Source organism: Hypanus sabinus, unplaced genomic scaffold (assembly GCF_030144855.1).
Source record: "Hypanus sabinus isolate sHypSab1 unplaced genomic scaffold, sHypSab1.hap1 scaffold_209, whole genome shotgun sequence".
Taxonomy (NCBI): Eukaryota; Metazoa; Chordata; class Chondrichthyes; order Myliobatiformes; family Dasyatidae; genus Hypanus; species Hypanus sabinus.
Genome location: NW_026780194.1, coordinates 370,955 through 515,133, shown reverse-complemented (window position 1 = coordinate 515,133; position 144,179 = coordinate 370,955). Strand labels below are relative to the sequence as shown.

The following is a 144,179-nucleotide window of genomic DNA, read 5'->3' as shown; positions in this document are numbered from 1 at the left end:
CATGGTCCTGAAAAACGTCGTCTCATTTTTACTATGTACTGTACCAGCAGTTATGGTCGAAATGACATAAAAAGTTGACTTGACTTGACATGGAGTGGATGTTTCCATTAGACGGAGAGTCTGTGATCTGACAGCACTGTCTTAGAATAAAGATGCTTCCCTTTAAAACTGAGATGAGAAAAATTTCTTCAGCCAAAAGATGGCTGATCTGTGGAATTTGTTGCCACAGAGGTTGGTTGAGGCTGTCATTTGGGTATATTTATGGCAGAGATTACTATATTCATGTTTGCTAAGAAGCTTCAGGGATACAGGAGGAAGGCAGGAATATGGTGTTGGAATAAATCTCAGTCATGGTTGAGTGGTGGAGCAGACTCGATGGATCGAATCCCCTAATTCTGTTCCTGCATCTTATATCTGACCATGACTGAACGATGACTCCTTCCTATCCCGTATCAGGTTCTGTGACGTGTCGGACAGTTACCGATCTGTTCACTGAGATCATTATATTTGTCTTCAATGTTTAGGTTTCAGTGAAAAGAAGTGTTTTGTTCTCCTTTGTATTGATAACGTGATTCATTATCTTCCATGTTAAAGTTAGACCTGCTGTGAGAGATTTATTTGAAGAAAAACCCACAACTGGAAGCAAACCATGACTGAAGACGAGGGAACAGCAACAAGTGAACCAGACCGAGGACTGAGAGCATCAACTGGAGAGGACCCATCTGACTCGGAGATTCCAGTGATTCAGTCAGGAGAAAGTTTGGTGAGTCTCACTTACTCAAACACTGGTCCATTAGACTTTACATACCTGTACAAAGGAAGGTAGGGAATAGTTGAGGTGAGACTGAATGTGCCCAGAACTGTCAGTTATGTCTATCAGACCCAGTTGCAATCACTCCAGGTCTGGTAATGTACTGTCAGTGTCCCAGCTCTTTAAAGTCACTCACATTCCCTCAGTGTTTGCTCATTTGAAGAACGTTCATCTTCTGAAGTAGCTTTTGGTCAGTTCTGAGTGTGGAGAGAGAAAGGGGGGTGTTCATATTTACTATCTTGCAAAAAGAAGTAATTGTTTACAATTACTTGCTGCAAACTCACTACCCATACCCTGTACATTCTCAACCAGATTATTGACATCGATGACAAGTAGCAATGGGTGTCACCCTGGGGAGCTCCAGGAGGCACGGGCCTTGACTCCAATAAACAGCCTCCCGTCATCACCATCTGCTTCCCACCATCGAGCTGTTCCCGGACGAGATCCTCCCTTGCTTACAACATAATCTGCCCTAGGACCCATCCTCCTGGGTCAGACTGTGTCTGATAACCCACATCTCCAACCTCCCTCCACCCCGCCAGTAGATCCACAACCTTTCCCACCATTTACTCCACACCCACACACGTAAACAGATCCACATCACTGACATCCACTCTCACAGGTTGGGGGTCCAGAACTATCTGAACCTATACTCCCGGCCCAGACTATGCAGCCGTCTGGCTCAGTCCTGGCCCTTTCCAACTGCAACCGACCTTCGATTTACATAAACCTGTGATCGTCGCCACCCAACCAGAAGAACATGGAACAATGTTGTGGTGACCCTCAAACCCTGCCTCCCATATCACCCTCCACCTTAAATTCCTCCATATACCTGTCTAGTAGTCTCTTAAATTTCACTAGTGTATCTGCCTCCACCACTGACTCAGGCAGTGCATTCCACGCACCAAGCACTCTCTGAGTGAAAAACCTTCCTCTAATATCCCCCTTGAAACTCCCAACCCTTACCTAAAAGCCACGACCTCTTTTATTGAGCAGTGGTGCCCCTCGGAAGAGGCGCTTACTGTCCAGTCTATCTATTCCTCTTAATATCTTATACACCTCTATCATGTCTCCTTCTACCTTCCTCCTCTCCAGAGAGTAAAGCCCTAGCTCCCTTAATCTCTGATCATACTCCATACTCTCTAAACCAGGCAGCATTGTCTGTGCATAGAATCTCGACTTCCAATGGACAGAGCAAGTCTCTCCCTACGAGATTATACCCCCGACTGGTGGTGACTGTAAATGAAACCTCACACTGGTTATCCTGGAATTCCACCTGCAGTGGCTGGTACGTGAATACGTATGTTCCGTGCCTTCGAACCCAGACAGAGTGATTGTAGCATCTGATAGATGGAATCCCTTTTCCGATACTATTTCCTGATCGAGTGTAGTTGTGGTTGCCCTCATATCAATCATAAACGGAACTGGATTTCCAGCAACTTGCAATATTACATTGGGCTCTTCCTGAGGGTTGGAACTCATGGTTGGAAGCATCTTCTTGTCAGTTTCTAAACGGGTTGTTGTCCCCACCTGCCCCTTGGCCAGTTTTTGCTCCCATTTCTGTTCCTCAGATATAGCCCGCTCGCATCCTTCTTCCCGCTGAGCATATTCACCTTTAATATTAGTTCCCTTCGGGGTTGATCGTGATTCGAAAGTTGGGTCCTAATGATATGTCAAAGCTCGTCGCATTCGATTTTGGTCATTCCCAGGCCAGGCCATATTATTTGTTTTAATCATGTTGGCTAACTTAGTTGGTAAGCATTGGAGCAGTAGGGCATTGAACTGGGGGGACAGATTCCCATCATTAAAGGCTTGGTCTCCTGCGAAGGTGCCGTAGCAGGCCACAAATCACTCCCAATAGTCTGGTCCCGCTTCCCCAGGCTCAGATTTGCATTCAGGTACTTTAGTGATGTTCACAGGTTGCTGGAGAGCACTTTCCAAGGCTTGAATAATCTGGTCTGTCTGTTCATTCTCATTATGGTTTCCCACCTGTAACTCCTGATAGGTTTGGTATCTCAATTCTGTCTTCCATTTCTGCCCTTCATCAGCTGAGAGAATCATGCAGGAGAGACCGAATAAATCTTGCAGGGTCGTGTTGAACATTTTTGTAGTACTGTGGACACACTGAACAAACTGTGCTGGTTTTTCTTTTCTATCTGGGGCCTGATTTATGATCATGATCATTTCTTGAGGCTTCCAGGGTACATACACAGGAATCACCATAAGACAAAGGAGCAGCAGTCGACCATTCAGCCCATTGAGTCTGCTCCGCCATTTCAACATGAGCTGATCCAATCTCCCCTCGACTCCCATTCCCCCACTGTCTCACCATAACCTTTGATGCCCTGACTACTCAGATACCTATCAATCTCTGCCTTAAATACACCCAACGACTTGACCTGCACTATAAATACAATGCAAATACACCCGATGACCCGGCCTCCACTGCCGCCCGTGGCAACAAATTCCATAGATTCACCACCCTCTGGCTAAAAATTTTTTTTTGCATCTCCGTTCTGAATGGGTGCCCTGCAATCCTCAAGTCATGTCCTCTTGTACTGGACTTGCCCACCATGGGAAACAACTTTGCCACATCCACTCTGTCCATGCCTTTCAGCATTCAAAATATTTCTATTCTTCTAAACGCATTCTTCTAAACTCCAATGAGTACAGTCCAAGAGCGGTCAAACATTCCTCATATGTTAACCCTCTCATTCCCAGAATCATTCTAGTGAATCTTCTCTGAACCCTCTCCAATGTCAGCACATCCTTTCATAAATAAGGAGCCCAAAACTGCACACAGTATTCCAAGTGACGTCTTACCAGTGCCTTACAGAGCCTCAACATCACATCCCTGCTGCTATACTCTATTCCTCTAGAAATGAATGCCAATATTGCATTCGCCTTCTTCACCACCGACTCAATATGGAGGTTAACCTTAAGGGTATCCTGCACGAGGACTCCCAAGTCCCATTGCATTTCAGAACTTTGAATTCTCTCCCCATTCAAATAGCAGACTGCCCGTTTATTTCTTCTACCGAAGTGCATGACCATACACTTTCCGACATTGTAATTCAATTGCCACTTCTTTGCCCATTCCCCCAATCTATCCAAGTCTCCCTGCAGACTCTCTGTTTTCTCAGCACGACGGGCCCCTCCACCTATCTTTGTATCATCAGCAAACTTTGCCACAAAGCCATCTATTCCATAATCCAAATCGTTGATATACAACATAAAAAGAAGCGGCCCCAACACGGACCCCTGTGGAACACCACAGATAACTGGCAGCCAACCAGCATGGGATGCCTTTATAAAACAACACACACAAAATGCTGGTGGAACACAGCAGGCCAAGCAGCATCTATAAGGAGAAGTACTGTCGACGTTTCAGGCCGAGACCCTTCGTCAGGACTCAATGGGGATTCCTTTATTCCCACTCTCTGTTTCCCGCCAATCAACTAACGCTCTATCCACGTATGTAACTTTCCTCTAATTCCATGGACTCTTATCTTGTTTAGCAGCCTCGTGTGGCACCTTGTCAAAGGCCTTCTGAAAATCCAAATACACAACATCCACTGCATCTCCCTTGTCTAGCCTACTTGTGATTTCCTCAAAAATTTGCACTAGGTTTGTCAGGCAGGATTTTCCTTTAAGGAAACCATGCTGAGTTCAGCCTATCTTGTCATATGCCTCCAGGTACTCCGTAACCTCATCCTTGACAATGGACTCCAACAACTTCCCAACCACCGATGTCAAGATAACAGGTCTATAATTTCCTTTTTGCTTCCTTGCCCCTTTCTTAAGTAGCAGTGTGACATTTGCAGTCTTCCAGTCCTCTGGAACCATGCCAGAGTCTATTGACATTTGAAAGATCATTGCTAATGCCTCCGCTTCAGAACACGAGGGTGCATTCCATCTGGTCCAGGAGATCTATCTACCCTTAGACTATTCAGCTTCCTGAGTACTTCCTCTGTCGGAATTGTGACTGCGCACATTTCTCTTCCCTGACACTCTTGAATGTCTGGTATATTGCTGATGTCTTCCTCAGTGAAGACTAATGCATAATACTCGTTCAGTTCCTCCGCCATCTCCTTATCTCCCATTACAATTTCTCCAGCATCATTTTTATTAGTCCTATATCTACTCACACCTGTCTTTTACTCTTCATATACTTGAGAAAGCTTTTAGTATACTCTTTGATATTATTTGCTAGCTTCCTTTCGTAGTTATTCTTTTCCCTCTTAATGACCTTCTTAGTTTCCTTCTGTAAGCTTTGAAAAACTTCACAATCCTCTGTCTTCCCACTAATTTTTGCTTCCTTCTATGCCCTCTGCTTTTACTTTGGCTTTGACTTCTCTTGTCAGCCACAGTTGCATCCTTTTTCCATTTGAAAATTTCTTCTTCTTTGGAATATATCTGTCCTGCACCTTCCTCACTTCTCACATGAACTCCAGCCACTGCTGCTCTGCCGTCCTTCCTGCTAGTGTCCCTTTCCAGTCAACCTTGGCCAGTTCCTTTCTCATGCCACTGTAATTTCCTTTACTCCACTGAAATACCGACACATCGGATTTCAGCTTCTCTTTCTCAAATTTCACAGGAACTCAGTCATGTTGTGATCACTGCCTCCCAAGGGTTCCTTCACTTCCATCTCTCTAATTACCTCTGTTTCATCACATAATACCCAATCCAGTACAGCTGATCCCCGAGTGGGCTCTAATAAAGCCATCTCATAGACATTCTACAAATTCTCTCTCTTGAAATCCAGTGCTGACCTGATTTTCCCAATCCTCTCGCATGTTAATATCCCCCAAAATTGGAATTCCTTGGAATGTAGAAGATTGAGAGGAGATTTGACGGAGGCATACCAAAATCATGAGGGTTATAGATGGGGTAAATGCAAGCTGGGTTTTTCCACTGAGATTGGGTGGGACTACAACCAGAGGCCATGGGTTAAGGGTGAAAGGTGAAATGTTAAGGGGAACATGAGGGGAAACTTCTTCCACTGACGGTCATCCGGGTGTGGAATGAGCAGAAAACCCAGCTGGTCCATGCGAGGTCAGTTTCAACTTCTAAGAGGGTTGTATAGGTACCTGGATGGCAGGGGTACAGGAGCAGACAGTTTAAATAGTTCAACACAAACCAGATGGGCCAAAGGGCCTGATTCTGTGTTGTGCTTTTCTATGACAGTGACAAGAACCTGAAATAATATGATTATTCTTTTAATTCCTTTTAACAGCTGTGCGGACCAACCATTCATCTGGGCAGGAAACGTTTACATGGCTTCAAAACAGTGGCACTTTACATTGACAGTAGATAAAAGAAAATCCCAGCTGCACGTCAACAAAGGGTATTTGTGTGAGAGTGTTCAGTTACTTTGCGGACAGGCACTCTTGCAGCTCAGTGGGAACAGAGAATAATACCAATGGAGAGAGTCAAACTGAGCCAGGTCACAGATTGGTGACGGCAGAAATGCCCCATTCTTATAGAGACAGGAAGATCATCAGAGAGTTTGATGGTCATTCCAGATAGCTACACAGTGCCCAGTTAGAAGATGATTTCTCTCTCCAACTTGGGTTGAACCTCACTGTAACAGTGTGATGCCAGATCACACCTTGACAACTCAAGTAATCTTGTCTGAAATATTGTCCTTCACCCATTGATGTACTATAAATCTTTTTCAGGTTAAAAACGCCAAGGATATTATCTACGGGGAGGTCGAACACAACACGCTGTTTTTTTGTCTATGTCCAGATATTTAAGAAGTGGAACAAGGGATTCACTCGATCATCATTCCTACTCAGACTGTGGGGAGTGATTCACTCGATCATCATTCCTACTCAGACTGTGGGGAGTGATTCACTCGATCATCATTCCTATTCGGACTGTGGGGAGTGATTCATCGATCATCTGACTGACTGGCATGCTGTCAATTTACACGGAGGGAATCCATTTATCTGCTCAGACTGTGGGAATGGATTCAGTCGGTCATTTCAACTGAAGGTACATCAGCTGGATCACCATGGGCAAGGCCATTCACCTGTTCTGTGGGTGAGAATGGATTGAGATGGTCTTCCTGCCTGTTGGATACACCAGTCAGTGCACATTGAATTTGCGGGGAATGATTCAGTCAGTCATCTGATCTAATGGCTCACCAGCGAGTTCACACTGGGGAGCGGCCGTTCACCTGCTCGGACTGTGGGAGGGGATTCACGTTGTCAGCTCACCTACTGAGACATCAGTCAGTTCACACTGGTGAGAGGCCGTTCTCCTGCAGGAAAACATTCATTTCGTCATCTGAACTGAAGGAACATCAGCGAGTTCACACTGGGGAGAAGCCGTTCATCTGCTCAGACTGTGGGAAAGGATTCAGTTCATCATCTAACCTTAAAGTGCATCAGCGAGTTCACACTGGGGAGCAACCGTTCACCTGCTCAGACTGTGGGAAAGAATGCACTTCATCATTCCAACTTAAGATACATCAGCGAGTTCACACTGGGGAGAGGCCGTTCACCTGCTCAGAATGTGGGAAAAGATTCACTTCGTCATCTCAACTTAAGGTACATCAGCGTGTTCACACTGGGGAGAGGCCGTTCACATGCTCAGACTGTGGGAAAGGATTCACTCAGTCATCCCACCTACAAGCACATCAGCAAGTTCACACTGGGGAGAGGTCATTCACCTGCTTAGACTGTGGGAAGGCGTTCACACGGTTTGCTACCCTACAAGCACACCGGTCAGTTCACACTGGGGAGAAGGCATTCACCTGCTCAGACTGTGGGAAAGGATTCACTCAGTCATCCCACCTGCGAGCACACTACTCAGTTCACACCAGGGAGACTCTGGACACCTGCTCGGACTTTGGGAAGAGATTCTCTCAGCCAAATCAAGCAAATGTGCATCATTGAGTTCACACAGGAGAGACCATTCACTGGATGTGTGTCCCTCACTGTTGCTGAATGCAACTTCGAGAGTGACTGTCGGTGCTGAACTCTGCAATTATTGCTGCTGCTCACCACACCCAGTTCTGCACCCTGGTCACTGGGCATGGGAGTAGTTTCTTCTGCTGCATATTCACCTTTAATGGGACTGGAGTTTAATATTCTGGATATATGCAAATAAATCAGTTCTATTTTAAACTCTGTCTTTGGTACTTAGTGAATTTATAACACACCTCGTGTACAGTAGAGAGTCAACTCAGGCCGCCTGGACCTTGCCAGAGTTTCAACTACACGACAGTCCTTTTAAATCCTCCCCTGTTCTTCCCCTCTTGCTCTCCCTGTGGGATGGGTTCCAAGCAGTCATCACTCTGTGGGTGAAGAGGTTTCCCTTGAATTCTCTGCAGACTGAAGAAGTCGAGCTGACTGCAGTTCTGTCTCAGATGTCCTTTGTCCCTCTAATCCCTGGGCTCAGGAAGAATGACATTGGGAGTTAACATCCTTATTTAGGGCTCATTTCCACATTATGGGTCATTTTCCCTGCTTCTGAAGTGTTGTTAGAGAACACCACTGTCATCTAAAGACTGAAAGCAGAATGGGAAACCATCTGTTGGATGTTCAACGGAGCAGGGTCAGAAACCAGAGGCAGGTCTGCACAGGGCAGAGTGTGGGGCTCCGGGAAATGGTTGGGGTAAGAACGGATCATGAGAAGGGAATCAGCAGCAGGGAGTGGAAACGAATAACAGAGTAGGGACATGTCGAAGCTGATTGACAGAAAATAATTCGGTTGTCTGACTGATGACACAAGCAATACCTGTTGTGAGGTGCTCCATTGGTCAAGGGAAATGTGGGTGTTGGGAATGGTTATATCTATTGAGGGAGTTAGTCCTGCTTGTTTATCCCGTAATATAATTTCTGGATGGTTATTATATAACCATATAACAATTACAGCATGGAAACAGGCCTTCTCAGTCCTTCTAGTCCATGCTGAAAGCTTACTCTCATCTAGTCCCACCAACCTGCACTCAGCCCATAACCCTCCATTCCTTTCCTGTCGATATACCTATACATTTTTTTTAAATATCGAACCCGCTTCTACCACTTCTACTAGAAGCTCCTCCACACAACTACCACTCTCTGAGTAAAGAAGTTCCCACTCGTGTTACCCCTAAACTTTTTCCCCCTAACTCTCAACTCAAGTCCTTGTGTTTCAATCTCCCCTACTCTCAATGGAAAAAGCCTATCCACATCAAATCCATCTATCCCCATCTAAATTTTAAATACCTCTATTGAGTCCCCCCTCAACCTTCTATACTCCAAAGAATAAAGACCTAACTTGTTCAACCTTTTTCTGTAACTTAGGTGTTGAAACCCAGGTAACATTCTAGTAAATCCTTTCCGTATTCTCTCAATTATATTGAATTTTTTCCTATAATGCGATGAACAGAACTGCACACAATACTCCATATTTGGCCTGAACAATGCCTTGTATAATTTTAACATTACATCCCAACTCCTATACTCACTGCTCTGATTTGTAAAGGCCAGCATACCAAAAGCTTTCTTCACCACCCTATCCACATGAGATTCCACCTTCAGGGAACAATGCACCATTATTCCTTGATCACTCTGTTCTGTTGCATTCCTCAGTGCCCTACCATTTACCATATATGTCCTATTTTGATTAGACCTACCAAAATGTAGCGCCTCACTCTTAACAACATTAACCTCCATCTGCCATCTTTTTGTCCACTCTTCTAACTGGCTTAAATCTCTCTACAAGCTTTGAAAACCTACTTCATTATCCACAACGCCACCCATCTTTGTATCATCTGCTTACTTACTAATCCAATTTACCGCCCCATCATCCAGATCATTAATGTATATGACAAACAACACTGGACCCAGTACAGATCACTGAGGCACAACACTAGTCACCGGCCTCTAACCTGACAAACAGTTATCCACCACTACTCTCTGGCATCTCCCATCCAGCCACTGTTGAATCCATTTTACTACTTCAATATTAATACCTAATGATTGAACCTTCCTAACTTCCTTCCGTGTGGAATCTTGTCAAAGGACTTACTGAAGTCCCTATAGACAACATCCACTGCTTTACCCTCGTCAACTTTCCTAGTAACCACTTCAAAAAGTTCAATGCGGCTTGTCAAACATGATCTTTCATGCACAAATCCATGTTGACTGTTCTTAATCAGACCCTGTCTAATCAGATAATTATATATCATATCTAAGAGTATTTTCCATTAATTTACCCACCACTGACATCAAACTTACAGGCCCATCATTGCTAGGTTTACTCTTAGAACCCTTTTTAAACAATGGAACAACATGAGCAATTCGCCAATCTTCCGGCACCATCTCCGGTTCTAATGACATTTGAAATATTTCCGTTAGAGCTCCTGCTATTTCTACACTAACTTCCCTCAAGGTTCTAGGGAATATCCTATCAGGAACCAGAGACTTGTCCACTTTTATATTCCTTAAAAGCTCCTGTACCTCCTCTTCTTTAATTATCAGAGTTTCCATAACTACCGTACTTGTTTCTCTTACCTTTCACAATTCAATAACCTTCTCCTTAGTGAATACCAATGAAAATCATTTTTCAAAATCTCCCCCATAGCTGTCAACGCTGATTCTCTAAGGGACCAATTCTATCCCTCACTATCGTTTTGCTATTAATATAACTGTAGAAACCCTCTGGATTCATTTTCACCTTACTTGCCAAAGCAGCCTCAGATCCTCTTTTAGCTTTTCTAATTTCTTTCTTAAGATTCTTTTTACATTCTTTATATTCCTCGAGCACCTCATTTGCTCCATGCTGCCTATATTATAGATCTCTCTCTTTTTCCGAACCATGTTTACAATATCTCTTGAAAACCATGGCTCTCTCGAACTTCTAACCTTTCAACCTAATAGGAGCATAAAGATTCTGTACCCTCAAAATTTCACCTTTAAATGAACTCCATTTCTTTGTTATATCCTTCCCATAAACTAATTGTCCCAATCCACTCCTAAATCTTTTCGCATCTCATCAAAGTTAGCCTTTCTCCAATCAAAAATCTCAACCCTAGGTCCAGTCCTGTCCTTCTCCATAATAATATTGAAACTAATGGTATTGTGATCACTGGACCCGAAGTGCTCCCCAACACATACCTCCGTCACCTGAGCTATCTCATTCCCAGCAGGAGATCCAACACTGCCACTTCTCTAGTTGGTACCTCCATGTATTGCTGCAAAAACCTATCCTGCACACATTTTACAAACTCGAAACCATCCATCCCTTTTACAGTATGGGCTTCCCTGTCGATGTGTGGAAAATTAAAATCAGCCACAATCACAACCTTGTGGTTACTACAAATATCTGCTATCTCCTTACAAATTTGCTCCTCCAATTCTCGCTCCCCATTATGTGGTCTATAATACACCCCTATAAGTGTTACTACACCTTTCCCATTCCTCAATTCCATCCATGTAGTCTCCCGAGACGAGCCCTCTAATCTGTCCTGTCAAAATACCACTGTAATATTTTCTCGGACAAGCAATGCAATGCCTCACCCTCTTGGCCCTCCGATTCTTTCACACCTTAAGCAACGAAATCTAGGGATATTTAGTTGCCAATCACACCTGTCTTGCAACCATGTTTCACTAATAGCTACAACATCATATTTCCATGTCTCAATCCATGCTCTAACCTCATCCACCTATCTGACAATGCTCGTAGCATTAAAATAAATGCATTTAAGAAACTCTCCACCTCTTCCTCTCTGCTTATCCCTAACGGTGCACGCAACTTTATTATCTTTTTGTTTTCCTTCTCCGCTACATCTTCGGTCTGAACCCTCCTACATCAGGGAGGAAGTTCAAATCACCTCTGTGTTAAAAGTCTAACCATCACGGTGACTGAAGGCAGCTGCAGGTTCATGAGGGACTGTTACTGTCAAATTCTGCAGTTCTTGCGGCTGCTCATCGCACCCAGGACGGAACCCTGGTCACTGAGCATTGGAGGAGTCTGTTCTGCTGATGTTAGTCTTAAACTAGACTGGTGTTTAATATTGTGGATCTGTGAAAGTTAAAACAGTTTTGTTTAAAATCCCGTGATTCAGGTACTTACTGTCTCTACCACACTCACAATGTCAACTAGAAAGGCCACTCGGCCCATCTGGTTCCTGCCCATGTTTCTGTTCCATATCCGTATATCAAAATCTACCCCTGCCGTTCCCCTCTCACTCTCCCTGAGGTGACAGGTTGCAACTAGTCACCACTCCGTGGAATAGAAGATTTCCCTTGAATTTCATAGAATCACAGAAATCTATTTTCCTAAGCTCCATGTACCTATCCAAGAGTCTCTTAAAAGACCCTATTGTATCCGGCTCTACCACCGTCGCTGGCAGTGCATTCCACACACACACCACTCTTTGCTTAAAAAACATTGCTCTGATATCTCCTCTGCACCTACTTCCAAGCAGCTTAAACCTATTCTCCCTCGTGTTAGCCGTTTCAGCCCTGGGAAAAAGCCTCTGGCTATCCACACGACCAATGCCTCTCGTCATCTTATACACCTGCATGAAATTCCTGCATGATTGTCTCCGGGCTGAATAAGACGATGAGCTCACTGTGGTTGTGACGTTCTCGCCCGTCGCCCATCTCACCACCTCCCCACTCCCCCTCTCCTCTCCCTCTCCCCCTCCCCGTTCCCCCTCCCCTCCCTCTCCCCCTCCCCCGTTCCCCCTCCCCTCCCTCTCTCCCTCTCCCTCCCCCCTCCCCTCCCTCTCTCCCTCTCCCGCCCCCTCACTCTTTGTGTTTTACGTCAAAGACCTCAATCAGGCACTAAAAACGCACTCGCAGTAAAGGAACCTGCAGTCTCGTAACACAATACACCTCTAAAGTCTGACAGCTGTCTAGCGAGTGAATCTTCGATGGTGCAGAGTCAGAAACCAAAGAGTTGCCAGATTGAGTCAGGCTTTGGGGCTGCAAAGAGAGTTGGGGTCCAGAGTTTACGAGGAGGAGGAATCAGACCAGCTGGATGTGGTTAAAAGTGAAAGATTAGAAGCATTTGGAAACTGGTTGATCGAAAAGAAAAGGTGGTTAATTTCTGCAAAATACTGCTGGAAATCAACAGACAGCAATTGTGAAGAGGAATAAAAAGACAACGTTTACACCGAGCCCTTTCAGCATGCCTAGCCTGTGTAATCCGCTGCTTAGTTGCTCCTTGAACTGCAGAGTTCCTCCAGCATTTTGTGTGTGTGTGTGCGTCTCTGTATTCCAAGCAACTGCAGAATCTCCTATGTTTTATAACTGCATTTTACTTTGGCATTCGATAGGCGTTGATATTGAGTATATTGCTTATGGGAGCCGCTTTCTGCGGTAAAACAGCTGCAGATTTTTCGATACACACGAAAAAAATAAGGTATGGACCTTGAACCGTTAACTGCACAAATCTTTAATGGCACCGTGATTACCCATAGGGCCATGCGTTAAAAATTTCGCCGTCGTTGAGGCACCGATGAAATGCGCAGGCGTCAGGCTGAGGACGACACCGAGTATCACGCATGCGCGCAGTACACTGAAGGCCTTGAAAATGTCGGATGGAGGTAAGAGTGATTCTCCGTGTTTTTCTCTGAAACACCGACTTCAGAACGATTCCTGTGAAATCCGGACATCACAGTCCGCAATCCAGGGACAGTCCTGCTCTCTTCCCTCTCTCTCAGCCTCACGATCCGTACACGGGCCCCGGGGAGCTCCCAGCTGATGAGGGAATGGGAACCGATGGATCTCTCAGACAGAGCTGAGCTCCAGCTATCTAAATGCAAGGATGAGGAACTCGGAGAAAGGGAACAAAATCTTTTACATCACCAGTTGAGAAATTCGCCTTTGTTCTACCTCCGATCACTGACAGAAGAAAACCTGCAGATGCTGGAAATCCAACCAACACACACAAAATGCCGGAGGAACTCAGCATTAGTACTCTTTTCCATAGATGCTGCTCGGCCTGCTGAGTTCCTCCAGCATTTTGTTTGTGTTGCTTGTTCCACCTCCTCTTGTTCTGGACTTTTCTACCCGTGACGACATGTTTTGTCCCATTCTCTCTGGAAGATAATAATATCAAAAACCTTTGCCCTGAGCAACAAGTAGCTTTCACATCAAATGTGCCAGACTCCAGTGAGACAGACTACTGCCCTTCCCTTCATATTCATTGGGATTTCATTCACTGAGTTCACCACCGTCAGTCATTGGGGGAGACTTCAGGGGAAATATTTATGTACAATACAGAAACTGGTGATACCTGTGTGTATTGTGGTGATGCGAAAGTTGTTGGAGAGTTTACAAGAGGGAAGAATTGGAGTGATATTTGGAAATCTGACTTTTTAAAGTGTAATTTAGCAAGCAAACCACTTGTGGACAAAGTGCAAAAGCACTGGTGAGAAAATCCTTCATTACCCGTTACAGGCCTGTGACATGGTGTGAGAGGGCAGATGAACTGAATCGAGCCCAGAGGAGATCACAGTTCTTACAGACAGTGATTTGCTGGCTGATAAAATGAATACCTCTCTATATAAAATTCGCAGTGCACATGGCGTCACTGGGTAAAATATTGCACAGTACAAGATTTCTGTGCACACTGGTGGTTACAAATTAGAGGGGACATTGGTGGGGAGAACTCCAGTGTCCCTGACACCCTCACCTACAAGATGTGCACCCAGCTGCACTTTGAGGAGTTGGAGCTGAAAATGGATGAATTTTGGATCATCCAGCAGTTGGAGGGGGTGATAGATATGACATGAAGAGAGGTGAGTTACACCTAAGGTGCAGGACACAGGAAACTGGTTGAGAGACATGAAGGGGAATGAAGTTAAATAGCCATCGCAGAGTACTCTTGTTGCCATCTCACACAACAGCCAGGTGGGCCGCTTTAGAAACTGTTGGGGATGGAGGGATTACCTGGCAGAGGAAAGTCAAACGGGTGGTAGGGGATTCGTTAGTTAGGGGAACAGAACAGAGGGGATAAAAGGTCAGTTTTGATGGTGTCAAAAGGACCTGACAAGTGTGGTTTGGGATAGGCCGTTTTCTGGCAAAGGATTACTTGGTAAGTGGGAGGCCTTCAGAAGAGACATTTTTGGGAGTGTAGAGTTCGTATGCTGAAAGGTAACTGGTGCAGGGAGCCTTGGTTTTCAAGAGATATTGAGGCCCCCGATATTTTGTTCCTCTAAATGCCTCAGACTGTTGGGTGCTACCAAGACTCATTAATGACAACAGTATCATAATTCCACCCCCAAGCTCATCGGACTTATTTTTAGTCGTCTTCTGTTGGTTTCTAAAAGCTTCCAATAGTCTTTGCTCTTTTGTTTGCCCTCTCTTTGGCTTTTATGTTGGCTTTGGCTTCTCATTTCAGCCACAGTTGTGTCTTCCTGCCTTTACAATGCTTCCACTTCTTTGGGATGTATCGATCACTCAGCTCCTGAATTGCTCCCAGAAACTCCAGCCATTGTTGCTCCGTTGTCACTCCTATCTTTCCCTTCCAAGCAAGTTTAGCCAGCTTCTCTGTCACAGAAACATGGAGAAGTTCAGTACGGAAACAGGCTATTTGCCCAATCCATTCAATGCCAAACAAACATTTAAATTGTCTAATGCAACTAACTGCACCGGAACCATCGCCCACCATACCCCTACCATCCAGGCTCCCATCCAAACTTCTTTTAAATGGTGAAACTGAACTCATATTCACCACTTGTGCTGGCATCTCACTGCAAGCTCTCACGACCATTTCAGTAAAGAGCTTTTCCAAATGTTCCCATTAAATTTTCACTTCCCCACTTGCCCATGACCTATGGTTGTCATCGCACTCATCCTTAGTGGAAAAAGCTGCGTACCTGTACCCTATCTATACTGTCATAACGTTGTCTATTCCCAACAAATCCTCAAAGAAATGTATAATATCTTTGTTTATGTTTAGAGCCTTTTTCAGATGTATAGGATGATGAGGGACACTGATCGTGTGGATAGGCAGAGGCTTTTACCCCAGGGCTCAAATGGCTAGTGTGAGGGGGTATAGTTTTAAGGTGCTTGAAAGTTGATATGGAGGGGATGTCAGGGGTAACTTTATTTACACAGAGAGTTGTGGGTGCATGGAACGGATTGCAGGCTACTTGTGTGAGATTGTTTCAGTTACTGTGGGGCCAGGAACCCATGCAGCTCAGTGGGAACACAGAATAATAACAAGGGAGAGAGTCAAACTGAGCCAGGTCACAGATTGGAGATGGCAGAAATGCCCCATTCTTATAGAGACAGGAAGATCATCAGAGAGTTTGATGGTCTTCCAGATACCAGCACTCTGCCCAGTCAGGTGGTGATTTCTCTCTCCAACTTGGGTTAAAATTCACTGTAACAGTGTGATGCCAGCTCCCACCTTGACACTCAAGTAATCTCATCTGAAATGTTGTCCTATATCCACTGATGGATTTTGTAAATCTTTTTACAGGTTAAAAATTGCAAGGAATTTGAGTATGGGAATCTCGAACACAACACAGCAGTTTTGCTGTCTCTGTCCAGATATTTAAGAAGTGGAGCTGGGGTTTCAGTCAATCATCCTTCCTGCTTAGACTGTCAGGAGGGATTCACTCGATCATCTGACCAACTGGCATGCCCGTTAGTTTACATGGAGGGGAGCCCATTCATCTTCTCAGACAGTGGGAATGAATTCACTCGGTCTTCTCAACTGAAGGTACATTAGCAAGTTCACACTGGGCAAGGCCATTCACCTGTTCTGTGTGTGAGAAGGGATTCAGTTGGTCTTCCCACCTGTGGACACACCAGTCAGTTCACACCGGGCAGAGGCTGGTCAACTGCTGAATTTGTGGGGAAGGATTCACTCGGTCATCTGACCTAATGGCTCACCAGCGAGTTCACACTCGGGAGCGGCTGTTCACCTGCTCGGACTGTGGGAAACGATTCACTCAGTCATCTCAGTTACTGAGACACCAGTCAGTTCACACTGGGGACAGGCCATTCACCTGCTCAGACTGTGGGAAAGGATTCATTTCATCATATCAGTTACTGAGACACCAGTCAGTTCACACCGGAGTGTGGCTGTTCACCTGCTCAGACTGTGGGAAGCGATTCACTGAATTATCTCCACTGAAGATACATCAGCGAGTTCACACCGGAGAGAGGCCATTCAACTGCTCAGACTGTGGGAAGGGATTCGCTCAGTCATCTCAACTGAAGGTACACCAAAGAATTCACACTGGGGAGAAGCTGTTCACCTGCTCAGACTGTGGCAAGGCATTCACTTCATCAGCTCACTTACTGAGACACCAGTCAGTTCACACTGGGAAGAGGCCATTCACCTGCTCAGACTGTGGGAAGGGATTCACTTCGTCATCCCATCTGAAGATACATCAGCAAGTTCACACTGGTGAGAGGTCGTTCACCTGCTCAGACTGTGGGAAAGGATTCACTCAGTCATCCATCCTAAAGGCACACCAGCGACTTCACACTGGGTAGAGACCGATCTGCTCAGACTTTGGGAAAAGATTCTCTCAGCCAAATCAACCAGTGTGCATCACTGAGTTCACACTGGGGAGAGGCCATTCACCGGCTGTGAATGTAGGGAGCGATTCACTCAGTCATCTAATCTTATGTAGCTCTCAGTTCTGCTGGCAGCTTAACAGAGGGGGTTATAGCCTGCCCACCCCAGTCTGGCCAAACTGAAGAATCTCGTTTGGGTGGATACTGAGTGATGTGTCCCCTTTCTGTGAACTGTCTCTTTAAAATGCAAAGAGAACCGAGACTGACTTTGGACACGCTGTTGGATTTCTGCAGAAGTGCTGGGTTGCTATGGTGACCAGCTAATGTTTATGTTCTGTGTGGTTAAGCAAGGTCAGAATGATCCTTTACCGACACAGAACAAGCAAGCGACTTTTTACAGAGAGAGCGGGCGGAGCTATGTGATGGACAGCTGGTGTTCAGCACAACAGTATTTAAACACACGTAACTGCTTTACTCGCAGGACACGCGGACGCACGAAGGCTAGTGGTGAAAGTTTCTGCTAGTTGGACTTTCTTGTACCCACAAGGGTGGGATCTGAGGATCGATAAAGAAGAATCGATCTGTGGCTGTTAGTGCATGTAAGAGCGACCCTGTGGGATCTACCGGTGAGTCTAACCCTTGCCTGGGTTGGTAGACTTTCTCTTGAAGAAGGTGCTCTTGAGTTGGTCACGTCTGGCTAACTTGGAAGATTTAATGGGCATTGGAAAAGGTCGACAACACCTGTTTACTTGGATTACATCTCCCTCACCCTCGCCCTCTCCTTCCCTCCCTCCCTCCCCCTCCAATCTTATGAACTAAATTGAATCTACCACATCATCGTAAGACTGGCGGTGCAGACTCGAGGGGCCGAATGGTCTACTTCTGCACCTATTTCCTATTGTCTATTGACTATATCGTTTACCACCTAGGTTTTGGATTTTATATACAGGTGGCTCCCGTTTTTTGGACGTTCGCTTTACAACAGCTCACTGTTATGAAAGACCTACGTTAGTACTTATTTTTTCTAACCAAAGAGGATTTTCACTTTTACGATAAAGATGATGCCTGCTTTATATGGGAGTTTACCCCGAGAAAGACTACCGTGACCGTGAAGCCTTGTGCAGCAGTTGAGTACGCATGCGTGCACGTGCCGATTTTTTTTCTCTCCAAATCAATTTCAGTTCACTATCTTCTGGATTTTCAGTGAAACTACACCGTACATACAATATTTCTACTTTATATAGTGTGTATGCTTATCATATCATTCCTACTTTTACTATAGCTTAGTGTTATTTTAGGTTTTATGTGCTATTTGGTATGATTTGGTGGGTTATTCTTTGGGCCTGGGAACATCCACAATCTTTTCCCATTTAAATTAATGGTGATTGCTTCTTCGCTTCATGACATTTCGGCTTACAAATGGTTTCATAGGAACGCTCTAGCTTTAGATACGGGGGAAACCTGTATTTACACCTATGTATGCATAACATTGCGAACCCTTGGATTATCTGGTTTAAGTTCACTATTATTAGTAGTTACTACTAAAATAGTGTTTGTTCACTGCAAAACCCTACTCCCAAGTGTGTTCAATTGTTGCTGGTAGTTTTATAGGTTTGTGCCTGTGTGACACCTGAAGTAACAAATTGTACATGATATGTGATTACACTATTAAGATTTATAATTCTTACTTTGAATAAAGGGTCAGTAAAGAAAACAAAAAAAAAATGAAAAAGGGCCCACTCTCTCCATTCACGTCTTCTCATCTCTCCCCAGCAAAAGACCATGAAAATCTCTCTTCCAGACTCACAAGAAAGAACATTTCTGTCATTGGATAGCTCTGCACTCCAACCCCTGTTATCTCCAGTCGTAACCTAAACATTGCTGCTGCAGAGAAACCATTACCTCAGCAGTGAAACATTACAGAGAGGCCATTACATCAGCAATGAATCCTTACAGTGTGTTACACTTGTGACACACTACCGGGTTCAAACTGGGGAGAAAGTTTCAATGAGCTGCATGCTGGATATTAGTCCATCACCGTTGCTGAATGCAATTTTGGGAGTGACTGTCGGTGCTGAACTCTGCAATTATTGCTGCTGCTCACCACACCCAGTTCTGCACGCTGGTCACTGGGCATGGGAGGAGTTTCTTCTGCTGCACATTCACCTTTAATGGAACTGCAGTTTAATATTCTGGATCTGAGACAAATAAACCAGTTCTATTTTAAACTCTGTCTTCCACCTACTAAATCTGCCTCAGCTATTCAATCGTTTCTCTCTAATTATGATATCTCTGATATATGGTGTTTCCTTCATCCTACTGAGAGAGATTATTCTTTTTTTTCACATGTTCACCATACCTTTACTAGAATTGACTACTTCTTACTAGACAATCAACTCATTCCATTTGTCTATTCTTGTGATTATCAGAGTATACTGATTTCTGACCATGCCCCAATTACTCTGTCCTTAAATTTTCCTGGCCTTCCTCAGAGGAATAAACACTGGCAGTTTGATTAGACTTTACTATCGGATGATGATTTTCTAAAATTTATCAGGGATCAGATAACCTTTTATTTTAACATCAATACATCACCTGAAGTGTCATCCCAGATTGTCTGGGATGCCATGAAAGCATATCTGAGGGGTCAAATAATCTCCTATACAGCAAATCTTAATAGAAAGTCCTGTGCAGATCGATTAGACCTCATTAATCAGATTAAAGAGTTGAATCAACTCTATGCGCAAACTAAGAATCTTGAACTATACAAGAAACGTGTAGAACTTCAAACTAAATTTAATCTTCTGTCCACTCAATCTGTCGAACGCCAACTTCTTGAAAGTAAGAGTCGTTTTTATATTCATGGTGACAAATCTGGTAAATTTCTAGCCAATCAGCTGAGGCAGTCCAAAGCCAAGCAACATATTACAAAGATCCGGAAGGAGAATGGAGACCTTACATCGGATCACTTAGAAATCAATGACGCATTTAAAAAATTCTATTCTCGACTTTATTCCTCTGAATCATTAAATGACAATATCTCTATCGATCATTTTTTAAATAATCTGAATATTCCTTCACTTCCATCTGATTTTAAAGCCAAACATAATGCACCTATATCATTAGAAGAAATATATTCTGCAATTTCTGCATTGTCCTCAGGGAAATCTCGTGGACCTGATGGGTTCCCTGTAGAATTTTATAAATCATTCTCTTCACTTCTCTCCCCTCAGTTACTTTCAGTATTATCTGACTCGTTTAACTACAGCAAATTGCCACCCTCTTTCAATGAGGCTTCTATTATTCTTTTATTTAAAAAGGGTAAAGACACAACAGAGTGTTCCTCGTATAGGCCGATTTCATTGCTTAATGTTGATGTTAAATTCTTGGCCAAAGTTTTGGCATAGATTAGAAACTGTTATTCCCTCTATTGTTTCTGATGATCAAACTGGTTTTATTAAAAACCATCTTCCTATTTTTTTAACATTCGGCGTTTATTTAACATTTTATATTCACCTCCAACTGGGGTTCCTGAATGTGTTATTTCCCTTGATGCAGAGAAAGCATTTGATCGTATAGAGTGGAACTACCTTTTTGCAGTTTTAGAAAAAATTTGACTTCGGTCAAAGTTTTATCTCTTGGATCAAATTGCTGTATTTGTGTCCGACTGCCTCTGTTTTAACTAATTCTCAGAAATCCCAGTTATTTAACCTCAAACGTGGCACCCGTCAGGGATGGATGCCCTTTAAGTCCCTTTCTCTTTGATTTGGCTATAGAACCTTTGGCGATAGCTTTTCGAAATTGTCCTGAACTGACCGGGATTTGGAGAGGGGGTGTTGAGCATAAAGTTTCTCTTTATGCTGATGACTTATTACTTTTTCTTTCAAATCCGTCTACATCCTTACCTCCAATGTTTTCACTTCTTGACTAGTTTAGCCAGTTCTCTGGATATAAACTTAATTTACATAAGAGCGAACTTTCCCCAATTAATAAAGAAGCACAAGAATTAACATTTCTCCCCTTTAAAGTAGTCCACAATCAATTTACTTATCTTGGGATTATATTCACAAGGAAGTTTAAAGATCTCTTTCGTGAAAATTTTGCCAATTTTTCATATACCATTAAACAGAGTCTGTTACATTGGTCACCTCTATCTATGTCTTTGGTAGGTCGCATTAATGTTGTTAAAATGTATCTTCTCCCTAAACTTTTATATTTATTTCAATCAATCCCAATTTTTATTCCTAAATCCTTATTTTATTCCTTAGACTCTGTTATTTTGTCATATCTGTGGAAGAATAAGCACTCTAGAATTAACAAAATTTATCTCCAAAATTCTAAAAAAGAAGGTGGCATGGCTTTACCTAACTTTCGTTTATATTATTGGGCAGCCAATATATGTTGTGCTACCTTTTGGTCTTTTTTCCATGGCCAACCCGAGTGCCCTAAATATGGAGTTGAGCTCCACTAAAGAATTATCTATCTCTGCACTTCTCGGCACCGTACTCCCTAGTAGTTTGTCCAGATTAATAGTTAATCCTCTTGTCAGACACACTTTGCGTATATGGGCTCAGTTTAGGAAATTTTATGGGTTCCATGGTATTTCCTTTTCTAGCCCTATCTTACATAATCACCTTTTTTTTACCCACTACATATGACTCAGCCTTCCATGATTGGTATAGGAAGGGCATTAGACATTTTGAAGATCTTTTTATTGATAATCGCTTTGCCTCTTTTCAACAGCTCTCTGCTAAGTTTAATCTGCCTAATGCTCATTTTTTTTTAGATATCTCCAAATTAGACACTTTATTACTCCTTTAATCCCTAACTTCCCTGAAATGCCTGAGAAAAATGTTATGGACTTATTTCTTTCTATTAATCCACTAGGTAAAGTTTTAATATCATTTATTCGTGATAAATTAGCAGCCCTACGACGTGCCCCTGTGGATAAACTTAAAATGGCATGGGAGGATGATTTAAATACCTTTTTATCCGATGAGACTTGGGACTCGATTCTCAAATCGGTTAACTCAACCTCTCTGTGTGCTCGCCATTGCCTTTTATAGTTTAAGATTGTTCATGGAGCCCATATGTCCAAATCTAAATGATCTCGGTTTTACTCTAACATCAGTCCGCTTTGTGATAAATGCAAAAGGGGCGAGGCCTCTCTCATTCTTATGTACTGGTTTTGTCCTAGCTTAGAGAAATTTTGGAAAGATGTCTTCATAATGTTATCGTATATTCAGAATCACCACCTAGAACCTAACCCTTTAATTGTTTTGTTTGGTTTCTGGGGTGAGTTTGAGGTGATTTGGGGTGATTTACGTCTGAGTTTGACGAAGTGTCGAATATTATCCTTTGCCTCTCTCCTGGCTATGCGTTTAATCTTCCTTAGATGGAGAGATGTTGTCCCGCCCACACATGCTCAATGGCTTAACGATATTATGGCCTGCTTAGACCTTGAAAAAAATTCATTATTTAGTCCTTAATTCGGATTTGAAGTTCCATAAGGTCTGGGGACTTTTTATTGAGTACTTTCATAACCTTCCTCTTGACTAAGGTTTTTTTCTCAGTCCTTTGCTTTCAGCTCCTTTTTTTTTGGTAGTAGGCATTAATACCTTCTGTTGCTACGTGTATTCACAGTTTGGGGGTTTGATTGTCCTGATTTATATTCTCTATATTGTGTTGTGGTTGGTCTGGAGTTTTTTTTTTGTTGCGGGGCTTGGGGAGGACACTAATTTTACAAGTCTTCAATTTGGCTGCTTTCTCAATTATCTTCCTTCGTATCATATTATTATTGTATGTTTATTTTTGCACTGTATCAATGTTCTTCAAAAAACTAATAAAAAAAAAACTCCGTGTTGGTACATAGTGAATTTATAACACAACTGGTGTACTCAGGCCTGCTGAACCCGGCCAGTGAATCTGTTCCACACCAGTCCATCTAAATCCCCCCCCCCCCCCGTGTTGTTTCCCTTGAATTCTCTGCAGACTGAGGAAGTCGAGATGGCTGCAGTTCTAATCTCTGGGCGGATGAAGAATGACATTGTTCGTTAACCTCCTTAATCACAACTCATTTCCACATTATGCCTCATTTTCCCTGCTTCTAAAGGGTTGTTGGAAACACCACTGTCCTCTAAAGACTTAAATTGGAATGGGAACCCATAAGTTGGATGTTCAAAGGAGCAGGGTCAGAAACCAGAGGCGGGTCTGCACAGGGCAGAGTTTGGGACTCTGGGCGATGGATGGGCTAAGAACGTATGATAAGGAAAAAGGACTCAACAGTAGGACGTGGCAATGGATGACAGAGTAGCAACATGTGGACGCTAATTGGCAGACGAAATAACTTGGTTATTTGACTGACAAACAATGCCTGTGGTGAGGGGCCCCATTGATCGAGGCACATGTGTGTGTTGAGAATGGTTATACCTACTGCTTGTTTATCCTGTAATATTATATCTGAATGGTTATTTGAGATGATCCTATCTGAAACAATGTATTGATTATCATATAATTTGTGAGATTATGTCCTTATCTGAATCAGGCTTGAAGTCATGGTGCCTTAATGAAGTTACGGTGGTCATTCATCAGTTTGTGTTTTAAAGCAAGATTTTGGTGAATGATTTTTGCCACTTGATTTTACCTGCATAAGTAATCAGATTGAGTTCAACTGCTGCAGGATCCTGGAATGTGTTGGGTTGTGTCTGGTTTCTCTTGGCATTTTCTGCATTTAGTGTCTTGTTTGCTTGTATTGCCTGTATTTCAGATTTTTTTTCTTTTTCTTAAACACCTTGTCCTGTATTTCCGCAAGGAACTCCTCTGTTTCTGGGAAGAGCTCTCCAATTCTCAGTCAGGTGCTCGGTGCTTCCTTGTCACCATCGAGTCTTCTCAGATCGTTGGGATGTCTCCCATGGAGGGTCATACTCATTCCACTGGTTCATGTTTTCTTCCAGAGTGATGATTCAATTTTCTGAGTTGGCCTCTCATTTAAGTTTTCTGCTCTGTATTTCTTATCACGATTGCATATACACACATGGAGTGCTGAATCCAGTTCATTTTTGATGAAAATACATATAACTAGAAGTTTAATCTGACTGTTGTGTGATTTCGTTTTATTTCATGTGTGTTATTTCTCTTCCTCCTCCTGTCCAAGGCAGTGTTAATCTAAGTGGGTTTGAGTGTAAATGGTCTTTTCTAAAGCTTTCTTAAGTTCTTGTTTATCATTCTAAATTTTACTGATTGAAATGGGACCAAGATATTTTTAATTAAAAAAAATTCAGTGTCGGTATTGATGAAAATGTTTATTGCCTGTATTGTATTTGTTAATTATTGAGCTCTATTTGGTAGTTTTTTTTTTAAAGCCTTGGACTAAATTTTGTAAAAGGTTTTCCCTATTCCGCACTACTTTCTATTTTCTTTGCTTGTTGATATTCCAGATATGTGGGTATCAAGAGTCCCGGTGAAGGGTCTTGGCCTGAAATGTTGATTCCCATCCATAGATGCTGCCTGACATGCTGAGCTCCTCCAGCACTTTGTGTGTAGTTCTCTAGATTTCTAGCATCTGCAGGTCCTCTTGTTTCCCAGATAGTTATGTTTCTTGAAAGAACAAGCCAAGAACAAGCTAGTAGTGGGGTTGTGTGGCACTGTTGGTGAAATATTAAATAAAATCATTAGCAAGAGGTAGTAAAGGGTTGGAAGGTGTAGAATCTGTAGGTAGCATTAAGGAACAGCAAATGTTAAGAAAAACCCTGATGGGAATTGTGCAGAGACTTCCAAACAATAGTAAGAATGAGGTCCCCAAATTACAATGGGAAATAGAAAATGTGTGCCATCCGGGCGATGTTACCAGAGTCATGGGGGATTGTCATTCAGGTGATTAGCAAAAATTAGGATGGTATTGGTCTCAAGAGGAGGAATTCCTGGAATGCCTACGAGATGGTTTTTTAGAGCAGCTCGTGGTTGAGCCCGCTTGGGGATCAGATATACTGGATTATTGTAATGAACTGGAATTAGTTAGGTCATTTAAGTCCAAAGAACCCTTAGGGGTAAGTGCTCTTAATATGATCAAATTCACCCCGACATTAGAGAAGGAGAAGCTAAAGTCAGATATGGAATAAAGAGTATTAGAGAGGCATGAGATTAAAAATTGGTCAAAATTGATTTTAAAAGAACATGGGCAGGGACGAAAACAGAACAGCAATGGCTGGAATTTCTGAAAGCAATTTGGAAGGCACAGGATATATACAGGGGCATACAAAAGTTTGGGCACCTCGGTCAAAATTTCTATTCCTGTGAATAGCTAAGCGAGTAAAAGATGACCTGATTACAAAAGGCATAAAGTTAAAGATGACACATTTCTTTAATATTTTAAGAAAGATTACATTTTTAGTTCCATCTTTTACAATCTCAAAATAATAAACAAGAAAAAAGGCCAGAAGCAAAAGTTTGTGTGCCCTGCATTGTCAGTACTGAGTAACACCCCCTTTGGCAAGTATCACAGCTTGTAAACACTTTCTGTAGCCAGCCAAGAGTCTTTCGGTTCTTGTTTGGGTAAATGTCTGGGTTCAGTCATAAGTAGCAAAGTACTGACTATGGAAATTACAAATCAGAATATTATTAGAGTCACAGAGAGCAGCAGCTCAGAAACAGGCCGCTTGGCCCTTCTAGTCCATGCCGACCTGTTTTTGTTGTTGCTGTCCAGTTCCAGCTACCTGCAGCAGAGCCTCCATACACCTCCCATCCACGTCCTCACACAAATTCCTTTTTAGTGTCTAAATCAAACCCACATCCTCCACTTCCACTGGCAGCTCATTCCACACTCTCACCAATCTCTAAGTGAAGAATTCCCCTTCAGATTCCCCAAAAATAATTCACTTTCATCCTGAACATATGTCCAGTGTCAGGGTGAGAGGGAGGACGGGGCAGAGAGGGAAGACGGTAAGGTGAGTGTGTGGTCAAATGCAGAGAAGAAAACAGAGCAGAGAGTTTATACTGAATATCTTTCAGAAAAAGTAATTGAACTTGCTGCAAACCTACTCTCCATATCCTGTACATTCTTAACCAAATTATTGATCTAGATGACAATAATGGTTGATGTTCAAAGTAAATGTTTTTATCAGAGTACATATATGTCACCACGTACAACCCTGAGATTGTTTTTCCTACTGGAATGCTTAGCAAATCTACAGAATAGTAACAGGATCAATGAAAGATCAAGTGGAGCATAGAATTCAACAAACTGCAAATGCAAATATAATTAAATATGAATGAATAATGAGAGCAATGTGGTGTAACCCTGGGGCGCCTCACTAGGCCCGGGCCTCAAGTCCAATAAACAGCCTCCCACCATCACTCTCTGCTTCCTACCATCAAGACAACTGTGCATCCAATTATCCAGCTTCCCTGGATCCCATGTGATCTGACTTTCCACAGGAACTTACCATGCTGAACCGTATGAAAGGCCTCACTGATGCCCATATCAGCCACGATCCTGGGACAGAGATGTCACCGATCAGAGGGCAAGGATTTAAGCAGAGGATGTAGAGGTTTAGAGGGATCTGAGGGGGAGATTTCTCACTCAGAGGGTAGCTGAAATCAGGAACTCACTGCCCGAGGTGGTGGTGGAGGCAGGTCCCTTCACAACATTTACGAAGTGGATGAGCATTGAAACTGCCGAGATACAGTCGGCTGTGAACCAAGTGCTGATAAATGGGACCAGTGTAGACAGTGAGTGGATGGTCAGAACAGGTATGGCCGGCCAAAGGCCTGTTTCCGTGCTGTGTGATCCACCGCTCCGGACATGGTAAATTAACGATGGTGGCACCGCAAGGCATTGATTTCAAAACTCCACACCCCTCTCCAACCTGAAATAAACCAGACTGCACCCCTTTGTCACCACTGGGAGTATCTTTTTCTGTCAAGGTAACATCGAGATTGATCACTTCTGCTAAACAACTGGCAATTGATGAAGTTCCTGTGTCTTCTTCCATTAATGTTGCAGCCTTACAGCAAAACTAACCCTCTCACTGTGTCAGAATCAGTGATTAAATCCGGCCCCAAACACTGTGATTTCACCCCTGCACATTGTACCTTGAACCATCTCACTGTGGGTCTGATGGAGACACAACCGCTGTGATCACATCTCCCCTGCTTCTGGCAATTCAAATACCCTCAGAATGGTTTTCTGATTCAGTCTGAAGGTTATGGTACATTCAGCTCGTCGTCAGACCTGACAAACCATGTCTTCCCACAGCTGGTTCCACCTGTTGGTGTTTCCTCCACCTCCAGGGAAGCTGCATCTCCACACAGACTCCTCACTTGAGACGACTGTCTGTACCCGTGACACAGGAAATCACATCTCCGTCACTCTCCTGATACCGTGTCTGACCTGCTCACCTCCGGGTCTCCTCCCTCAACAAGCTCCTTCCTCAGTCACTATCTGTGAGATTATATAAAAACACAATTACTGTAAAACGATCTATCAGACAGCTCCTGTATCCCTCCACCGCGGACGACGGTTTGCTGATTAAAACTCTCTCTCCTCAGCCCCTTCGCTATTCCCTTTCCCTTTAGAAAACTCCAGATATGCCAGCTGATCCGAATCCACTGTGAGGACATTTATATCTCACAGGAGGATGTAGAAACCCGTGTTGTTCTCTGATACAGAGGTCACTGACACCCCACCACCATCCCAGTCTGCACCAACAGCCCCCAGCGACAGCTCTTCCAGACACTGGGGCTTTGTAACAAACACAATGTTAACAGCAAGATTAAACAGCGATTCGTTTGAAGAGAGAATTGCTGCTTCCTGAAAGGACACGCGAGCGTCCGATACAACGGAGCAGATCCTCCCCTGTTTACAACTTTATTTGATCCGGGTCACGGAACGTTCGATCATCCCACTTTCTCACAACAGCAACCCCACCCACCCCCGTCCCCGACTATGGTCCCACACCTTCCATGCACTCACCCCACGGCCAAGTACACACACAACCTCTACCCACGCACACACAGACAGATCCCCTTCACCCCAATCCCCCTCCAAGCCCGGGAACCACAACTAAATGATCCCACAGCCCGGACTCGGGTGCAAAGCTAAAACCGGGGCTGCGGGATCGGGGGAGCCCGGAGCCTCCAGCCGTCCGGCAGAGCTCGTTCCCGACACTTTTCATAGAAACATGGAAAACCGACAGCACAATACAGGCCCTTCGGCCTACCAAGTTGAAATTCCACGCCAACCGGCCCCGATTTCCACAAACCCAAAATCAGACACTTCTTCAGCACCAGCCGTGGCCGGAGGCGGGAGGGACAACGGAGAGTTAAATCACAAACACGACAAAGTCGTGATGCTGGAAATTCAGAGCAACACAAACAAAATGCTGGCGGAACTCAGCAGGCCGGGCAGCATCTATCAGAGAGAAAAATCACACTCCCACCCCACCCCCCGCATAAAAAAACGGCATTGCGATCATCAACCCCCAGACCCACCCCTCCTGCACAAAAGGGAATATTATCATCGATCACCCGCCCCCATAAAAAAACCCTACCCCCGCACAACTGCGGAGGATGCGGTGTCACCAGTGTGGGGGCGGCCGCATCGGGAGCAGCGGACACAACAGGCGACCCCGGAAGATTCACAGGTGAAGTGTCGCCTCACCTGGAAGGATGTTTGGACAACGGAGAGAGTTTGACCGTCCGGGCCTGTCACCGTGACACCCCGAACTCCACATCAAATCCGTCCAAACGAATCTGGGCGAACTTTAATGACCAATAAATATAATTCCTCTCAGCGATCAGCTGTCTGAGTGATTCCCTGACTCTGAGAGGAAGGGGTATCTATGGTCCACACTGTCAGGGTGTTGAGTTTACCAGGAGACAAAGACTGCAGGGACGAGAGGTTTTCTGTTGACTAATACACTCTGTGTAGACCCCGCTGGCAATTCTGGTGTTGTGACCCGAATCGAGACAAACACCACGCTGCCCACTCCACCAACAACACGGCACCGCCGGACACATAACAGGGGACTTTACATCCCACAACCCTGGATTCAGTGATGAAACCCGTGATTAATGTTGTCCCACCGAAATCATAAGAAACGTCCATTAATGTGCTTTAAATACGAGCGCTCTTCCGCAGGTGACGTCGGACACACCCCACACGCGTCTGACGTCACACACGGGCTCCCCACAGCGGGATCTGCCCTCAGGTGCGCGGCGTTTTACGTCATCCCGCGGAGGGAGGGAGGGGGGGGGATTTTATTGAAAAGGTGAAGATGGTGTGAGAGGGGGCGGACAGGATGTTTGTCCCGGTGCGGACGGGGAGGGCTCATCTGTTGAAATGTCTGAGCCCAAGGGATTCACCACCTTGGGGGCAAACACCAGCCGACTGTTGCCCTGCAAGCGGGGCTGATGGTCAGGACAAAGTGACAATTATTTGTGCTTTGTTGAGATTGTACCTGGAATATGGTGTAAAATCCCGCTCCCCATACTAACACGGGTTATACAGACCAAAGAACAAACTGCCGGAGGAACTCAGTGGGTCGGACAGCAACTGTGGAGGGAAATGGACCGTCAACATTTCGGGCCGAGATCCTCCCTCTGAAGTGAGAGTGGACGGGAAATAGTCAGAGAAAAGTGGTGAGGGGTGGGGATGGGGCAAGAGCTGGGGAGTGAGGGGGGATCCAGGTGAGGGGGGTGGTGGGAAGGTGGAAATAGTGACAGGGGTGGGAGGTGAGGGGTTGGGGCAACACGGGACTGCAGCGGATGGAAATTAATTCCATAGAGGATTAACAAAGAGGTTAGAGAGTATTTGTTATAGAGAGGGCAATGAAGATTCACCAGACTGATCCCTGCAGTGGTGGGGTCATCATACGAAGAAAGATCAAATGTGATAACCCTTTCATTTAGAGAATCGAGGTCTGAGAGGAGAACACATTGAAATGCACAACATCATTACTGGTTGAACCAGGGATCCCAGTCTCTGAAACAGGAATGGACTGTCCGGGACTGAGATGAGGGGAAATGTCTCCACTCCGAGGGTGGTGAATGTCTGTAAATCCTATTGAGAAATATACCTGACATAATCACAATATATACCTGAAATATAATCACTATGTAGTAGCTATTTACTATACAATGTAATCACTCTTGTGTACCGAATATTACTATGTATTATTTTACTAGACACATTTTGCTATGTATTTTTTACTAGATACCTTGTATTCTCTTAGCTACATACTGTGGCAGTTAAAGAACACCTGTTTCGCATTAGCAACACTAATGAGCAGAAATGTACATATATACAACAGCATGGCTTCTGAAGAGATAACAGGGAGGATGGTATGAGCAGGAAATGTGAGGGAGGTTAAGGGAGGCTGACTGAGAAACAACCGTGGCCAGGAATGAGGCACAAGATGTGAACTGGAAAGAAATACTGGTGGCGCACCGAGAGCTGGGCAAGAGCGTTTGATTAGTTCATGTATAGATGATATGCAACTAAAAATTGATTGGGTATGGTGATGAAACCGAAATGTAACTGAGATAAGAAATTACTATAAAGAATGTTGTACACCGGAGCTCGGCGGGCTTTCGGTGACAAGATCATTGATTGCCTCAGCCTTTGTTTTCAAATAAAGGTTTAAACATCTCGAAGAACTGTCTGCGTCTCCTGTTCATATCATGTAACCACAACAATCCCCACCACAGAGAGCGGTGGAGACTCAGTGATCGTCCTCACGTACAAAAGAGGCCGGCAGATGTGTGGAGACCGAAGGGATCGAGGAAATGACGATCGGGCAGAAACATGTGGCTGAGATGGAAGAGCAGCCGCCATCTTGCTGACGGTTAGAGGGGCTGAGTGGCCACATCCTGCTGTTTCTCACTTGATGTTTCAGTGTTCCTGTCCAATGAAGCCAGAGGAATGTAAATAGAAATAACTGTTTATGAACATAGACTGATTTAAATGAAACCCGCACATTTCCGGGGTGGTTCTGAATTGTGTGTCGGGACGGGATGGGAATCGAAATTATAACTCTGAGAACTCTATGACCTGGGGGTGGCTGAAAAGGGATCGGGGAAGATATGGAGGGAAAAACTAAATACTTGTCTAATGGAAATAATATAGGGAAATAATGAAATATTTTGGGAAATGCGGCGGTGGGTAGGGCAATATGTGAAGGGGGAAGAAACAGTCACCGAGTCACGTGATCATGTTTCACCGCAGATCGGTAGCATCTGCGGGTTTGATTCCGATGCTCCGCCCAACGCCCGTGACGCAATGAGCACAATGCGCATGCTCACAGTCCTGGGAAAGGCAGTGTTGATTTTTCGTTCTTTGTGAAAGTTGGTTGGCGGTGTGTTCGGGATTGGGAGGGGGTTCTCGCCCCTTTGGACGGGGAGCCGGAGGCGGATTATTCTCTGTGGGGCAACACCAACAATTTTCCTTCGGTGAGTATTGAAGCCGGTTCCGAGCGGGGAGGTCTGACGGTGGGTAGTGAGTTAACTTTCCAGAACTCAAGCAAGATAAAGCCTGCAGATGTTGGGAATGGGAGCAAAGCGCACAAAATGCTGGAGGAACTCAGCAGGCCGGGCAGCATCTAGGGGAAGAATACAGTCGGCATTAGCAGCCGAAACCCTTCGGCTGGACTGGAGAATAAAAGGTGGGGGTGGGGAGGGAGAGAGAAACACAAGGTGATCGGTGCAACCTGATGGGGGAGGGGATGAACTTTCCCGAACTGGCGGCCTCGCCTCGCTTCCTTCACAGAATCTGCCGGGGTCGGTCCGGGTTGTGAGACCTTCTCACCGAACCGTCTGAGATGAGCCGCCGCTCAGCCCCTGTTCTGGTCCTATTAGCAGGATGAAGTAAAACATGCTTCCATATTGTTACTGACAGAGAATTGTACAATTTACGTTCCGTGTGTTTTCTGAATGTACTTGCCTGTGATGCTGCCACAAGTCAGTGTTTCTTTGTACCTGTACCTTCCCGTACTTGTGCACTTGGCAATAGATTCAACAGGACCTGAGAAATCTCAGTGAGATTTGATTCGTGATCATCATCTTGGCAGCTCGGTAGGTTAAATGTATGACAGTACACTGTAAAATGCAAAACCCTGAACAGTGTCGATGATCAGAGGGATCTTAGACTCCAAGTTCATCGCTCCCTGAAAGAGACTGCACAGATTGATCGGGTGGTTAAGAAGGCAAATGGCATGGTTGTCTTTATTAGTTGAAGCACTGAGTTCAAAAGTCGGGAAGTTGCGTTGCAGCTTTATAAAACTAGTTAGAGCACATCTGGAGTGTTTCATACAGTTCTGGTCGCCCCCATTCACGGAAGGATGTCGGGGCATTGGAGAGAGCGCAGAAGAGTTTTACCAGGATAGTGTCCGGATTAGAGGGCATGAGCTGTAACGGGAGGTTGGACAATCTCATGTTGTTTTCTCTGGATAGATGTTTATATGATTACCAGAGGATTAGAAGCAGTGTCTCAGAAGGCAGCGTCCATTGTTAAGGAACTCCAGCACCCAGGGCTGCCCTTTTCTCAATTTTACCATCAGATAGCGAGGTACAGAAGCCTAAAGGCACACACTCAGTGATTCAGAAACAGTTTCTTCCCCTCTGCCATCTGATTGCCAAATGGACATTGAACCCTTGAACACGACCTATGCCTCTTATAATCTTATACACCTCTATCAGGTTACCTCTTATCCTCCATCACTCCAAGAAGAAATGGCCGAGTTCACTCCACCTATTCTCATAAGGCATGCTCCCCAATCTAAGCAACATCCTTGTAAACCTCCTTTGCACTCTTTCGAAGGTTTCCACATTCTTCCTGTAGTAAGGTGACCAGAATTGAGCACAGTGGTGTGTGACCAGGGTCCTGTATGGCTGCAACATTACCTCTCGCTTCTAAACGCATTCCCACGATTAATAAAGGTCAATGCAATATGCATCGTCTTAAACAGAGAGTCAACCTGCGTCGCAGCTTTGAGTGTCCTATGGACTCGGACCCCAAGATCCCGCGGATCCTCCACACTGCCATGAGCCTTACCATTAATGCTATATTCTGCTATCACATTTGACCAAACAAAATGAACAACTTCAAACTTATCGGGGTTGAACTCCAATTGCGACCCCTCAGCCTGGTTTTGCATGCTTTCGGTGCCCGCTGTAAGTGCTAACACTTTCCACACTATCCACTATCCACTATCCACAACACCCCCAAGCTTTGTGCCATCAGCAAATTTACTAACATATCCCTTCACTTCCTCATCCAGGTCATTTTATAAAAATCACAATGAGCAATGTTCCCAGATATATGGATACTGTAATTGATTTAGTTATTTATTTTTAGGATTATTTTTCTTCTATATTGCGTATTGCATTGAACTGCTGCTGCAAAGTTAACAAATTTCATGATGCACGCCAGTGATAATAAAACTGAATCTGAGTGGACAGATGATATATTTTTCCTGGGGGTTGAAATGTCTAATACACTTAAGGTGAGAGGAGATGTAAGTGGCAAGTTTGGCTCTTTTCACAGAAGTGGTTGGCAGCTGGACTCTCTGCCTGGGGTAGGAGATCCCACCAGCCACGTGATCCCGTTTGCCCCCCCATTTAACCACAGATGTAACAATCCCTTCGCTCATGCTCACAGACTCCGGGTGGGCGGTGTTTTCCTTTCTGCTCCGTACTGAAGAGGAATGTCTGTGGGATCGGGGAAGGTGTCCTCGCCTCCTGGGTCGGGGAGCCAGAGGTCATATCACAGTCTGTGGGCCAAAGATATTGCTGTCCCATCGGTGAGTACTGCGACCGATCCCGAGTGGGGAGATCCAATGTGGGCCGTGAGCCTCGAACTGAGAGCCAATTACTCATTTATTTTCCGTTTATCTGGGCTGGTCAAAAATGTGTCCCCTTCACTTAATCTGCATTGAACGATCCAAACCAGGAGCACAGGCTGTCTATTTCTGCAGAGTTGAAATGGGTGACCCACAGACAGGTCACATACGGCTTTTTCTTGCAGAACTCTCCCGCCCTCCAGTTTGTGATGCAAGATCACATGTTGTGTTGGGGAAATCTGATGTTGGCCACTGAGTCCCGTTAACTTTCCCCAAGTCGCCAAGCTTGCTGAGGCTCCTCACATTTGTCCGTGAGCTTTGTGGCTATTGTCTTCTCCCGGACTGGGGTGGGTGAGAAAGGAGAATGTCCCAGGTTGTGTGGATCTTTGATTTCACTGCCTGCTTTACCGAGGGACTGGGAAGTCTAGGGGAAGAGTGGTTTCTGTGATGTGCTGATCTGGATCCAAAAGTCTCTGCAGATCCTCACAGTCAGAGGCAGAGTAGTTACCATAAAAAGCATGAAGTGTCCGGATGGAAAGCTTGTTGATAAAACTACGGTGAGGATCAAAGTATATCTGGCAATGTTTTTACTGCTTGTTCTAACTTTGTCATTTTGGAATCCTTTATACAGTAGTATGTACCATTAATTCAGTATCTGCATATTGCTGGAGAACCATCAGTGATTGTCCTTGATCTCTTCTCCCATCTGGTTACATCTGCTCATTCCTTGCCCATCTTGTTCAACCTCTGTCCAGTCTCTCTGACCCCAGCTTCAGTGATATGCATCAACTATCTGGGTCAGCCTTGGTCCGCCCTGTATCACACCTTTTCAGTGATATATATCAGCAATCCTTCTAACCATAGTCTTCATTGTGAACTATTCTTTTACACCTTTGACCTCACTGAGTTATTTCCAAAATCACTTTTTGTTAGCTGGAATGCCAGAGGGTCATCAGGTCCCATTTCTGTTGTGCATTGGTGTGGAGGGTCTAGTTTTTGAACTGTGACTGGCTGACACATTTCATTGTATTACAGTCAGCAAAGAGTACTGGGAGAGTTGGTGCTTGGACCCTAGTCCTGTGATGGCTTTGACTTCAGTTAGTGCTTCTACAGAAGGGGCTGGATGGTCCTCCTTCTGCAATGAAGCAGAAATTTTGAGCAGCTGCACATTGGTTGTGGGGAAATCCCGGACTGCACTACCCAGTGTGAGATCTGTGAGGTTGGGTCCTGGGATATTACAGTTTTCGATCCAGGTAAAATGGTCCCAGGAATCGAGCTGCTTGGGCTTATGGGGTGTTGAGCAAGTACTTCTGTTGTAGGATCAGATGTTAGTTTCTGGAGTTCCTTTGGAAGCATTGACTGCTAATCTGAGGAGTGGCTATGAGTAAATGGGCTGTTCTGTGTTTACAACAGGAAAAATAGACCTGCGAGTTTGGTGTTCAAACTGTGTTTAGAAATCCCCCCCACTCACTGTCATCTGTTGGCCACTCGGTGCAAGTCAAGCAGAATCTCAAGTTGCTGGAGATCTGCACTAAAAACTGAAAACGTTTGAAGTCATTCTGATGAAACGTTATTAACCTGAATTGTAGAGTTTGTTCCTCTCCCCACAGCTGTTCCTTACCTGCTGAGCGTTTCTGGTAAATCCAGCTTCTTTATATTACATTCATCCTGGACTGGTTTATATTTCCTGAAATTGACCTGATTTAACCTGGGAATGGAAATGGCTCTTTCTGTGCTGGTACAACAGTGAAGAAAGCACAACTTTCCCTATCAATTAACCTGGTACCAATTTGTCTATTTTTCCTGGAAATGTGTTCAGTGCAGTTGTTGCCAACAAGGTTCACATGAATAATCTCAGGAATGATCGGCTTTATGTATGAGGAGCATTTGATGGTTCTGGACCTGTGCTCAATGGAGTTCAGAAAGACAGTGGGAGTGGTGGGGGATGTATGGTTAAGTAAAACTACAGAATGCTGAAAAGCCTGGATACAGTGGACATGCAGAGGATGTTTCCATTAGACAGAGAGTCTGTGATCTCACAGCATCGTCTCAGAATAAAGATGTTTCCCTTTAAAACTGAGAAAAATGTATTGTCCAAAAGATGTCTGATCTGTGGAATTTGTTGCAGCAGAGGTTGGTTGAGGTATATTGATGACAGAGATTAATGTATTCCAGATTGCTAAGTAGCTGCAGGGTTACAGGAGGAAGACAGGAATATGTTGTTGGAATAAAAATCAACCATGGTTGAATGGTGGGCAGACCAGATGGATTGAATCATCTACTTCTGTTCCTGACTGAATGATTGCTCCTTATCCCATATCATTTTGTGACGTGTGAGGGACAATAAAAGATTGTTTACTGAGATCATTATATCTGCATTCAACTTCTAACTTTCAGTGAGTTTTGTTCTTAGTAACATTAAGCAGAAATGTTTGCTTCTCCGTTTTATTGTTAATGTGCTTTATTTTCTCTCTGGTTAAAGTTCAACCTGCGGTGAAAGGTCTATTGGAAGAAATACCCCAACTGGAAGCAAACCACAGCTGAAGACGGGAACAGCAACAAGTGAACCAGCCCGAGGACTGAGAGCATCAACTAGAGAGAACGCTCCTGACTCAGAGTTTCCATTGATTCAGTCAGGAGAAAGTTTGGTGAGTCTCATTTAGTCAAACATTGAGGTCATGGTTGAGCATGGTACGATGAATGTGCTGAGCTGTGTATATCACAATGCAAGGAGCATCGTAGGAAAGCCCAATGAGCTCAGGAAAGGGAATTATGATATTGTAGACATTATTGGAACTTGTTTACACCCAATAGTCTTAGGGATTTAGAGGAACAAATTTGTAGACAGATTGGAGACCATGCCAAGAAACAAAAGTTGATTCAATAAGCGATTTTGACTTTCCATATACAGGCAGTCCCCAGGTTACACATGAGTTCCGTTCCTGAGTCCGTCTTTAAGGCAGATTTGTACGTATGTTGGAACAAGTACATCCGGTATTATTTAGTGTCAGTTAGTCAAACGTTTGTCTTAGTATATAGTATATATTTTACTTTTCTATGTATATAAAACACTTATAAGTATGTATTCCAATAATTAAACTATTGTGTTGCTTAGTAATAATTGTAGCTTTCATCAGGGCAGGGACTTTCACATCCTCCATTATTCTCACTTTATCCATTATCATTTAAAATTGTTACAATAGTTGACCGACTGCAGCCTAATGCTTTTCCAGTGACGGATGGCATTTCACCTCTTTCCAAATGCTTTCTTATTCACACTTTATTTTCAAGTGCGATTGCTTCCTGTCAGTGGAACAGAAACACTGCAGGCGGTGGGTGCCGACCTCTGCCAGCTCCAAAGCTCCACTGGGTCCAAAGAACTGCAACACTAAATTCCCCAGGTCCTAAACTGTACACTGAGACAGGTTAAATGGGACAAGTGGGGGCTGTGCTCGGTTTGGGTATTTGATCCTCCACAATATTCTGTGTGGGAATTTAAACTGGAGGTGGCGGTGTTTTATTTACTAGGTCGAGTTGCGAGCTTGACATCAACCCTGCATGGAGGGTACGGGAGTCACTGGATCGACATCAACCTGGCACGGGAGCAGTCTGTCACAAAAACAAACTCGAGAACCTCCGTTCTCTAGCCCAGTGCTGAGCTGACTGCGCCACCAGCTGACAGGAATGGTGGGAGGGGTTTGTGGTGTCAGGGTAAATCTTACTAAGAAAAATTTAAGCCCAATACAAAGTTAAACACTCAACACAGTAGAGGCAATGACTTAAAGTGGTGGACTGCGTTCTCCTTCCTCGGTTCGTAAGAACAAGTTGCTCGTAAGTCGGACATTTGTAACTCAGGGACTACCTGTATTGATTGGGACTCGAATAGTGTAAAAGGGGTAGATGGGGTAGAGTTTCTCAAATGTGCCCTTAATCAGTATGTAAAATTCCTGACGTAGAAGTGTGCAATAAGCTGTTAGGAAATGATCAGGGCTTGTGACAGAAATTAGTGATCATAATGCCATGAAATTCAAAATAAAGATAGAGAAAGAGAGGTCTGGACCACGGGTTGATATTCTAAATTGGAGAAAAGTCAATTTTGATGGTAACAGGAAGGATCTGACAAGTGTGGCTTGGGACAGTCTGTTTCCTGGCAAAGGAGTACTTGGTAAGTGGGAGGCATTGAGAAGTGAAATTTTGAGAGTGTAGAGTTTGTATGTGCCTAAAAACATAAAAGTTGAAACGTCACCAGTGCAGGGAACCTTGATTTTCAGGAAATATTGAGGCCCCGGATATTTTGTTCCTCTAAATGCCTCAGACTGTTGGGTGCTGCCAAGACTCATTAATGACTACAATATCATAATTCCACTTCCTGCGCTCATCTGACTTTTTTTTAGTTGTCTTCTGTTAGGTTCTAAAAGCTTCCAAATAATGTTTGCTCTTTTGTTTTCCCCTCTCTTTGGCTTTTATGTTGTCTTTGGCTTCTCATTTCAGCCACGGTTGTGTCCTCCTGCCTTTCCAATGCTTCCACTTCTTTGGGATGCATCGATGACTCAGCTTCCAAAATGCTCCCAGAAACTCCAGCCATTGCTGCTCCGTTGTCACTCCTACCTTTTCCCTTCCAAACAAGTTTGGCCAGCTTCTCTGACATAGAAACATGGAGAAGTTCAGTACAGAAATAGGCTATTTGGCCCATCTAGTCAATGCTGAAAAAAACATTTAAGCTGTGCAACTACCTGCACCAGGACCATCGCCCTCCATACCCCTACCATCCACACTCCCATCCAAACTTCTTTTAAATGGTGAAACCGAGCTCATATTTACCACTTGTGCTGACATCTCATTCCACCCTCTCACAACCATTTCAGTAAAGAGCTTTTCCAAATGTTCCCATTAAATTTTCACCTTCTCCACTTACCTATGACTTCTGGTTATCATTGTACCCAACCTCAGTGGAAAATCCTCCTTCCATTTACCCTATCTTTACCCTCATAATGTTGTATACTTCTGACAAATACTCAAAGCAATGTATAATTTAATTGTTTATGTTTAGAGCATTTTTAGGTGTATAAGCTGATGAGGGGTATTGATCATGTGGATATCCACAGGTTTATTCCCAGGGCTGAAATCACTAACACGAGGGGACATAGTTTTAAGGTGCTTGGAAATATATACCGAGGGGATGTCAGGGGTAAGTTTTTTTACACAGAGAGTGGTGGGTGCGTGGAATGCACTGCCGGCTATTTGTGTGAGAGTGTTTCAGTTACTGTGGGGGAGGAACCCATGCAGCTCAGTGGGAACAGGGAATAATACCAATCGAGAGAGTCAAACTGAGCCAGGTCACAGATTGGAGATGGCAGATTCTTATAGAGACAGGAAGAGCGTCAGAGAGTTTAATGGTCATTCCAGATACCAGCACTGTGCCCAGTTAGAAGGTGATTTCTCTCTCCAAATTGGGTTAAACTTCACTGTAACAGTGTGATGTCAGAACACACCTTGACAACTCAAGTGATCTCAGCTGAAATGTTGTTCTGCACCAATTGATGGATTTTGTAAATCTTTTCACAGGTTAAAAATGACAAGGAATTTGTCTATGGGAATGTCTAACACAACACACATGTTTTGCTGTCTCTTTTGATATTTAAGAAGTGGAGCAAGGGATTCACTCGATTATCCTTCCTGCTCAGACTGTGGCGAGGGATTTACTCGGTCATTTCAATTGAAGGTACATCAGCAAGTTCACACCGGGACAAGGCCATTCACCTGTTCTATTTGTGAGAAAGGATTCAGTCGTCTTCCCACCTGTGGACACACTAGTCAGATCACACTGGGCAGAAGCTCTTCATCTGCTGAATTTGTGGGGAAAGATTCATTTTGTCATCTAACCTAATGGCTCACCAGCGAGTTCACACCAGAGAGCGGCCATTCACCTGCTCAGACTGTGGGAAGAGATTCACTCAGTCATCCCAACTGAAGGCACATCAGAGAGTTCACACTGGAGAGAGACCATTCACTTGCTCAGAATGTGGGAAGGGATTCACTCAGTCATCCGACCTACTCACACACCAGTCAGTTCACACTGGCGAAAGGCCATTCACCTGCTCAGACTGTGGGAAGGGATTCACTCAGTCGTCCGCCCTAATGGCACACCAACGAGTTCACACTGGGGAGCGGCCGTTCACCTGCTCGAACTGTGGGAAGAGATTCACTCGGTCATCCCAACTGAAGGTACATCAGCGAATTCACACCGGGGAGAGGCCACTCACTTGCTCAGACTGTGGGAAGGGATTCACTCGGTCATCTAACCTAATGGCACACCAGCAAATTCACACCGGGGAGAGGCCGTTCACCTGTTCAGACTGTGGGAAGGGATTCACCTGCTCATCCCAACTGAAGGTGCATCAGCGAGTTCACACTGGGGAGAGGCCGTTCACCTGCTCAGAATGTGGGAAGAGATTCACTTGGTCATCCCAAATGAAGGTACATCAGAGAGTTCACACTGGAGAGAGGCCGTTCATCTGCTCGGACTGTGGGAAGGGATTCATTTGCTCATCCCAGCTGAAGGTACACCAGTCAGTTCACACTGGGGAGAGGCTGTACACTTGCTCAGTCTGTGGGAAGGGATTCACCCGGTCATCTCAGTTACTGAGACACCAGTCAGTTCACACTGGGGAGTGGCTGTTCACCTGCTCAGACTGTGGGAAGGGATTCACTGAATCATCTCAACTGAAGGTACATCAGAGAGTTCACACTGTAGAGAGGCCATTCACCTGCTCAGACTGTGGGAAGGGATTCACTCGGTCATCCGACCTACTGGCACACCAGCGAATTCACACCGGGGAGCGGCCATTCACCTGCTCAGACTGTGGGAAGGGATTCACTCGGTCATCTAAGCTGAAGGTACATCAGCGAATTCACACTGGGTAGAGGCTGATCACCTGCTCAGACTTCGGGAAAAGATTTTCTCAGCCAAATCAACCAAGTAGGCATCATTGAGTTCTTACCGGGGAGTGTCCGTTCACCTGCTGTGAATGTGGTAAGCAATTAACTCAGTAATCAGACACAGACATACTTTATTATTCCTGAGGGAAATTGGGTTTCGTGACAGTCGCACCAACCAAGAACAGGAAATATAGCAATATGAAACCATAAATAATTAAATAATACTAAGTCAAGTATGCTGTTACGTACCCAGTAACTGGGTTAACAGACCAGCAGAAATGGAAGGATATGTTGGTGTCTGGTGGTTCTTTAACTAAAGGTGTTTATTCGTAAAATAAACCAAAGAGTATCAATAATGCAAATATACATATAAAACAGGTTAGCAATAATAAACAAGCTCTATCAATATCTAGGGGTATATGAATAGTCATAAGAGAATATAAAGTTCAGTTCAGTTCGTCCATGCTGAGGTAGCTGTTGCTGTGCTGCAATTGGAGAGAGAGAGAGGGGGGCAGAAAGCGACCAAGAGATTGGGCAGCTGCAGCAAGCAAACCTTCTGTTGTCTTCTTATTCCGTTGTACCATTGTGGTCATTCGGTTATGACCCCTCCGTTCTCAGCTAGACTGTTCTTCAGTGGTGGACTCATCACCCTGGCATGACTGGACACACACACAAGTCCCCACCAGCCCTGCCGTCACACTGTGAGCCTTTGTGACCGATCTTCTGATTCGGTCCTCTAAGCCCCCACCTTCCTGTGGGTGCACAACACTCGGTCAGTGTCCACTGGTGTGTTTGAAGAGTGTCTCCCCAGACCCGTCTTTTATCCCCACTGACGGGGTATCAGCCATCCATCAACTCAATATGTCTATGTCCATCAAGCTAGGCCACTCCTGCTGTCTCTTCAGGAATGTTAACGAGCAAAGAAGTGTCCCGGCAGCAAAAGGTTTCGTTTACCTGTCCATCAGTGAAGCAGCCATAATACCTAAATCAGTCGTCTCTCTCTTATCTGTAGCAGATATCTCTACCTCTGTTCTTCATCTCTCTCTCACTCTCATTAGCTGCATAGTCCTCAAAGGGGGGGGGGGAAGGGTCAGCTCTGGACCCCATTTCCATCAGGTCTGTTCAGCACACATAACACCCCCACCCTTCAAAGAATCTTCACCGGGTTGAAAATTCACTAGTAAAGCACATTACAGAGTCTAATCTAATACAGAAGTGGTCTTTAACTACAAGGATAACACAGGTATACTTTCAAATTAACACCTGGATAAACAATCAGCAATTACATTGTCATTTCCCTTTACATTTTGTATTTTAATATCAAATTCTTGTAACAACAGACTCCAACTAAATAACCATGTATTTTTATTCTTCATGTTTGTCAAAAATACCAAGGGGTTGTGATCAGTATAGACTATCACTGGTTTCTACGCTGGACAAATGTCGACCTCAAATTGCTGTAATGCCAGGGTAAGTGACAGTAATTCTTTTTCTACAGTGGAGTTAATTCTTAGCTTAGGTGTATATCATAAAGAGTGAACCAATACATGTGTGATTATAATGTAGTACATTACAGAAGTTTGTGCAAATAGTAATCTCTGGTTTACTGCTAAACCTCACTTTCAGTCAACCTGCTATGATATCATCTTTAACTTTCACAAGCTTCGTCCAGAAAAACAAAGCTGATCACCAAATAAACTAAGCCCATTTTCTGAACTTCCACACCCACTCATTAATTTTAAGCAGGTCATTAATTTTATCTTCAGGATATTTAATTTGATTAGTTTCCTTGATGACACTAGCAGATGGTCTCTCTGGGCCAAAACAACACTTTAAGTTCTGCCTCTCCAAATCACATACTTGAGCAACATCACCAAGTTGTTTATCCTTAAATTTCAAAACAAACATCTTGTTAACAAACCATTGTTTAGTTAACGGTCTCTTCCCTTTGCACAACAGTCCTGGAACCAAACCCGAATTTACATTTACTTTATTCAAAAGTCGAGTAACACTTTTTCCCTCAGTATCTTCAATAACATCCATCTCACCAGCTTTTATCTCATCACTGACTTTTAATACACGTGACTGAGAATCCTCACTCTCTACTGGTGCCAAGGTTAACCCTTTCTTCATGGAACCAAGTCCATTTGACCCAAAAGGATTGCATTCCTTTTTAACCAAATCAGACATTTCAGACCTTTCCTGAGTCTCCACACAAGGTTCAGTAACCTGAACACAGGCCAATGGGACAACTGCCTCTTCTAGGCTTTCAATACCAGTCCCAGTTTCAAATTCCAAGTTCCCCTTATCCTCCCAGTTACTCTCTGGGCAACACCCATCTGGAGTAAACTCAACCTTGCAGGTTAAAACAACCTCGTCTGCTAACCCAGCGGACTCCCTCAAGGTAGCGGCATCCTTTTCATCTCGGAAAGCCTTTGCATTATTGAGAACACACTTAAATTCTTCAACTACAACCAGCTCTGTCAATCCAGAAACATCATCCGTGTCCAACCCTGGACCTTCTAACTGCCACATCTGTTCCTCATCTTGGCTCTGTGCCTCCATAAATTCCTTGCTCACTCCAAAATGTCCACCCAGGGGTATCTTATGGGCCAATTTCAAGATTCTGTTCCTTGACAACACTGACTCTGCTTTGTCTCCCTTACTTTCTTTAGCCCCACTATTCTCCGTTTTACCATCCTCCAACCTCTCCTGGTACGGGGCTGGTAAAAACGTCTCAGCTAAATCAAGGTTGGACTCGGCTAAATCAGGGGTTGTCTTAACAGCTTTCCTCGACATTCTTCTGGTGACTGCACCTGCGGGATTAAATTCAGGAACTATGGGTGGGGGCTCAGTCCTGGCAGGCTTACTCGTGAGCTGAACTGCAGAGGAGACATCCCCCCCGGCCAGGTCATTCCCGAGTAAGACATCTACATGGGGTATCGGGAGTGCAGCCCGTACCCCTGTCATGACTGGTCCAGATACCAGGTCACTCTTCAGAAATACTTTATGTAACGGTATGGCCTCAGTTCCTTTTCCAACCCCTTCTATCACGTTCACGTCACCAGTATCTGCCTCACTATTGAATTCCAATGCTCTGCTGAGGATTAAGGACTAAAAAGCCCCAGTGTCTCTCTAGATTCTTACTGGCACTGGGGGTGACCCCTCCCTCACAGGTACCAACCCGGTTGAAAGGGATTTCTCACATCCCTCCTGAACTCGGTTTAGCTCCTCTTTTAACGGCATTTCAACCGGCTTAACACAGCCCGTCGGCGCGGTCGCCTTTCCTTTCCCCGTCTCCTTCTTTGGAGCAAAGCACTTAGATGCTATGTGGCCAGATTTCCCACTGTTATAACACACACCGCTAGGAGACCTGCCAGACGGCTTTTCCTCCTTGTCTTTTCCGGTAGACCCCGGCTTAGTCTCAGACTTAGCCGTTAGGCTTTCTCTACCACCCCTACTACTCCTGTGGTAGCACTTATTTGGGGAAAATTTCATTTGATGGGTTAAGGCGTATTCATCTGCTAGCTTGGCAGATTCTGATATGGACTTATTCTTCTTCTCGTTCAGGTATCTCCGGACATTATCCGGAACACAATCTTTTAATTCTTCAATCAGGATCATCTTTCGTAGGCAGTAGAAATCCTCCTCAACCCCTTCTGCAGCGCACCAACGGTCAAAGTACACACACTTGTTGTATGTAACCTCTGTGAACATCTGATTCCACTGCTTCCTTAAGTCCCTGAACTCTTGTCTATAGGCTTCAGGTACCAGCTCATAGGCCTGAAGGATAGCCAGTTTTGCTTCCTCATAATCCTCTGCAGCCTCCATAGACAACACTGCATATGCACGTTGAGCCTTCCTTTTAAGTACACTTTGTAACAACACCACCCACTTATCTCTAGGCCACTTCTGGTTCACGGCCACTTTTTCCCTACAGGAAAGTGTTCTAACAACTCTGCCTTGAATATCTGCATCGTGACATAATGTTCAGCTATCTTACGTTGCATCTCTGCCATCATCATCCCTTTCTTAACCTCCTTGAATTCGAAGGACTCCACCATTTCCCAAAACTCAGACTTTTTAGCCTTCTTTAATGCCACAAAGTCTGGACTTAACAGAAACTCGTCAACATCCATTTCTGCTGCCTGTCTTTCTGGTTTCTCACACAACCAGATCAGATAAGGGAAATCTATCATTTTAGCTAAAGGCGTTTATTAGTAAAATAAGCAAAACAGTATCAATAATACAAATACACATATAAAGCAGGTTAACAAAAATAAACATAGAAGTGTAGGAATAATAATCAATAATAAGAAACAAGCTCAATCAATGTCTAGGGGTAAGTGGAAACCAGCGCAGGACCAGCCTATTGGCTCAGGATGTCTGAAACTCTGAGGGAGGAGTTGAAAAGTTTGATGGCCACAGGCAGGAATGACTTCCTATGACGCTCAGGTTTACATCTCAGTGGAATGAGTCTCTGGCTGAGTGTACTCCTATGCCTAACCAGTACCTTATGGAGTGGATGGGAGACATTGTCCAAGATGGCATGCAACTTGGACAACATCCTCTTTTCAGACACCACCGTCAGAGAGTCCAGTTCCACCTCCACAACATCACTGGCCTTACGAATGAGTTTGTTGTTTCAGTTGGTGTCTGCTACCCTCAGCCTGCTGCCCCAGCACACAACAGAAAACACGATAGCACTGGGCACCACCGACTCATAGAACATCCTCAGCATCGTCCGGCAGATGTTAAAGGACCTCAGGAAATAGAGACGGCTCTGACCCGTCTTGTAGACAGCCCCAGTGTTCTTTAATCTAACCACATGTAACTCTCGCTTTGGCCCTCAGCTTAATATGGGGGGTGATAGACCCGCAGCCCGGCCAAACTAAAGAAATCTCGTTTTGGTGGATGCTGTGTGCCGTGTCCCCTGTAGTAAATCAGTACCCTGAAATACAAAACAGTACACAATATGTGATTAAATGATTGAGCTTTATAATTCTTACTTTGACCCCAGGGTTAGTAAAGAAAACAAAAAAAAAAAGAAAAAGGGCCCAGTCTCTCCATTCACGTCTTCTCATCTCTCCCCAGCAAAAGAGCACAAAATCTCTCTTCCAAACTCACAAGAAAGAACATTTCTCTCATTGGATAGCCTCGCACTGTCACCTCTAGTCATAACCTAAACATTGTTATACTTGTGACAGACTACCAGTTTCACACTGGGGAGAAAGTTTCAATAGGCTGCATGCTGGATATTTGTCCATCACTGTTGCTGAATGCAAGTTCGAGACTGACTGTCGGTGCTGAACTCTGCAATTATTGCTGCTGCTCACCACACCCAGTCCTGCACCCTGGTCACTGGGCATGGGAGGAGTTTTTTCTGCTGCACATTCACCTTTAATGGGACGGGAGTTTAATATTCTGGGTCTAAGACAAATAAATCAGTTCTATGTTAAACTCTGTCTTGGTGAATTTACAACACACCTAGTGTACAGTAGAGAGTCAACTCGGGCCAGCTGGACCCAGTGATTCTGTCCACAACAGTCCTTGTAAATCCTCCGGTTTTCCCCCTCTCACTCTCCCTGTGGTGATGGGTTCCTAACAGTCACCACTCTGTGGGTGAAAAGGTTTCCCTTGAATTTTCTGCTGACTGAAGAAGTCGAGCTGACTGCAGTTCTGTCTGAGATGTTCTTCAGTTAAACTCCTTAATCACATCTCATTTCCACATTATGGGTCACTTTCCCTGCTTCTAAAGTGTTGTTAGAGAACACCACTGTTCTCTAAAAACTGAAAGCAGAATGGGAAACGATTAGTTGAATGCTCAATGAAGCAGGGTCGGAAACCAGAGGCGAGTCTGCACAGGGCAGAGTTTGGGGGTCTGGATGATATTTGACGTAAGAACATATGATGAGAAGGGGATCAGCAGCAGAATGAGGCAATGAATGACAGAGTAGCAACATTTGGAAGCTGATTGACAGAGAAAATAATTTGGTTGTCTGACTGATGACACAAACAATACCTGGGGTGCGGTGCTCCACTGGTTGAGGAACATGTGTGTGTTGGGAATGGTTTTATCTGTTGGGGGAGTTGTTCCTGTTTGTTTATCCTGTAATATTATATCTGGATGGTTCTTATGGATTGTCCTATCTGAAATAATGTATTGATTATCATCTAATTTGCAAGATTTTGACACTAAAACTGTATTGGGCTTGAATTTATTGTACCTTTATGAAGTGATGGAGGGCATTCATGAGTTTGTATTTTAAAGCAAGATTTTAGTGAATGATATTTGCCATTTCTTTGTAACTTTGTAAGTAATCAGATTGAGTAAATCTGCTGCAGGATCCTGGAATGTGTTGGATTGTGTCTGATTTCTCTGGCATTTTCTGCACTAACTTCCTCATTTGTTAATATTTCATGTATTTTTGATGTTTCCCCCCTTTTGTCAAACAACTTGTCCTGTATTTCTGCAAGGAACTCCTTTGTTTTTTAGGGGGAGAGGTCTCCAACTCTCAGTCAGGTGCTCAAGGCTTCCTTGTCACCACCTAGTCTACTCAGATCATTGGGATGTCTCCCATGGAGGGTCATACTCATTCCACTGGTTAAAGTTTTCTTCCGGAGTGATGATTGATTGTTCTGAGTTGGCCTCTCATGTACGTGTTCTGGTCTGTATTTCTTATCACGATTGCAAATACACACATGGAGTGCTGAATCCTGTTCATTTTTGATGAAAATATATACTTAAAAGTATTATCTGACTGTTTTTTCGTTTTTTTTATTGAAGTTCATCATAAAACAAAAATTTCCAGAAGATGTATTTCAGACATTGTAAATATATATCATATAATCATATATGCCACAAATCCCCACATAGAATTTATCTGAGGTATACACTTCTATAAGTGTGAAAGAAAAAACAAGCAAAAGGAAAAAAAAACTATGTACAAGTAGGGAGTGATCTTTTTTTATAACATATTCATTGATTTGTGAGAATAAAAGCAGGCCTAGAGGGATTATGTAGTTAAACCATTTTTCCCAGTATGAATCAATTTGTTCCAGATTATGATTATCTTCTCCATCTTGTCCATTGTAATTTCCATCCATGCATTTAAAGTTGGGCTCTCCTGTGATAACCATTTCCTAGTAACAGTCTTTTTACCAGCTGCCAACAATATATTCATTAAATATTTATCTTTTTTCAACCATTGAGGTATACATCCAAAATATATGGTCTTACTCCCCAAGGGTATTTCATATCTAACGATGCCATGTAGGGCATTGTGTATCCCCCTCCAATAGCTTTTGATAACAGGGCAGTCACAAAAAATATAATAATGATTTGCATTTCAATGTCTACAGTTTCTCCAGCAAACAGTGATGTTACTATCATAATGGGATTTCTGGGAGGGTGTAATGAAATATCTTATCAAGTTTTTCCATCCGAACTCCCTCCATTTCTGAGAACTGGTACACTTCCATTGATACCTCCATATTATTGTCCATTCTTCCTCAGATATAATTATCCCTCCTTCCTTCTCCCATTTTGTTTTAATGTTTGAAGTCAAATATGTTTTAAGATTTGACAAACTCTTATACATGCTTGTAATAATTCTACTACCGTTATCTGAATTATATGCTTTTCTAAATAGCTCTATCATGCATGTGCTTGCCTTGGATACAATTTTAAGCATCCTATTTACATACTGTCACAGTATTCCTTCTTTCATTATGTTGCAAAGAACTGTTATTCCTTTAGCTGTCCAGTCCTTAAATCTAGCATCCAATTTATTTGGTGTAAAATCTGAGTTATATGCACACCATTGAAGAATTGCAGTATCTCCCTCGAGATTATATTCTTTTATAATAGTTTTCCATATTAAGAGTCAATTTCACCCATGGATTATCAATAGTATTTATGTACCTTTGCAAGTTATTATCAGCCAAAACTGCTTGTATGGGGATGGGAAGTACCCGCTCCTCAATGTTTTTCCTTTGTGCGTCATACGATGGGTTGCTCCAGCACATCACAGCTCTCAACTGTGCTGCAAAATAATAACCTCGAAGAGGCCACATTCACCCTTTTCCTTTGCTAATTGCAAAGTTTTGAGATGAACTCTAGGCCTTTTACCTTGCCAAATATACCTTGATAACATCTTGTTCCATTCATTGAATTGATTTTGATTAATCTCTATTGGTAGGGGCTGAAAGAGCTATATCAGTCTGGGCAGTGTATTCATTATAATAGACTCACTCCTTGAACTGAAACTAAAAGAAAGGAATCCGGTTCCATCTTGCTATATATTCCTTAATGTTCTTTTTATATAAAGGCTGATAATTACATTCTGATAATGTTGCCTAATCTTTTAGCATAATGATGCCCAAATATTTGAAAGACTCTGTTTGCCATGCCCGGGGTTATCTACTTTCAATTTCTCTTGCTGGGCTGTAGTAATATGAAAGTAATTGGGTTTTATCTATGTTGATAATGTATCCTGATAATTGACCATATTGTTCAAAGGATTGCATCAATCAGGTAAAGAGTATGTTGGTTGCCCTAGATAGATCAAAATGTCATCCACGTAACAAGCCAATTTATGCTCTGCCCCTTTACTAGTAATTCCCCACTTTGTCTGATGTATTGAGCTAATGGTTCCAGATATAATGCGAAGAGTAGTGCTGACCATGCACAACCCTGTCTTGTGCCCCTTTCTAGGGTAAGACTATTTGATTAAATATCCATTGATTTTAATCCAGCGGTAGGGTTGTCATATAGTGCCTGTATAGTTTTAATAATTGTTATGGAAACCAAATCTATGTAAAACTCTGTAAAGAAAATTCTAATTAACCGAATCAAATGCCTTTTCAGCGTCCACGCTTATCACTATTGCTTTGATTTTATTTTTTTGTATATATGATCCATAATGTGAAGTATCCTTCGTATATTGTGCAAACACGAGGAAATCTGCAGATGCTGGAAATTCAAACACACACACAATGCTGGTGGAACACAGCAGGCCAGGCAGCATCTTTTGGGAGGAGCACTGTCAACGTCTCTGGCCGAGACCATTCGTCAGAACTAACAGAAAGGAAAGATATTAAGAGATTTGAAAGTAGGTGGGGGAGGGGGAAATGCGAAATGATAGGAGAGGACCGGAGCGGGTGGAGTGAAGCTGAAAGCTGGAAAGGTGATTGGCAAAAGTGATACAGAGCTGGAGAAGGGAAAGGATCATGGGACAGGAGGCCTAGGGAGAAAGAAAGGTGGAGGGGAGCACCAGAGGGAGATGGAGAACAAGTGGAGTGATGGGCAACTAAGCATGTCAGGGATGGGGTAAGAAGGGGAGGAGGGGCATTAACGGAAGTTAGAGAAGTCAATATTCATGCCTTTCTTTCTCCCTTATCACTATTGCTTTGATTTTTTTTTGAATATGAATTTGTATACAAGTTCCCTCTCTTCAGCAAGAGTCATTCCTTTACCGCCCAGCTGGCAGTTTCCGCAGCCACAACCCCCGCATTTTGGCTCGCATGCTGCGCCAATACTATCCCACTTCCGATTTCCACACTCCATTTCCATAGCGGTTTTCTAGAACACAGAAGATGACATCTGCAGTTTTATAAGTTTTGAGGCGAAGGTCTCTTCTGACTTTGTCGTCAAGACTGTCCAGCAGTTGAACCTTTTTCACCTCTCTTGAACCGGTCAGCTCTCGCTGCCTCTGGAGTGCTTCCCAGTCCTTTCTCCACCTGTGAAAATCACGTCTGCTGCCAGTAAACTTGGGAAGGGCCGTCGGTTTCAGTCTGATGGCTGGCGTGGGAAAATTGGAGGAAAAGCCCAATGCCGTCAGTGTTAGTCTTTCAGCATCCTCCTTTCTCCTTGCCTGTATGAAGTGGGCCTTCTTGGAAACCAGCTTGGGGACGTGGAGTTCGAGCCCCTTTAGGCGACTCTGAAGGTGCTTCCGATCCCCTGGCCGGTTCCATCGTTCCCACCTCCTTCGCTGTCTTTACCAGTCATTGCAGGTGGTTAAGCATGAAGCCATACGCCTCCTGGTGGCCATCGGGTTGTACAGCAGTGACGTCTTCACATTCATCCTCTGCTGCTTGTAGTACGGTGAGCAACTCAACATTTCCAAAGTTGGTCCAAAGAGTCTCCCGGATCAACCTTCTGATTTCCTTCAGTTTCAACTCACACTCATTTGCCGTCTTTGCCAGGTCGGCTTTTTGCTGTTCAGTTAACACAGCTACTTTCTATGTGTTCAGCACTGCCTCCCGTTCTGCGGTGAGTCCGGCCTCCGCATCATCATTGGCTTTCATGACTTTCTCGGCTTCTATTGTGAGTTTATTGAAACTCACTCTGAGCTCCTCTTCAGACATGTCTTCATAGGTCCTGGTAATACTGTTGGCCAGACAAGAAAACAATCTTTTTGCTGTCATTCTCTCTAGCTTGAGTTGCTCAACTGATTTCCCAATAGTTTGATCAGCCATGTTTGATTCCATCTGCTGGCTGTTCACAGGTGAGAGTACAACTTTTTAGTGATGCTTTGATGTTGTTTTATCTGAACTTGATTTCCTTCCTTTTTCAGGACTCCAGGTTATTGCTCTTGCTGGTCCAGTTCAAAGCTCCCAGATTTCTTTTTCCTGGTCAAACAGTGCTGTCAAGCAGTATTTTCACTGTCAACCAGTTTTTCACTGTCAAGTCGGAGTTCTTGCTCCCATGTGCAGCTTCCCCACTTGAAAGGGACTGAATACGCCTACCCGAAGGTTTTAACCGGATTCCACTCAATGACCTTTTCCTTTCTTTTTCCTTTTTTATTTTTATTTTCGCAAGTGTGGCAGTTGGTAATTATTAGTCAGTAGTCATAAATAATCAGCGGTAAGTCAGTCATTAGTCTAGTCAAGGATAGTCATAAGGCAGTGGTAGTAACATTAGGATTAGGTGAAAAACTGGCTGCCTGTTGGACTTCGGAGACGATTTTGGACCTGCACCTCCGTTTCTCTACTGGACCGTTATGGTTCCAAACTGGGTGAACTCTCTCGAAGGTTCACAAGCTCTTCTTAAGCCTCGCATCGTTTTCAAGAAGTGCCTGCGTGCGATGACCCGATGGCGGAGTTAACCCAAACGCAGTGACAGCAGTGCTCCTTTCCCTGAAACAGTCTCAACAATTATTTAAAGTTCGGCATCTTACCGCGGGTTGTGACGCTACTCCTGGCTGCCGATGTTATGCTGCTCTTGGACTTCCACTGTGACGCTGCGGGGTCCGCCCAAATGTTCTGGGCAGAAACCGCCCTCAGGCAGTAGGTTCCGTCCTCTCTGCCAGTGCAGTCTTGCTCTTCCTTAATACCTTCCTGAAACTCAAGTTTGACTTGACAATGATGCACATTTGGTGGAGGTGGCCGAGAGAATCTCTTCCCAAAGACTGAGCAGGTGAATGGCCTCTACCCATTGTGAACTCGCTGGTGTCTCAGTAGATTAGATGACTGAGTGAATCCTTTGCCACATTCTGAGCAGGTGAACGGCCTCTCCCCAGTGTGAACTCGCTGGTGATTTTGTAGATCAGATAATTGTGTGAATCCCTTCCCACACTTCGAGCAGGTGAATGGCTTCTCCCCAGTGTGAACTCGCAGATGTCTCTGTAGGGTGGATGAACTACTGAATCCCTTGCCACAGTCTGAGCAGGTGAATGGCCTCTCCCCAGTGTGAACGTGTTGGTGACTCTGTAGGTTGGATGACTGAGTGAATCCCTTCTCACAGTCTGAGCAGGTGAACAGCCACACCCCAGTGTGAACTCGCCAATGTACCTTCAGTTCAAATGACCGAGTGAATCCCTTCCCACAGTCTGAGCAGGTGAACGGCCTCTCCCCAGTATGAACTCGCTGATGTACCTTCAGTTGAGATGACGAAGTGAATCTTTTCCCACAGTCTGAGCAGGTGAATGGCTTCTCCCCAGTGTGAACTCGCTGGTGACTCTGTAGGTTGTATAACTGAGTAAATCTCTTCCCACAATCCGAGCAGGTGAATGGCTTCTTCCCAGTGTGAACTGACTGGTGTCTCAGTAGGTGAAATGATTGAGTAAATCCCTTCCCACAGTCTGAGCAGTTGAATGGCCTCTCTCCAGTGTGAACTCGCTGATGTACCTTCAGTACAGATAACTGACTGAATCCCTTCCCACAGTCTGGGCAGGTGAATGGCCTCTCTCTAGTGTGAACACGTTGGTGAACCAGTAGGTGAGATGATCGAGTGAATCCCTTCTCACAGTCTGAGCAGGTGAATGGCCTCTCTCCTGTGTGAACACGTTGGTGTGCCAGGAGGTGAGATGACTGAGTGAATCTCTTCCCACAGTCTGAGCAGGTGAATTGCCTCTCCTGATTGTGAACTGACTGGTGTCTCAGTAGGTGAAATGACCGAGTGAATCCCTTCCCACAGTCCGAGCAGGTGAACGGTCGCTCCTCAGTGAGAACTCGCTGGTGAGCCATTAGATCAGATAACCGAGTGAATCCTTCCCCACAAATTCAGCAGATGACCAGCCTCTGCCCAGTGTGAACTGACTGGTGTGCCCACAGGTGGGATGACCGATTGAATCCCTTCCCACAGTCTGAGCAGATGAACGGCCTCTCCCCTGTGTAAAATGACGGACGTGCCAGTTGGTCAGATGACCGAGTGAATCCCTCCGCACAGTCTGAACAGGAAGGATGGCTGATTGAATCCCTTGCTCCTTAAATATCTAGTCAGAGACAGCACAACTGGTGTGTTGTGTTTCAATTCCCATAGACAAATTCCTTGGCGATATTAATCTGTAAAAAGATTTAAAAATCCATCAGTGGGTGAAGGACAACATTTGAGATCACTTGAGTTGACAAGGTGTGATCCGACATCACACTGTTACAGTGAAGTTCAACAAAAGTTGGAGAGCAAAATCACCTAACTGGGCACAGTACTGGTATCTGGAACGACCCTCAAACTCTCTGATGGTCTATAAGAATGGGGCACTTATGCCATCTCCAATCTGTGACTTGGCTCTGTTTGACTCTGTCCATTTGAATTAGTCCCTCTTCCCACTGAGCTGAAAGGGTGTCTGGCCCCACGGTAACTAAACCCTCTCACACAAATAGCCTTTGTTGATGTGCAGCTGGGGTTTTCCTTTATGTAATGTTAATTTAAAATGCCACGTTTCAATGCCATAAAAAATATCTCCTGACCTGGCTGGTGGCATAGTGGCATCAGTGCCAGACTTCGGGACGAAAGGTCCTGAGTTCGAATCCAGCCGGCTCCCCTGCACGCTTTCCATCCGTGCTGGGTTACGAGCTGGTGATCTCTTTGGAAACTCACCCGGCAGAATTTTCCCCTCATGTGGCCCTTAACATTTCACCTTTCACCCTTAACCCATGGCCTCTGGTTGTAGTCTCACCCCATCTCAGTGGTAAAAGCCAGCTTGCTTTTACCCTATCCATAAACCTCTAAATTGTCGTATAACTCCATCAAATCTCCCCTCAATCTTCTACATTCCAAGGAATAATGTCCTGGCCTTTTCAATCTCTCCTTATAACCCAAGTCCTCCAGACCTGACAACATCCTTGTGAACTTTCTCTGAACTCTTTCAAAGTCTTGACATCTTTACTGTAGGTTGCTGACTAAAACTGCACTCAATACTCCAAATTAGGCCTCACCAATGTCTTGTACAAAGTCAACATAACATACCATTCAGTACTTCGGTTTATGAAGGACTATGTGCCAAAATCCTTCTTTCCGTCCCTATCGAACTGTGTCACCAGTTTTAGTGAAATATAGACCTGTATTCCCAGATCCCATTCCTCAACAACACTCCTCCATGTCCGATCAGTCACTGTGTAAGACCCACCCTGGTAGGTCCTACCAACATGCAACAGCTCGCACTTGTCTGCATTGAATTCCATTTTCCATTTCGCAAGCCATATTTCCACCTGGTCCAGTTCGCACTGCAAGCCATGATAGTCTTCTCACAGTCCGCTGAATCCCCAGACTCGGTTTCATCCAAAAATTTGCTGATCCCTAACCATCTTATTATCCAGATTACTGATACAGATGACAAACAACAACAGATCCAGCACTGATCCCTGTGGCTCACTACTAGTCACAGGCCTCCGGTCAGAGAGGCAACCAACTGCTATCACACTCTGGCTTCTCCCAAAGACAGTGTCTCATCCGATTTACTGTCTCATCTTGAATGCTGAATGACTGAACCTTCTTGACTAAACTCCCATCTGAGACTTTGTCAAGTGCCTTGCTAACGTCCATGTAGACAACATCCACTGCCTTGTCTTCACTTTCCTGATAACTTCCTCGAGAGACTCTATAAGACTGGTTAGACATGACCTACCATTTACAAAGCCATGCTGTCTATCCTTAATCAGTGCACACCTATCCAAATACTTATAAATCCGGTTCCTGCACATGTTCTCATAAATTTCCCACTACTGATCTCAAGCTCACAAATGTAACATTTTCTCGTTTCTCCTTAGAGCCCCACTCAAACAGTGGAACAACATTGTCTGTCCTCCAATCCTCCAGTACCTCACCTGTCGCTAAGGATGATTTAAATATTTGTGCTTGGGCCCCGATAACTTCTGCACTTGTCTTCCGCAGGGTCCCTGTGAACAACTGGTCAGGCCCTGGGGATTGATCCACACTAATTTGCCTCAAGACAGCAAACCCATCCACCTCTGTAATCTGTACAGGATCCATGAAGTTGATGCTGCCTTGCCTCACCTGTGTCCATCTCCTGAGCAAATACAGATGCTAAACTACTATTTAAAGCCTCCCCCATCTATTTTGTCTCCCGTATAGATTACCATTCTGATCGTACAGAGAGGGCATGTTTCTGTTCTGAGCTTCTCCATGTTTCTGTGACAGAGAAGCTGGCCAAACCTGACTGGAAGGGGAATCTGGTAGGAGTGACGACGGAGCAGCAATGGCTGGAGTTTCTGGGAGCAACTCAGGAGGTGCATGGTAGATATATCCCAAAGAACTGGAAGCATTGGAAAGGCAGGAGGACACAACCGTGGCTGAAATGAGAAGCCAAAGCCAATATAAAAGCCAAAGAGAGGGCAAACAAAAGAGCAGAAACTATTGGGAAGCTTTTAGAAACCAAGAGAAGACAACTGAAAAAATTGTCGGATGAGCTCACGGTGTGGAATTATGATATTGCAGCACCCAACAGTCTGAAGCATTGAGAGGAACAAAATACCCAGGGCCTCGATATCTCTTGAAAACCAAGGTTCCCTGCACCAGTTATCTTTCAACTTTTACTTTTGCAGGCACCTACAAACTCTACATCATCAAAATTTCACTTCTGAAGAACTCCCACTCACCAACTAATTATGGTATTTATCATAAATTATCGAATTAGTAAAATTATAAATTAGAAAATTATCATAATTTGCCAGAAAACAGCTTGTCCCAATCCACACTTGGCAGATCTTTTCTGACGCCATCAAAATTGACCTCTCTCCAATTTAGAATCTCAACCCGTGGTCCAGACCTCGCTTTTTCCATATTTACTTTGAATTTCAAGGCATTATGATCACTAATTTCTGTCAACAGCCCCGGATCATTTCCTAATAGCTTATTGCACAAGTAATTGCACATGCAACTTCTACATTGGGAATTCTACATCCCGATTAAGGGCACATTTGATAAACTCTACCCCAACAGTCTTTTTATGGTATGGGAGTCTCAGTCAATAGATGGAAAATTAAAATCACTTAATATATCAAGCTTTGTTTCTTGGCATGGTCTGTGATCACTGGAGAAAGATTTGTTCCTCCATATCCCTCAGACTGTTGGCTGGAACCAAGTCCCAGCAATGGCTACAATATCATAATACATGGTCCATCCATACTGGTTGTGTGGTGAAAAAAACACAACAGTGCTTCTTTCACCTCAGAACATTGAAAAGTTTGAATTGGGGACCTAAATCCTAAGAACTTTTACAGGGTCACAACTGAGAGCATTGTGTCTGGCAGTGTCACTGCCTGGTATGGGGACTGTACTTCCCTCAATTGCACAACTCTGCAAAGAGTGGTGCGGACAGCCCAGCACATCTGTAGATGTGAACTTCCCACTATTCAGGGCTGTAAAGAGGACCTGAAGGGTCATTGGGGATCCCAGTCAGCCCAACCACCAACTGCTCCAGCTGCTACCATCTGGGAAATGGTACCGCAGTATAAAAGCCAGGACCAACAGGCTCTGGGACAGCTTCTTCCACCAAGTCATCAGACTTATTAATTCATGCAGATACAAATGTATTTCTCTGTTATGTTGACTGTCCTGTTGTACATACTGTTAATTATAAATTACTATAAATTGCACATTGCACATTTAGACAGAGACATAATGTAAATATTTCTACAGCTCATGTATATGAAGGATATAAGTATTAAAGTCAATTCAATTCGATTCACCCCCTCCATTATCTGTTCTGTCATTCTGGCTCCCTCCCTGCCTGCAACTTTAAATACCCCACTAGCACTTGCAAGCTTTACTACTAGGAGATTAGTCCCCTTCTAGTTCTGTTCCCCTAACTATCGAATCCCCTATCACACCTTTGACTTACCTCTGCCAGATAATCCCTCCCCCAACAGTTTCGAAAGTGGTCCACCTGTTGTTGTGGGGAATGGCCACAGGAGTATTCTACGATGGCTGTTTAACCTCATTCCCCTTTCTGACTCTCAATCAGTTTCCTGTGTCCTGCACCTCGATGAGGCACACCTCTCTTTCTGTCATTTCTATCAGCCCCTCCCACTCCCGGCTGATCCAGAATTCATCCATTTCAAGTTCCAGCTTCTTAATGTGCAGGGTTACAAGCTGTAGCTGGATGCACATCTTGTAGGTGAGGGTATCAGGGACACTGGAGGTCTCCCCACCTTCCCACCAGTATCTCCTCCAATTTGTAATCACCAGTGTTCACAAAAACCTTGTGCTGTGCAAATTTTTGCCCAGTGACAACAACACGTGCACCCTGAATTTTATATAGAGAGATATTCATTTCTACAGCTAGCAAGTCACTGTCAACAAGCACTTTGATCTCCTCTGGGTTTCACTGACTTCATCCTCACTCTCACACAGCCAATGCAACAGGCCTGTAGCAGTACTGAAGGATTTTCTCGCCAGTGCTTTTGCACACCATATATACATTGGTAGGCAAAAGTTTGGGCACCCCGGTCAAAATTTCTGTTATTCTGACTAGTTAACTGAGTGGAAGATGAACTGATCTCCAAAAGTCATAAAGTTAAAGATGAAACATTCTTTTCAACATATTAAGCAAGCTTAGTGTATTATTTTTGTTTTTACAATTTCAGAGTGGAAAAAAAGGAAAAGAGCACCATGCAAAAGTTTGGGAACCCCAAGAGATTTGAGCTGTCAGATAATTTTTACCGAGGTCTCAGACCTTAATTAGCTTGTTAGGGCTATGGATTGTTCACAATCTTCATCAGAAAAAGCCAGGTGTTGCAAATTTCAAAGCTTTATAAATACCCTGACTCCACAAAACTTGTCCCAACAATCAGCAGCCACGGACTCCTCTAAGCCCCTGCCTAGCACTCTGAAAATTAAAATACATGATGCAGGAGAAGACTATAAGAAGATAGCAAAGCATTTTCAGGTAGCCATTACCTCAGTTCATGATGTCGTTAAGTAATGGCAGTTAACAGGTGCAGTGGAGGTCAAGTTGAGGTCCAGAAGACCGAGAAATCCTTCTGCGAGAACTGCTTGTAGGATTGCTAGAAAGGGAAATCAAAACCCCTGTTTGACTGCAAAAGACCTTCAGTAATATTCAGCAGACTCTGAAGTGGTGGTGCTCTGTTCTATTGTGCAGGGACACCTGTACAAATATGACCTTCATGGAAGAGTCATCAGAAGAAAACCTTTCCTGTGCCCTTGCCACAAAATTCAGCGTCAGAAGTTTGCAAAAGAACATCTAAACAAGCGAAACGATGAAGGGTGTCGGCCTGAAACATCGACAGTGCTTTTCCCTATAGATGCTGGCTGGCCTGCTGCGTTCCACCAGCATTTTGTGTAAACAAGCCTTATGCATTTTGGAAACAAGTCCTGTGGACTGATGAATATAAAAAAAGAACTTTTTGGCCACAATGAGCAGAGGTATGTTTGGAGAAAAAAAAGGTGCAGAATATCATGAAAAGAACACCCCTCTAACTGTTAACCATGGGGATGGGTCGACCATGCTTTGGGTTTGTGTTGCAGCCAGTGGCACGGGGAACGCTTCACTGGTAGAGGGAAAAATTAATTCAATTCAATACCAGCAAGTTCTTGAAGCAAACATCACACCATCTGTAAAAAAGCTGAAGATGAAAAGAGGATGGCTTCTACAACAGGATAATGATCATAAACAGACCTCAAAATCCACAATGGACTCCCTCAGGAAGCGGAAGCTGAAGGTCTTGCCATGGCCATCACAGTCCCCCGACCTAAACATCAACGAAAATCTCTGGATAGACCGCAAAAGAGCAGTGCATGCAAGACGGCCCAAGAATCTCATAGAACTAGAAGCCTTTTGCAAGGAAGAATGGGCAAAAATCCCCAAACAAGAATTGAAGGACTCTTAGCTGGCTGCAGAAAGCCTTTAGAAGCTGTGATACTTGCCAAAGGGGTTGTTACTAAATACTGACCATGCAGGCTGCCCAAACTTTTGCATATCACTGTATGCAATTTTCTTCCTGAATGGTGCTTCAAAAAGTTGGACTTCCAAATATCACTCTTCTTCCTACTTGCAAATTCTCCAGCAACTTTTGCATCACCACAATGCACACAGGTAACACCAGTTTCTGTATTGTACATAAATATTTCCCCTGAAACCTCCCTCAAGTGACGGACGGTGATGTACTCAGTGACGACAATGCCAATGAATATGAAGGGAAGGGCAGCAGTCTGTCTCACTGGAGTCTGCCACATTTGTGATGTGAAAGCTACTTGTTGCCCAGGGCAAAGGTGTTTGATATCGTTATGTGCCCAGAGAGAATTGGCAGAACATGTTCTCACGGGTAGAAAAGTCCAGAGCAAGAGCAGGCGGAGCAAGCAACACACAATAAATGCTGGAGGAACTCAGCAGGCCGGGCAGCATCTATGGGAAAGAGTACTAATGCTGAGTCCCGCCGGCATTTTGTGTCTGTTGCTTGGATTTAAAGCAGCTGCAGATTTTCTCCTGCTGCGGTTGGAGATAGAGCAAAGGTGATTTTCTTAACAGCTGATAGAAAGATTTTGTTCTCTTTTTCCGAGTTTCTAATCCTTGCATTCAGTTAGCTAGAGCTCAGCTCTGTCTGTAAGATCTATCTGCTCCCGTTCCCTGATTAGCCGGAAGCTCCCCGGGGCCCGTGTACGGATCGTGGGGCTGAGAGAGAGGAAAAAGACCTGCCTGTGCCGAGTTTACGGGCCACAGTTCTCACAGCAATTGTCACTCAATTAGAGTCAGAAAAGCCCTTAACTTGCCGCTCCGCCCGACATTTTTGTATACTGCACGCATGCGTAGTTATCGGAGACGGCAGCAACCCTGCGCCTGCGTATTTGATCGCTGCTTCAAACGACAGCGGAATTTTATTCGCGCGGCTTTATGGGTAACCATGGTGCTATTAAACATTTCTGCAAGCACAGGTTCCATGTCCATATCACAGGTTTTTTTTGTGTGTAAAAACTCAGCAGCTTTCTTAATGCAGAAAGCGGCTCCCATAAACGATACACTAAATATCAACAGGCATTTTGTGTATCTAATGCCAAAGTGCAATCCTCTTACAAATGCAGATCTGAAACAAAAGTGATTCTGCAGTTGCTGGAAATACAAAGTCGCACGCACACAAAATGCTGAAGGAGCACTGCAGTTCAGGCAGCAACTAAGCAGAGGAGTACACAGTCTGGACATGCTGAAGGGGCTCGGAATAAATGCTGCCCATTTATTCCTCTCCACATTTGCTGATTACCTGCAATGTTTTGTAGAAATTAACCATTTTGTTTTTCAATTGACCAGTTTCCAAATGTTTCCCATCTTTCATTCATAGCCACATCTTGCTAGTCTGGTTCCTCTTCCTCCTCCTGCTCGTAACCTCCAGATCCCATCTCTTTCCGGAGCCCCAGAGCCCTGATTGGAGCTGGAAACTCTTTGGTTTCTGACTCTGCTCCATCGAAGATTCACTCGCCATTCTGCTGTCAGGCTTTAGTGGCGCATTGCAACAACCCGGCTGTCTGAGGCACAGTCCTCTGAAATTAGTGGAAATGACACAAAATTTGAAAAGAGCAGGGAAAAAGGAGTTTAACCATCTTAGTCCAGAGCCCTGGGGAAATACTCAGCGAGCTCATCGTGTTAATTAGCCTGGGGAAATTCATGCAGGTGTATCAGATGATGAGACGCATTGATCGTGTGAAAAGTCAGTGGACTGCACTGCCAGCGATGGTGGTAGAGACGGGTACAATAGAGTCTTTTAAGAGAATCTTAGAGAGGTACATGGAGCTTAGGAAAATAGAGGGTTCTGTGGTAGGGTAATTCTAGGCATTTTGTAGAGTAGGTTACATGGTCAGAACAACATTGTGGGCCGAAGGGTCTGTAATTTGCTGCAGATTTCTCAGATTCTAAGAAATTCAAGGGAAATCTCTTCTCCCACAGAGTGGTGACAAGTTGCAACAGGGAGAGTGAGAGATAAGTTTTAAAATACTGATATGGAACAGAAAACTGGGCAGGGACCAGATAGACTGAGTGGCCTCTCTAGTCTACATTGTACTGAGATCACATTTTATTTACGCGGCTGCGACGAGAGACTTTCTGATTATTATGTCCATCCCGGCATTTGACGGTGGTAAACTCAGAGTCAGCAATGGTATTGTACCTCAGGAGTAGGTGATTAGGCTTTTTCGTTGGAGATGATAAACTGCCGGTAGTGTGTGTCTGGATGAGTGGGTCGTTTTCAGACTGGAAGGAGGTAGCGTTTGGAGTACCCCAGAGATCAGTCCCTGACCACAGTTGTTCACAGTTTAATGTCCTGGCGGAGGCAGCGAGATGTGAGATGCCCCAATCTGCTGGTGAGGCAGAAAGAGTGGAGTTGGGGGAGGGGAGGCTATTCACATGCAATTTCGTAGCTTTGCAATCAGTACAGAGTGCACTATGGGGCTGCAGTGGCGGGTTCCTTTGCTGGGATCCGTGCACAGTCACTGTGGACTGTGACAATTTTGTGAATAAAGCACCATTCTCCAATTTAGAATCCCAAGCTGGGGAACAAGCCTACCGATTGTATATTTAAGTTGTATAATAATAATCTGATAACCAGATAGTATAGCTCTCCACGACCTCTCTATCCAGTCCTTTCAATATTCGAATTCGTTTGTAAATTTCCCCAGCGGGCCATCAATACTGTCATCCGATGCATTGACAGTGAACTCGCTGAAAGAAAAGTAAAATTTTCTCACTAGCAACCCTATGGCTTCTAAGCAAAAACGTTACTTTACCTGCTTGATAATTATATTTTATGATAATTAGTGAGCGCAACCATGCAATACTTCGTCATATTATTAAAGTAAGTATTAAATGGCACTGCACCACTGCTCCAGCCGTCCGGCAGAGCTCAGGCCCGGTCCTTTCTCAATGCAACCGGCCTCGATTTACACAATCTCGGGATCAGCCCATAATTATCGCCGCCCGAATGGGAGATGCAGAGGTCTGCACATCGCCGCCGGTGGCCGGAGGTCCTTGCAGCGCAAACGGGTTGGCGGGTGGAGGGGGGGGGGGATACTCGGATAGAATATAGGGACTGATCCTGGACCCTGAGGGTGGCCTCATCTTGGCACAAGAGGAGGCGATATTTCACACGTCGGAACGGGAATGGGAATGGGAATTAACATGTTTGGACACCGGGAAGCCCCGCTCGGAGCGGATAGTTCAAAGGTTAATTTATTAGCAAAGCAGGTATCCTTAAACAACTCTGAATTTTTTACTTCTCCAGAGAGCCACGAAACAAATGTCGTTCACAGTGAAAAATGAAATTTCCACCCCAATCCCCGCATAAAAACTAACGGCATCCCGATCATCAAACCCCAAAACCCACCCCTCCCGTACAAAAGGGAACAATAACATCAACACTCCCGAAAATAAACACTCCTACCCGGCACAACTGCGGAGGAGCCGGTGTCACCAGTGTGGAGGCGGCCGCATCGGGAGCAGCGGACACAACAGGCGACCCCGGAAGATTCACAGGTGAAGTGTCGCCTCACCTGGAAGGATGTTTGGACAACGGAGAGAGTTCGGCCGTCCGGCCCTTTCACTGTGACACCCCGAACTCCACATCAAATCCGTCCAAACGAATTTGGGTGAACTTTAATGACCAATAAATATAATTCCTCTCAGCGATCAGCTGTCTGAATGATCCCCTGACTCTGAGAGGAAGGGATATCTTTGGCCCACACTGTCAGGATGTTGAGTTTACCAGGAGACAAAGACTGCAGTGACGAGAGGTTTTCTGTTGACTAATACACTGTGTGTGGACCCCGCTGGCAATTCTGGTGTTGTGACCCGAATCGAGACAAACACCACGCTGCCCACTCCACCAACAACACGGCACAGCCGGACACATAACAGGGGACTTTACATCCCACAACCCTGGATTCAGTGATGAAACCCGTCATTAATGTTGTTGTTGTCCCACTGAAAAGTCCGTCAATGTGCTTTTGAATGCGAGCGCTCTCCCACAGGTGACATCATACAGCTTCTCACCCCACGCGCCTGACGTCACACACGCGCTGCCGTGCTCGACCTTTATCGGTTTAACAGCTGGGCTAATGATCACGTGACCAGACAATTTCCTCCCCCCCCCCCCCCCCCACCGCTGTCAACGCAGGATTCAGGATCTGTGCTATGCCAATTCGTGCGAAGCGATGTCAATCACTGATTATACCCAGTCGCGGAGGCGGACAAGCCGAGTGGGCGTTACCCCGCTGGGTTCGTCTCCCGCTCAAGCGCCGACAGCCTCCTCAGAGCGGAGAAAACCTCAAAGTAAATGTCCGCTCTCTGATTTATTTCCATTTCCCTCCGAGGGAAGTTGGGGCGTTTGTGAAGCGTCTCCTGCGGCCGGAGTCTGATGTATCGCCTCGAAGTAGGAGGAGACCGTTCGGCCCGTCGGTTTGATGCCAGTTCCCCGGGGAGAGGGGGGATTTTATTGAAAGGATGAAAATGGTGAGGGAGGGGCGGACAGGATGTTTGTCCTAGTGGGGACAGGAGGGGCTAATCGGTAGAAATGTCTGAGCCCACGGTGGTGTCGAGCAGAGGGATTCACCACATTGGGGGCAAACACCAGCAGACTGTTGAACTGCAAGCGGGGCCGATGGTCCGGGCAAAGTGACAATTATTTGGGATTTGTTGAGATTGTACCTGGAATATGGTGTAAAATCCCGCTCCCCATACTAACACGGGTTATACAGACCGAAGAACAAACTGCCGGAGGAACTCAATGGGTCGGGCAGCATCTGTGGAGGGAAATGGACCGTCAACATTTCGGGCTGAGACCCTCCCTCTGGACTAAGTGTGGACGGGAAATAATCAGAGAGAAGAGGTGAGGGTTGGGGATGGGGCAAGAGCTGGGGAGTGAAAGGTGGATCCAGGTGAGGGGGGAGGTGGGAGGTGGTATTTGCTATAGAGAGTGCAATGAAGATTCACCTGACTGATCCCTAGAGTGGTGTGGTCATCATATGGAGAAATATCAAATGCGATAATCCGTTCATTTGGAGAATCAAGGACTGAGAACGCATTGAAATGCACAGCATCATTGCCGGTTGAACCAGGGATCCCAGTCTCTGAAACAGGAATGGACTATCCAGGACTGAAATGAGGGGAAATGTCTCCATTCCGACGGTGGTAAATGTCTGTAAAACCCCTCCACAGAGGGCGGCAAATGTGTGGAGACCGAAGGGATGGAGGAAATGAGGACTGGGCAGAAACATGCGGCTGAGATGGGACAGCAGACGCCATCTTGCTGATGGTTAGAGGGGCTGAATGGCCTCCTGCTGTTTCTCACTTGATGTTTCAGTGTTCCTGTCCAGCAAGGCTCCGGAGGAATGTGAATAGAAATTAGTGTTTATAAACACAGAACTGATTTAAATGAAACGTAAAAGGGATCGGGGAAGATATGGTGTGAAATAATAATCATGTCTCTGGGGTAAATATGGAATAATGTGGGGAATGCAGTGGATGGGTCGGGCAGCGTGTGAGGGGCGAGGAATAGAGTCACTGGTTCAGGTGGGAAACCCTCCACCCGTCACCTGATTCCGTTTCCCATTCATGTTTTTCTGCAGATCTGCAGCATCTGCGGGTCTCTGCTCTACGTGTCCGTGTAGCTTCACCTTTCACCCGTTCAGACAAGTCAGTGAGATCCGGATCTGTCACGTCCTCTCGTTGTGGGTGGACAATGTATTTTTTTTCTCTGCAATACTTTCTGCATGTTTCATTCCACTGTTTTGAGATGCTGAAGTGCAGCCGATGTTTCTGGGTGTCTGACCCACTTATGTGAGAATTTATATATTCTTCTTTAAAATCACAATTGTTAAAAAACTATTGTTATGAATTAGGGTCCTACTACTACCGCAGCAACAACAAATTTCATGACACATGCCGGTGCTATTAAACCTGATTCTGATATTGATATGGGAGACCCACCACCGGTCACCTGATCCCAGTTACCGCAGATCGTAATGTGAGATTGAAGCCTTTTCCATATATTTGCATTCCACAGAAATGACAACAGGTCAGTTTCCTTCTGTGGTTCCAGAGCAGAAGCTCAGTCTGTCTAATATTTCCACACAATTAAAATGGGGAATTTGTTTATTATCATCATGTACTGAGCTGCAGTGAGAATCTTGCCTGACGTACCATCCACACAGATGGATACATTTCAAAAGTACATTGAGCTGATATAGGACAAAGCAATAATCACTGTAACAAAGCATTGTGGCTGCAGAGAAAGAGCAGTGCAGATAGACATATGGTGCAGGGTCACATCGAGTTACATTGTGAGGACGAGTCTATTTTATTATTCATTTGGCTTATAACCACAGACAGGAAGCCATCCTTCAGCCTGGAGTTACGCACTTTAAGGCTTTTGTATCTCTTCCCCGATGGGGGAGCGGGTTTGCAGCAAGAATGTCCAGGTTGTGAGGTACTTTGAGTACATGGCCTGCTTTTCCGAGGGAGGGCAAGTGTAGGAAGAATCCATGGAGGGGAGGCTTGTTTCTCTGATGTTCTCTGCTCTCCAAAGTTCTCTGCAGTTCCTTGCAGTCATGGGCAGAGCAGTAGCCATACAAAGGCGTGAAGTATCGACATGGAGCTCAGAGACCTCGGCCTTCACCCTGCCTTGTGTAGCTGGATCCTGGACTTCCTGTCAGATCGCCGGCAGGTGGTAAGAGTGGGCTCCATCTCCTCTGTCTCTCTGACCCTCAGCACACATACCCCACAGGGTTGTCTCTTTGACCCCCTCCTTTACTCTCTGTGCACCCATGACTTGTGTTGCCACCCACAGCTCCAATCTGCTATTTAAATTTGCTGTCAGCACTACATTGATTGGCCTAATCTGAAATACTGATAACAATCAATCAAATGCCTTCTGACAAGGCTCGGTCCAAACAAACTTTTCACCCTTCTTCAGGAGATTGGTCAGAGGAAGAGCGATAGCAGCAGAGTTCTTACGATAATATCCATCCATTCCCAGAAACCTTCTGAGAACCTTCTTAGCAGTCAGAATAGGAACTTGCAAAATTGTCTGGACTTTTGCCCGAACAGGAGCCTACTTGCTTTGACCTACAACATAGCCAAGACAGGTCACACTGGCATGGCCAAATTCACTCTTAGCCAAGTTAACTGTAAGGTTGTCCTAGGAAAGCCTGTCAAACAGCTTTTCTACTGCAGAGATATGCTCTTCCCAAGTGCCACTCCCTGTAACTAAGTCATCAATATAGGTATCTGTGTGTTCTAACCCTCAAATTACAAAATCCATCATTCTCTGGGATGTTCCTGGAGCATGTTTCCTTCCAAAACGCAAAACATTGTATTCATACAACCCAGATGGTGTCACAAATGCAGAAATTTCTCTATGTCTGTCCGTCAATGGAACACACCAATACCCTGTCAACAGATCAATCTTTGTAAGAAATTAGCTTTTCCAGCCTTATCGATGCAATAATCCACTCTAGGGATAGGATAGGCATCTGTTTTTGTTACTGCATTTACCTTTCTATAATCAGTGCAAAATCTAACACTACCATCAGGTTTGTGCACAATAATGCAGGATGACTCCAATCTCATTTTGAAGGCCTGATAATACCATTCTCCAGCACATACTCAATTCCCTGGTCAGCCAAATCACACTTTTCTACGTTCATGCAATATTGGTGTTGTTTAATCAGTTTGCCTTGACCAACATCTACATCATGTACTGCGACCGTGGTTTGATTGGGAACATCGGGAAATAAATCTTTAAACTTCAGAATTAATTCCTTCAGCTGTTGTTGCTTTGGCTGCAGATGAGCCAACTCGTTATCAATGTTTTCTGGAAAAACCGAGTTCATTAGTCTAACTGGGACCATGTTTGGCTTGTGAAAAGTCTCAGACGAGTCAATTGTTTCATTCTCAAAATAAGGCTTTATCAATATTTATGTGTACCAGCTGTGTTAGTTTACTTCGGTCTTGTGTTGTAATAACATAATTCACATCATTAAATTGAGAGACTATTTCATACGGTCTATTGAATTTCACCTGAAATGGACTCATCAACATAAGGCAAGCACCTTATCCCCCACCCGATATTTTCTTTCGCAACCCTGCTTATCAAACTAACATTTCATTTTGTTTTGAGAAATCTTTAAGTTTTGTCTCGCTAGACTACAGGTTTGGTGTAGTTTATTTTTGAACTTCAAAACATAGTCTAACGAGTTAACATGTACATCCCCATCAATCCACTGTTCCTTTAACAAGGTCAAAGGGCACACTGCGACCAAATACAAGTTCAAAAGGAGTAAAGCCCAGCGATTCCTGTACTGACTCTATTTCTGTGGACAAAAGCAAATGTATTCCTTCATCCCAGTCTTTTCCATTTTCAACACAATATGTCTTAATCATTGATTTGAGGGTAGAATGAAATCTACCTAAAGCCCCTTGTGATTCTGTATGGTACGCAGATGACGCAATTTGGTTTGCTCCCAGTTCAGAAACTACCTGCTGGAATAATCCAGATGTAAAATTACATCCTTGATCAGACTGGATATCTTTAGGCAAATTGAATAATGTGAAAATCTTGGTAAGAGCCTTCGCCACAGTTTTAGCTTTAATATTTCTGAGAGGTATTGCCTCTGGGAATCTGGATGCAGTATACATAATAGATAGCAGATACTGATGGCTAGCTTTAGTCTTTGGTAATGGGCCAACACAATCCACTATAACTTTGGAAAAGGGTTCACCGAATGCAGGTATAGGCCACTGGGGCGAGCTCATTAGGTTTACCCACAACTTGACAAGTGCCTTTTGGAAGCTGTTATTCAGGGTAAACATAACTTTATGAGTTAAAGCAAACTGATCTGCTAATCCAGCAGATTCCTTCATAGTGGCAGCATCATTTCCATCAAAATACGTTTTTATGTCATCAGGGACGCACCTTCTGAATTCTTCAATTAAAACCAACTCTTTCAAGCTGTTAAAATCATCATTCACATGTTCAGATGTGCACCAACGGTCAAAACACACAAATTTCTCATAAGCAAATTCCGTATGTCTGGTTCACAGATTTATTCAAATTTCTAAACTTTTGCCTGTCTGCTTCTGGGACCAACTCATAAGCTTTGAGCACAGCCTGTTTCACTATGTCATAATGTGTGGTGCGTGACCATGTGGTTAAGGTGGTGAACTAGAGATCTGAAAGTCATGAGTTCGAGCCTCAGCCGAGGCAGCGTGTGTGTCCTTGAGCAAAGCACTGAACCACACACGGCTCCGGCACATTTATAGCCCAGTGGCGATGATTGGGTCAGCATAAATAAGTAAATAATAAGCTGCTTCAGCAACTGTCAAAGCAGAATAGGCTTGCTAGGCCTTTCCCTTAATTAGACTTTGTAAGAGAATCTTCTTTCTGCTTTTCTGCCTCTCCAGCCTGAAACAGCCTTTGCCTTTCCGGAGTCTCCATCTTCTATTTTTCTAACTTGTCCTGGAGCTCAAGCTCACTATGTTTACTTTCAGGAAACTCCAACTCCTCCACTTTAAACACACCTCAGATACATAATGTTCAGCTGTTACCCTCTGCATCTGTGCCCTCCTCATTGTCAATTTCACCTTAGCAAGTATTAACGTTTTAGCAATATGCAACAACTCAATCCTTCTGCTGTCCTCTAATGCCTGAGAGGTTCACACTTCCAGATATCTATCAACATCCATTGCTGCTGATTTTCCACACACAAGTAAATCAAAAGGGATTTCCCGAATGAAATCGATATTAAATCAATCCTTAAATTTGTTCATATCCCAGACGCAGGCCCCATTTTGTTACAAATCATAACGCTTTAGAAACGAACCAGCAGCAACAGACTACTCCCAGTGGCCACACATTTTAATTCCATATCCCATTCCCATTCTGATATGTCTATCCATGGCCTCCTCTACTGTCAAAATTAATCCAAACTAAGTTTGGAGTGATAACACCTTATATACTGGCTGGGTAGCCTCCAAACTGATGGGATGAACATTGACTTCTCTAGCTTCCGTTAATGCCCCTCTTCCTCTTCTTACCCCATCACTGACATATTTAATTGTTTGCCTGTTTTCCATGTCTCTCTGGTGCTTCCCCCCCCCCCCACCTTTCTTTCTCCTGAAGCCTCCTGTCCAATGATCCTTTCCCATCTCCAGCTCTGTATCTCTTTCGCCGATCACCTTTCCAGATAATAGCTTCATCCCACCACCTCCAGTCTTCTCCTATCATTTCGCATTTCACCCTCCCCCCACTACTTTCAAATCTCTTAGTATTTTTATTTTCAGTTAGTCCTGACGAAGGGTCTCAGCCTGAAACGTTGACAGTTCTTCTCCTCATTGATACTGCCTGGCCTGCTGTGTTCCACCAGCATGTTGTGTGTGTTGTTTGAATTTCCAGCATCTGCAGATTTCCTCTTGAGTGTTATGTGTATAAATGTGTATAAATACAACTCCCAAACTATTGAGCTCGGGCGAAACAAGGCATGGAGTCTTGAGATGGGAAAGTATGAAAGTTCAGTTCAACCACAGAATAGGTGATGAGAGAGATATTTGTAATCCAGGATAAATGTTGAGAGAAGGCAATTATGTCGTATTCCACAGGTTCCATGGTGGTAAAACGAGACCAACAGTCACTGTAGATTTTATCTGTCATCCTTCCAAATCCACATACTAATTATCACCCGAAGTGACTTGTCATAATTGGTATTGTCTTAGTGAATTACCACACCACAGCCAGGCAATGGTTAACACTTAAGTGGTCTCCACAGGATACCCCAAATCAGATCCACTTCTATGGATCAAATGAGGTGACAACCACAATTTTGATGTACGGTGAATCAATAATTAGCCCACCCTTGTGGTCAAAGGAAAGTTCCAAACAGTCACCCTTGGCCACTAGTTCCCTGGTTTCGATTCTTCCATTTTCCTTCCTTCGTCTCCGTCTGACTCTGAGTGTCTGTGTCCTCGGTTAAAACTAAACAAGCTGCGAGCGATGTAAACAAGCTGCAAGTCAGACACATTTGCCTTCTTAATCTCTCTCTCTCTTAAAATGACATTCCACAGCAAAAAAACCTAGGAATTCATAACAATTGCCACTCGCCATTGTGAACTGACAGGTGTGCCAGTAGGTGGGATGACTGAGTGAATCCTTTCCCACATTCTCAGCAGGTGAATGGCCTCTCCCTAGTGTGAACTAGCTGGTGTCTCTGTAGGGTAGATGACTGAGTGAATCCCTTCCCACAGACTGAGCAGGTGAACGGCTTCTCCCCAGTGTGAACTCGCTGATGTACCAGTAGGGTAGATGATTCAGTGAATCCTTTCCCACAGACTGAGCAGGTGAATGGCTTCTCTCCAGTGTGAACTCGCTGGTATCTCTGTAGGGTGGATGAGCGAGTGAATCTCTTCCCACATTCTGAACAGGTGAACGCTTTCTCCCCGGTGTGAACTTGCTGGTGACTCTGTAGGTGAGATAACTGAGTGAATCCCTTCCCACATTCTGAGCAGGTGAAAGGCCTCTCCCCAGTGTGAACTCGCAGGTGATTCTGTAGGTGGGATTTATGAGTGAATCTCTTCCCACAGACTGAGCAAGTGAACGGCTTCTCCCCAGTGTAAACTCGCTGGTGTCTCTGTAGGTTAGCTAACCGAGTGAATCCCTTCCCACAGACTGAGCAGATGAACGGCCTCTCCCCAGTGTGAAGTCGCTGATGACTCTGTAGGTGAGATGAATGAGTGAATCTCTTCCCACAGACTGAGCAAGTGAACGGCTTCTCCCCAGTGTGAACTCGCTGATGACTCCGTAAATCAGATGACCAAGTGAATCCTTTCCCACAGACTGAGCAGGTGAATGGCCTCTCCCCAGTGTGAACTCGCTGATGACTCTGTAGGGTGGAAGAGTCAGCGTATTTCTTCCCACATTCTGAGCAGGTAAACGGCCTCTCCCCAGTGTGAACTCGCTGATGTTTCTGTAGGCTGGATAAATTAGTGAATCTCTTCCCACAGACTGAGCAGGTGAATGGCTTCTCCCCAGTGTGAACTCGCTGATGTCTCTGTAGGCTGGATAAATTAGTGAATCTCTTCCCACAGACTGAGCAGGTGAAAGGCTTCTCCCCAGTGTGAACTTGCTGATGTACCAGTAAGGTAGATGACTGAGTGAATCCTTTCCCACAGACTGAGCAGGTGAATGGCTTCACCCCAGTGTGAACTTGCTGGTGTCTCTGTAGGGTGGATGAGTGAGTGAATCTCTTCCCACATTCTGAGCAGGTGAACGCTTTCTCCCTGGTGTGAACTTGCTGGTGACTCTGTAGGTGATATAACTGAGTGAATCCCTTCCCACATTCTGAGCAGGAGAATGGCTTCTCCCCAGTGTGAACTCGCTGATGTACCAGTAGGGTAGATGACTGTGTAAATCCTTTCCCACACTCTGAGCAGGTGAATGGCTTCTCCCCAGTGTGAACCCGCTGGTGAGCCATTAGGTCAGATGACTGAGTGAATCCTTTCCCAGAAATTCAGCAGATGACCAGCCTCTGCCCAGTGTGAACTGACTGGTGTGTCCACAGGTAGGATGACCAACTGAACCCCTTCTCACACACAGAACAGGTGAATGGCCTTGTCCAGTGTGAATTTGCTGATGTACCTTCAATTGTGATGACAGAGGGAATCCATTCCCACTGTCTGAGCAGGTGAAAGGCCTTTCTCCTGTGTAAATTCCAGGTGTGTCAGTTGGTCAAATGACCGAGTGAATCCCTCCCCACAGTCTGAGCAGGAAGGGTGGTCAATTGGATCCCTTGCTCCACTTCTTAAATATCTAGACAGAGACAACAAAACTGGTGTGCCGTGTTTGAGCTTCCTGGAGACAAATTCCTTCTCACTTTTAACCTGTAAAAAGATTTTAAAAATCCATCAATGGGTGTAGGACAACATTTCAGATGAGATTACTGGAGTTGCCAAGGTTTCATCTGGTATCACACTGTTACAGTGAGGTTCAACAAAAGTTGGACAGAGAAATCATCTCCTGTCTGGGCAGAGTGCTGGCATCTGGAATGACCATCAATTCCCTGATGCTCTTCCTGTCTCTATAAGAATGGGGCATTTCTGCCGTCTCCTGGCTCAGCTTGACTCTCTCCATTGGTATTATTCCCTGTTCATGCTGAGCTGCATGGGTTCCTGGCCCCACAGTAACTGAAACACTCTCACACAATTAGTTTTTCTTGACTTGCAGCTGGGATCTTCTTTTGTGTATTATTAACTTAAAGTGTTACAGTTTTAACACCACATAAAAAACTCCTGCTGAAATGACTGGTTGGTTCACACAGCTGTCAAAAGGGGTTAGAGTGAACTTTTGTATTATTTCAGGTTCTTGTCACAATCATAGAAAATTTCAACATAGAAACAGGCCCTTTGGGCCATCTAGTTTGTGCTGAACTATTTAAACAGCCCACTCCCACACCTCTACCATCCAGGTACCAACACAAACCTCTTAAATGTTGAAATCGAGCTCGCATGCACCACTTGTGCTGGCTGCTCATTCCACAGCCGGATGACCGTCTGTGTGAAGAAGTTTCCCCTCATGTTCCCCTTAACATTTCACCTTTCACCCTTAACCCATGGCCTCTGGTTGTTGTCCCACCCAATCTTCATGGAAAAAGCCTGTTTAAATTAACACTATGTGTGCCTCCATATCACAATCAAATCTCCCCTCAATCTTCTGCATTCCAAGGTATAAAGTCCTGATTTGTTCAATCTTTCCTTATAACCCAAATCCTCCAGACATGGCAACATCCTTGTGAATTTTCTCTGAAATCTCTGAACTTCTTTTACATCTTTCCTGTAGGTAGGTGACCAAAACTGCACACAATACTCCAAATTAGGCCTCACCAATATCTTCTAGAAGTCAACATAACATCCATCTATTGTTATCAGTACTTTGGTTCATGAAGGGCAATGGGCTGAAATCATTTTTTCCATCCCTATCTACCTGTGGTACCGCTCTCAGTGAATTAAGGACTTGTATTCCTAGGCCCCTTTCTTCCACAACACTCCTCCGTGCCCGACCAGTCACTGTGAAAGACCTCCCTTGGTAGGTCATACCAAAGTGCAACAACTCACACTGGTCTGCATTGAGTTTCATTTTCCATTTTTCAAACCATTTTCCCACCTGGTCCAGATCACACTGCAAGCCATGATAGTCTTCTCGCAGTCCGCTAAACCCCCAGTCTTGTTGTCATCCACAAATTTGCTGATCCAGTTAACCACACTATCATCCAGATTACTGATATAGATGACAAACAACAACAGATCCAGCACTGATCCCTGTGGCAACCACTAGTCACAGGCCTCCAGTCAGAGAGGCAACCATCTGCTATCACACTCTGGCTTCTCCCAAAGACAGTGTCTCATCCAATTTACTGTCTCATCTTGAATGCTGAGTGACTGAACCTTCCTGACAAACCTCCCATATGAGACTTTGTCAAGTGCCTTGCTAACGTCCATGTAGACAACATCCACTGCCTTGCCTTCATCCACTTCCCTGATAACTTCCTCGAGAGACTCTATAAGATTGGCGAGAGCCATGCTGTCTATCCTTTATCAGTCCACACCTATCCAAATACTTACAGTATATACCTGGTTCCTGCACCCACATGCCAATAACTTTCCCAGTTCTGATGTCAAGCCCACCCACGTATAATTTCCTAGTTCATTTTTACAGCCTTTCTTGAACAGCAGAACAACATTGTCTGTCCTCCAATCCTCCAGTACCTCACCTGTCACTAAGGATGATTTAAATATCTGTGCTAAGGCCCCGATAATTTCTGCACTTGTCCTCCGCAGGGTCCTAGTGAACAACTTGTCAGGCCCTGGGGATTGATCCACACTAATTTGCCTCAAACCCCTCCACCTCTGTAATCTGTACAGGGTCCATGAAGTTGATGCAGCTTTGCCTCACTTCTATAGACTCTGTGTCCATCTCCTGTGTAAATACGGATGCGAAAAAAAATCTTCCCAAATCTATGTTATCCCTTCATATGGATTACCATTCTGATCTTCCAGAGAATTATTTTTTTTTCCCTTGCAATCTTTTTGCTCTTAACATATCTGCAGATTCCCTTAGGAACCTCCTTCACCTTGTCTGCTGGGGCAAACTCATGCCTTCTTTTATTTTTTTCATAAGTGTTCACTTGAATTTCCTGTATTTCATAAGTACCCCATTTGTTCCTATCTGCCTGTACCTGGTATGCACTTCCTTTTTATTGATCTGGGAGAGGAAAGCCAAAGGGGTGATAGATCTGCATGGTGGGAGGTGGGGGTAAGGAGGGTTAAACTAAAGTTGCAGGGGGAATGGGAGCCTGAATAACAGAACAGAGAGTGGAGAGGTTGTGGAGACAGATGTTGTTCAGGCCTCAGACAAAGTCAGGAATGAAAAAGTTGAGCATGGTGCAGTGAATATGCTGAGCCCTGTATATTTCAATACAAGGAGCAGCGTAGGAAAGGTGGATGTGTTCAGGACATGGATCAACACCTGGAATCAACACTAGGATCTGGCAACTGTGGACCGGGACAGGCTGCTTTATGGCAAAGGTGTGTTTGGTAAATGGGAGGCCTTCAAAGCGAAATTTTGAAAGTAGTAAGCGGGTATGTCAGAATAAAAGGTAAAGGTAGAAACTGTAGGGAAACTCGGATTGCAAGAGATATTGAGACCCTGGTAAAGCACAAAATTGAATTACATAACAGGGATAGGCAGTCAGTTTCTTATGGAGTATAAGAAATGCAAGAGAACACATAAGAAATCAATCAGGATGGCTAAAAGATGGCATGAGGTTGCTGTCACAGAAAAGGTGAAGGATAATCCTCAGGGATTCTAGTGATAGATTAAGAGCAAAAGGATTGCAAGGCACAAAGTTGGTCCTCTGGAAGACCGGAATGGCAATCCACGTGTGGATCCAAAGCAGATGGGGGAGATCTTAAATATTTTTCCATCTCTATTTACTCAGGAGATGGACAAAGGGTCTTTGGGAGTGTGGAAACTCGGCATTAACCATTTCAACCCTGGGGAAAAAACACTCCTCTGGCCACTCACACGCTCAATACCCCTCATCATTTTATACACCAAAAAATGTCTCTAAATATAAACAAGGAAATTATACATTGTTCAATCTACTTTCCACGATTCAGTACATTTACACAGACAGGTGTGTAAAAAGGTCCCAACGAATATCAGGGACAAACAGGCCCAATTCACCATAACCACAAGCTGTTCCTGCTGCTATCATCCAGGAAACGGTACCACAGCAAAAGGACCAACAAGCCCCGGGACATCATCTTCCACCAGGCCATCAGACTGATTAATTCATGCTGATACAATTGCATTTCAATGTTGTATTGACTGTCCTATGTACAAACTATCTATTATAAATCACTATAAATTACACATTGCCCATTTAGATGGAGATGTAAGGTAAATATTTCTACTCCTCATGTTTATAAAGTATGTATCTAATAAAGTCAATTCAATTCACCCTCTCCATTATCTGTTCTGTCACTCTGGCTCCCATTCCCCCTACAACTTATTTTAACCACATTTTATTTAACCCCCTCCCCTGCTCACTACCACTAGCAAGCCTTACCACTAGGATATTCGTCCCCTCTTGTTCTGTTCCTCTAACTGACAAATCCCCTATCAGCCCTTTGACTTTCCTCTGCCAGGTAATTCCCCCCCCCCCCCGCCAACAGTTTCTAAAGTGCTCTACCTGTTGTTGAGGGGGATGGCCACTAGAGTACTCTGTGATGCCTATTTAACTTCATTCCCCTTCCTGATTCTCACCCAGTTTCCTGTGTCCTGCACCTTGCGAGTAACTCACCTCTCTTCATGTCATATCTATCAACCCCTCCAACTGCTGGATGATCTGGAATTCACCCATTTCAAGTTGCAGCTCATTGAAGTGCTGGGTTACAAGCTGCACATCTTGTAGGTGAGGGCATCAGGGACACTGGAGGTCTCCCCTCTTCCCTCCAATACCCCTCTAATTTGTAGTAATCTCCCCTCTAATTTGTAATAACCAGTGTGCAGATATATCTTGCACTGTGCATTTTTTACCCAGTGACAAGACGTGCACAGTGAATTTTATATAGAGAGGTATTCATTTTAACATCTAGCAAATCACTGTCAATAGGAACTTTGATCTCCTCTGGGTTTGATCGAGTTCATCTGCACTCTCACACAACCTATGTAGCAGGCCTGGAACAGGAAATGGAGGATTTTCTCACCAAAGCTTTTGCACATTGTCCATATGTGGTTTCCTTGCTAAATTACACTTTAAAAAGTCAGATTTCCAAATATCACTCCACTTCTTCCCACTTGCAAATTCTCCAGCAACTTTTCCATCACCAAAATGCAAACAGGCATCACTAGTTTCTGTGTTCTACATAAATATTCCCCCTGAACCCGTCCCCAATGACTGACGGTGGTGAACTCAGTGAATGAAATCCCAATGAATATGAAGGGAAGGGCAGTAGTCTGTCTCACTGGAGTCTGGCACATTTGTGATGTGAAAGCTACTTGTTGCCCAGGGCAAAGGTGTTTGATATCATTAAGTACCCAGAGAGAATGGTACAAAACATGTTTTCACCGGTAGAAAAGTCCAGAGCAAGAGGAGGTAGAGGAAGCAACACGCACAAAATACTGGAGGAGTTCAGCAGGCCAGGCAGCATCTACAGAAAAGAGTCCTAATGCCGATTTTCTCAATTGCTGATGTAAAAGATTTTGTTCCCTTTCTCCGAGTTCCTAATCCTTGCATTTAGATAGCTGGAGCTCAGCTCTGTCTGAGAGATCCATCGGTTCCCATTCCCTCATCAGCCAGAAGCTCCCCGGGGCCCGTGTACGGATCGTGGGGCTGAGAGAGAGGGAAGAGGGCAGGACTGTCCCGGGGTTGCTGGTCACGGTGTCCGAAATTCAGAGGAATTATCTCGAAATCGGTGTTTAAGATAAAAACACGGAGAATCACTCTTACCTGCAACCGACATTTTCAAAGGCTTCTGTGTACTGCGCGCATGCGTGAAACTCAGCCTGACGCCTGCGCATTTCATCAGCGCTTCAGCGCCGACGAAATTCTTAACGCATGGCCCTATGGGTAATCACGGTGCCATTAAAGATTTCTGCAAGCACCGGTTCAATGTCTATATCTCATTTTTTTTTATCTTGGGGATAGAAAAAATCTGCAGCTGTTTTAACGCAGAAAGCGGCTCCCATAACCAATATACTCAATATTAACGTGTATCTAATGCCAAAGTAAAATGCAGATATAAAACACAGTAGTTCCTGCAGTTGCTGGAAATACAGAGACGCACACACACAAAACAATTCAGAGAGGAACTAAGCAGCGGAGTACACAGGCTAGGCATGCGGAAGAGGCTCTGCCAAAACGTTTTCTATGTATTCCTCTCCAAAATTTCTGCCTGATCTGTTGATTTCCACCTGTGTTTTGCTGAAATTAACCACCTTTTTTTTCGATCAACCAGTTTCCAAATGCTTCTAATCTTTCACTTTTAACCACATCGTGCTGGTCTTATTCGTCCTCCTCCTCTGGACCCCATCTCTCTCTGCAGCCCCTGACTCAATCTGGCAAATCTTCGGTTTCTGACTCTGTACCATCGAAGATTCACTCGCGAGTCTGCTGTCAGACTTTAGAGGTGCATTGTGTTACGAGACCGCAGGTTCGTTTACTGTGAGTGTCGCTTTAAGTGCCTGAGTGAGGCGGGGCTGTGACGTCAGACACAAGCTGCGGCAGCCTGAGGGAGCGGGAGCGGGAGCGGGAGAGGGAGACAAGCTGTTGCAACTTCAGCGTGTGACTGCTATAGGCTGCAACTCTTCCATGCCCAAAAGGTACGGTTGATCTGATCATCGGCACGCAGTACACAACGGATGTGTGACTGTCACTTCGTATCATCAATATGTGTGGATTTGCTGGAGTACCCGTGGTATCACTTTTGTTGGCCCTTACCTGGAATCGGGGTGTTCTGTGGTAACCACTTGAAGACGATATTCCTGTGACTGTCACCTGGTGATATTTCTAATCTTCGGCGACTGTTATTTCGTTTACCCAGCGTGGAATGTGTGTGGAATTCTTCATAATTGCCTTCTCTCTACATTTTCCTGTGGATTTACAAATCTCTCCTCTCACTCACTTATTCCGTGGATTACTGAACTTTTCCAATTTACCATCTGAAGACTTTAAGCATTGTTTCCCAAGCTTGATAGTTTGGGAGCTATATATACGCATAACACTGTTAACTTCTGTTTATTTCATTTAATCTTTTATATTTGGAGTAGATACTGTTAGGTACCCCGTGACGGGTCAAAGAACCAGCAGAAATATAAAACACCGTGTCGTCTGGTATTGCAGTAAACTAATGCTATTTATTAGTAACTACAGCAATATAAATGCAGATATATCAAACAGGTTATCAATGATTTTATATATATATATATATGTGTGTGTGTGTGTGTGTGTGTGTGTGTGTGTGGGTGTGAATAGGAAAGCCAAGCTCCTTCACGCCTCGGGGTGAATGGATGCCGTCTGACGGTGATGAGTGAAGTTCGTTTCAGTTCGTGGGATTGAGTCGAGTAGTGATGGAGAGAGAGGGAGAGGTTTGAGTCTTCAGGTAAACTGATGCCGTCGATAGTCCCGTCGTCCTCCGAAATCCTTTGGATGTCACCGACTGTGACACTACAAACGGGACCGTTCTTCTGTGGTGGAGTTATTAACCCAGGCGACGGATGGACACACGAATAACTCCCCACCGGTCACAGCCTTTTCCTGATCGATCTTCCAAAACCCACCTTTTTCTGTGGACACAACAAAGCTCATTCAGAGTCCAAAACCATGTTTCTGGAGGTCTATCAGCGGACCTCCTACTTATCTCACCGTGCTGAGCCCCAGCTGTCCATCAAACAGTTCCTCCCTTCTCTCTCGGTAAGAACACAGAAGCTGACAGAGTCCTTATAAAAGTGGAAACAAGCTTGCAGAGAAACCATAACACCATCTCTCTCTCTCTCTCTCTCTCTCTCTCTCTCTCTCTCTCTCTCTCTCTCTCTCTCTCTCTCTCTCTCTCTCTCTCTCTCGCTCTCTCCCCCTCTCTTTCTCGCTCTCTCTCTCCCGCTCTCTCTCGCTCTCTCTCTCTCTCGCTCTCTCTCTCTCTCTCTCTTGCTCTCTCCCCCTCTCTTTCTCGCTCTCTCTCTCTCTCTCTCTCGTCTCTCTCTCTCTCTCTCTCTCTCTCTCTCTCTCTCTCTCTCTCTCTCTCTCTCTCTATCTCTCTCTCTCTCTCTCTCATGATTACAATACAACAACCATAACTACATCAGCACTCATGAACTGAACTGTATTTTGTACTTTTCCATGACAATTCATTTACCCCTAGACATCAATAGAGCTTGTTTATTATTGCTTATTATTATTCCTACACTTTTATGTTTATTACTGCTAACTTGTTTTATATGTATATTCGCATTATTGATATGGTTTTGCTTATTTTTATTAATAAACACCTTTAGTTTGGTACCACCAGACTCCACCGGATTCTTCTTTCTCTTCTGTTTAAACACCCAGTTACGGGGTACGTAACAAATTTCCTATCCCATAGAGAGGTGACTAGTTGCAACCTGTCATCTCAGGGAGAGCAAGAGGGGAACGGCAGGGATATATTTTCATATACTGATATGGAACAGAAACATGGGCAGGGTCAAGATGGGCCGAGTGGCCTCTCCAGTGAGACACGGAATTTGATACAGAGGTGATTTATATATCACAGCTCCACAATAGTAAACACCAGTCTAGTTTAAGGCTAACATCAGCAGAACAGACTCCTCCAATGCTCAGTGACCAGGGTTCAGCCCTGGGTGCGATGAGCAGCCGCAAGAACTGCAGAATCTGACAGTAACAGTCCCTCATGAACCTTCAGCTGCCTTCAGTCACCGTGTTGGTTAAACATTTCACACGGAGCTGATTTGAACTTCCTCCCTGATGTGAAGTTGTTGGTGTTGCAGCAGCTGGGATGATTGAGTAAAACACTTTGCTCACTCCGGACAGAAATGTGGCCTCTATTTATTGTGAACTCACCGGAGCATCACAAGGTGGGTTAACTGAATGAGTCTCTTCGCACACACGGAGCAGGTGAACGGCCGCTTCCCAGAGCGAAGCTGTGGATCTCGGTCTTCGGTCTTGACCCGAAACGTTGACTGCTCATTTACACGGATGCTGCCCGACCTGCTGAGTTCCTCCAGCGTCTTGTACGTGTTGCTTTGACCACAGCATCTGCAGTGTACTTTGTGTCCAAGCGCTGGTGAACTGACAGATAGAGCGGAACTAAAGTGCTGTTCTGTTCGAGATTCCCATACACAAATCCTTTTAATTTTCTACACTGTTAAATGTTTACAGAGCACGTCAGTGGGTGAAGGACAACATTTCAACTGAAATAATTTTAGTCTCCATGGTGCCTTCTGATTAAAACACTGTCACATCTCAAAACAATTTAGAGGAACAAGATTTCATCTTCTAACCGGCCACATTTCCGGCATCAGGCACAACATCAAACTCTCTGCTTCCCTCTCTGTGTCAAAATGGATCATTCCTCCCCTTCATCAGTCTGTGACTTGGCTCAGTTTGTCTGTCTCCTTCGCGTTCTGAGCATGCGCCACACACCCACTGAGATCACATTTTATTTACACGGCTGTGACCAGAGACTTTCTGATTATTATGTCCCTCCCGGCATTTGACGGTTGTAAACTCAGAGTCAGCAATGGTATTGACCCTCAGGAGTAGGTGATTAGGCTTTTTCGTTGGAGATGATAAACTGCCAGTAGTGTGTGTCTGGATGAGTGGGTCGTTTTCAGACTGGAAGGAGGTAGCGTTTGGAGTTCCCCAGAGATCAGTCCCTGACCACAGTTGTTCACAGTTTAACGTCCTGGCGGAGGCAGCGAGATGTGAGATGTCCCAGTCTGCTGGTGACGCAGAAAGAGTGGAGTTGGGGGAGGGGAGGCTATTCACATGCAATTTCGTAGCTTTGCAATCAGTACATAGTGCACTGTGGGGCTGCAGTGCCGGGTTCCAATCTGCTAATTAAATTTGCTGACGGCACTACATTGATTGGCCTAATCCCAGATAATAACGAGGCAACCGACAGAGAAGAAGTCATCACCCCGACACAGTGGTGTCAAGAAAACAACCTCTCCCTCATTGTGACAAAAACAAAGGAACTGGTTGTGGATTACAGGAGGAATGCAGACAGGGACCAAATTCAACATTTGCAAGACTGTTGTTGATACAAAATGCACATTTTAATATTGATCATGACATAATGTATTTTATATATCGATAATGACATAAAACATATTTATAGATTGTTACTGACAGAGCATCGTATAACTTGTGTTCCGTGTGTTATCTGAAAGTACTTGCCTGTGATGCTGCCACAAGTCAGTGTTTCTCTGTACCTGTACCTTCCCGTACTTGTGCACTTGGCAATAAATTCAACAGGACCTGAGAAATCTCAGTGAGATTTGATTAGTGATGATCATCTTGGCAGCTCGGTAGGTCGAATGTATGAGACAGTACACTGTTAAGTGCAAAACCCTGAACAGTGTCGATGATCAGAGGGATCTTGGACTCCAAGTTCATCGCTCCCTGAAAGAGACTGCACAGATTGACCGGGAGGTTAAGAGGGCAAAGGGCATGGTTGCCTTTATTAGTTGAATCACTGAGTTCAAAAATCGGGAAGTTGTGTTGCGGCTGTTACGAGCCTGCGGTCGTACTGTGACTGTTTCTTTAAGAGCGCCGGCGTGAGGAGGCGGGGCTATGACGTCAGTCACAGGCTGACAGCGCTGACTGTGGACTGAACAATAAGAGAGAGAGAGAGAGAGATCTGCAGACAGGCAGTCGGCCAGTCTAAAGAGAGTGAGAGAGAGACTGGAAAAGCTGATAGATTCAGTTAGTCGCAGCTGAGGCTTGGAACTCTCCTATGCCCACAAGAGTGGGTTGATCATCGGTACACGGAACCACAACGAACGTGTGTGGCTGTCACTTCGTATAATCCATAGGAGTGGATTGTGGAATATATTGTGTTAACCCTTGCCTGGGTATGTTGTGTCGTAACCCCTGGAAGACGGTATTCCTGTGACAGGTCACTTTCGCTGATAACTCGTCTGTGGGCGGATTCAGCGGATAAGAAATTCGTCGACGGTTATTTTGAAGTAACGGCCTTTTCTCTACGTTTCACCCTGGATTACAAATATCTCTCTCCTATCATTTATTCCGTGGATTACTGAACTTTCCTACTTTACCATCTCAAGATTCTAAGCTTTGTTCCCTCAGACTCGATAGTCTGGGAGTTATATTTACACATATTATTTACATAACTTTATTTCGTTAAGTTACTATATTATGAGTAGATGCTAATAAACAGAGTGCTTTTAACATCAAAACCAGACTCCAGTGTGAACTCTATTGCTGCTGGTTCGTTTCTAAAACGTTACAGTTCGTAACACAGTTTTATAAAACTAGTTAGACCACATCTGGAGTGTTCCATACAGTTCTGGTCGCCCCCATTCTCGGAAGGATGTCGGGGCTTTGGTTAATTACGTGATATTTATCTTCTTATATTAAATCACAATTGTTAAAATCTATTGTTATGAATTAGGTTCTACTGCTACCGCAGAGACAACGAATTTCATGACATATGCCGGTGTTATTAAACCTGATTCTGATATTGATATGGGAGACCCACCACCGGTCACCTGATCCCAGTTACCGCAGATCGTAATGTGAGAGTGAAGCCTTTTCCATATATTTCCATTCCACAGAAATGACAACAATTTTCTGGATGGAATCCACTTACTTTTTCTTTAATAGGTCGTATTCATGCTGTGAAAATGAGGATTTACCTAGATTTTTATATATTTTCCAAAATATACCTATCTTTTTAACTAAAAGAAATTCGATCAAATTGATTCACTTATTTCTTCCTTTATTTGGAACAATAAGAGTCCAAGAATTAATAAGTATCATTTACAAAAATCTGAAAAAGATGGTGGGCTTGCACTTCCTAATTTAACAGTATTATTGGGATGTGAACATTAGACAATCATGTTTTCGTTTAAATTCCAAACTTAAATCTTTACCCGGTTATTAAACAATCCCTACGGATTTGGGTTCAGTTTCGTTTTTAAAAAAAATTAAAACAATTTAAGATGACTAGTTTTTTACATCGAAACTTCTCATTTATACCTTGAACAACTGACCCCCTTTTTCTCCCATGGAAAAATAAAGGGATCCATTCTTTTACAGATTTATTTTGTGATGGTCCATTATGATCTTTGAAGAGTTAATTAACAAATTTTCTCTCGCTCATACACATTTTTTGCAATATGTTCAGTTTAGACATTTTTACAACAATATTTACCTAAGATTCCTTGTTTCCAAGAATCTGATATGTTGGATACCATTTTGAAATTGAATCCCTTTGTGAAAGGTTCAATTGGCTGAATTTATAATTTATTTTTGTTACGAAACGAGAACCTATAACTCAAGATTAAACAAGATTGGGAGAGAGAACTTAATATGACCTTTGTTAATGAAGATTGGCTTCGAGTTTTGAAAAATGTAAATTCCTCTTCTGAATGTGCCAACCATTGTTTAATTCAATTTAAAACTGTTCACCGTTATTATTTAACAAAGGGGAGACGATCTAAAATATTTCCTAGTGTAGACAAATGCTGAGATAGATGTAAAACTGAAGTAGCTACTTTGTCACATATGTTCTGGTCATGTTCTTCATTAAAATCGTTTTGGAAATCTTTTTTTCTACAAGTTCTAAAGCTCTGAAAATTAATTTACAACCAAATAGATTGACTGTTCTATTTGGAATAGCTCCACATCATATTCAGGGTATTTCATCTTCAGATCAACATGTAATTGCATTTGTTACACTACTGACAAGAAGGGCTGTTTTATTAAAATGGAAAGATATTTCTTCCCCTACATTCATTGAATCGTTTTCTCAAGGAATGTTATGTCTTAGTTAGGAAAAAATAGTAGAACATTTGATCCTCGATTCGATTTAGAGAAAAGATGGGGCTCTTTTGCCAAATATTGTCATTTAATTTGAATTATGCTATATGGTTTCCGTCCGATTTTATTTTTTTTATATAAATGTGATATGACGGTTGATGATTCTTTTTAAAAATATTTAGATGATGGTCAAACGTTTTGCTCCGGAGGGTTCATTCCTAATGGATTTCCCCCCTTTTTTTTTGCGGTTACTGGGTTTTTCCCGAGTAAGATGGGATACTTTTTTTCTTTTATTTTTCTATATATATATATTTCCATTCTTATATTTTACGATCAGTTTTTTTCAGCTTTGTTAATTGTACGTTTTGACGTTTTGCATCATTTTATAGCTGTAGAAGATTAGGCATCAATAAAAAATATTCTAAAAATGAAAAATGAAATTGGCAAAACAATCACTAGACATATGGTGCAGAGTCACGTCGAGTTACATTGTGAGGCCGAGTCCATTTTTTCATTCATTTGGCTTATAACCACAGACAGGAAGCCACCCTTCAGCCTGGTGTTACGCGCTTTAAAGCTTTTGTATCTCTCCGCCAATGTGGGAGCGGGTTTGCAGCAAGAATGTCCAGGTTATGAGGTTCTTTGTGTACATGGCCTGCTTTTCCGAGGGAGGGGAAGTGTAGGAAGAGTCCATGGAGAGGAGGCTTGTTTCTCTGATGTTCTCTGCAGTTCCTTGCAGTCATAGGCAGAGCAGTAGCCATACAAAGCCGTGAAGTATCGACAAGAAGCTCAGAGACCTCGGCCTTCACCCTGCCTTGTGTAGCTGGATCCTGGACTTCCTGTCAGATCACCGGCAGGTGGTAAGAGTGGGCTCCATCTCCTCTGTCTCTCTGACCCTCAGCACACTTACCCCACACGGGTGTCTCTTTGCCCCCTCCTTTATTCTCTGTATTCTCATGACATGTCGCCACCCACAGCTCCAATCTGTTAATTAAATTTGCTGACTACACTACACTGACTGGCCTAAACTCAAATAATAACGAGGCAGCCTACAGAGAAGAAGTCATCACCCCGACACAGTGGTGTCAAGAAAACAACCTCTCCCTCATTGTGACAAAAACAAAGGAGCTGGTTGTGGATTACAGGAGGAATGGAGACAGGGACCAAATTCAATATCTCCAAGTCTGTTATTGAGACAAAATGCACATTTTAATATTGATCATGACACAAAGTATTTTATACATTGCTAATGACATAAATCATATTTACAGATTGTTACTGACAGAGAATCGTATAATTTGTGTTCCGTGTGTTAACAGAATGTGTCACGTTCTCCTTCGCGTGTCACGAACGCCGAATTTAACGTCGAGATAAACCACAGTTAATAAGAACCAGATCGCAGCAAGATTAACCATTTACTGTTCACTCTTCACATTAGCATATGGTGAAAACTGTTGATAAAACAATACAAGATTGATACAGTATTTGTTCCTTCCTTAATATCACATTTCAAGTGTAAATACTTGCAAAGGTGACTATAACTACATTACACTAAGGTGCAGTATACAGGGAGAGTTTACCTGCTCCATTGACTATTTTAATACACTTCCATGCAAACTATCCGCGACTCTTTAACTAACGAAAGCATAAACATTATCTACCGTCGTTACTTCTAACAGGATCGGCATTAACATCTTAGTTCAATATATCGATTATCTATTAACTTACAGCGTTGCTCTCACTGTGATTTCTCATGCCTGCAAAACAACTTCTGCTCGGGTCTGACTCGTGGTAAGCCCCCACCCTCGCGTTAATTTCAAACCGGTATTTTCCCACAAGACGCGGCGAAACCGGATGTGACGTCATCGCATGCCGATATATTTTACATGCAATGAATATACTTTGAACACTTCTAATTCTAACTAGAAAACACTATCGAATGAATTACTAAGCGGAAATATTATAAACTAAATAACTGTCGTAAAGACAGCACAGAATGTACTTGCCTGTGATGCCACAAGTTAGTGTTTCTCTGTCCCTGTACCTTCCCGTACTTGTGCAATTGGCAATAAAATCAACAGGACCTGAGAAATCTCAGTGAGATTTGATTAGTGACGATCATCTTGGCAGCTCGGTAGGTCGAATGTGGAGAGACAGTACACTGTTAAATGCAAATCCCTGAACAATGTCGATGATCAGAGGGTTTTTAGACTCGAAGTTCATCGCTCCCTGAAAGAGACTGCACAGATTGATCGGGTGGTTAAGAAGGCAAAAGACATGGTTGTCATTATTAGTTGAAACATTGAGTTCAAAGGTCGTACTGTGACTGTTTCTTTAAGAGCGCCGGCGTGAGGAGGCGGGGCTATGACGTCAGTCACAGGCTGACAGCGCTGACTGTGGACTGAACAAGAGAGAGAGAGAGAGAGAGAGAGAGAGACTGGAAAAGCTGATCGCTTCAGTTAGTCGCAGCTGAGGCTTGGAATTCTCCTATGCCCACAAGAGTGGGTTAATCATCTGTACACGGAACCACAACGAATGTCTGTGGCTGTCACTTCGTATAATCCATAGGAGTGGCTTTTGGAATATCTTGTGTTAATCCTTGCCTGGGTATGTTGTGTGGTAACCCCTGGAAGACGGTATTCCTCTGACAGGTCACTTTCGCTGATAACTCGTATGTGGACGGATTCAACGGATAAGAACTTCGTCGACGGTTATTTTGAAGTAACGGCCTTTTCTCTACGTTTCACCCTGGATTACAAATATCTCTCTCCCATCATTTATTCCGTGGATTACTGAACTTTCCTAATTTACCATCTCAAGACTCTAAGCTTTGTTCCCTTACGTTCGAGAGTCTGGTAATTATATTTATACATATATGCACTTAACACTGGTAACTTTCCTTTATTTCGTTGTTACTATATTTGTAAGTCGATACTACTAAAGACAATGGCTTTAACATCAAAACCAGACTCCAGTGTGAACTCTATTGCTGCTGGTTCGTTTCTAAAACGTTACAGCTCATAACACTTTTTTATAGAACTAGTTAGAGCACATCTGGAGTGTGTCATACAGTTCTGGTCGCCCCCATTCTCGGAAGGATGTCGGGGCTTTGGAGAGGGCACAGAAGAGCTTTACCAGGACACTGCCTGGATTAGAGGGCATGAGCTATAACGAGAGGCTGGACAAACTTGTGTTGTTTTCTCCAGAGCGGCGCAGGCTGGGGTGAGACTGGATGGACGTTTATAAGATTACGAGAGGAATAGATAGAGTGGACAGACGATATATTTTTCCTGGGGGTTGAAATGTCTAATACATTTAAGGTAAGTGGAGATGTGAGCGGCAAGTTTGCTTCTTTCCACAGACTAATGAGTAGCTGGAGTCTCTGCCTGGGAGAGGGGGGGATGTGTCACCAATCCTGACACGTGATCCCGTTTGCCCCTCCCATTTAACCGCAGATGGGCAACATCTGCGCGTCTGTTACCGAGGCCCCGCCTCCCGATGATGTAACAATCTCTTCGCGCATGTTCACAGTCTCCGGGTGGACGGTGTTATCCTCTCCGCTCAGAGCTGAAGTTGGTCGGCTGTGTGATCGGGAAAGATTTTCGTCTCTTCCGTCGGGATCACTGTTTGGGGGCCGAAGATATCACTTTCCCATCGGTAAGTACTGAGCCGGATCCCGAGCGGGGAGATCCGATGTTGGCCGTGAGCCCCGAACTGAGGGCCAGTTAATCATCTATTTTCCAGCTATCTGGGCTCGTCAGAAATGTGTCGACTCCACTTAATCTGCATTAAACGATCCAAACAGGAGCACAGGCTGTCTGTTTCTGCAGAATTTAAATAGAAGTCCCGCCGACAGGTCACGTGACGCTGTGTGTTGCAGATTCGCCCCGCCCTCCGCGTTGTCACACAAGATCACGTGGTGTGATTTTGGCCACTGAGTCCCATTAATTTCCCGAACACGTCTCGCTTCCAAAGGCTCCTCGCTTTTGTCCTGGAGCTTTATGGCTGTTGTGTCTTCTCCCGGACTGGGGTGGGTGAGAAAGGAGAACGTCCCAGGTTGTGGGAATCTTTTATTTCACTGCCTGCTTTACCGAGGACTGATCTGGATCCAAAAGACTGTGCAGTTCCTCTCAGTCACGGGCGGAGCAGTTACCATGCAAAGCGTGAAGTGTCCGGATGGGAAACTTCCTATGGTGTGTTGATAAAAAGTTGGTGAGGGTCAAAGTATATATGACAAAGTTCTAGTTGTATCTTCTAACTTTGTCATTTTTGAATCTTTCATACAGTAGTATGTATAATTAATTCAGTAGCTGTGGTGTGTTCTGACGTCTCCGGACCGGCTTTTCCGTGTTTACAACAGTAGAAATAGACCCGTGAGTCTGGTGTTCAAACTGTGTGAGCGGACCCCTCACTGTCACCAGTCTGTCACTCGGTGGAAATCAGGCAGAATCTCAAGTTGCACTAAAAACGAAATGTTTGAAGTCATTCTGACGAAACGTCATTAACCTGAATTGTAAAGTTTGTTCCCCTCCTCGCAGCTGTTCCTTACCTGCTGAGTGTTTCTGGTAATTCCACTTTCTTTTTATTACATTTAACCTGGAAATGGAAATGACTCGATCTGTGATAGTAGAACAGTAAAGAAAGCAGAACTTTTCCCTGTCAATTATCCTGGTACCAGTTTGTCTGTTATTGCTGGAAATGTGTTCAGTACAGTTGTTGCTAATGAGGTTCACATGAATAATCTCAGGAATGATCGGCTTTATGTGTGAGGAGCATTTGATGGTTCTGGACCTGTGCTGGATGGAGTTCAGAGGGACAGTGGGGTTTGTGGAGGCGAGCTTTGGTTATGTAAACCTACCGAATGCTGAACAGCCTGGATACAGTGGACATGGAGAGGATGTTTCCATTAGACGGAGAGTCTGTGATCTGACAGCACAATCTCAGAATAAAGATGCTTCCAGTTAAAATGCAGTTGCAAATTTTTTTTTGCCATTAGGTGTCCGAAGTGTGGAATTTGTTGCCACAGAGGTTGGTTGAGGCTGTGATTTGGGTATATTTATGGCAGAGATTAATATATTCAAGATTGCTAAATAGCTTCAGGGTGACAGGAGGAAGGCAGGAATATAGTGTGGGAATAAAAATCAGCCGTGTTTGAGTGGTGGATCAGATTAGATGGATCAAATCACCTAATTCTGTTCCTTATGTCTTACCATGACTGAATGATGGCTCCTTCTTATCCCATATTCTTTTGTGTCATGTGAGGGACAATAAAAGATTGTTCACTGAGATCATTATATTTGCCTTCAATGGTTAAATTTCAGTGAGTTTTGTTCCTAGTAACATTAAGCAGAAATGTTTGGTCCTCCTTTGTATTGTTAATGTGCTTCATTATCTTTCATGTTAAAGTTAGACCTGCAGTGAGAGATTTATTGGAAGAAAACCCAGGACTGAAGATGAGGGAACAGCAACAAGTGAACCAGCCCAAGGATTGAGAGCATCGACTGGAGAGAACCCATCTGACTCGGAGATTCCAGTGATTCAGTCAGGAGAAAGTTTGGTGAGTCTCCTTTACTCAAACACTGGTCCTTTAGACATTACATACCTGCACAAGGGAAGGTAGGAGTGAGACTGTATGTGCTCTGAAGAACCATTTATGCCTCTGTCAGACCCGGTTGCAATTAGTCCAGGTCTGGTACTGTTCTTCCAGCAGCCCAGCCCTTTGAAACCAATCCCATTCTGTGGAAGTTGAATCTGGAGAGAGTCTCTCAGAGACTGTATTAGTACAAACTCTTTATTCCAAGTACCTGGGGCTTACTCAGTTAGTCACTCAAACAGGAACAGTCAATGACTGTTCCCACCCAATCCACTAACTGACTAACAATTCCCCTTCACCACAGATATATCCATCCAGATACTCCACACACTAGACAGGCTGGAACCAAAGTTATTTACTACGACAGGCTGGAGCCCCTAAAGACAAATGACAAAATAGTCATAATGGCTTACACACACAGAACAGACTGAAACTGTCCTATCTCTGCGCATGAACACACAAGGTGATGAGTGTCCTGAAAACCTAGCTAGCTACCCTCAAGAAGAAATATGGCTCAGCATGGCTTAGTACATCTGTTGATCATCAGCAGTTTCTTTCAGAAAAACAGGCTGTTATAGTTTAACAAAGTGTTAAACCATACTTCATTATTCCCTCCTTTTTGATCATTAAATGAGCAACAAAACAGTAATTTTTTACAGAGAAAGCAACCAAGTACAGCTTTGACTTCTCAGTGGGAAAAACAGCATACATCAGTAATTATAACAATGATACGTACAACTATTAGGACATAATGCAATATCATGCTCAACATATTACAAACAGGCCTTCGAAGATCACTTTTTCGACCCTTCCGTGAACCCGTGTAAATCCTGCCCTACTCTCTTGATGCTGTCAGTCTCCTTGGCAGTGTGCTGGGAGAGGGATGTAACGTTAGTAGACTCATCAGGGATATAGGTGCAGCATTCTGTGTCAATAATAGCACAAGTTCCCCCTTTCTCAGCGAGGATAAAATCTAAAGTCGTACGATTCTGTACGACTGTTTGCCAGATTGCAATCATTTCAGTGGGTATTTCTGTTACTTGGGCCTGTGTTTCTGTCACAGGGCCCCTGCAGTATTGAGGCCAGGTCCTCAAGTGCTGTAGTCAAATTGATTATCTCTTGTGAATTCCCGGCTACTCCATAGGAGAGAAAAACTATCATTAAAGATCGCTCAGTCTCAGTTATTCCTCTCCGCTGCTGGGCACCTGCAGTTATGGCCAGGAAGCATGTTTCCCAGTGTAGGAAGTTCTGTTTGGTGGGGGCCTGAGATACATCTGTCAAAACACTGTGTCTGTCCGGGCCCCTAGTTCTACCCATTTGGCATAAGTGTGACAGAGACAGGAAAATCTTAACTGGATGCTGGGGTGAGCCCTCTCAAAGACATAAACACAAACACCACTGTTACGCACCCGTAATGGTTTAAATGAACCAGCAGCTATAGACAACACCTGGAGTCCAGTTTTGATGTTAAAAGCACTGTCTTTATTAGTATCTACTTGTATAACAACTTAAGCAAAATAATCTGAAGTTAAAGGTGTTATGAGTACACATATGTGTAAATATAACTCCCAAACCACTGAGCTCAGGGAATACCAAGCTCAAAGTCTTGGGATGGTGAAGCATGAAAGTTCAGTTAAGCCATGGAATAAATGACAAGAGAGAGATTTTTAATCCAAGGTGAATGTCGAGAGAAGGCAACTACGCTGAATTCCACAAATTCCACGGTGGTAAAACAGGATAACAGTCGCTGTAGGTCTTATCCATCGTTGCTCTAAATCCACATACAAAATATCACCAAAATTAGCTTATCACAGGGATAAGTCTTCAAAGGGAATGACCACCCAAGCAAGGGTTAACACACAGGTAGATTCCGCAAGGTACTCCCAATCCAGATCCAACACACAAAGTATTACCGACAGTGATTTCCACAGAATATCCCTTCTCACAAGTGGTTACCACAGAACACACCCGAATTCTGCTAAGGGTTAACAAAAGTGGTAGCCACGAGATACTCCAACAAAATCCCCACTTGGATTATACGAATTATCACCAACAGTGATTTGTCACAGGAGTACCTCTTCAAGTGAATTACCACACCCAGGCAAGGGTTAGCACAAGTGGTCCACACAGGACACTCCCAAACCAACAGATCCACTCCAATGGATCAAACAAAGTGACAATCACACATTCGGTATACAATGGATGAATAATCCTTGCTTCAATGAAACAAACTGGGATGTGTAAACATGCTGTGTGGTCAAGTTCCAGCGTGCGTTTGTGTTCTCTCTCTCTCTCTCTCTCCCTCTCTCCCTCCCTCTCTCCCTCCCTCTCTCCCTCCCTCTCTCCCTCCCTCTCTCCCTCCCTCTCTCCCTCCCTCTCTCCCTCCCTCTCTCCCTCCCTCTCTCCCTCCCTCTCTCCCTCCCTCTCTCCCTCCCTCCCTCTCTCCCTCCCTCTCTCCCTCTCCCCCCTCTCTCCCTCTCCCCCTCTCTCCCTCTCCCCCCTCTCTCCCTCTCCCCCCTCTCTCCCTCTCCCCCCTCTCTCCCTCTCCCCCCTCTCTCCCTCTCCCCCCTCTCTCCCTCTCCCCCCTCTCTCCCTCTCCCCCCTCTCTCTCTCTCCCTGTCTTTCCCCCTCTCCCCAAGAAATCTGCCGGCTGACGTCACTCAGGCACTATCTCTTAAAATGACAATCCACGGCAAGAAACCTAGAGGTTCATCACTCTCCACTATCAACCAATACAATTTCCTTTAGTCCGAGAGAGTCCTTCTACTTAGTTCCTTCAGTAACATCTTTGCAGTCTCTTCAATGTATTGCCCCTTCAGTTTCACAGCCGTCGGAGTGGTCAGTAACACTTCATATGGTCCTCTCCACCGAGGTCCAACTTTCCCTCAGTCCCAGTTCCTGATCAGGATAAATTCCCAGGTTCTATGGTGGGATAGTCACTCCTCTCTGCAAGGTAGTTCTCTTCCTTGTAAGCTTGTCATACCTGTGAATGTAACGCTTGGAAAATTTTGGTTAGTTGGCATATTTATTTCTGCATCTCTTCCAATATCTAGTTTTGCTGGTAGGCTTTCTGGGAACAATGGTGCACAAGGTATTGGTCCCCAGGATATCCTCATGGGCCATCCATAAATGTTTTAAACTGGTGACAACCCCGCTTTCCCCTATGGGGTAACCCTAGTGGAATAGGGCTAATGGTCGGACCTTCAACCAAGTGAGTCCAGCCTCCGCCGTTAGTTTGGCCGATTTACTCTTCAGAGTGTCTTTGGCTCTTTCCACTCTGCCAGCGGCCCGTGGGTGGTGTACACAGTGGAATTGTTGCTTGATAGCTAGTTCGTTACATACCCCTTCGTTTACTTTCACCACAGAGTGTGGGCCATTGGTAATTCAATAAAATCAATTTGTAGACAGAAAAACGTCCACCTGTCAAGGGACTCGTACCCGCTGTGCAGGGTGCAGGCTACCAACCATTCCCTCCTTTCCCAGGGGTGGTAAATCATGTATATAATCAGCCAATATTGGTAAAAACTGTGTAGGAACACAAACCTGTCCCGCTGGGGTAATCCAAAAAGCTAGGTCTTGGTCTTTCTGGCATCCCATCTGTGACCACAGTTTGCGCTCTTCCTCAGAGGCGTCCCCCTGAAAATTATTTACCTCCCACATGTCTGGCAAACCCATTCTGCTTTAGTCATGGAGGGTTGCTTGACGGGGAACCCGAGGAAGCTACAACTACTGAGGATAGTGCCGCACTTTTCACTGTTTGATCTGCTGGAGCATTGTGTTTAGTGACACAGTCGGACATGCGTGTGTGGGCTGCACATTTCATAATAGCCAAAACTCGAGGTAGCTGTACAGCGGTGTGTAAGTTGTTTACAAAGGTGGCATTACTAATGGGGTGGCCAGAGGAAGTCAGGAATCTCAATGTTCCCAGAGAGCCCCGTAGTCATGTACAATCCCAAATGCATAACGGGAATCTGTGTAAACGTTCCCAGCAACAGAGCACGAGTCAGAGCAAACAGCTCAGCCTTCTGGGCGGAGTCAGATGCTTCAAAAGAAGCTTGCTGAACAATTTCACTGTCTGTCACTATCGCATAGCAAGAATATCGTTTCCCTGCTGGATCTACAAAAGAGTTTCCATCCTCATAAAATTGCTTCGGGCTAGAGGGGGTATTGTGGAATGGATGGGAGAGTCTGTCCTTCTTTCACTGTGATCCGGACGGGCTAGAGGGGGTATTGCAGAATGGATGGGAGAGTCTGTCCTTCTTTCACAGTGATCTGGATAGGGGGACAGTTGGTGCGACCGACTTCATGGCCTGAATTTGCTCAGAGATGTGGTACAGCATCTTGGGATCGGTCAATATTAAAAGAATGTCTTACCAGATGTCCCGTTTTCACCTCAGACTCCTTCCAGTATCGGAGTTGGACCACAGCCAGGTCTTGCCAGTCTACCTCGGTGCTGGAGGCTTGTTTCAGCAAGGTGTAGGCAATGAAATCTGGGCTCTTTGGCTTGAACCCAGGGCAAACACTAACAGCGGTATGGGGAACCACCAGTTCTGTCTGTCGCCAAAGGAAATCCGGAAATTCGGCCAGTAATGCACTGCCCACTTCTCCTTTAACCTCTCCAATCACCATGACTGGGAACTTCTGTCCCTCGAGGGGTGCATAACATTGGCTTTCCTCAGCTGAGCACCCCGTAGGGTCATAGCACAGAGTCACGTAGGGGTCGACCACTGGCAGAAGGGGTTCAAATGCAGTGGAGTCCAGATTAGGTGCCCACAACAAGGGGGGTCGGAAATTGAGGAAGCTGTCAGTTGTTCACCTGTCACAGGGTGACACCATTGCCTGTGCAGGGAATCTCGACTTCCAACAGACAGAGCAAGTCTCACCCTGCTGGATTACACCCCCGACTGCGGGGTGCTGACTGTAAATGAAACCTCACAATGGTTCCCGTGGAATTCCACCTCCAGTGGCTGGTTATGTGAATACGTACATTCCATGCCTTCAAACCCAGACAGAGTGAATGTTGCGTCTGAGAACTGCAATCCCTTTTCCGATACTATTTCCCGATTGAGAGTGGTTGTAGGTGCCCCCATATGAATCATATACGGAACTGGAATAGCAGCAACTGTCAATATTACATTGGGCTCTTCCTGAGGTGTGGTACTCACGGTAGGAAGCATCCTTGCTTGTCAATTTCTAAATGGTTTGTTGTCCCCACCTGTCCCGTGGAAGGTGGTTGTTCCCATTTCTGTTCCGCAGATATAGCCTGCTCACATCCTTCTTCCCACTGAACATATTCACCTTTAATATTCTTTTCATATCTTTTTATTATTATTATTATTCAAAAATAGCACAAGAGCATTGAAGTAACAACACTTACAATGCCTCATAAAAGAGGAAATGATCTTAAGGATTGAAAATTTTGTAAATTAAAAGAAAGAAAAGTGAGGGGGAAAAAAAGAAACCCATTGGAGGTACAACCCCGGAGCCGTGCGTCATACAAAAAGCTTCTAAAAATAAACATCAAACCGCCAAAAAGAAAGAAAAGATATATCAAAAAAATTTACATTTAGATCGTGGAGGAAATCTATCAGTTAACTGAAATGATAATAATGAACAGATGAGCCCCATCTGTTCTCAAAATCAAATAAAAGTACAAAGGTTCGACTTCTAATTTTCTCCAAGACACAGCATCACCTGAGAGAGCCATTGTGACAAAGTAGGAGCTGATATATCCTTCCATTTCAACAAGGTGGCCCTCCTAGCTGTCAATGTAACAAACACCATGGATATTTTGAGGAATTATTCCAAAAAGCATAGTCAATTTATTAGGTTGTAAGTTGATTCTGAGTGCTTTAGAAATTGTCGAAAAGACTGACTTCCAAAACTGATTTAATATTGAACTTCACCAGAACACATGTGTCAGTGTGGCTATCTCATTTTTACATCTATCCCAATACTTGTCAACATTGGGAAATATTTTCGGAAGTCTCTCCTTCGTCAAATGGTAATAATGGACAATTTTAAATTGAATCAGTGAATGACTAGCACAGATCGAAGAAGAGTTAACCAGCTTCAGAATCCATGTCCAATTCTGCCATATAAAAGAGAAATTGAGTTCCTTCTCCCAGTCCCATTTAATCTGAAGTAAAGGACGCTTATCCCTTTGTAATAATAAATTATAAATTCTTCCAACAGAACCGTTCAACGAGGGGTTCATATTCATAATAGTATCTAACAAATCAGCCTCCAATATGTAAGGAAAATTATTTAAATATTTTTGTAAAATATGTCGAACTTGAAGATATTGTAAAAAATGTGAATATAAGAGAGAATACTTATCGACAAATTGTTCAAAAGACCTCAATCTGCCTTCTTTAAATAAATCCAAAAACAAATTAATACCTTTATTTTTCCAAAGTAAAAAAAAAATTGCAACACTCCAAGAAGGTTTAAAAAAGTAATTATGATAAATTATACTACAAAGTTTAACCTTTTTAAGATTAAAAAAAATTGCGGAACTGGATCCAAATTTGTAAAGAGTGCTTAACCACAGGATATAGGTTTAAATTAGCAACGTTAGCTAATTGTATAGGTAACTCCGAATAACGAAGTTAAATAAAACTGTTTCACAGCTCTCGGTTCCTGGTCTACCCATATTGGCTGTTCATTCCTATCAACCCAATGTAATCAGAAGGACATACACCGCGTTAACAGCCCAATAATACATTCATAGATTAGGCAAAGTGAGACCACCATCCTTTTTCAACTTTTGCAAATGACATTTACCAATTCTTGGTCTTTTATTATCCCAAATAAAAGATAGAATAATAGAACCAATCCGATCAAAAAAACTTCTTAGTAAACAAAAACAGGAATATTCTGAAATAAATATAAAAATTTTGTTGGGCGGAAGCAGACATTTTGCGTGCTTCTTCTGGAATAATCCCAAAAATTGCTGTAAGTGGATTAGGTTGAACATCCACATCTATAACTTTAGATAATATTCCAAACACATCCCTCCAAAAATTGTTTAAACTTGCACCTGACCAAAACATAAGAGTAGCTACTTCTTCAGTACATCTGTCACAAATAGGGCTTATATTAGAAAAAATATGAGCCAATTTATCTTTGGACATATGGGCCCTGTGTACTATCTTAAACTGAATTTAGATATGGCATGTGGAGATAGGTGAATTATTGACTAAATAATAAATTTTACTCCACTGATTATCTGAAAGTGAATGTTGAAGTTGTACTTCCCAGGTGCGTTGAACCCTATCATTAGGCGACATGCGAGCATTCATTAACTGTTTATAAAGGATTACTATTAATTGTTTTTGACAAGGTTTAAACTGAAAAATAGCATAAGCCAAATTTAAAGAGCAGGCCAAGGGGTAAATTGGTTAAAAAATCACGTAAAAAATTCCCAACCTGTAAATATCTGAAAAATGTGTATTAGAGATATCATATTTGTCCATTAACTGTGAAAAAGACATTAAACAGTCTTGTAAAAACAAATCTAAAAAAATCCACTAAAGGAGGAAAATTGGCTTTATAAAGATCCTGATATTTTTTAGTAATTATAACCCCTAAATATCTAAAAGAATCCATAACTTTAAAAGGAATATTATCATATATAGAGACAGATACATTTAAAGGAAGTAATTCACTTCTACTAAAATTTATTTTGTATCCTGAAAGGTCTCCGATTTAGTCATATAATTTTAGCAAAGCAGGAATAGATTATTCAGGCTTGGATATCTATACCAATAGATCATCAGTGTAAAGAGAGATCTTGTGCATGGTCTCATTCACAAAAATCCCATGAATATTTTCGGCTTCACAAAGAGCAATAGCAAGGGGCTCGAATCTTAATTTACATAACAAAGGACTTAATGGACAAGCTTGGCTTGTCCCCCGTGATAGCTGAAAAAAGGAGACCTACAGTTATTAGTGATAACAACAGCAATAGGAGCTTTATATATCATTTTTATCCAATTATTAAAATTAATACCAAAACCATTTTTTTCTAAAGTATTAAATAAATATTTCCATTCAATTTAATCAAATACTTTTTCAGCATCCAAAGATATAAGGCATTGTGGAGTTTTAGAAGAAGGTGAATGTATAATGTTATATAATCTCCGAATATTTGAGAAAGAATAATGACCCTTTATAAAGCCTGTTTGATCTTTAAAAATGATTTTACCCAAAATACTCTCCAACAGATTGGCCATTATCTTTAAGTGAATATTAGTATCAACATTCAATAATGAAATAGGTCTGTATGAGGCACAATCAGAAGGATCTTTATTCTTTTTGAGAATTAAAGAAATAGAAGCTTCATAAAAAGTAGAGGGTAAATCACTTTTCACAAAAGATTCTTTAAACATCTCCAACATATACGGAGAAAGCAATTTTCCAAATTTTTTATAAAATTCTACAGGATAACCGGCAAGTCCCAGGGCCTTACCAGATTGCCTTGAGAAAATAGCTTCATGAATTCTGGATTCAGTAATTTAGGCATCCAGAGTTTTTTGATCCTCAACAGAAATTTTAGGGAAAGCAATCATTTGTAAAAAAACACAACATTCATTTCAGAAGAGTCCACTGGACATTGAGATTTATAAAGTTCATTATAAAAGTCTTGAAAAATCTTATAAATTTCTTCATAATCCCGAGCCAGGGTACCATCTTTTCTACGAATTTTCCAAAATTTGCCTCTTGGCTCCAGCTGATTTTAATTGAGATGCAAGTAGTTTATTATTTTTATCTCCAAACATATAAAATTGGGTCTTTAACTTAAATAGATCAACTTCAATTGAATGCGTTAATAATAGGTTATATTATGATTGAAGTTCCACCCTTTTTTTAAATGTCAATATTAGGGTAAGTCACATAGATATTATCTAAATCTTTAATTTGTTTTGAAATTTTATCTAATTTTGCTTCAGTCTGTTTTTTAAGTTTAGTTGAATAAGAAATAATCTGACCACCTAAAAATGCTTTGAATGTATCCAATATAATTAATTTAGACATACCACTTATATCATTAAAAAGTAAAAAATTCTTTAATCTGGCTTTTGATAAAACGGATAAAGTCAGAGCTTTGCAATAAAGTCTGAGACATGTGCCATGGTGGACGGCCAAAAATGTCATCATCAAATTCAAAGGACAAACTCAAAGGCGCATGCTCAGGTATAGCAATAGCGTCATATTCACAGTTTTTACCATTAGGCAAAAGACAGGGATCAACTATAATATAATCAATCCTTGAATATATTTTATAAACATGGAAAGAAAAACAATATTCTCTGTTATCAGGGTGTAAATGCCTCCATAATTCGATCAACACAAAATTGGTCAAAAAAGAGTTAATAACTGATGCAAAATGATTTGGAAGTCATTGATTAGTTGAGCTCTTATCAGTCATAGGATTTAAGCAACAGTTAAAATCCCCACCCACTAACAACATATACTCATTTAAATCTGGCAGTAAAGCAGATATTTTTTTTTAAAAAAAGCAGGATCATCTAAATTAGGACCATACAAATTAACCAAAACAACCATTCTATTACAAGTCACTCCTTTAACAATTAAAAATCTACCATTAGAATCTGACCTAATGAGGACCATTATCCTCTTGAGTAAATATATTAGATTTAATAAAGATAGACACACCCTTACTTTTGCTCTGAGAAGTAGCATGGAGCTGTTTTCCATTCCACCAGCGAAAAAATCTATTTTGATCTCCTGCCTTGTTATGCGTCTCCTGAGCAAAAATTATATCAGTTTGGAACCGATTAATAATTTTAAGTCTTTTTTGTTTAATAGGATAATTCCAACCAAGTATATTCCAAATGATTACATGAATCCATTTAACTGCCATACTATAATTTTATTCTAATTTACTTTATACATGTGCAGAACACATACCAATACGGGATTATCAAAGATGGCAGTGATGAAGAATAAAGCCAGATAGAAAACACGCATGCTCTGGAACCACCCAATGGGGAAAAAAAAACTCCTAACTTTAAACCCACCCACCCTCCCAAAAGCCTGAAAAAAAGGCAAGCGAACTAAGATAGATGCAAAGACATGGGCCACTCTGTTGTTCTCATCTCTGCCTCCCCCCAGCCAGTACATAAAATAAATAAAATGACCTTGCAAGAAAGACAGTAAAGTCTCAACAAAGGAGAGTGTTTACATTCTATCATGTGTTAAACAGTAAAAGAACCAAAATAACATAATCTCTTATAGAGAATAGCCAGCCCCATCTTAAGTTTAGCTTTAAATCCCTAAGAAAACTTTAAATTCAGTTATAGGGCGCTATAATAAAACAGATGAAAAGAAGTTAATAGTATACTTAACTGATCTAAATTGATGGAAATATTAATTAGTAAAATCATAGTAACTTAACCCTCCCAGATAAATATATAAAAAGAAACCCTGTTGGTAGAAAAAAAAACTACCAGTTAGTAATTTAAGAAATAACAAAAAAAATCAAACCAAATATTAGATAAAAGGAACAAATCCTATTGTCCTCTTTTCTCAGTCAAATATGTAATTAACCATTTAAACAGTCAAACTTGATCCGTAAATGTTCTTTCCAAACAAAAATCCAATAGGATGTAATGATGAGCAGGTTTTCTTTTCTTCTTTTATTAATCTGTCAATGAAATATCCAAATAGCCTTCATATATCTTCTTTTTGTAGTGTGAGTAATATACAGATAAACAAACAGCTTTTCAGATAGTTCATTCAGTAGTAACGTCAGTGGTGGTGACTGGTATAGCCTGGACAAAATCCAGCTCGACTTTTGGGTCAAAGAAAGTACATGGGGAAGAATTAGGAGGAAAAACTTTCATTCTTGTCGGGTAACTCAAAGAGGGGAATCGTTTCTTATCATATGCTTGTTTCATTACCAAAGCAAATCTTGCTCTTTGTTCCATTACTTCTTTTGGATAATCTTCGTAAAAACGGAGCTCAGACTCACTGAATCTGAAAACTCTGTTTTCTTCCCTGTCGCATTATTTGATCTTTTATTTTAAAGTGATGAAAACAAGCCAAAACAGATCTTGATCTGGTTGAGTCTTTAAATTTCGAAGTGGACAGCCTGTGTGCTCTTTCAATAGCAAGTAGCTGTGATGAAATAGTCAGAAATAGATCATGAAAGAGCTTACCAAAGTAAACAATTATGTCTCCATTTTCAGCTCCTTACTGCAATCCAATGATTCGTATGTTGTTTCTGCGAGACCTAGTTTGCAAATCAATAATCTTATTAACGATTTTTTTCCAAACAGGTTATAGTTTCAGACAGTTTTTGCTTAGTTAACTTCAATTCCTCTTCATGATTAGTAACTTGAGTTTCCATATCTTTAAGTTTTCCCAGAAATAAGTTCATTTCATTATATTCTTTTCCAGTTGATCTTTAATTGCCTTATTCTGATCTTGAATTGATTTCAGTGTCCGAACAATATCTTCAGCCCATGATGGCATTTCATCAGATCTTTCCTTCGATGTCTTTCCTTTTTCATTACCTTTGTCAGTAGGTTCATGCAGATTCTTCCCACTTCTCGTAGACATAGACATGTCACTCCCCTTCAAGAATCAGCAATTAAAAATTTGAAATTCAAAATTTAAGCTGTGAGCGGGAGAGAAAACTAAGAGCAGCACAGAATTAGTGCTACTCCATCGACAGACAGAGACAGTCTCCATTCACCTGTAATATTAGTTCTCTTCGGGGTTGATAGGCATTTGAAAGCCCCGGTCCAATGATATGTCAAAGCTCATTGCATTCAATTTTGGTCATTGTCAGGCCAATCCATATTATTTGTTAATGCTGTTGGCTAACTTAGTTGGTAAGCATTGGAGCAGTAAGACATTAAATTGGGGGGGGGGGGCAGATTCCCATCATTAAAGGCTTGGTCTCCTAAGAAAGTGCTTTAGCAGGCCACAAAACTCATACAGTGTCGATATGCCAGACATGGGTTCGGGATTCCATGTTTCCCTATCAGTTGTAACTTTAGACTGACATTCCTGCCTTTCTCTCCTATGTAGACCGGCCTTGGTTTGCTTACGTTGTTTTTCCTGCTGTTGTTTTCGGCGCCCATCCATCCATTCATGCTCCGTTTGTAACGTCTCCCAAACTTTGGTGTTCCTTCTGCAGTACTTACCTCTATCCTAGTGGTCGCCAAGCTGTTGATTGTGATCGACTAGTCTGCTTTTGAGATTTCCTCAGTAGATCCTGGGAAAAGGGAAGAAAGGAAGAAACTGTTGAGAGATTGTTCCCGGGTTGTGGGGTTTTAGTTCCATTTTTTCTACATGCGTGTAACTCCCCCGCACTACACAGTATACTTCAGTGGTCCCCAACCACTGGGTCGCGAGGAAACAACATGAGTCAGCTGCACCTTTCCTCATTCCCTGTCAGCCCACTGTTGAACTTGAGTGCACGCGAGGTCATCAGTCGCCGAACCGCAGTGACACTCTCATGCCAGAGATCACCAGTTGGCCTCGGGCGGCCGGTGGGAAGTGCCGTCACTACTGGCCTGGAGTGCTGCCTCTAAACCTGTTTAGCACACTGAATGTTCGTGGGGAATCTGGTGCTAAAATATTCGCCGTCGACCTAATTCGGGCTCAGCGTTTCATAGGTATCAGAGCAGCTACCATGCTGTGATCTGATGAAACAAACTTTTGTCGGCTGATAGGTCCTACAAGGGGGGGGCGGGCGCGTGCCCTGTTACACTCCTTGCTCAGTCGGTCACTCTCTCCAAACTGTCTACCACGGCCCCAGCACAGGGACCTCCGGCGCTGACATTGTCCTCTCAACCAACCCACGACCAACCAAACCAAGCCAAGGCATCTGGTGGAGGGCGGGCAGGAGGCTGTCCAATGAGGCAATGAAGCCCTCAAATCTGCTTCGGTACCCCGAGTCCAAGCACCCTGCACTTAAATGCAAATGTGTTGAGTTTTTTCAGCGGAGAAAACGTGAGCAGCACGGGACAGAAGCTAAGTGCCGAGAGGCGCGAAAACGATATTACGGAATAGACTGATCATAAGGAACCTGCTTCGAGTATCGCTGTATCCCTATCGTGGTTCACACCCCCACCCACCCCATCCCCCGTCAGCCGGTCCGCAAGAATATTGTCAATATTAAACTGGTCTGCGGTGCAAAAAAAGGGCGGGTGCCCCAGTGTTTATACATTATTTCTACTTCCAGGTTGTGGGGTTTTATTTCCGGTCTTTTCTGCCCTCCTGTGCATGCGTGTAACTAATTGATCTGGGTCGATCTTGCATTTTAGTAAGGCCAAGGTAGGGGATCTTGGGCTTAAAATGGTTGGTGACCACGACTCTATCCCTTTATCACATGCATTATTCCTCCAACTTGCTGATAATATACTGTTCCACTTTAAAGGTATGTCACATATGGAATTTATTCCAGTTAGCCAAGGATTTCCTTCTACGCCACTGTGTGGTGTTGGGAAATCATGTACAAGGCAAGTTACAGCAGTAGTTTGCCATTGCCTTCTGCTGGGTGAGTTGTTTTGTTCACCAGCTCTAACCCAGCACAGATGAAACAGTGTAAGGGAGTCGGCTGGATTCGAACTCGGGACCTCTTGCCTCTAAGTCCAACGCTGAAGCCACTATGCCACCAGTGGCATAGCCAGCAAAGTTCTGCTTTACAACTGCCTTTTCCTTCCATTCCCTTTTCAACAATTTCCACTTCTTTCCTCAATTCATTATCCAAATCAAATTTACTGCTTGTTCTCATGAGATAATAACCCAGGCTCCTGCACCCTCCCCCATCCGTGGCTACATTTTGTTCCCCAATTTCTTATTCAGCACTGCACTCAACATTCACAAATATTTTTCCTTGTCTGAAGAACTCTCACACAAATTGTGTCGGGCTGCTGCTGGCCCACTCGTATCAATCGTCTGCAATTGACCAGTGGTCTCTAAGTAATTTATTGGGCACAAAGCCTCCTGCTCAATAAACAATGAGATAAATGTACCCGGCTGGCACCTCCTGCTTAATGGATGAATTTACCTGGCATGTCTGCCTCCTGGCCACTTAGTAAAATTTTGCCTACCTTATACAAATCTCCCAACAAATTCTTTCCTGATCCTGTCAAGTTATGTGATCAGCCTTGAGTGAGGCACCGTACGTCCAAAGGAACTAACGGTGAGTGACAAATACCCATTGGGCTTCCTTTCGGTCTCCGCAGTCCCCGGAGTGGTCCAGATGCTTACTCAGCCCGTCTGCTTGGCACTACCTATATTGGGATGCTGTTCATGATGCCAAATGTTAAAGTTGAATCTGAATAAAACTCAGGAGACCAGCTTCTTATCGACGCCATGGTTTATTGTGCATTCAAATGCCTGCAGGAGTTTTGAGACCCAGTTGTCAAAGGGGAGCACTGCCACCTTCTGACAAGTCGAATGACTTGGGTTACAGCCATATATTTATAAATAGTACATCCCATACATTAATATTGCAAGATGTTATTTGAACTGGCACACACACTAAGTGTGTTGATGCAAAACTTAATTACTTAGATAACAGAGTTTGGTTTTAGTTATAGATGGGTGGACTGTCCAGTCCTTATCAGTTATTCCCTTTGCAAGGCCCTGACTTAATTACAAACAGATGTTCATTCCTGTCCCTATCAGTGAGTCCTCCTCCAAGGATACTCACAACAAGGATACAATGTATAATCTTATCAGCTCTCAATGTGTCTCTCTGCAAGCCACAGAGAACGGGTAATGAGTCTGTCTTAGCTAAACGCTGAAGACGGAGTTCACCAGTTCAAAATTCCTATTCATTCCAAATTATTCTTTTACCCAGAGGTTACACAGGTTCAAAATGAATTTTTTATATACCCTTAATTCGTCAGGAGGGTTCAGGGGAAATCTTTATGCCCAATATAGAAACTGGTGTTACCTGTGTGTATTGTGGCAATGCAAGAGGTGCTGGAGAATTTGTAAGTGGGAAGAAGTGGAGTAATATTTGCAAATCTGACTTTTTAAAGCATAATTTAGCAAGCAAACCACATATGGGCAATATGCAAAAGCTTTGGTGAGAAAATCCTTCATTACCCGTTACAGCCCTACTACATAGGTTGTGTGAGAGTGCAGATGAACTCGATCAAACCCAGGGGAGATCAAAGTACTTATCAACAGTGATTTGCTAGCTGTGAAAACAATTACCTCTCTGTATAAAATTTACTGTGCACATGTCACCGAGTTAAAAATAGTGCACAGTACAGGATTTGAGTGCACAGTGGTCATTACAAATTAGAGGGGACATTGGTGGGAAGGTGGTGAGACCTCCAGTGTCCCTGATGTCCTCACCTACAAGATGTGCACCCTGTACGTTAAGGAGATGGAACCTGAAATGGATAAATTCCGGATCATCTGGGAGTTGGAGAGGGTGATAGATATGACATGAAGAGAGGTGAGTTACACCCAAGGAGCAGGACACAGGAAACTGGGAGAGAGTCAGGAAGGGGAATGAGGTTAAATAGCCATTGCGGAGAACTCTTGTGCCCATCAAACACAACAAAAGGTAGACCACTTTAGAAACTGGTGGTGAAGGGGATTACCTGACAGTCAAAGGGGTGATAGGGGATTCATTAGTTAGGGGAACAGAACAAGAGGGGACTGATATCCAAGTGGTAAGGCATGCTAGTGCTAGTGAGGGTGAAGCGGGTGATGTGGTTAAAATAAGCTGTAAGGGGAATGGGAGCCAGAATGACCAAACAGATAATGGAGAGGGTGAATTGAATTGAATTGACTTTATTAGATACATACTTCATAAACATGAGGAGTAGAAATCTTTATGTTATGTCTCCATCTAAATGTGCAATGTGCAATTTATGGTAATTTATGATAGATCGTTTGTACACAGGACAGTCAATATAACATCGAAATGCAATTGTATCAGCATGAATTAATCAGTCTGATGACCTGGTGGAGCCTGTTGCTCCTTTTGCTGTGGTACCATTTCCTGGATGGTGGCAGCAGGAACAGATTGTGGTTTTGGTGAATTTGGTCCCTGATTTCCTTTGGGCCCTTTTTATACACCTGTCTGTGTAAATGTACTGAATAGTGGAAAGTTCACCACTACGGATGTGCTGGGCTGTCCGCAACACTCTCTGAGGTTTCCTGCAATTAAGGAAAGTACAGTTCCCATATCAGGCAGAGATGCAGCCAGTCAGGGTGCTCTCAATTGTTTCCCTGTAGAAAGTCCTCAGAATTTTGGTCCCCATCTCCAACTTCTTCAACTATCTGAGGTGACAGAGGTACTGCTGTGCTCTTTTCACAACACAGCCGGTATGCACAGACAATGTAAGGTGCTTTGTGATGTTTATGCCGAGGAACTTAAAGCTGTTCACCTTCTTAACCCCAGATCCATTGATGTCAATAGGGGTTATCCTGTCTCCATTCTTCCTGTCGTCCACAATCAGCTCCTTTGTTTTTGTGACAATGATGGAGGGTTTGTTTCCTTGACACCAGTCAGATGTTCAGATCATAGATAGATTCAGCAGTTAGATGGTTGAGCCTGGTGCAATGAATGTGCTGAGCTGTGTATATCACAATGCAAGAAGCATCGTAGGAAAGCCAGATGAGCTCAGGTAGGGAATTATGATATTGTAACCAATATTGGGACTTGGTTGCAGCCAACAGTCTCAGGGATTTAGAGGAACAAATTTGTAGAGAGATTGCAGACCATGCCAATAAACAAAAAGGTTGATTCAGTAAGTGATTTTAACTTTCCACATATTGACTGGGACTCCTAAACTGTAAAGGACTAGATGAGGTAGAGTTTGTCATATGTGCCCTTAATCAATACGTAGAATTCCTGATGTAGAAGTGTGCAATAAGCTGTTAGGAAATGATCAGGGCTGGTGACAGAAATTAGTGATCATAATGCCATGAGATTCAAAGTAAATATGGAAAAAGAGAGGTCTGGACCACGGGATGAGATTCTAAAATGGAGAAAGGTCAATTTTGATGGTATCAGAAAGGATCAGACAAGTGTGGTTTGGGACAGGTTGTTTCCTGGCAAAGGAGTACCTGTAAGTGGGAGGTCTTCAGATGTGAATTTTTGAGGATGCAGAGTTTGTATGTGCCTGCCAAAATGAAAGTTGAAAGGTAACTGGTCCAGGGAACCTTGGTTTTGAAGAGAAATTGAAGCCTCGTATATATTATTCCACTAAATGCCTCAGACTGTTGGGTGCTACCGAGACCCATTAATGACTACAAGTCATAATTCCACGCACTGAGCTCATCTGAATTTTTTTGTTGTCTTTTGGTTTCTCAAAGCTTCCGAATATTTGTTCTTTTGTTTGCCCTCTCTTTGACATTTATGTTGGCTCTGGCTTCTCATTTTAGCCACAGTTCTGTCCTCCTGTCTTTCTGATGCTTCCACTTCTGTGGAATCACTCAGGTCCCAAATTGCTCCAGAAACTCCAGCCACTGCTGCTCAATTGTCACTCCTACCCTTTCCCTTCCAAACAAGTTTGGCCAGCTTCTCTGCCATATAAACATGGAGAAGTTCAGTAAAGAAACAGGCTATTTGTCCCATCTAGTCAATGCCAAAAAAGCATTTAAACTTGCAGTGCGATCTGGACCAGCTGGCAAAATGGTTTGAGAAATGGAAAAAGGAATTTAATGCAGACAAGTGTGAGTTGTTGCACTTTGGTCTGACCTACCGAGGGAGGTCTTTCACAGTGACTGGTCGGGCACGGAGGAGTGTTGTAGAAGAAAGGGACCTGTTGTAGAAGAAAGTCCTTAATTCACTGAAGGTGGTATCACAGTTAGATAGAGATGGAAGGGAAGATTTTAGCCCAATGGCCTTCATGAACAAAAGTACTGACAACAATAGATGAATGTTATGTTGACTTGTAGAAAACATTGGTGAGGCCTAATTTGGAGTACTGAGTACAGTTTTGGTCACCAACCTACAGGAAAGATGTAAGGACTTTGAAAGAGTTCAGAGAAAATTCACAAGGATGTTGCCAGGTCTGGAGTACTTGGGTTATAAGGAAAGATTGAACAGGTCAGGACTTTATTCCTTGGACTGTAGGAGATTGAGGGGAGATTTGATTGTGATAGAGGGGCATAGATAGTGTAAATGCAAGCTGGCTTTTACCACTGAGATGGGGTGGGAGTACAACCAGAGGCCATGGGTTAAGGGTGAAAGGTGAAATGTTAAGGGGAATATGAGGGGAAACTTCTTCACACAGACAGTCATCGGGGTGTGGAATGAGCAGCCAGCTCAAGTGGTGCATGCGAGCTCAATTTCAACATTTCAGAGGTTCATGTAGGTACCTGGATGGTAGGGGTATGGGAGTGGGCAGTTTAAATAGTTTAGCACAGACTAGATGGCCCAAAGGGCCTGTTTCTGTGTTGTAATTTTCTACAAGACTGTGAAATATTACAAAAATTCACTCTGTCTTTTTAACAGTTGTGCGGACCAACCACTCACCTCAACAGGAATTTTTAATATGGCATTAAAACTGTGGCACTTTACGTTAATAATACATAAAAGAAAATCCTAGATGCACATCAAGAAAGACTAATTGCATGAGACTGGTTTTGTTACTGTGGGGCCAGGCACCCATGCAGCTCAGCAGGAACAGGGAATAATACCAATGGAGAGAGTCTAACTCCACCAAGGTACAAATTGGAGATGACAGAAATGCCCCATTCTTATAGAAACAGGAAGAGCATCAAAGAATTGATGGTCATTCCAGATACCAGCACTCTGCCCAGTCAGGAGATGATTTCTCTGTCCAACTTGGGTAGAACCTCACTGAAACAGTGCGATACCAGGTCAAACCTTGGTAACTGAAGTAATCTCATCTGAAATGTTGTCCTACACCCATTGATGGATTTTGTAAATCTTTTTACAGGTTAAAAACAAGAAGGAATTTGTCTCCAGGAAGTTCAAACACGGCACACCAGTTTTGTTGTCTCTCTCTAGATATTTAAGGAGCAAGGGATTCAATCGACCATCCTTCCTGCTCAACTGTGGGGAGGGATTTATTCGGTCATTTGACCAACTGGCAACCCGTCATTTTACACAGGAGAAAGGCTGTTCACCCGTTCAGACAGTGGGAATGGATTCAGTCGGTTATCACAATTGAAGGTACATCAGTAATTTCACACTGGGCAAGGCCATTCACCTGTTCTGTGTGTGAGAAGGCGTTCAGTCGGTCTTCCCACCTGTGGACACACCAGTCAGTTCACACTGGGCAGAGGCTGGTCATCTGCTGAACATCTGGGAAAGGATTCACTCTGTCATCTGACCTAATGGCTCACCAGCGTGTTCACATTGGGGAGAAGCCATTCACCTGCCCAGTCTGTGGGAAGGGATTCACTCAGCCATCCACCCTACAGAGTCACCAGCGAGTTCACACTGGAGAGAGGCCTTTCACCTGCGCAGAATGTGGGAAGGGATTCACTAAGTCATCCACCTTACTGGTACATCAGCGAGTTCACACTGGGGAGAAGCCATTCAGCTGCTCAGTCTGTGGGAAGAGATTCACTCAGTCATCCCACCTACAGAGTCATCAGCGAGTTTACACCGGGGAGGGGCCGTTCACCTGCTCAGAATGTGGGAAGAGATTCACTTATTCATCCACCCTACAGAGTCATCAGCGAGTTCACACTGGGGAGAAGCCGTTCACCTGCTCAGAATGTGGGAAGAGATTCACTTATTCATCCACCCTACAGAGTCATCAGCGAGTTCACACTGGGGAAAAGCCGTTCACCTGCTCAGTCTGTGGGAAGGGATTCACTCAGTCAACCCACTTACAGAGACACCAGCGAGTTCACACTGGGGAGAAGCCGTTTACCTGCTCAGAATGTGGGAAAAGATTCACTGATTCATCCGCACTACAGAAGCATCAGCGATTTCACACTGGGGAGAAACCGTTCACCTGCTCAGAATGTGGGAAGAGATTCACTGATTCATCCACCCTACGGAAGCATCAGCGAGTTCACACTGGGGAGAAGCCGTTTACCTGCTTAGAATGTGGGAAGAGATTCACTCAGTTATTCAATCTACAGAGACATCATCGAGTTCACACTGGGGAGAAGCCTTTCACATGCTCAGTCTGTGGGAAGAGATTCACTGATCTATCCACCCTACTGAGGCATCAGCGAGTTCACACTGGAGAGAGGCCGTTCACCTGCTCAGAGTGTGGGAAGGGATTCACTCGGTCATCCCACCTACTGGCACACCAGCAAGTTCACATTGGGGAGAAGCCGTTCACCTGCTCAGTCTGTGGGAAGGGATTTACTCAGTCATCCAATCTACAGAGACATCATCGAGTTCATACTGGGGAGAAGCCGTTCATCTGCACAGTCTGTGGGAAGCGATTCACTGATCCATCCACCCTACTGAGTCATCAGCGAGTTCACACTGGGGAGAAGCCGTTCATCTGCTCAGAATGTGGGAAGAGATTCACTGATTCATCCACCCTACGGAATCATCAGCGAGTTCACACTGGGGAGAAGCCATTCACCTGCTCAGTCTGTGGGAAGGGATTCACTCAGTCATCCCACCTACAGAGACACCAGCGAGTTCACACTGGGGAGAAGCCGTTCACCTGCTCAGAATGTGGGAAGAGATTCACTGATTCATCCGCCCTACTTTGTCATCAGCGAGTTCACACTGGGGAGAAGCCGTTCACCTGCTCAGAATGTGGGAAGAGATTCACTGATACATCCACCCTACGGAAGCATCAGCGAATTCACACTGGGGAGAAGCCGTTTAACTGTTCAGAATGTGGGAAGAGATTCACTCAGTTATCCAATCTACAGAGACATCATCGAGTTCACACTGGGGAGAAGCCGTTCACGTGCTCAGTCTGTGGGAAGAGATTCACTGATCTATCCACCCTACTGAGTTATCAGCGAGTTCACACTGGAGAGAGGCCGTTCACCTGCTCAGAGTGTGGGAAGGGATTCACTCAGTCATCCCAACTACTGGAACACGTCAATTCATAGTGGGGAGTGGCCGTTGTTATGAATCCCTAGGTTTCGTTTGCTGTGGACTGTCATTTTAAGAGACAGAAATTAAGAAGTCTGACTTGCAGCTTGTTTACATCGCTCGCAGCTTGTTTCGTTTTAACCGAGGACACAGACACTCAGAGTCAGACGGAGACGGATGAAAAATGAAAGGATTGAAACCAGGGAAATAGTGGCCAAAGGTCACTGTTTAGAACATTCCTATGCCCACAAGGGTGGGTTAATTATCCATTCGCCGTACATCGAATGTGTGGTTGTCACCTCATTTAACCCATAGGAGTGGATCTGATTTGGGATATCCTGTTTAGACCACTTATGTGTTAACCCTTGCCTGTGTGTGATGTGGTCATTCATTTGAAGATGATACCCCTCATGACAAGTCACATTCGGTGATAATTCGTATGTAGATTTGTAAAGATGATGGATAAAATCTACAGCAACTGTTCTCTCATTTTAACACTGTGGAACCTGCAGAACAGACAGACAGACAGACGTACTTTATTGATCCTGAGGAAAATTGGGTTTCGATACAGCCGCACCATCCAAGGTAGTGTAGAAATATAGCAATATGAAACCATCAATAATTAAATAATAATAAGTTAATCTTTGCAAGTGGAAATAAGTCCAGGACCAGCATATTGGCTCAGGGTGTCTGACACTCCGAGGGAAGATTTGAAAAGTTTGATGGCCACAGGCAGGAATGCCTTCCTGTGATGCTCAGTGTTACATCTCGGTGGAATGAGTCTCTGGCTGAATGTATTCCTGTGCCTAATCAGTACTTTATGGAGCGGATGGGAGTCATTGTCTAAGATGGCATGCAACTTGGACAGCATTCTCTTTTCTGACATCACTGTCAGAGTGTCCAGTTCCACCCCCACAACATCACTGCCCTTATGAATGAGTTTGTTGATTCTGTTGGTGTCTGCTACCCTCAACCTTCTTTCCCAGCACACAACAGCAAACATGATAGCACTGGTCACCACAGCCTCGTAGAACATCCTCACCATCGTCCGGCAGATGTCAAAGGACCTCAGTCTCCTCAGGAAATAGAGATGGCTCTGACCCTTCTTGTTAACAGCCTGAGTGTTCTCTGAGCAGTCCAGTTTATTGTCAATTCGTATCCGCAGATATTTTTAATCCTCCACCATGTCCACACTGATGCCTTGGATGGAAACAGGGGTCACCGGTGCCTTAGCCCTCCTCAGGTCCACCACCAGCTCCTTAGTCTTTTTCACATTAAGCTGCAGATGATTCTGCTCGTACCATCTGACAAAGATTTCCACCATAGCTCTGCACGCAGCCTCATCTCCCTTGCTGTTCGACATAACTACCTTCTCTTGACATTTACCCTAAATTACAAATATCTCTCCCATCACCTATTTTGTGGATAAACTGAACTTTCATACTTTACAATCTCAGGACTCCAAGCCTTGTTTCCCCTGAGCTCAATAGTTTGGGAGTTAAATTTACACACATATATACACATAACACTGTTAATTTTCGTTTAACTTGCTTAAGTTACTATATTATAAGTGGATACTAATAAGCATTGTGGTTTTCACATCAAAAACAGACTCCAGTAGTAGTCTGTTGCTGCTGGTTCGTTTCTGAAGCGTTACGGTTCTCCTGCATCTGGGTTATGATCAAATTTGAGGATTGATTAATTATCAATTTCATTGGGGAAAACTCTTTTGATTTATTTCTGTTTGGGAAATTTGCAGCAATGGATGTTGATCGATGTCAGGAAGCGCCAACCTCTGAGGCATTAGAGGACGCCAGAAGGGTTGAGTTGTTGAGTATTGCTGAAAGGTTAAAACTTGTTAAGGTGAAATTGACAATGAGGAGGGCACAGATGCAGAGGGTGATAGCTGAACATTATGTATCTGAGGGTGTGTTTAAAGTGGAGGAGTTGGAGGTGTTTCCTGGAAGTGAACCTCGTGAGCTTGAGCTCCAGTACAAGTGAGAAAAATTAAAGATTGAGGCTGCGGAAAGGCAGAGGCAGTTTGAGGCTAGAGAGGCAGAAAAACAGACAGAAAATTGTCTCATAAAGTGTGATAAAGGGAAAGGCTTAGCATGCCTATACTGCTTTGCCAGTTGATGAAGCAGCTGATTTTTTTTATACTGCACCAATCATCGCCACTGGGCTATAAACGTGCAGGAGCAGTGTGTGGTTCAGTGCTTTGCTCAAAAACACTCACACTGCCTCGGCTGAGGCTCGAAAACATGACCTTCAGATCACTAGTTCAACACCCTAACCAGCTGGCCACGCACCACACATTATGACCTAGTGAAGCAGGCTGTGCTCAAAGCTTATGAGTTGGTCCCAGAAGCATAAAGGCAAAAGTTTAGAAATTTGAAGAAACCTGTGAACCAGACTTATATGAAATTTGCTTATGAGTAATTTGTGTGTATTGCCCGCTGGTGCACATATAAAAATGTAAATGATGATTTTAACAGCTTGAACGAGTTGGTTTTAACTGAAGAATTCAATAAGAGTGTCCCTGATGACATAAAGACATATTTAGATGGAAATGATGCTGCCACTATGCAGGAGTCTGCTAGATTAGCAGATCAGTTTGCTTCAACTCATAAGCGTATGGTTACCCTGAATAAGAGTTTCGAAAAGAGTAGCAGGGATGACCAGGGTAAACCAGAAATTAATGCTGGGATTTGTCACACTTGTCAAGTTTTGGCTAAACCTCATCAGGTCACCCCAGTGGCCCCACTGTGGTCTATACCTGCATTCTGTGAACCCTTTTCTAAAGTTATAGAGAATTATGTTGGCCCATTGCCAAAGACTAAAGCTGGCCATCAGTATCTGCTAACTATTATGTGTACTGCGTCCAGATTCCCAGAGACAATACTGCTCAGAAATATTAAAGATAAAACTGTGTCGAAGGCTCTTACTGAGTTTTTTTTTACTTTATTTGATTTGCCTCAAGAAATCCAGTCTGATCAAGGAAGTAATTTTACATCTGGGTTATTCCAGCAGGTAGTTTATGAACTGGGAGCAAAACAAATTACATCGTCTACATACCATCCGGAATCACAAGTGGCTTTAGAAAGATTTCACTCTACCCACAAAACAATGATTAAGACATACTGTGTTGAAAATGGAAACGACTAGGATGAAGGAATACATTTGCTTTTGTTCGCAGTAAGAGAGTCGGTTCGGGAATCATTGGGCTTTACTCCATTTGAACTCGTATTTGGACGCAGAGTGAGGTGACCTTTGACCTTGTAAAAGGAGCGGTGGATTGATGGGGATGTACATGTTAACTTGTTAGACTATGTTTTAAATTTCAAAAATAAACTACACCAATTCTGTGGTCTAGCGAGACAAAACTTAAAGATTTCTCAAAACAAAATGAAGTGTTGGTTTGATAAGCAGGGTTGTGAAAGAAAATACCAGGTGTGAGATAAGGTGCTTGCCTTATGTTGACGAATCCACTTCAGGTGAAATTCAATAGACCGTATGAAATAGTCTCTCAATTTAATGATGTGAATTATGTTATTACAACACACAACCTACGTCAACTAACACACCTGGCACACATAAATATGATAAAGCCTTGTTTTGACAATCAGGCACCATCTGTGAGTGTTGTTGTCAAAACATATGAATCTGGTAACACTGAGCTTGAAACAATTGACTCGTCTGAGACTTTTCACAAGCCAAACGTGGTCCCAGTTAGGCTAATGAACTCCGTTGTTCCAGAAAATATTGATAACAAGTTGGCTCATCTGCAGCCAAAGCAACAACAGCTGAAGGAATTAATTCTGAAGTTTAAAGATTTCTTTTGCGATGTTCGCAAGCAAACCACGGTCTCATTACATGATGCAGATATTGGTCAAGCCAAACCGATTAAACAACACCCATATCGCATGAACGTAGAGAATGTAAATTGGCTGAGCAATTGTTGTAAGCGTGGAAACAGATTCAGTAGGTCTCAGGGGCACAGATTATGGGAAGGTAAATGAAGTAACAAAAACAGATGCCTATCCTATCGCTAGGATAGATGATTGCATCGATAAAGTTGGAATAGCTAATTTCTTACAAAGATTGATCTGTTGACAGGGTATTGGTGTGTTCCATTGACGGACAGACATAGAGAAATTTCTGCCTTTGCGACACCATCTAGGTTGTATGAATACAATGTTTTGCTTTTTGGAAAGAAAAATGCTCCAGGAACATCCCAGAGAATGATTAATTTTGAAATTCGAGGGTTAGAACACACAGATGCCTATATTGATGACTTAGTCACAGGGAGTGACACTTGGGAAGAGCATATCTCTGATTGGTAAGAAGGCTCTTAGAAGGTTTCTGGGAATGGATGGATATTATCGTAAGTTCTGTAAGAACTTTGCTGCTCTCGCTCTTCCTCTGACTAATCTCCTGAAGAAGGGTGAAAAGTTTGTTTGGACTGAACCTTGTCAGGGGCATTTGATCGATTGAAAGATATTATTTGAGTTTAGGCCAATCAATGTAGTATTCTCAGCAAATTTAATTAGCAGATTGGAGCTGTGGGTGGCAACACAAGTCATGGGTGCACAGAGAGTAAAGGAGAGGGCCAAAGTGACAACCCTGTGGGGTATGTGTGCTGAGGGTCAGAGAGACAGAGGAGATGAAGCCCACTCTTACCACCTGCTGGTGATCTGACAGGAAGTCCAGGATCCAGCTACACAAGGCAGGGTGAAGGCCGAGGTCTCTGAGCTCCTTGTCGATACTTCATGCCTTTGTATGGCTACTGCTCTGCCCATGACTGCAAGGAACTGCAGAGAACTTTGGAGAGCAGAGAACATCAGAGAAACAAGCCTCCACTCCATGGACTCTCCCTACACTTCCCCTCCCTCGGAAAAGCAGGCCATGTACACAAAGAACCTCATTACCTGTACATTCTTCCTGCAAACCCGCTCCCCAATCGGGGAAGAGATACAAAAGCCTTAAAGTGCGTAACACCAGGCTGAAGGATGGCTTCCTATCTGCAGTTATAAGCCAAATGAATGATAAAATGGACTCGGCCTCACAATGTAACTCGACGTGACCCTGCACCATATGTCTATCTGCACTGCACTTTCTCTGCAGCCATAATACTTTGTTACAGTTATTTTTTTTGTTGTCTATGAGCTCAATGTACTGTTGTAATGTATCGATCTGTGTGGATGGTACATCAGGCAAGATTTTCACTGTAGCTCAGTACGTGATGATAATAAACAAATACACCACTTTAATTGTGTGGAAATATTAGATAGACTGAGCTTCTGCTCCGGAACCACAGAAGGAAACTGACCAGTTGTCATTTCTGTGGAAAGCAAATATATGGAAAATGCTTCAATCTCACATTACGATCTACAGTAACTGGGATCAGGTGACCGGCGGTGGGTCTCCCATATCAATATCAGAATCAAGTTTAATAGCACCGGCATATGCCAAGAAATTCGTTGTCTCTGCGGTAGCAGTAGAACCTAATTAACAAAAGATCTTAACAATTGTGACAAAGTAAGTATATATATATATATATATATATATATAGTACAAAAATATATAAAAAAAATGTAATAAGCTATTCTAATTGTGTAAATGTAATAATCTAATTTAATTGTGTGGAGCTATTTGATCCGGATCTCACTGCGTTCTCTGAAAGGGACAAAGGTGAAGCTGCATGTACACGTCGAGCAGTGACCCGCAAATGCTGCAGATCTGCAGAAAAACGTGAACAGGAAACGGGATCAGGTGACGGGTGGAGGGTCTCCCTCCTGAACTGGTGACTCTGCTCCTCGGCCCTAACATGCTGCCCGACCCATCCGCCGCATTCCCCACATTATTCCATATTTACACCAGATACATGTCTACTTTTCCACACCATATCTACCCCGATCCCTTTCCCTCCACCCCCAGGTCACAGAGTCACTGGCTCGATTCCCATCCCCTTTTTCAGAGACTGGGATCACTGGTTCAACCGGTAATGATGTTCTGCATTTCAATGTGTTCACCTCTCAGTCCTCGATTCTCTAAATGACATTTAGAGTTACCACATTTGATCTTTCTTCAGGTTATGACCCCACCTCTCCAGGGATCAGTCAAGTGGATCTTCATTGCACTCTCTATAACAAATACTCTCTAACCTCATTGTTTATGGAATTAATTTCCATTTTCTGCAGCTCCGTGTTGCCCGAACCATTGAGCTCCCACCCCTGTCACTATTTTCACCTTCCACCTCCCCCCTCACCTGAATCCACCTCTCACTCCCCAGCTCATGCCCCATCCCTACCCCTCACCTCTTTTCTCTATTTCCCCTCCACTCTCAGTCCAGAGGGAGGGTCTCGGCCCGAAATGTTTACGGTCCATCTCCCTCCACAGATGCTGTCCGACCCACTGAGTTCCTCCGGCAGTTTGCTGTTTGGTCTGTATAACCCGTGTTAATATGGGGAGCGGGATTTTACACCATATTGCAGGGTTAGAGTTAATGGACTTTTCGGTGAGACGACAATATTAATCAGGGGTTTCATCACTGAATCCAGTGTTGTGGGATGTAAAGTCCCCTGTTATGTGTACGGCTGTGCCGTGTTGTTGGTGGAGTGGGCAGCGTGGTGTTTGTCTCGATTCGGGTCACAACACCAGAATTGCCAGCGGGATCCACACACAGTGTATTAGTCAACAGAAAACCTCTCGTCCCTGCAGTCTTTGTCTCCTGGTAAACTCAACACCCTGACAGTGTGGACCATAGATACCCCTTCCTCTCAGAGTCAGGGGATCATTCAGACAGCTGATCGCTGAGAGGAATTATATTTATTGGTCATTAAAGTTCGCCCAGATTCGTTTGGACGGATTTGATGTGGAGTTCGGGGTGTCACAGTGACAGGGCCGGACGGCCGAACTCTTTCCGTTGTCCAAACATCCTTCCAGGTGAGGCGACAATTCACCTGTGAATCTTCCGGGGTCGCCGGTTGTGTCCGCTGCTCCCGATGCGGCCGCCTCGACATTGGTGACACCGGCTCCTCTGCAGTTGTGTCGGGTAGGAACGTTTTTAACGGGTGTCGATATTTTTCTTCCCTTTTGTGCGGGGGGGAGGGGTGGGTTTTGGGGGTTGATGATTGGGATGCCGTCCTTTTGATGCGGGGGGGTGGGGAGGGAGTTTCATTTTTTTTTCTCTGAACGACTAACGTTTTCTTTGTTTCGTGGTTCTCGGAAAAGGAAAAAAACTCAGTGTTATTTATGAATTCCTGCTTTGATAATAAATTAATCTTTCAACCATCCACTCCGAGCGGGACTTCCCGGTGTCCAAACATTTCAATTCCGATTTCCATTCCCGTTCCGACGTGTCATCCCATCCCTTGCCAAGATGAGGCCACCCTCAGGGTGCGGGATCAGCAACTTGTATTCCGTCTGGGTGCCCCCACCCACCCAGATGGCATGGATATCGATTTCCCCTTCCGGTGAACAAATTTACCTCATACCCCTCCGTCCCACTCCCTCTCATCCCCTCTGTCTTTGTACGTCCTCTCACCTGCTTATCACTTCACTCTGGGTCCACTGCTCCATCCCTTTCTCAATATATTGAAGTGTACCTGTGAGTGTCGATACTCAAAATATCCTCACACGTCTGGTGTTACATGGTTCGACCTTCATACATCCAGTTTAGTGTTTAAATATATAAAAAGTTAAAGAAGCTAGAATCTTTACATAAATTATTATCGCAACGATACGTATATAAAATATTGTATTTTGGAAGTGACAAATGTTAACGGGTGGAGAGCAACCATTTAGGAGGTTTGGAAATGCATTTCATCTAGTTCATTTCCTCACTAAATTACTCTTTTTTCCTATCAACACAAAGAGAAAAAGAGCTTCTTTTCAATCAACTACAGTTGGTGGAGCGAGGCCAAGGAGTTGATCAGCTACTAATCATATGAAATGACGTAAAACTAGCTTGTAACCTAGAATTTTTTTTTTCCATTTGGCTTCCAAAACAAAATTAAATTTATCCAGGTGTAGAAGGGGATTTTGGATGATTAGCTTGTGTATCTGATCAAAATCAGGCCGAAGATGAGCGAGAGTGAATATTTCTTTCATTATTTTCGACTCTTAAACATGGGTTTCGATGTTCATTCCTTGCTTAATATAGCTCCTTCCTGGAATCCAATGGTATCCATGGGAAAGAGCGGATGAATGCTTGCATTTGTGTCCAGCTATTTCCCAGCTTCCTAGGACAACGGGTTGAGCGAGAAGGAATGTCACAAATACCTAAATAAAAAACAGTCACAGCTCCAGGATTTCACCAAAAACGATCAAATATCCTAATGTTATTAGTGGTATTTTTCCCCACTAGCCAACACCCCCTCATCCCAACCCCCGCTTCCGTAAAATTCCCTCTATTTAATATCCAGGCTTGCTAAAGTCCGCGCTTGTTTATTTTGACTGTTTCTCAGAGGTGTCGGAGCGGCTCTCCGGCTCCGCTCTGGTAGCACTGCAGCCCTGAATGTATGAGACAGTACATTGTTAAATGCAAAACCCTGAACAATTTCGATGATCAGAAGGATCTTAGACTCCAGGTTCATCGCTCCCTGAAAGAGACTGCACAGATTGATCGGGTGGTTAAGAAGGCAAATGGCAAGGTTGTCTTTATTAGTTGAAGCACTGAGTTCAAAACTCATGAAGTTATGTTGCAGATTTGTAAAACTTGTCAGCCCACATCTGGAGTGTTTCATACAGTTCTGGTCGCCCCCATTGTCGGAAGGATGTCGAAGCCTTGGAGAGGGCGCAGAAGAGGTTTACCAGGACCCTGCCTGGATTAGAGGGCATGAGCTATAACGAGAGTTTGGACAAACTTGTGTTGTTTTCTCCAGAGCGGCGCAGGCTGGGGTGAGACTGGATGGACGTTTATCAGATTACGAGAGGAATGGATAGAGTGGACAGAGGGTATGTTTTTTCCTGGGGGTTTAAAATATCTGACACATTTAAGGTGAGAGGAGATGTGAGGGGCGTCTGTTTATTTCCACAGAGTGCTGGGAAGCTGGAGACTCTGTCTGGGGTGTTAGAACCCACCGGTCACGTGATCCCATTTGTCCCTCCCATTTAACCATAGATGTAACGATCTCTTTGCGTATGTTCACAATCTCTAGATGGGTGGTCACGCATCCTCCATATTGTGTTAGGGAAATCTGATGTTGGCCACTGAGTCCCGTTAACTTCTCCCGAACTCGCCTCGCTTCCTGAGGCTCCTCACATTTGTCCTGGAGCTTTCTGGCTGTTGTGTCTCCTCCCGGATTGGGGTGGGTAAGAAAGGAGAACGTCCCAGATTGTGGGGATCTTTGATTTCACTGCCTGCTTTACCGAGGGACTGGGAAGTCTATAGTGGAGAATGGTTTCTGTGATGTGCTAATCTGGATCCAAAGGTCTTACCAGTTCCTCATAGTCACGGGCAGAGTAATTACCATGCAAAGCGTGAAGTGTCTGGATGGGAAACATTCTATGGTGTGTTGATAAAAATCTGGTGCGGGTCAAAATACATCTGGCAAAGCTCTTGTTATTTTTGCTAATTCTGTCATTTTAGAATCTTTTGTACAATAGTATGTACTATTCATTCAGTACCTACGTGTTGCTGGAGGACCATCAGTGATCGTCCTTGATCCCATCTCCCACCTGGTTCCATCTGTTCATCTTGTTCAAACTCTGTCCAGTCTCCTCACACCCCCCAACCCCGCTTCAGTGAAATACATTAACCATCTGGGTCATCCTCAGTCCGCCTTGTATCCCACCTCCTCAATGTTATATATCAGCAATCTTTCTTCCAATCTCTGTCTTCATTGTGAAGTGTTCTTTTGTACCTTTGGCCTCGCTGAGTCATTTCCAGAATCGGTTATTGTTAGCTGGAATGCCGGAGGGTCATCAGGACCCAGTTCTGTTGTGCATTGGTGTGGAGGTGCTAGTTTATGAACAGTGACGGGCTGACACACTGCAGCATTTTACTGGCAGAAAATAGTACTGGGAGAGTTGGTGCCTGGGCTCTAATCCTGTGATGGGCTTTCCAGGCAAATGGAACTATTGGTGTTTTGGCTTTGACTTTAGTTTGAGCTTCTGCAGATGGGGCTGGATGCTCGTCCTGCAATGAAGCAGAAATTTTGAGCAGCTGGACATTGGTTGTGGGGAAATCCCAGATTGCACGACCCAGTGTGAGATGTGGGGACGATGTGTGAGACTCTCAGGGTCGGTAAGTGGCAGATTCAGCTGTGTGACTCTGTGAGGTTGGGTCCTGGGAGATCACGGTTTTTGATCCAGGCAAAGTGGACCCAGGGATTGAGCTGTGTGTGCTTGTGAGATGTTGATCGAGTATTTCTGGTCTGGGATCAGATGTTTGTTTCTGGAGTTCCTTTGGAAGCAATGACTGCCAGTCTGAGGAGAGGATGAGTTCCCATTCCATCCTCACAGGGAGAGGCTGTGAGTAAATGGGCTGTTCCATGTTTACAACAGTAGAAATAGACCCGTGAATTTGGTGTTCAAACTGTGTTTGGAAATTCCCCCCCCCCCCCCCCCTCACTGTCACACAGTGGAAATCAGGCAGGCAGCTGTGCTGGAGATCTCCACTAAAAACTGTAAATGTTTGAAGTCATTCTGATGAAATGATATTAATTGAATTGTATTGTAAGCTGTTCCTTACTTGCTGAGTGTTACTGGTAATTTTTATTTCTTGGTTTATATTTCATGAAATGGACCTGTCTTCACCTGGAAATGAAAATGGCTGTGATAGTTTGTAGGCCTCTGTTAGACTCTGCAAGTCTCCCCTCTCCACGCCACCGATGTTGTCCAAGGGAAGGCCATTAGGACCCATACAGCTTGGGACCGGTGTCGTCGCTCAAGGACACACGGGCAGCCTCAGCCCAGGCTCGAACTAGCAACCTTCAGATCACTAGACCAACGCCTTAACCACTTGGCCACGCGCCAACACATGTGATAGTAGAACAGTAAAGAAAGCACAACTTTTCCCTGTCAATTATCCTGGAACCGATTTGTCTGTTATTCCTGGAAATGTGTTCAGTACAGTTGTTGCTAATGAGGTTCACATGAATAATCTCAGGAGTGATCGGCTTTCTGTGGGAGGAGCATTTGATGGTTCTGGACCTGTGCTCGATGGAGTTCAGAGGGACGGTGGGGGTGGTGGAGGGGTGTATGGTTAAGTAAACCTACCGAATGCTGAAACGCCTGGATACAGTGGACATGGAGAGGATGTTTCCATTAGACATGGAGAGTGTGTGATCTGACAGCACAGTCTCAGAATAAAGATGCTTCCCTTTAAAACTCAGATGAGAAAAATTTTTTGGCCAAAAGTTGTCTGATCTGTGGAATTTGTTACCGCAGAGGTTGGCTGAGGCTGCCATTTGGGTATATTTATGACAGAGATTAATATATTCAGGATTGCTAATTAGCTTCAGGGTTACAGGAGGAACAGGAATATGGTGTTGAAATAAAAATCAGCCATGTTTGAATGGTGTGGCAGACCAGATAGATCGAATCATCTAATTCTGTTCCTGTGTCGTATGTCTTACCATCACTGAATGATGGCTCCTTCTTATCCCATATCGCTTTGTGACATTTGAAGGACAATAAAAGATTGTTCACTGAGATCATTATATTTGCTTTCAACGTTTAAATTTCAGTGAGTTTTGTTCCTAGTAACATTAAGCAGAAATGTTTGGTTCTCCTTTTCATTGTGAACGTGCTTCATTATCTTTCACGTTAAAGTTAGACTTGCAGTGAGAGATTTATTGGAAGAAAAACCACGACTGAAGATGAGGGAACAGCAACAAGTGAACCAGCCCGAGGATTGAGAGCATCAACTAGAGAGAACCCATCTGACTCGGAGATTCCAGTGATTCAGTCAGGAGAAAGTTTGGTGAGTCTCATTTACAAACACTGGTCCTTTAGACATTATGTACCTGCACAAAGGAAGGTAGGAAATAGTTGGGAGTGAGACAAAATGTGCCCAGAAGAACCAGTTATGCCTCTGTCAGACCCAGTTGTGAAGCAGCCCTTCCCCCAATGTTCCCTTTAAACTTTTCGCCCTTCACCCTTAACCCATGTCCTCTGTTTTTTTTTTCTCCCAGTGGATAGAGCCTGCTTGCATTCACTCCATCTGTGCCCATCATAATTTTATATACCTCTATCAAGTCTACACTCATCTTCTACACTCCTAGGAATGAAGTCCTAAATTATTCAACCTTTCTCTGTATCGCAGTTTCTCAAGTCCCGGCAACATCCTCATAAACTTTCTCTGCACACTTTCAGCCTTATTAATATCCTTCCTGTAATTCGGTGACCAGGGCTGCATACAATACTCTAAATTCGGCCTCACCAATGCCTTATACAACCTCACCATAACATTCCAATTCTTATACTCAGCACTTTGATTCATAAAGGCCAATGTATCAAAAGCTCTCTTTACTACCCTATCTACACGTGACGCCACGTTTAGGGAGTTTTGTATCAGTATTCCTAGATCCCTCTGTTCTACTGCACTCCTCAGTGCCCCACCATCTACCTTATATGTTCTACATTATTTTTTCCTTCCGAAGTGCAACACCTCACACTTGTCTGTATTAAACTCCATCTGCCATTTTTCAGCACATTTTTGTAGCTGGTCCAGATCCCTTTGCAAGGTTTGAAAACCTTCCTCACTGTCCACTACACCTCCAATCTTTGTATCATCAGCAAATTTGCTGATCCAATTTACCAAATTATCATCCAGATCATTGATATAGTTGTCAAGTAACAATGGACCCAGCACTGATCCCTGTGGCACACCACTAGTCAAAGGCCTCCACTCAGAGAAACAATCCTCCACTACCACTCTCTGGCTTCTCCCATTGAGCCAATGTCTAATCCAATTTACTACCTCACCATGTATACCTAGCGACTGAATCTTCCTAACTAACCTCCCATGCAGACCTTGTCAAAGGCCTTACTGAAGTCCATGTAGACAACATCCACTGCCTTCCCTTCATCCACTTTCCTTGTAACCTCCTCGAAACACTCTAATAGATTTGTTAAACATGACCTACCACACACAAAGCCGTGTTGACTCTCCCTAATAAGACCCTGTCTATCTAAATAATTGTCAATCCTATCTCATAATACTCCTCCAATGATTTACCCACTACCGACATCAAACTTACCTGCCAATAATTTCGAGAATTACTTCTAGAACCTTTTTTAAACAACGGAACAATATGAGCTATCCTCCAATCCTCCGGCACCGGAGGTAACAACATTTTAAATATATCTGCCAGGGCCCCTGCAATTTCAACAATAGTCTCCTTCAAGGTCCGAGAGAATACCCTGTCAGGTCCTGAGGATTTATCTACTCACCTCAAGATAGCAAGCACCTCCTCCTCTTCTATCTGTATAGGTACCATGACCTCAATACAGAGTTCCCTGTTTGCCTTATTGGTCCCAGGGACAAATAAGTCCTTGTTTTCCTTCTTTCCATTGACTCCATGCCAGTTTACTTAGTAAATACAGTCGGAAAAAAAAACATTTAAGATCTCCCCCATTTCTTTTGGTTCCATACACAGCCTACCACTCTGATCTTCAAGAGGACCAATTTTATCCCTTACTATCCTTTTGCTCTTAACATACCTGGAGAAGCTCTTTGGATTATCCTTCACCCTGACAGCCAAAGCAAACACATGTCGTCTTTTAGCCCTCCTGATTTCTCTCTTGAATAATTTCTTACACTTTTTATACTCCTCTAGTACCTTATTTGCTCCCTGTTTCTTATACATGTCATACATCTCTCTCTTCTTTATCAGAGTTCCAATATCCCTCAAGAACCAAGTTTCCTTATTCTTATTCACTTTGCCTTTAATCCTGAGACTTTGTTCCCAGGGTGTCCTCATGGGCTGTCCAGAAATGATTTCAGCTGGTGACAACCCTGTTTTCCCCTGTGGGGTAGCCCTCATATGGAATCGGGCTAATGGTCGGACCTTCAACCAAGTGAGTCCAGTCTCCACTGTTAGTCTGGCTAGTTTACTCTTCAGAGTGCCATTGGCTCTTTCCACTCTGCCAGCGGCCCGTGGGTGGTGTACACAGTGGAATTGTTGCTTGATAGCTAGTTTGTTACACATCCCTTCATTTATTTTCACCACAAAGTGTGGGCCATTGTCAGAGCTCAGCATCTTTTGCAGGCTGTACCTGGGAATTATTTCCCGTAATAATACCTTCACAACAGTCATAACTGTATTAATGGTAGTTGGAATAGCTTCAATCCATCTACTAAACACATCTATAATAACTAAGCAGTATCTATAGCATTGTACTTTAGGCAATTCAATAAAAGCAACTTGTAGACACCAGAAAGATCCACCTGTCAAAGGAGTCGTACACGGTGTGCAGGGTACAGGTTACCAACCATTCCCTCCTTTCCCAGGGGTGTCAAATCATGTATATGATCGACCAATATTGGTAAAAATTGTGTAGGAACACAAACTTGTCCCACTAGGTGATCAGAAACCTTAGGCCGGGAACTTTCTGGCACCCCATCTGGGACCACAGTTTTCACTCCTCCTCAGAGGCAGCCCCCTCAGAAGAACAAAACTCGAGGTAGCTGTAGAACGGTGAGTAAGTTGTTTGCAAAGGTGGCATTACTAATGGGGTGGCCAGAGGAAGTCAGGAATCCCCATGTTCCCAGAGAGCCCCGTAGTCATGTACCATTCCAAACGCATAACGGGAGTCTGTGTAAACGTTCCCACTTTAGTCTGTTGCTGGTATACAGGCACGAGTCAAAGCAAACAGCTCAGCCTTCTGCGCGGAGACAGCTGCTTCAAAAGAGGCATGTTCAATTATGTCACTGTCCGTCAATATCGCATAGCCAGAACATCGTTTTCCTGCTGGATCCACAAAAGACATTCCATCCTCATAAAACGTTGCCTCAGGCTACAGGGGGTATTGCAGAATGGATGGGAGAGTCTGTCCTTCTTTCACAGTGATCCAGATGGGCTAGAGGGGGTATTGCAGAATGGATGGGAGAGTCTGTCCTTCTCTCACTGTGATCCGGACGGGCTAGAGTGGGTATTGCAGAATGGATGGGAGAGTCTGTCCTTCTTTCACTGTGATCCGGACGGGCGAGAGGGGGTATTGCAGAATGGATGGGAGAGTCTGTCCTTCTTTCACTGTGATCCAGATGGGCTATTGTGGGTATTGCAGAATGGATGGGAGAGTCTGTCCTTCTTTCACAGTGATCCAGATGGGCTAGAGGGGGTATTGCAGAATGGATGGGAGAGTCTGACCTTCCTTCACAGTGATCCGGACGGGCTAGAGGGGGTATTGCAGAATGGATGGGAGAGTCTGTCTTTCTTTCACTGTGATCCAGACGGGCTAGAGGTGGTATTGCAGAATGGCTGGGAGAGTCTGTCCTTCTTTCCCAGTGATCCGGACGGGCTAGTGGGGATATTGCAGAATGGATGGGAGAGTCTGTCCTTTCACAGTGATCCAGACGGGCCAGAGGGGGTATTGTAGAATGGATGTGAGAGTCTGTCCTTTCACAGTGATCCGGATGGGCTAGAGGGGGTATTGCAGAATGGATGGGAGAGTCTGTCCTTCTTTCACTGTGATCCTGACGGGCTAGTGGGGATATTGCAGAATGGATGGGAGAGTCTGTCCTTTCACAGTGATCCAGACGGGCCAGAGGGGGTATTGTAGAATGGATGTGAGAGTCTGTCCTTTCACAGTGATCCGGATGGGCTAGAGGGGGTATTGCAGAATGGATGGGAGAGTCTGTCCTTCTTTCACTGTGATCCAGACAGGAGGTCTGACTTCATGGACTGAAATTGCCCAGAGATGGGGTACAACGTCTTGGGTTCAGTCACTATTAAAAGAATGTCTTACCAGATGTCCCGTCTTCACCACAGACTCCTTCCAGTACCGGAGTTGGCCCGCGGCCAAGTCTTGCCAGTCTCCCTCGGTGCTGGAGGCTTGTTTCGTCAGGGTGTAGGCAAGGAGCCTTCGGCTCTTTGGCTTGAACCCAGGGCAAACCCTAACGGTGGTATTGGGAACCACCAGTCCTGTCTGTCGCCAAAAGAAATCTGGAACTTCGGCCAGAAATGCCGTGCCGTCTCTTCCTTTATCCTCTCCAATCACCATGACTGGGAACTTCTGTCCCTCGAGGGGTTTCCTCAGGTGAGCACGACGTAGGGTCATAGCACAGAGTCACATGAGAGCTGGCCACCGGCAGAAGGGGTTTAAAGGTACTGGAGTCCAGATAAAGTGCCCACCACTGGGTGGTCAGAGGAAGCTATCAGTTGTTTGCAGTTCCGGCATAATATCCTTGTCCGTGTATAGAATCTCGACTTCCAACGGACAGAGCAAGTCTCTCCCTACGAGATTTCACCCCCCGTCTGGTGATGACTGTAAATGAAACCTCACACTGGTTCCCCTGGAATTCCACCTGCAGTGGCTGGGTACGTGAATACGTACGTTCCGTGCCTTCGAACCCAGACAGAGTGATTGTAGCGTCTGATAGCTGGAATCCCTTTTGATAGTATTTCCTGATCGAGAGTGGTTTTGGTTGCCCCATATCAATCATAAACGGAATTGAAATTCCAGCAACTGTCAATATTACACTGGGCTCTTCCTGAGGGATGAATCTCACAGTAGGAAACATCTTTGCTTGTCAATTTCTAAACGGGTTGTTGTCCCCACCTGTCCCTAGGTAGGTTTTTGATCCCATTTCTGATCCCAAAATATAACCTGCTCGCATCCTTCTTCCCGCTGAACATGTTCACTTTAAATATTAGTTCCTTTCGGGGTTGATCAGGAATCGAAAATCAAGTTCCAATAATATGTCAAAGCTCGTCGCATTCGATTTCGGTCATTGTCAGGCCAATCCATATTATCTGTTTTAATCATGTTGGCTTAGTTGGTAAGTTTTGGAGCAGTAGGACATTAAACTGGGGATACAGATTCCCATTATTAAAAGGCTTGGTCTCCTGTGAAAGTGCCATAGCAGGCCACAAATCACTCCCAATAGTCTGGTCCTGATTCCCCAGGGTTAGTCTTGCATTCAGGTACTTTAGTCATGTTTACAGGTTGCTGGAGAGCCCTTTCCATGGGGTTAGCCTGTCTCCATTCCTCCTGTAGTTCAGAATCAGCTCCTTTGTTTTTGTGACAACGAGGGAGAGTTTGGTTTCTTGACACCAGTCAGATGTTGTTCAGACCACACATATCGATCACTCAGCTCCTGAATTGCTCCCAGAAACTCCAGCCATTGCTGCTCTGTTGTCACTCCTATCTTTCCCTTTCAAACAAGTTTGGCCTGCTTCTCTGTCACAGAAACATGGGGGATTTCAGTACGGAAACAGGCTATTTGGCCCAGCTAGTCAATGCTAAAAAAACATTTAAGGTATCTATTGCAACTACCTGACTGGGACCATCGCCCTCCATACCCCTACCATCCAGGCTCCCATCCAAACTTCTTTCAAATTGTGAAACTGAGCTCACATGCACCCCTTGTGCTGACATCTCATGCCACGCTCTCACGACCGATTCAGTGAAGAGCTTTTCCACGTGCTCCCTTTAAATGTTCACCTTCCCCGCTTACCCATGCCCTCTAGTTGTCATCCCACCCAACCTCAGTGGAAAAAGCTGCTTGCATTTACCCTATCTATACCCTCATAATTCTGTATACTTCCAACAAATCTTCAAAGCAATGTTTAATCACCTTGTTTATGTTTAGTGCATTTTTTAGGTGTATAAGAATATGAGGGGCATTGATCGTGTAGATAGCCAGAGGTTTTATTCCCAGGACTGAAATGGCTAACACGAGGGGGCATAGATTTAAGGTGCTTGGAAATAAATACTGAGGGGATGCCAGGGGTAAGTTTTTTACACAGGTAGTGGTGGGTTCGTGCAATACACTGCCGGCTATTTGTGTGAGAGTGTTTCAGTTACTGTGGGGCCAGGAACCCATCAGCTCAGTGGGAACAGGGAATAATAACAATGGAGAGAGAGTCAAACTGAGGCAGGTCACAGATTGGAGGTGGCAGAAATGCCCCATTCTTTTAAAGACAGGTAGAGCATCAGAGTGTTTGATGGTCATTCCAGCACTGTGCCCAGTTAGAAGATGATTTCTCTCTCCAACTTGGGTTGAACTTCACTGTAACTGTGTGATTCCAGATCACATCTTGCCAACTCATGTAATTTCATCTGAAATGTTCTACACCCTTTGATGGATTTTGTAAATCTTTTTACAGGTTAGAAAATGACAAGGAATTTGTCTACAGGAATCTCAAACAGAACATACCAGTTTTGCTGTCTCTATCCAGATATTTAAGAAGTGGAGCAAGGGATTCAATCGATCATCCTTCCTGCTCAGACTGTGGGGAGGGATTCACTCGGTCATCCTTCCTGCTCAGACTGTCGGGAGGGATTCACTCAATCATCTGACCAACTGGCATGCCCGTCATTTTGCACAGGGTAGATGCCATTCATCTGCTCAGACAGTGGGAATGGATTCATGCGGACATTTCAACTGAAGGTGCATCAGCAAGTTCACACTAGGACAAGGCCATTCACCTATTCTGTGTGTGAGAAGGGATTTAGTCAGTGTACCCACCTGTGGACACACCAGTCAGTTCACACTGGGCAGAAGTTGCTCATCTGTTGAATTTGTGGGGAAAGATTCACTCGATCATCTGACATAATGGCTCAAAAGCAAGTGGACACCGGGGAGCAGCCGTTCACCTGCTCAGCCTGTGGGAAGGGATTCACGTTGTCAGCTCATCTGCAGGCACACCAGTCATTACACACTGGGGAGAGGCCATTCACCTGCTCGGACTGTGGGAAAAGATTCACTTCATCATCTCAACTTAAGATACATCAGCGAGTTCACACTGGAGAGAGGCCGTTCACTTGCTCAGTCTGTGGGAAGAGATTCACTCAGTCATCCCACCTACAGAGTCATCAGCGAGTTCACACTGGGGAGAAGCCATTCACCTGCTTGGACTGTGGGAAGAGATTTACTCAGTCATCCAACCTACAAGCACATCAGCAAGTTCACACTGGGGAGAGGCCTTTCACCTGCTTGGACTGTGCGAAAGGATTCACTCAGTCATCAGCACTGAAGGTACACCAGCGAGTTCACAGTGGGGAGCGGCCGTTCACCTGCTCAAACTGCGGGAAGGGATTCAGTTGCTCATTTAAACTGAAGGTACACTAGCGAGTTCACACTGGGGAGTGGCCGTTCACCTGCTTGGACTGTGGGAAGGGATTCACTTGCTCATCTAAACTGAAGGTACATCAGCGTGTTCACACTGGAGAGAGGCCATTCACGTGCTCAGACTGTGGGAAAGCATTCACTCAGTCATCCGACGTAATGTCTCACCTGCGAGTTCACACTGGGGAGAGGCCGTTTACCTGCTCAGACTGTGGGGAATTATTCACTTGGTCATCTGAGTTAAAGGGACATCAGCAAGTTCACACTAGGGAGAGGCCGTTCACCTGCTCAGTCTGTGGGAAGGGATTCACTCGGTCATCTCAACTGAAGATACACCAGAGAGTTCACACTGGAGAAAGGCCATTCACCTGCTCAGACTGTGGGAAAGGATTCACTCGGTCATCTAAACTGAAGGTACATCAGAGAGTTCACACTGGAGAGAGGCCGTTCACCTGCTCAGACTGTGGGAAAGGATTCACACAGTCATCCTCCCTAATTGCACACCAGCGAGTTCACACTGGAGAGCGGCCGTTCACCTGCTTGGAATGTGGGAAGGGATTCACTCGGTCATTTCAACTGAAGATACATCAGCGAGTTCACACTGGGAAGAGGCCGTTCACCTGCTTGGAATGTGGGAAGGGATTCACTCGGTCATTTCAACTGAAGATACATCAGCGAGTTCACACTGGAGAGAGGCCATTCACCTGTTCAGACTGTGGGAAGGGATTCACTCAATCATCCACCCTAATGTCACACCAGGCAGTTCACACTGGGGAGTGGCCGTACAACTGCTCCATCTGTGGGAAAGGATTCACTCTGTCATCTAAACTGAAGGTACATCAGAGCGTTCACACTGGAGAAAGGTCACTCACCTGTTCAGAATGCGGGAAGGGATTCACTCAATCATCCACCCTAATGGCACACCAGGCAGTTCACACTAGGGAGTGGCCATACAACTGCTCCATCTTTGGGAAAGGATTCACTCGGTCATCTCAACTGAAGATACATCAGCGAGTTCACACTCAGGAGAGGCCGTTCACCTGCTCAGACTGTGGGAAGGGTTTCACTCGGTCATCTCAACTACGGAGACACCAGCGAGTTCACACTGGGTAGAGTCTGTTCACCTGCTCGGACTTTGGGAAGAGATTCTCTCAGCCAGATCAACCAAATGCGCATCATTGAGTTCACACTGGGGAGAGGCTGTTCACTTGCTGTTAATGTGGGAAGCGATTCACTCAGCCAGCTAACCTTATGGTAACTCATTTTGGCTGGCAGCTTAACTTTGGAGTTGATAGACCCCAGCCCGGTCAAACTTAAGAAATCTCGTTTGGGTGGATGCTGTGTGATGTGTCCCCTGTTACAAATCAGTACCCTGAAATTACAAACAGTACACAATATGTGATTAACCAATTGAGCTTTATAATTCTTACTTTGACGATAGGGTTAGTAAAGTAAACAAACAAGCAAAAAGGAAAAGGGCCCACTCTCTCCATTCACGTCTTCTCATCTCTCCCCAGCAAAAGACTACAAAATCTCTCTTCCAGACTCACAAGAAAGAAGGTTTCTCTCATTGGATAGCCCTGCACTACAAAACCCTGTTTTCTCTGGTCTTAACCAAGCATTGCTGCTACAGAGAAACCATTACATCAGCAGTGAAACCTTACAGCATATTATACTTGTCACACACTGCCTTGTTCATACTGGGGAGAAAGTTTCAATAAGCTGCATGCTGGATATTTGTTGCTGAATATCACTGTTGCTGAATGCAATTTCGAGAGTTACTGTTGGAGCTGAATTACTATTGCTCACCACATCCAGTTCTGCACACTGGTCTCTGGGCATGGGAGGAGTTTCTTCTGCTGCACTTTCACCTTTAACGGGACTGGAGTTTAATATTCTGGATCTGAGACAAATAAATCAGTTTATTTTAAACTCTGTCTTTGGTACTTAAGTGAATTTGTAACACAGCTAGTGTACAGTAGAGAGTCAACACTGGCTAGCCGGACCCTGCCAGTGATTCTGTTCCATTAGATTATGAGGACACTCAGTCCTCATTTATTGTCATTTATAAATGCATGCGGGCATTATGAAATAATACAATGTTCCTCCAGAGTGATATCACACAAAAAACAGGACAAACCAAAGAGTCACACTGACAAAAAAAAACACATAATTATAACATATCGTTACAGCAGTTCAAAGCAATACCATAATTTGATAAAAGTAGACCATGGGCACGGTTTAAGAGAAAGTCTCAAGTCCCGATTGACTCTAATAGTCCCGATATCAGGCAGCAAAAGGGAGAAACTCTCCCTGCCATAAACTCCCAGGCACCGACAAACTGATGCCTTGGAAGCATTCGACCACAGCAGACTCTGAGTCCTTCCGAAAACTTTGAGCCTGCGATACAGTCTCCCGAGTGCCATCCTCTGCCGAGCGCCTTCGTCCTGGCCACCGAAACAAGCAAAGCCGAGGTCTCAGAGGCCTTCTCCTCCGAAGATTCCGGACCGCAGCGGCAGCGAAACGGGCATTTCAGAAGTTTCTCCTGATGTTCCTGCAAGCTCTCACGTCTGTCTCCATCAAATCAGGGTACTTATTACACAACAATATTATACTTAATGTACAGATACAAATCTGTACTTAACAAGTAACAGATATCATTCTCCAGAGAGGCCGTGTGCGCTGCGTTGTGCCGCCATCTTATTCCCCACCATGACAGTTCTTTTGAATCCTCCCCTGTACGGCCAAAGTCGGCATGGTTTTCCTCAGTAGAAATCTTCCCAGACAAATCTGTTGGAATCCTTTGGTGAAATAAGAAAGGCGGTGGGTGTTGTTTGTTTGGATTTTCAGATGGTCTTGAACCAGGTACTGCAGCTGAAGCTGCTTAACAAGACCACAGCTCATGGTATTTGATGTCTCTGTGCCTGTTCCCGCTGGAGTTTAGAATTATGGGGGGGGGGGGGGTGTGTTGGTGTCGCGGGGTGGGCTTCCCGAATACTGAAAAGCCAAGGTATGGAGGTTATGGAGAGGATGTTTCCCATAATGCGGAGCCCAGGACCAGGGGTAAACCCTCAAGACTACAGGGAAATCAATTCAGAAGAGAGATGAGGAGGAACTTATGATATTATGTTTATTCAACACGGCCTTGTCTGATCTATGCTTCTGTTCCCATCCCCGTCTACCTCCACCTCAAATGTACCCACCCACCCGCCTGCACTCAGATATATAGATAGGTAGATAGACACTTTGCTGATCCTGAAGGAATTTACTTGGAAGATTTAGAATTTTAGAAATTTCTATATGTCTCCATTTAAAATGAGTGGCCCTTTTCGATCCCTGTCCGTTTCTCTCTCACTGATCAACAGAGATATCAAAGAGCCCAGCACTTTCCCTCGTATATCTCCCCCATCTCTTTCTTTCCCAGTTTGACTCCCCATCTCTCTTCCCTCCCCATTCCCTCCAATCTTTCTCCACTGTCGTTCTCTCCCACGCCTCTTTATGCCCCCTCACTCGCTCCCCGTTTATTTCTCACCCACGTCCATCTCATTTTCCGCCATCCCTCACTGATTGTCGCCACCCGTCTCTCCCCTCTGTTTCTTGCCTCCGCCACTTCCCTCAGTCTGTCTCGGTAACACTCCAGCAGCCTCTTGTTGCTCTCTCTAACTCAGTGTGTCTCTCTCAATACCACTAAGCCTGTTCTCTCTCTGTCTCTCTCTCCCACCCCCTCTGTCTCCCACTTCCCTTCTCTCCTTCTCCCTCTTCCTCTATGTTTCTGTCTCTTTCCCTCCTCTGCTTCCTCCAACTCCAAATGCCAGCAAGTTCCGATGTGCAAACAACACCAAGGCTACTTATCTTGTCGATGTCACCGTCGCACATTGAAACGGACGGGATGCTATCCTGGAGTGAACACGGGCTGAGATTCAGTGTCGGGGTGGGGGTGTGGTTTGTAGACAGAAAGGGGAGAAGAGAGGTGAGAGTGAGACAAAGTTGGGTTGAGCAGAATAAGAGAGGGAGGCGAGGAAGTGGGAGAGGGCGTATTAGGATAAGAGGGGAGAGGAGGAAAGGGAGAGTGAGAAGATGGAGGAAAGAGAAGCAGTGTTTTGAGGAGTGAGGAGGGTGAAGGGTGGGGAGAAAGGGAGTGACAGATCTTGTGAGCGCACTGTGGAGAGAGGAGGGAGCAAGATTTTGAGGGAGCTGCACACACTCAGTGTTGGGGGACTTCCATTACCTGGGTCCCACTCACAGAAACTCTTCTAAGGATTTACTTTATACTTTATTTTACTTTTTTAAAATATTATTTTTTACGTTGCTGTACTTGCATCAACGAAAACCGGATTCAACACGCTGCGAGCATGTGCTATTTTGAACTGAAATGAAAGCCTAACCCAGAAAGATGAAGAAAATATCGCAATGGAACAGAGATGCCCTCTGGGGGCAGTGACGTTTCCTCAGATGGCTTTAGAAACAACAACACTCGCCGGGGGTGGGGTGGGGGGGCGTTCAGTATTCTTGGTGGGGCGGTAAGCTGCCTCTAACCAAAGAAGGACGTGGCACTGGGACGCGTTAAGAAGCCAAGCACTGCAGCCTTGAACATTCGTCATCACAACGCGTCTGACACTCGGCAATCTTACTAACCTAACAGACGTTGTTGGGGATGCATAAATTAGCAACCAGGGTGTTCGATATTTCCACTTGTTTCGCGGCACGAAAAGGTCTAGAATAGGTTGGGTAACACTGCTGTAGAAGAAAGAGTTAACCTGGATGAGCATAATTGTCCAGGGATGAGATCCCCACCACCTGAGCAGACCAGGTGTCAACTAGAAGCGTCTGACGCCAGGCTAAAAGTTGGAGATCTCTTCCCAGAAACTGAGTTGTTCCTTGTGGCGATACAGGACCAGGTAGCTGAAAAAAAGGTAACAGAAATGCTCATTAAAAGATCTGACAAATTCAAGACAAAGTGTATTTTCCTGTGTTGTGCCTCTCTCGGGCTGTAAAGCAGAATACAGTATGCTGTTTCAAACTATCCAAATCATTACATGATGCAAGAACGATTTACTTCAATCTGTTTCCTTACACAGTGGGAAGCATCATTCACCAGAATCTCGCTTGAAGATGCAGATTTTGGCAAGATCCTATAGATTAGTATAAGTATGCGCGTAATGCCGTTTTAAGGCGGAGTCTGACGATTATATTATGATCGATCCATTGTTTGGCAAGCAGTAAGTACATGATACCCCGTCAGGATATAATATCACAGGATAAGCATGCAAAGATAATTTACTTGATTGGTATAGTCATTCCGACACATACAACACACAAACGTCAGTGTGAATAACATATGAAATATGCCGACTTGTAAAGGAAAATGAAAGTCTGCGATATTGTCCCAATTGTAATATATACAACAGGTATAATCCCAAAGTCAGTACACTGAAACATTAGACAATTAGAGCTGCAGGACAATAATAAACACCGCTAGAACAGGCCGAAAATCCGTCGCAATTGAGAAATTAGATTTTTGTCTATGTCCAGACCTCACGTTTTACCCGTTTTAACTGAGAGAAAGGGAGGCAAAATAGACGTTTGGTTACTCCATGGAAATTCGCACAATTATGGACCAAATCCAGGAGCTCTGTAGCGTTAATCATTTCTCCATGACAGGTTTATCTAAAATTAAGGACAAGTGCAAGGTTTACTGTGAGTTCGTGCAGACTGTTGACTCGCTTTCTCATTTCATTCTGATGCAAAAGGCTAACGTAACAAATGAGATGCAATTTTGCCGATTAGGACTTGAATGCCCCCGGATCCTCTCCCGCTCCATCATTACCGAAAGGGTTGTGGCGGTGACAGGAGCCGGAATATGGTGGGGAATAAACATAAAAGATAGGGTGAGTTCAGTAATTGACAGGAGGTGGACGTCGCGGGCTGAAGGTGTGAATGTGTATTTTCCAGTGTTGTGCTTCTCTCGGCACTAAACCAGTTTTATTCTCCCCGCTGCCATGTTCTCGGATGTTAGTTCTGCAGTGTTAAGATGAAATCACCATAACCCCCTCTGAGAAGAGCTTAGATGCTTTGTTTATTGATTAGATGAATAATTGACGAGAGTGGATATTTCGCTGCGCTGATGAACTGCTCTCTGAACTTGGACTGAGTTACCCCATAAATAAACGTGTTTGTGCAGCAACTTAATAACATCAGCATGTATCCGGTATGTTGAAAAATGTATTCCGACTCATTGTAATTATCCAATCCAGAAAGGGATTCAGAAACTTTTACCGACCACAGGGTGATGAAGCTTCCGGAGATGGTGAGAAGTAAGATCACAGACCTCCTCCTGCTTTCCATCTCCGGGTCACTGCGGATCTCCGTCTTGCTCTGACCCCTCAGCCCCTTACGGACGCGACTGGTCACGACAATGTGTCTGACTGTCAGAGCGTTGAACAGGAGTATTAACACGAACGGGAGTAATGGCGATAGAGCAGTAGTAAAACAGTCATATCCCAACCACCCGGCATCCGTAAAGTAGCTCGGCTTTGGAATACAGTCCCAGGGTATATTGTCAATCACTTTCACAGGTTGCAATATGAAGAAGTAGGGCACATTATTCAAACACAACACAACACCGGTTGTTGTCAGAACCACAGACGCAGTTTTCCCGGTGCAATACTTTGCTCTCCATTTCTGACAACAGATGGCGACAAACCGATCAAACGTAAAGCTGACGGTGAACCAGACAGAACAGTCTGTGGCTGCCTCTCCCAGGACAGAGATCACACTGCACACGGGGGTGATGTCCAGGAAAGTCCCGGGGAAGTAATAATAACTGACCCGCCACAATATCACCGCAAACACAATGGTCAGTAGATCCGCAGTTGCCATGGCCACCAGGTAGCGAGTGGTGCAGGTGGATAGACCGCACTTTCCCCGGGACAGAATCACTATTGCCACTAAATTCACTGGGGGAGGGGGAGGTGGGGGAGAAGGAAAGCAGAAAGATTGAATGAATTACTCTCGCTGGGTCTTTGTGCCGAGATAAGCTGAAAAGAGAGAAAAATCAAACTTTGCGGGTGCTCATTACTGGGGTTTAAAAAGTTGTAAATCGGATTTTGCAGACGTCTCAAGCAGGGAGAAAGGTCACGGCACTCGGTATCGAAAGAGAAGCAGGATTTGGGAAGGAGGCATTGTCAACTAATCGCAAAGGGCTCTTTTCGGCCGATATGTAAAGTTTGAATACTTTGGCAACTTTCACGGCCATTGTGATTCCCGCGATCCCATCATCTATCTTTTGGCTGTCTTGGCATATCACCCAGCCCCGCTGCCTGACTTTGTCCATTTACAATGTTCAAAGTTCGAAGCAGATTTACTTCCTCTGTTCGCAGGCATTCATCTCTTCCTCGACTTCCCGTTTGTCACCCGTCCGCACGGGCCCAGCCTGGCTCGCTGTTGTTAAATTCCGCAGCTACCATTGGCCGCAGTTCCTTCACACTCTCTGATAGGATCGGATCTGGAAGTTCCCATTTTCATTTTTTGTTTTGCATATTCTTCCTGACCTGCTCCAAATTACAGAAGCATTATTCCAAATGGATCGATGTCCATTGTTCCAGAGCGGAGTATCCCATTTACTTTACACCGTCAGCCATCTAACAGACTGCTCTGGGTTGGCTAATCCCCACTTCACTGATAATATGGCGTGGAAACAAACCCTTGTAAACTGAAACGCACACCGACACTATTTGAATTTTCGAAACTCACGATGTTCCGAGATCGAACACACAAGTGAATCTCACCTGGGTTTCGCTTACCGCGTTCCCTTCAAACTCGCAGTATTTTTTTTCAAACAAATCCCTTAAATTTTAAATTAAAGCATCTTGAACTATTAATGCTGAAAAAAATCAAGTAGTCCTTAAAGGTGCCGAGCGCGCTGAATTATCGGAGTTTACTTCGAACGCGTGTTTCTATTGATAAATCAAAACAGCTTGCCATGGACCCACGATATATATCCATCGCCCCGATCTTACACTCTAAATCTGTTTCAATCTTTTCTTTTGTTGTTTTTTTTCCCGCGCGCATTGAACAGCAAATGTTCGTTCGCGTCTGTTCTTACCAGGGACACCAATAACGGCAACAATCAAGTAATATATCTTCCTCACGCGGTAAATAATTTCAAGCATGTTGTGTGAGACTCAGCCTGTATTCCAGCTGCCCGCGATCACGCTTCAGATACTCTGAGTTAATGAATCTCCACGGCCATTCATTTATACCCGCTCCAGTACGCTAACTATACTAGGCTGACGTGTTTTCCAACAGCTGGGGTAAAAATAAGCATGATTTCATTCAAATAAATTCCCAAATGTGATGAGGTATGGAGAGCTTCACTGGAAATTGCAAAATCTCACAGATGAAGAAATGACGATTGGAGAAGTCAGTGAATGTTGTTGTGAGACACTCTCAGGCTCGCCTCTCTGTTTCATGATTCTCATTGTTGATCTTGTCCATTCCCAGACTCCATAGACTTTGTCGTCATAGACCAATTCTATACTGACACTGGGTTGCTCTGTTCCACACTGGAAATTGTCTCCGTTATAGATGTTTCAATAGAAATATACAAACGAATATATTGTTTGTGCTTTCCTGTAATATAGTGAACAGCCATAAGCTGATATCGCATCCAGGTTTTCGAGGTGGGGAACGCACGCAAACTGTTAATCACAATACGTACAAAAAGCTGGAAGAACTCAACAGATAAGGCAGCATCTATGGAGATGAATAAAGGGTCGACTTTTCATGCCGAGACGCCTTCTTCAAATTAATTAACTCTTCGTCGAGCACCTCAGCTCCAACAACAAAAAGCCGAATTTCCCAGTGGCCAACCAGTTCAATTCTAATCCCCATTCCCAGTCCGAAATGTCGGCCCATGCCACACGAGCCCACCCTCAGGTTGGAGGAGTAACCTGCAAATATATTCTCTCTGTGGAACCTCCAATCTGATGACATGAACACAGATATCTGAAACTTCCTGTGTTTACCCTCTCCCCCGTCCCTCTTCATTTCACTACTCTGGCCTGCTGCTCTTCTCCTCACCTGCCAGTCACCTCTCTCCGGTCCCCCGCTACTTCCCTTTCTCCCGTGATCCACTCTGTCCTATCAGATTCCTTCTTCTCCAGCTCTTTGTTTTTTCCCATTATCAGCCCTAGCCACATTTCGCTCCATATCCAACGCAACTGGCTTCACCTATTAGCTTCTAGCTTGTTTTCTTTCCAGCTACTCCCAACGTTCTTATTTTGGCATCTTCCCCCTTTTTACTCCATCCCGAAACTGGGTCGCAGCCCGAAAAGTCAACTGTTTATTCATTTTGATGCATGCTGCCTGACCTGGTGAATTCCTCCAATATTTTGTGTCAGCATAACATTGATTGCAGACCATCACGTGGTAAACCAGGTACACGCAATGTTTGTACCGATATGAAGCAAATAATTCAATCACCCTCAAATTGGTGTGACTGCTTAAACTGAGCGAGTATCTGCATTCATTACATTTGTCCCAACAATGACAATTGTTTTGCAGATGCACTGAATAGGTAGCGCTGTTAACAGTGAGGTAGAAAGTCGTAAGAGTACAAGATTATAGGAGCAGTAGTAGGCCATTCAACATCGAGTCTGCTCCACCTTTCAATCATCGGCTGATCCAATTCTTCCTGTCATCGTCACTCCCCTGCCTTCTCCCCATACCCACTGATGCTCTGCCTAATCAAGAACATATCATCTCTGCCCTAAATACACCCAATGACTGGGACTCCACAGCCGCTCGTGGCAACAAATTCCACAGATTTACCGCCTGCTGACTAAAGTGATTTTTCCGCATCTCTGTTCTAAATGGACGCCCTTCCATCCTGAAGTTGTTCCCATTTCTCCTAGACTCCCCTACCCTGGGAAATAACTTCGCCACGTCTAATCTGTTCAGACCTTATTAAGATTTGGAATGTTTCTATGAGATCCGCCGCATTCTCCTGAAATCCAGGGAACAAAGCGGGAGAGACTTTATATGCCAGACTTCCCTCATACATTGCATTCGCCTTCTTCACAACCGACTCAACCTGGAGGTTGACCTTTAGAGTATCTTGCACAAGGACTTCCAAGTCCCTTTGCATCTCTACATTTTGAATTATTTCCCAATCTAAATAATAGTCTGCCCATGTACATCTTCCACCAACGTGCTTGACCACGCATTTTCCAACATTGTATTTCATTTGTCAATTCTTTGCCCATTCCCCTAAACTATTTAAGTCTCTATGCAGTCTCTCTGTTTCCTCAACTCTGCACGCACCTCCACCTATCTTTGTATCATCCGCAAATTTAGCCACAAATCCATTAATCCCATGTTCTGAATCATTAATATACATAGTAAAATGTAACGGTCCCAACACCGACCCCTGTGGAACTCCACTGGTAACCGGCAGCCAGCCAGAATAGAATCCCTTTATTTCCACTCTCTGTTTTCTGCCAACCAGCCAATGCTCCACCCATGCTAGTAACTTCCCTGCAATTCCATGAGCTCTTCACTTGCTAAGCAAAAGGTTTTCTGAAAATCCAAGTACACCATATCTACTGCATGCCCTTTCTCTACCCTGCTTGTAAATGTAAAAATGCAGTAGGTTAGTCCGGCAGTATTTTCCATTCAGGAAACCATGCTGGCTTTGGCCTGTCTTGTCATGTGCCCACAGGTATTCTGTAATCTGACCCCTAACAATCGATTCTAACAACTTCCCAAACACTGACGTCAGGCTAACAGGTCTATCGTTTCCTTTCAGCTGCCTCCCACCCTTCGTAAATAGCGGAGTAACATTTGCAATTTTCCAGAAATCCGATTTTTGAAAGATGATTGTTGATGCGTCCACAATCTCTCCAGTTATTTCCTTCAGAACCCGACGGTGAATTCTATCAGGTCCAGGAGATTTGTCCAGCGTCAGACATTATGCTCCCTGAGCACCTTCTCTGTCGTAATTTCCACTGCACATACTTCACTTCCCTGATATTATTCCATGTCCGGTGTAGTGAATACGTTTTCCATTGTGAAGACTGATACAAAATTCGCATTCACTTCCTTTGCCATCTCTCCGTCTCTCCGTCTCTCGTCACAATACCTCCAGCGTCATGTTCTATTAGTCCTCTATCTACCCTCAATTCACTTTTCCTCTTTATATAGTTAAAAACGTTTTCGTCTCTTCTTTGATATTAGTCACCAGCTTCCTTTCATAATTCATCTTTTCCTTCCTAACGACATTTTTGGTTTCCTTCTACAAGTTTTAAAGTTTCCCAATTGACTATCTTCCACTGGATTTGGCTTCCTTGTATGCCCTCTCTTTTGCTTTTGTTTTATCTCTGAATTTACTTGTCAGCCACGGTAGTGTCCTTCTTCCATTCGAAAATGTCTTATTTCGAATATATCTGACTTACACTTTCCTCATTTTTCGCGGAATCTCCACTGCTGTCCTTCCTGCTAGTGTCCCTTTCCAGTCCATCTCGGCCAGTTCCCCTCTCATGCCACTGAAATTTCATTTATTCCTCTGAAGTACCGACACGTTAGCATTTAGTTCCTGCTTCTCAAATTTCACAGTGAACTCGATCTTACCGTGATCAATTTTCCCTAATGGTTCCTTAACCTTAAGCTCTTTTATCACCTCCCCATCATTGCACAACACCCAATCCAGCACAGCCGAGCCTGTTTTGGGTCCAACAACAAGCTGTTCTGAAGAGCCATCTCTTAGACATTCTTTAGTTTCTGTTTCCTGTGGTCCAGTGATGGCCTGGTTTTTCCAAATCACTTTCATGTTAAAATCCCCAACGATTATCATGACATTGCCCTTCTGACTCGCCTTTTCCATGTCCTGCTGTAATTTGTATTCCACATCCCGGCTGCTGTTTGGAGGCCTGTATGGAACTGCCATTAGGGTACTTTTACCATTGCCATTTCATAACTCAACCCATAGAGATTCTAAACCTTCTGATCATGTGTCATTCCTTTCGAATACACAGAGCCACACCAAACATTCTGCCTACTAACCTATCTTTCCGATATCGTATATCCTGGGACTTTCTTCTCCCAATGGCAGCCATCTTTTTTTCCAAGTTTCAGAGATGGCCACAACGATGTACTTGCCAATATGTAGTTGAATTTAAATATCATCCGTTTTATTTCTTATTCTGCGTGTATTCAACTGCAACACTTTCAGTCTATTATTTGTTGCTTTCTGTTTCAACTGCACCACGACTCCATCGCCCTATAACTCAACCCACTGGTTGTGATTATGCCTCATCTGCTGTCTTTCCTTTCTATGATATCTGTTGCAATCTATCTGTGATTTATTTCTGTTTTCCCCTTCCTAATGCAGATCACTCCTGTTACCATCTACCTGCCAATCAGTTTAAACCCTCCCTTATGTCTCTATTAAGTGTGCCCGCTAGGCTATTGGACCCCTTTGGGTTCAGGTGTAATTCGTACTTTTCGTACAGGTTGTACCTCCCCTGGAAGATGTCCTAATGGTCCAGGAACTCGAAGACCTGCCCCCTACACCAGTCTCAGATACTCATCAATATGCCCGATCGTGCTATTCTTGCGCTCGTTAGCACGAGGAACAGGCAGCAGTCTCGAGGTTACTACCCTGAAGGTCCCGCTTTTCAACTTCCTACCCAATTCCTTGAATTCTTTCGTCAGGACCTCCTCCCTGTTTCTACCTAGAGTATGTCATTAGTACCAGCGTGTACCAAGAATTCTGGCTGTTCACTCTCTCCCTTCAGAATACTCTGCACCCGATCCGAGACATCCCGTACCCTGGCACCTGGGAGGCAGCACACTATGCGGGTCTCTCTAATCAGGCTGACAGAACCTCCTGTCTGTTGCCCTCACTACAGATCCGCTATGAATGCCGCATTCCGCATTTTCCTCTTTTCCTTCTGCTCCACGGAACCAGACTCAGTGCCAGAGACCGGATCGCCGTCCTTTGTTAGGTCATCCCCCTCAACTGCATCCAAAACGAGATAACGGAGGGGGATGATCACAAGGGAGCTCTCGACTATGTGAGCTCTTTCCCTCTGTCCCCTAACCATCACCCACTTATCTAACTCCTGCGGCCTCGGGGTGACTAATTCCCTGTAGCTATTCTCCATCTCCTGTTTCCTCTTTTAAGTAAACTGTAGTCATCATCCCCAACAGGGTCTCTCAGGAGCTGCATCTCGGTGCACCTGGCGGAGATATAGCCATAGGGGCCACTGGAAGATTCCCAGGATTCCCTCCTGGAGCAGAGGTACTACCCTACCAGCATGCTCGCTATCCCTCAAAACGATCATGTCTGGGTATGTCTGTACCCTCTTCACGCTACGACTCTGATACTCCTTCTATGACGTCTGTTCCACGCACATCCCGCGGTTGTCCACACTAAGCATTCCCAGAGTCCTTTGCTGTCGGCAGTTTCAATGGATCACTATTAC

General features: G+C 44.1%; 4 protein-coding genes and 1 long non-coding RNA gene across 5 annotated transcripts; 3 read left to right on the top strand and 2 right to left on the bottom strand.

Annotated features, from left to right (window-relative positions):
* The first annotated feature begins 13,246 nt into the window (after nucleotides 1–13,246).
* On the top strand, nucleotides 13,247–18,096 carry LOC132387665 (zinc finger protein 623-like). The gene is made up of 2 exons (XM_059960039.1): nucleotides 13,247–13,361; nucleotides 16,247–18,096. Exon 2 carries the CDS (start codon nucleotides 16,654–16,656, stop codon nucleotides 17,269–17,271), a length of 618 nt encoding a protein of 205 aa, XP_059816022.1. The 5' UTR covers nucleotides 13,247–13,361; nucleotides 16,247–16,653; the 3' UTR covers nucleotides 17,272–18,096.
* Nucleotides 18,097–31,601: 13,505 nt separating this feature from the next.
* On the top strand, nucleotides 31,602–130,175 carry LOC132387680 (zinc finger protein 850-like). Its single transcript, XM_059960053.1, has 6 exons — nucleotides 31,602–31,740; nucleotides 36,610–36,775; nucleotides 39,693–41,036; nucleotides 109,736–112,037; nucleotides 123,235–123,381; nucleotides 129,734–130,175. Exons 3-4 carry the CDS (start codon nucleotides 40,014–40,016, stop codon nucleotides 111,467–111,469), a joined length of 2,757 nt encoding a protein of 918 aa, XP_059816036.1. The 5' UTR covers nucleotides 31,602–31,740; nucleotides 36,610–36,775; nucleotides 39,693–40,013; the 3' UTR covers nucleotides 111,470–112,037; nucleotides 123,235–123,381; nucleotides 129,734–130,175.
* On the bottom strand, nucleotides 65,656–77,833 carry LOC132387669 (zinc finger protein 229-like). Its single transcript, XM_059960045.1, has 2 exons — nucleotides 77,806–77,833; nucleotides 65,656–72,676 (listed from the first exon to the last, which is right to left on the bottom strand). The coding sequence occupies exon 2, from the start codon at nucleotides 72,268–72,270 to the stop codon at nucleotides 70,963–70,965; it is 1,308 nt and encodes a 435-aa protein (XP_059816028.1). The 5' UTR covers nucleotides 72,271–72,676; nucleotides 77,806–77,833; the 3' UTR covers nucleotides 65,656–70,962.
* Nucleotides 130,176–130,697: 522 nt separating the features above from the next.
* LOC132387673 (zinc finger protein 239-like) lies at nucleotides 130,698–132,842 on the top strand. The gene has a single exon (XM_059960049.1). The coding sequence runs from the start codon at nucleotides 130,855–130,857 to the stop codon at nucleotides 131,806–131,808; it is 954 nt and encodes a 317-aa protein (XP_059816032.1). The 5' UTR covers nucleotides 130,698–130,854; the 3' UTR covers nucleotides 131,809–132,842.
* A 92-nt stretch (nucleotides 132,843–132,934) lies between these two features.
* LOC132387679 (uncharacterized) lies at nucleotides 132,935–138,910 on the bottom strand. The gene is made up of 3 exons (XR_009509982.1): nucleotides 138,800–138,910; nucleotides 135,331–135,597; nucleotides 132,935–133,496 (listed from the first exon to the last, which is right to left on the bottom strand). It is a non-coding gene; the product is annotated as an uncharacterized LOC132387679 (long non-coding RNA).
* Between the last annotated feature and the right edge of the window lie 5,269 nt (nucleotides 138,911–144,179).

Bases quoted from the DNA above. Each gene is read 5' to 3' on its own strand.
- LOC132387680 (XM_059960053.1), top strand. From the start codon at position 40,014: ATGGCTCACCAGCGAGTTCACACCAGAGAGCGGCCATTCACCTGCTCA. The intron at 41,037-109,735 runs ATTCACACTGGG...ATCTGCTGAACA, and splicing joins AGCTGAAGGTACATCAGCGA to TCTGGGAAAGGATTCACTCT.
- LOC132387665 (XM_059960039.1), top strand. From the start codon at position 16,654: ATGGCTCACCAGCGAGTTCACACTCGGGAGCGGCTGTTCACCTGCTCG.
- LOC132387669 (XM_059960045.1), bottom strand. From the start codon at position 72,270: ATGGCTCACCAGCGGGTTCACACTGGGGAGAAGCCATTCACCTGCTCA.
- LOC132387673 (XM_059960049.1), top strand. From the start codon at position 130,855: ATGTCTCACCTGCGAGTTCACACTGGGGAGAGGCCGTTTACCTGCTCA.